Raw genomic sequence first — 143,800 nt, 5'->3', positions numbered from 1 at the left:
GAACTCATTGTCTTATTGCAAGCCAGCTTCTCTGCAAACTCTTCTCTTCCTCTCACTGGTGGCTTGGTGCTTCTAGTCCTCTATGTGTACCTAAATTATCCATCAGTGAGTTAGAAGTTAGGCATCTGAGAAGATGCATGTCAACTGCATTGTTAGGGATAGAGGAACTGAGCTGATGCCCTAAGAACTGATTATATTTGAAGCTCTTCTCTGCAGTGAAAAACCTGGGTTTATGTATCCTTGAACCATATTAGATTCCCAAAGCCCATGGAATGGAACCTCTGTCACATTCTCCATTCTCACAATAAAACAGAAGATAAGATTGTCTTATTCTTGAAGATTTGCAGCTAAAATGTTCTAGTCTTGAATTAAATCTTATTACTACCCCTAGAAAAGTTCAATGTTTTTTCATCATTAACACCTGGCCTTTTCCCTGTAACCCCACTTCTCCAAACCTACTTCGTCTCAGAGATTATGGAAAGCTGAGAGAAAGATGTGATTTTTGCATTGCTCAATTAAGTTACTTGCCATAAAAGGGCATATTTTTGCTCTTGGCACAGAGGTATGCCTCTGACTCCCCTGCAGTCGAAACCACTTGCCAATGTTAAAGGGCATTAGTTTGCAGACTAGCTTGTATTACCGGAGGGGCCCATATACCTGTTGGCACTATCCTTTTGCAGGGTCTGTTGAACCCAGGAAATAAAACTGTGGTCATAATTCTGTCTTCAAAAATTTAATTGTTTACCACTCCCTGTAACCAGGTAGCAAGTGTGGCAGGCAGCATGATAACCTCCCAAAGAGCTCCATGTCTAATTCCCAGAAACTGGGAATGTGTTAAATTACGTGGCAAGGGGACAAAGGAATGTTCCAAATGGAATGAAGGTTGGTAATCCCCTGGCCTTAATATAGGGAGCGTGTCCTGGATTTTCCAGGTGGGCCTAATGTAATCACAAGGGTTCTAAAATGTGGAAGGGGGAGATGAAGAGTGAGCATCAGAGTGATGCAGAGTGAGCAAAGGCTCAGCCAGTCCTTGTTGACTTTGAAGATTGAATGGGGCCATGAGCCAAGGAATGCTAGTGGCCTCTAGAAGTTGAAAAGGAGAGAAAAACAGTTCTCCCTTAGAACCTCAGGAAGGAATGCAGCCCTGCCAACACCTGGATTTCATCCCAGTTTTGGACTTCTGACCTGCAGAACTGTAAGATAATAAGTTTTAGTTGCTGCAAGCCACCAACTTAGTGGTAATTTGTATCAATAGAAACTGAATACCTTCTAGTAGCCATGGGACTGATGGGTGAGAGGCAGAAGCCAGATACAAAATACAGGTAGAGACAGATCCATGATCACATGGAAGGAATTTAAAATCAGGCTAAAGGAAGCCTATAATGCAGCTGGGCTTTAGAGAAGGAGGAAGGAAAATGATCTGGAAGCAGCAGGGAGGAATTCTGCACTATTTTCATCTTGAAAGTCAGAACCCCTGTACGTCAAAAAAAAAGGAGAATGATAAAGTGGAACTTGGCTTATGGCAGAACTCCAACAAACCTCAATGGCCTTGGGCACTCAAAATACAGGGATCTTTTGCCTCAGTTTTCAGTGATACCATGATAGGGATTTAGAAGGAATCAGTATGTAAATATGAATATCAAAGAGAAATTATAACCACTCAGAATGGATTGCAGGTATTGTATAGAAACTTCTCATATGAATAAGAAAAATGTAAATTTGTGTGTTAAGGACATATAATCAGAAAGGAAACAGGGCAACAGAAAACTGGACATGCTTGTCTGCTTTTAGACACTCCAGTGTGGGTCCTTACCAGGAGGGCTCATCAGTGCTCTGTGAGTGTGCATAGCCTTTAGCCAGCACCCGGCTCATCTTATGCAGAATAGAGACAAATGGATCCTTAGATTCCAGGCCAGGTAGCTTACATCTAATGTACTAACCTACTTGCTCTAGCCACATTTGAGACACTCTTTAGGAGTAGTGAAAAATCCCGAAGTAAATGTAAAGTTGAAATTGACATTATAAAGGAATGTCCACAATCATAGTAAAGAACTTTCTTTTACAGTCTAGAAAACGTGTGAGGGAAATTTCTGTCTGCCACTTAGAGTTAGGAGAGAATGAAGAGGGCCACATAGTTCAGAAAATGAAGCCTTTCTCGGTAGGTCCCACCATTCTCATGGGATGGCAAATGCAGGAAGGCAGGAAAATCTCCGGTGTAGGTAGCCAAGGTTTATCTTACTCCTATGTGTTTTGAGCAGAGACAATTTTTGAGGAATCCTCAAAACCCATTTTGTAATCCTTATGTTTGCAAACCAACATAAGGTTTCCTATGTTGATACCTTCTCATTTTCTGTCTTTGTCACAACTCAAAATCACTTTTTTCTCATGGGGAGGGAGGAACAGGAAAGACTTTGCCCAGGACTGCTGGCAGGTAGAAGGAGAAGAGGAAACACCAGGGTTTCTGCACAAGAAAGGGGCGATTCTGCAGCGCTGTGGCTAAACTGCTGGCACAGAAGTACACAGCTGAGTCCCTGGGTTCTGAGGGCTGGATCTTCAGAGTGGAGAATGATGCATTAGGCATCTTGGCTGAGAATTGATCCTTGGGCATCCCTGAATCATCCATCACAGCCTTGTTGTTAAAGTAAATCAGCAACTCCAGTCCCCACATCATGGTCTGTCTGTACCAGAAAAGGGAATTGTGGCCTGAAATTGGTTTACATCTCAGAGTCACTTCTTTTCCCATCTCTGTCACCTCGTGCTGGGGTGACTGGATAACTCCAGCATCTGTGCTCTATGAAAGAAGACAGAATTGGGCATCAGAATAAGGAAAATATATGAGATCATCCATGCAGAAGCCCAGCATGACGATGGTAAATATTCTGAAGACTCACTTGCTGTCAGGATACAAAGGGACACACAGCAGAAGGTCCAGGAGCCCATGGCAGAGTGAGAGCAGATGTGGAATATTCCAGACCAGGCCCTCTGTGAGCATGAGCAAATAAATGAATTTTGTGACATTTTATCCCCACAGAATGCATCTATCAGTGACATCACTGAATGGGCCACACCCCCAACTTCTTTATGAGGTGGCTGCATCTCTGTGAGGGGAATCAGGCAGGACTGAACTCAACTATAATTGATCGGAGTTACAAATGCACACTTGCAGAGGCTCCCTGGATATTTGTTTTGATATTAACAATTCACGGTAGCTTCTCCATAACATGACTTACCTAGGAGCCTGCCAGCTATATCCATCTGCACCTCAAATTGCAAGTATTTAAAGATGAACTCATTGTCTTATTGCAAGCCAGCTTCTCTGCAAACCCTCCTCATCCTCCCACTGGTGGCTTGGTGCTTCTAGTCCTCTATGTGTACTTAAATTATCCCTCAGTGAGTTAGGAGTTAGGCATCTGAGAAGATGCATGTCAACTGCATTGTTAGGGACAGAGGAACTGAGCTGATGCCCTAAGAACTGATTATATTTGAAGTTCTTCTCTGCAGTGAAACACCTGGGTTTATTTATCCTTGAACCATGTTGAATTCCCAAAGCCCATGGAATGGAACCTCTCTCACATTCTCTATTCCCACAATAAAACAGAGGATAAGATTGTCATATTCTTAAAGATTTGCAGCTAAAATGATCTATTCTTGAATTAAATCTTATTACTACCCCTGGAAAAGTTCAATGTTTTTTCATCATTAACACCTGGCCTTTTAATCATAACCCCACTTCTCCAAACCACTTCCTCTCAGAGATTATGGAAACTTGAGAGAAATATTTGTTTTTTGAGTTGGTCAATTAAGTTACTTGCCATAAAAGGGCATGTTTTTGCTCTTGGCACAGAGGCATGCTTCTGAGTTCCCTGCAGTTGAAAGCACTTGCCAATGTTAAAGGGCATTAGTTCGCAGACTAGCTTGTGTTACCGGAGGGGCCTATTTCCCTGTGGGCTCTATCCTTTTGCAGGGTCTGTTGGACCCGGGATATAAAACTGTGGTCATAATTCTGTCTTCAAAAATTTAATTTTTTACCACTCCCTGTAACCAGGTAGCAAGTGTGGCAGGCAGCGTGACAACCTCCCAAAGAGCTCCATGTCTAATTCCCAGAAACTGGGAATGTGTTAAATTATGTGGCAAGGGGAGAAAGGAATGTTCCAAATGGAATGAAGGTTGGTAGTCAGCTGGCCTTAATATAGGGAGCGTGTCATGGATTTTCCAGGTGGGCCTAATGTAATCACAAGGGTTCTAAAATGTGGAAGAGGGAGGACGAAGAGTGCGTGTCAGAGTGAGCAAAGGCTCACAGTCCTTCTTGGCTTTGAAGATTGAATGGGGCCATGAGCCAAGGAACACTGGTAGCCTCTAGAAGTTGAAAAGGAGAGAAAAACAGTTCTCCCTTAGAACCTGGGGAAGGAATGCAGTGCTGCCAATACCTGGATTTTATCCCGGTTTTGGACTTCTGACCTGCAGAACTGTAAGATAATAAGTTTTCATTGTTGTAACACACCAACTTAGTGGTAATTTGTGTCAATAGAAATTGAATACCTTCTAGTAGCCATGGGACTGATGGGTGAGAGGCAGAAGCCAGATACAAAATACAGGTAGAGACAGATCCATGATCACATGGAAGGAATTTAAAATCAGGCTAAAGGAAGCCTATAATGCAGCTGGGCTTTAGATAAGGGGGAAGGAAAATGATCTGGAAGCAGCAGGGAGGAATTCTGCACTAGGAGAATGACGAAGTGGAATTTGGCTTATGGCAGAACTCCAACAAACCTCAATTGCCTTGGGCACTCAAAATACAGGGATCTTTCACCCCAGTTGGCAATGATACCGTGATAGGGATTTAGAAGAAATCGATATGTAAATATGAACATCAAAGAGAAATTATAACGACTCAGAATGGATTGCAGGTATTGTATAGAAACTTATCATATAAATAAGAAAAATGTAAATTTGTGTGTTAAGGACATATAATCAGAAAGGAAACAGGGGAACAGAAGACTGGACAGGCTTGTCTGCTTTTAGATACCTCAGTGTGAGTCCTTACCAGGAGCCCTCATCAGTGCTCTGTGAGTGTTCACAGCCCTTAGCCAGCACCCAGCTCTTCTTATGCAGAATAGAGACAAATGGATCCTTAGATTCCAGGCCAGGTAGCTTACATCTAATGTACTAACCTGCTTGCTCTAGCCACATTTCAGACACTCTTTAGGAGTAATGAAAAATCCCTAAGTAAACATAAAGTTGAAATTGGCATTATAAAGGAATGTCCACAATCATAGTAAAGAACTTGCTTTTACAATCTAGAAAACGTGTGAGGGAAATTTGTTTGCAATTTAGAGTTAGGAAAGAATGCAGAGGGCCACATAGTTCAGAAAACGTAGCCTTTCTCGGGAGCTGCCACCATTCTCATGGGATGGCAAATGCAGGAAGGCAGGGAAATCTCCAGTGTCAGTAGCCAAGGTTTATCTTACTCCTGTGTGTTTTGAGCAGAGACAATTTTTAAGGAATCCTCAAAACCCATTTCATAATCCTCAAACCAACATAAGCTTTCCTATGTTGAAACCTTCTCATTTTCTTTGTCACAGTCCAAAACCACTTTTTTCTCATAGGGAAGGAGGAACACGAAATACTTTGCTCAGGACTGCTGGGAGGTAGAAGGAGAAGGGGAAATACCAGGGTTTCTGCATAGGAAAGGGGTGATTCTGCAGCGCTGTGGCTAAACTGCTGGCGCAGAAGTACACAGCCGAGTCCCTGGGTTCTGAGGGCTGGATCTTCAGAGTGGAGAATGATGCATTAGGCATCGTAGCTGAGAATTGATCCTTGGGCATCCCTGAATCATCTATCGGTGTGTCGTTGTTAAAGTAAATGAGCAACTCCAGTCCCCACATCATGATCTGTCTGTACCAGAAAAGGGAATTGTGGCCTGAAATTGGTTTACATCTCAGAGACACTTCTTTTTCCATCTCTGTCACCTCGTGCCGGGGTGACTGGATAAATCCAGCATCTGTGTGCTCTATGAAAAAAGACAGATTTGGGGGACAAAACAATGAAAACATCGGGCATCATCCATGCAGAAACCTCATGTGATGATAGTAAATACTCTGAGGACTCACTTGCTACCAAGATACGAAGGGACACACAGCAGGGGGTCCAGGAGCCCATGGCAGAGTGAGAACAGATGTGGAACATTCCAGATCAGGCCCTCTGTGAGCATGAGCAAAGAAATGAATTTTGTGACATTTTATCCCCATAGAATGCATCTGTCAGTGACATCACTGAATAGGCCACCACCCCCAACTTCTTTAAGAGGAGGCTGCATCTCTGGGAGAGGAATCAAGCAGGAATTAACTCAACTATAATTGATCTGAAATAGAGATGCACATTTGCAGAGGCTCCCTGGATATTTGTTTTGATATTATCAATTCACGGTATCTTTTCCATAACATGCCTTACATAGGAGCCTGCCAGCTATATCCATCTGCACCTCAAATTGCAAGTATTTAAAGATGAACTCATTGTCTTATTTCAAGCCAGCCTGTCTGCAAACTCTCCTATTCCTCTCACTGGTAGCTTGGTGCTTCTAGTTCATGTGTACTTAAATTATCCCTCAGTGAGTTAGGAGTTAGACATCTCAGAAGACGCATGTCAACTGCATTGTTAGGGATACAAGAGCTGAGCTGATGCCCTGAGAACTGATTATATTTGAAGCTCTTCTCTGCAGTGAAAAACCTGGGTTTGTTTATCCTTGAAGCGTATTAAATTCCCAAAGCCCGTGGAATGTAACCTCTCTCACATTCTCTATTCCCACAGTAAAACAGAAAGGGGATAATATTGTCTTATTCTTGAAGATTTGCAGATAAAATTTTCTAGTCTTGAATTAAATCTTATTAACCCTAGAAAAGTTCAATGTTTTTTCATCATTAACACCTGGCTTTTTCCCCCGTAACCCCACTTCTCCAAACCTACTTCCTCTCAGAGATTATGGAAAGCTGAGAGAAAGATCTGTTTTTTGGGTTGGTTAATTAAGTTACTTGCCAACAAAAGAGAAGGGCACATTTTTTGCTGTTGGCACAGAGGCATGCTTCTGAGTCCCCTGCAGTCGAAAGCACTTCCTAAAGTTAAAGGGCATTAGTTTGCAGACTAGCTTGTGTTACTGGAGGGGCTGTTTCCCTGTGGGCTCTATCTTTTTGCAAAGATATCTTTATGCGGGATATAAAACTGGCCATAATTCTGTCTTCAAAAAGTTAATTGCTTACTACTTCCTGTAACCAGGAACCAAGTGTGGCAGGCAGCGTGACGACCTCTCAAAGATGTCCATGTCTAATTCCCAGAAACTGGGAATGTGTTAAATTATGTGGCAAGGGGAGAAAGGAATGTTCCAAATGGAATGAAGGTTGGTAATCAGCTGGCCTTAGTATAGGGAGCGTGTCCTGGATTTTCCAGGTGGGCCTAATGTAATCACAAGGGCTCTAAAATGTGAAAGAGGGAGGACGAAGAGTGAGCCTCAGAATAATGCAGAGTGAGCAAAGGCTCAGCCAGTCCTTGTTGGCTTTGAAGATTGAATGGGGCCATGAGCCAAGGAACGCTGGTGGCTGAACAGGAGAGGAAAAATAGTTCTCCCCAAGAGCCTCGGGAAGGAATGTAGCCCTTCCAATACCTGGATTTTAGCCTGGTTTTGGACTTCTGACCTCCAGAACTGTAAGATAATAAGTTTTTATTGTTGTAAGCCACCAAGTTAGTGGTCATTTTTGTCAATAGAAATTGAATACCTTCTAGTAGCCATGGGACCGACAGGTGAGAGGCAGAAGCCGGATACAAAATACATGTAGCGATAGATGCATGATTACATGGAAAAAAATTAAAATCAGGCCAAGGGAAGCCTATTCAAAAACATCTTCTTATGTCTGCCCAGGCCTCATCTTCTTCCAGGAGACACTCTGGACTATGCCTCGTACATGGATATGCTGGTGGCATCACTGTGATTGTCATCTCCCTGGGGACAGGGTCCCTCTGCTGTGGTCCTGGGTTGCACCTCCATTTCTTGCTGTTCTGCTCTCTACAGAGCAGGTAGGGTTGGCCTTGACTGGTATGGGGCCAGCCTCTCCAAGGCTCCTTTGACACAAGAACTGCTTCTCTGGTTTTACCAGCTCAGAACATGGGCCCTGCCACACCCCAGCTCCTTGTGCCCCCACATCTTAAGCGAGCTCAGAGGTATAGCCACTGCAAAGCACACCTGTCACTCAGCCCCACTCAAAGCTTAATATAAAGCAAAACCCACCTGAAGAAGGGTCAGTTACTAATTCCTTTAGTCCCAGCCGTTATTCAAGACATCTGCAAACCAATTTCCTGAATCTAGGTCCAACCTCAGGGTTATCCTTAACCAGCTTGTTCCAGGGAGCAGTCTCAGCTCCTCCCTGTAGACTCCGGATGACAGCGAAGCCACAGTGCCTCCTAGTGGCCAGCAGGCGGGAACAGCACAAATATGGTCTCTTGCCAGGACACAGGGACTTGCGCTTTGTTTCACTGAGTACAGGGGATATAGGATATTATGATTAGTTGGTGTTAGAAGGCCAACAAATAATATTAGTGCTATGGGGTAGGACAGAAACACCCCAGACATTGACAATGCCGTCAGAAAGGTGGAAACATAATGTCAGTTTTAATACTGATAAGCAGCAAGTCTCAATGTGAAACTCGATGGGCTGGCTAACATGATGCTGAAACAGAATTTAACCCATTCCCTGTCCCCTCCAAACTGCAGGCCAGCCCTGCATGAAAGAGAAAGTTCCCCACTGATCTTAGCACATGTTGAAAATAATCTACCTTTTCTCTAGGGAACCAGGAGGAAAACTGGGAAAATAAGGACAGACTAAACTAAAATGAAGAGAGGAAATAGTATAACTGATTTCCCTTCCATAAAGGAGATTTGGCAAGGAATAGGATGATTAAAACAGGATTATTACTTTTGGGGTGCCCCACAAAATGGGGTATGTTGTCCCAGGAGATTGGCTTTAAACGGGGTAAAACAATAGCCACATATCAGTTACTCCTTCCAATTTTGACCACTGCCCCGGGAAATACTCATAAAACAGCACAAATGCACCCCCAGAATGCAGTAATTAACTTAATTTGAAGCCCAGTCTGTACTATTTGACCTAATCTCAGCATTCTCTTGATTGTCTTTCCCATCTTGCCATATGGTCCAATGGAACACAGAGGTTATGTGATAGAAATAAGTAACAAGCATACTTTGGTAACAACATGCCCAAAACAAAGATATGTCTTAATTGGATTATGAATGGCCTTTAAGTTTTTTTTAAGTATTTGATATCAGAATTTAACATCTCTATACCATTTAAGTTGAATATCAGACAAATCACAAAGAATCTAACATTAAAATTCAAGGAAAATTAGAATTCCAAGTAAAGTTATTTTCATCTTAATCCCAATAATTAAGGATAATGGCACTCACTCTTTCTGTTATTATCTACACAGTTGGAAAAAATATCAAAAACAACATTAAAAATTTCAGTTAATTAAAGTCCTAAAAAAATAATAAGGAATAACTTGGCTGGGATGTTGGTGAGGGCAAGAGCCCCGGGAGGTGAGCACAGCAGTCCATTTGCCCTGGTGGGCATTTGCAGATCCTGACTCAGCTCTCAGGAAGCTAACTCACAGGCCGGGGGGTAAAGGCAAAGACCAGAACATACTGAATGTGTCATTGCCAAATTCCACTAGTAACAATGAGCCAGAGACAAACCTGTTCTCCAGATGCTCCAGGACACCTCAAGCCTTAAACTGTGATTCAGGGTACCCGATTGTTTTTACCTACACGCACTTTCAGAAGCACAGAAAAATGATCTCTGCTGAAAAATATCCATCCTACCCCAAAAATTATTTCTACAACTATAGTGTTTGGCACAGTGTCAAACATCATCAGATTGGTAAGGAGAAATACAAACGCCACGAAAATTCAAGCACCATAACTGAGAAGCAGCACAAGAAGAAAATCACAGAAATATCCTATGAAGATCTTAGAGGTGAAAATGATCAGACAGACTCTGAAACAACTGTGTGTCCTATGTTCAAATAATAAAAAGTGATCTCAGAAAATGTTACGAGGGAGTTATTAACTACAAATAACATAGCAGATTGGAAAAAGAAAAAAATAGAAATTTTGACAAGGAGATGGTGAGTGGCCATTTTAATCCATCACATCAGTGAGGTTTTTTTAGAGGAATAAAGGACAGGGAGTTGTGCAATGAGCAAATGGACATAAAGCCTGACTTGCCATCAGGTATTAGATTGGATAAGGAGGGGAGGGAAGTCAGGAGGGGCTAATGGACAGTGACAATGCTTTCAGACAATTTCCAGTATGCTGCTTTTTAAGTAATTCTAACCAATACTTCAGAAAGATTTCTAGTATTAGAGAGTGTAGGCAAAATAGAGTCGTGAATATGGAGCTACACACACAGAGTGTATATTATCAGAGAGGGCAACCGATTGCTTCAGAAGTTCTTACAAGGAATATTTTAACCCACTAAGGAACTTTTAATATACAAGGCAGACAAGTAGAAATGTCCTCTGAACTGATTGGTCCAGGTCTAGATATACTCTTGGGCTGGGATGATTACGTAGAAGAGTTAGAGAGTTCAGGAGAAGTAGAATTCATTTGGAGCTAGGATTTGGAACTGGTTGCTGGGGTATCTGTGTGCATTTCTTTGAACTGGAAAAAGGGCTGAATAACATAGCTGAAATTATAATCACTGTCATTAACAACATCATTATTAACATACTTTACCAAAAATAAAACAGAAGGGAAAATATTTCCAAACACATACTGTGTGTGAGACTTTGCTAGACAGCCAGGGTGTCACCAAGGGTAACAAGTCATTCACATGCTGACAACTACAGAGGGGGAGCCTGCTGTTTGCTGCTTGGTATAATCACTATCTGTATTATTAAGTTTATTGTACATGTTTCATGATCACATACTTTTATGGGAGAGAAACCATCACTACCCCGAGGACTCAATCCCTGATAAGTCATTTTAGGTTTCTTGAGTTGTCCCCAAGAAGTGTTTCAAATCCCTGAGACACATTTTCAAACAACAATTATAGCACTCATGTTTTAAGAAATAGTTCATTTCCTCCCACTATATGAATCCTAGCTATATCTGAAAACTCACTTCTTCCCTGGGAGGATGAGGAATAAGGAAAGGCTGCTGTGAGCTGAGTAGAGAGGAGAGAGTCCTGCAGTTTTCTGCACAGGAGGGAAGTGTCTCTGCTACGCTGTGGCTAAGCTGCTGGCACAGAGATACATGGCTGAGTCCCCAAGCTCTGCAGGCTGGATCTTGAGAGTGGAGTCTACTCCTTTGAGCCTTTCTGCAGAAAATCGATCCTTAGGCAACTGTGAATCGTCTACTGCTTCCTCATTCTCATACCGAATCAGAAGCTCCGGGCCCTGTCCCAAGTTCTGCCGGTACCAGTAAAGGGTATTGTGGCCAGAAATAGGATTGCACCAAAAAGCCACAGGCTGTTTTTTCTCTATAATCTTATATCTAGGAGACTGGGCCACTCCAGCTTCTGTGAGTTCTGTGAGGGAAAAAGAATTTGAAAATAGAAGGAAATGACTAGAATAATCACTGGGAGATTATGTGAGGATTATGGTGTTCCTAGGACTCACCTTCCCCCAGGAGACAGAGGGCCACCCAGCAGAGGAGCCTGGTACCCATGGCAGGGTCAGAGCAGGATGGAAGCTTTGCCAGATCAGGGTCACCGTGAGCAGGAGCAGAGCAAGTGGGACGTCACTGTCCTTACGCAGAAGTTCCTACAGTGACATCATTGTCTCCACAAATGCTTAAGTTCTTAGAAAACAATTGTTGTAAACTAAAACAGAGCTAAAAGTTTGTTTGATGTATTCATAGACTGGAAGTTCATCCAAACATCCTCACTCACATATTCAGGGCTTGGGAGATTAGATCTCGCACTACATCTCTAGGCCTATCCTGTGCTAGATGTTTCTACTTGGAAGTCTCAAAGGCAACTCAAAATAGATATATCAGTTAGTGACCTCTTGATTTTATGTGTAATTTTCCTTCTCTTTGGGTATTTCTTTTCTACCAGGTCCTCCATGCTCCCAGTCCTCTAGGGTAATTGACACAGCTTTATCCTAGAACTGCATTGAACTAGCTGACATACTGTAACCTAAAGGGGTAAAATAATTCCCTAAGCACAAAGTTGGGAGGTTTCATTTTATCTGAAGGCCAATGCCTAGTTCCCTTTTTGCTGTTATCAATCTTCATTATGTATTATGTATGAAGCCTCCACTATGATTCTTCCTGTAGTTCTTGGTCACAAATGTATTGAAAGTAAGTTCTGATATCTTAACCCAAATGGGTGAAGAACACTCTAATTCCTGAAAATATCAGGGTGAATGTCTAACAATAAATGCAAAATTGAACAGGACTTCTGGGATCTAAAACACTTACACCTCTATCATATTTTACAATTGAACTGCAGTGTTAGTATCCAGCAATTTTTTAAAAAATTATGCAACATTAGTTATGACACATTTCTCATTGTCTGAGTGGGAAGGCTTGAGGGATTAGAGAAGCCCTGAGAATCAATGTGAATGAACTAACCAATGACATGTGTGTTCAGAGAAAGGGAATAGTACAACTCAGCCTAGAGAAATCCAAGTTCTTAAAACCTAGGGGACACATGTCAGGGTTATCAGGTGAAGACCTGTGAGTGTAGAATTATCAGAACCATCTCTTTTCCATATAAATTATCTATCATTGTGGTAGAAAAGCTGCTAGTCGGAGCCCACCTTATGTTGACACCAATTAATAATTTCATGATGGGAAGTGCCTTCACATCACAGTGTCACTGTCTTCCATCCTTGTGACCAGGGGCTTAAGGCCCTGGATGACAACAGCATTGAGAGAGTGGAGGCTGGGTGGCTGGAGACAGGTCGTATCAGGCTGCATGTGAAATACTTGAAATTAAGGCATCCTATTTCTAGGAAAGACATTCCCCAGGTATTCTCAGGCCTCCCCTGCTTCCTGAGTACCAAAACAAATGAACAAAAAAACACCCATGATTGTGTCAGGGCCCAAAGGGCCGTCTCATTGCTCAGGGAAGGAAATGCCAGAGTTCTGGAAAATCGGTTCTTGTTAAGAATATTTACGGTGTTAGCCGGGTGCGGTGACTCACGCCTATAATCCCAGCACTTTGGGAGGCCAAGACAGGCAGATCACAAGGTCAGGAGATCGAGACCATCCTGGCTAACACGGTGAAACCCCGTCTCTACTAAAAATATTTTAAAAATTAGCCAGGTATGGTGGTGGGTGCCTGTAGTCCCAGCTACTCAGGAGGCTGAGGCAGGAGAATGGCATGAACCCAGGAGGCAGAGCTTGCAGTGAGCCGAGATCGCGCCACTGCACTCCAGCCTGGGCGACAGAGCCAGACTCCGTCTCAAAAAAAAAAAAAAAAAAAAAAAATTTGTAGTGTTACTGGAAACATCTACAATTGTCCACTCCCATCTTCTACATTCCCCTTACATCATCCTGTCCATCGTTCAGGACACACTAGAATAGGTTAGGTGTAGGATAGGGTGCATTGCTAAGGTTTCTCTGATGTTCTCCCAAGGGGGCAGTTGTTCCTCTGCATGGGTCTGTGAGCATTCAGGTTGGCTCTTGGCTCTCCTCCATCTACCCCTCAAGTGGGCTCAGAAGATTCTCCACTCAATGGTTTGCTACAGTTCAGATTTCACTGCTGAACAGAACCCACTGGCATCAGTGGAGAAAGATGAGTTTCTATTGACCACTCAAAACACCTGCAAACTAGATACTGAATGCTAGGATGAAGCCACACTTTTCCTTTAAACTCAACTTCTCAGGCAACACTTAGCCCTGTTTCCAAAACATCTGGACCCCATCAAACCTCAGTGCCTCCAGATGGCCAATGATTCAGAGCCACTGGGCTTAGGCCCTCCATTCATGGCTCAGGGAGAGTGATGGGACATCTAAACAATGGAAATTAGATCAGGGCTACTATCGGACAGTGTTTGTGGGAGACTGAAGGGAATTCATTCCAGCTCCATGTGATCCTTCTGTCCTGCTAGAGACTCCTCCCCACTGACAGTGTTTCGGTCCTGCTAGAGCCCCCTCCCTCTTACACAAACACATATTGTCCAACCACAATTTAGGACAAGCACTACCACTCCTCTGCTTACATTCAGGCAATTCCCCAACATCTGTGAGTTCTTGACCAACCTGTAGAGAACTCAGAATCTCTTGTTTCAGTTAAAACAGTCGTGTGTATTTACTAAACAGCTTCTTGACATGCATTGGTAGCTAAGTTTTTTGCTCATCTCAGAGACATCAAGCTATTTTGTCCTCAGACTATAAATTCTCTTATCTTTTGGGGGGACTTTTAAAAATCATAGCCTGTCCCTATAGAAAAAGTACACTATAGGGCTAAAAGAAACCTTATCTTGTGTGTTTATTTTATGGTAATTATAGAATATTTCAAATATATTGAAAATGAATATAATAAATACCCACCACAAAACTGAAATCATGCCAACATTTCAAGATCTTAAGATTTTTTTCTTCTAATTTTATTTAAAAAACTGACATTTTTGGAAGAGCTGAATCATACAACAAACAATATTAAAATGTATTTCAATTATTAACATCTTTTGACATTTGCTTTATCTCTTTGTGTATTTTACCCTCAATTTCTTTTTTTTTAATTTTTTTATTTTTATTTTTTATTTTTTTTTCTTTTATTATTATTATTATTATTATTATACTTTAGGTTTTATGGTACATGTGCGCAATGTGCAGGTAAGTTACATATGTATACATGTGCCATGCTGGTGCGCTGCACCCACCAACTCGTCATCTAGCATTAGGTATATCTCCCAATGCTATCCCTCCCCCCTCCCCCCACCCCACAACAGTCCCCAGAGTGTGATGTTCCCCTTCCTGTGTCCATGTGTTCTCATTGTTCAATTCCCACCTATGAGTGAGAATATGCAGTGTTTGGTTTTTTGTTCTTGCGATAGTTTACTGAGAATGATGATTTCCAATTTCATCCATGTCCCTACAAAGGACGTGAACTCATCATTTTTCATGGCTGCATAGTATTCCATGGTGTATATGTGCCACATTTTCTTCATCCAGTCTATCATTGTTGGACATTTGGGTTGGTTCCAAGTCTTTGCTATTGTGAATAATGCCGCAATAAACATACGTGTGCATGTGTCTTTATAGCAGCATGATTTATAGTCCTTTGGGTATATACCCAGTAATGGGATGGCTGGGTCAAATGGAATTTCTAGTTCTAGATCCCTGAGGAATCGCCACACTGACTTCCACAAGGGTTGAACTAGTTTACAGTCCCACCAACAGTGTAAAAGTGTTCCTATTTCTCCACATCCTCTCCAGCACCTGTTGTTTCCTGACTTTTCAATGATTGCCATTCTAACTGGTGTGAGATGGTATCTCATTGTGGTTTTGATTTGCATTTCTCTGATGGCCAGTGATGGTGAGCATTTTTTCATGTGTTTTTTGGCTGCATAAATGTCTTCTTTTGAGAAGTGTCTGTTCATGTCCTTCGCCCACTTTTTGATGGGGTTGTTTGTTTTTTTCTTGTAAATTTGTTGGAGTTCATTGTAGATTCTGGATATTAGCCCTTTGTCAGATGAGTAGGTTGCGAAAATGTTCTCCCATTTTGTAGGTTGCCTGTTCACTCTGATGGTAGTTTCTTTTGCTGTGCAGAAGCTCTTGAGTTTAATTAGATCCCATTTGTCAATTTTGGCTTTTGTTGCCATTGCTTTTGGTGTTTTAGACATGAAGTCCTTGCCCATGCCTATGTCCTGAATGGTAATGCCTAGGTTTTCTTCTAGGGTTTTTATGGTTTTAGGTCTAACATTTAAGTCTTTAATCCATCTTGAATTAATTTTTGTATAAGGTGTAAGGAAGGGATCCAGTTTCAGCTTTCTCCATATGGCTAGCCAGTTTTCCCAGCACCATTTATTAAATAGGGAATCCTTTCCCCATTTCTTGTTTTTGTCAGGTTTGTCAAAGATCAGATACTTGTAGATATGTGGCATTATTTCTGACGGCTCTGTTCTGTTCCATTGATCTATATCTCTGTTTTGGTACCAGTACCATGCTGTTTTGGTTACTGTAACCTTGTAGTATAGTTTGAAGTCAGGTAGTGTGATGCCTCCAGCTTTGTTCTTTTGGCTTAGGATTGACTTGGCGATGCGGGCTCTTTTTTGGTTCCATATGAACTTTAAAGTAGTTTTTTCCAATTCTGTGAAGAAAGTCATTGGTAGCTTGATGGGGATGGCATTGAATCTGTAAATTACCTTGGGAAGGATGGCCATTTTCATGATATTGATTCTTCCTACCCATGAGCATGGAATATTCTTCCATTTGTTTGTATCCTCTTTTATTTCCTTGAGCAGTGGTTTGTAGTTCTCCTTGAAGAGGTCTTTCACATCCCTTGTAAGTTGGATTCCTAGGTATTTTATTCTCTTTGAAGCAATTGTGAATGGGAGTTCACTCATGATTTGGCTCTCTGTTTGTCTGTTATTGATGTATAAGAATGCTTGTGATTTTTGCACATTGATTTTGTATCCTGAGACTTTGCTGAAGTTGCTTATCAGCTTAAGGAGATTTTGGGCTGAGACAATGGGGTTTTCTAGATATACTATCATGTCATCTGCAAACAGGGACAATTTGACTTCCTCTTTTCCTAATTGAATACCCTTGATTTCCTTCTCCTGCCTAATTGCCCTGGCCAGAACTTCCAACACTATGTTGAATAGAAGTGGTGAGAGAGGGCATCCCTGTCTTGTGCCAGTTTTCAAAGGGAATGCTTCCAGTTTTTGCCCATTCAGTATGATATTGGCTGTGGGTTTGTCATAAATAGCTCTTATTATTTTGAGATACGTCCCATCAATTCCTAATTTATTGAGAGTTTTTAGCATGAAGGGTTGTTGAATTTTGTTAAAGGCCTTTTCTGCATCTATTGAGATAATCATGTGGTTTTTGTCTTTGGTTCTGTTTATATGCTGGATTACATTTATTGATTTGCGTATATTGAACCAGCCTTGCATCCCAGGGATGAAGCCCACTTGATCATGGTGGATAAGCTTTTTGATGTGCTGCTGGATTCAGTTTGCCAGTATTTTATTGAGGATTTTTGCATCAATGTTCATCAAGGATATTGGTCTAAAATTCTCTTTTTTTGTTGTGTCTCTGCCAGCCTTTGGTATCAGGATGATGCTGGCCTCATAAAATGAGTTAGGGAGGATTCCCTCTTTTTCTATTGACTGGAATAGTTTCAGAAGGAATGGTACCAGCTCCTCCTTGTACCTCTGGTAGAATTCGGCTGTGAATCCATCTGGACCTGGACTTTTTTTGGTTGGTAAGCTATTGATTATTGCCACAATTTCAGCCCCTGTTATTGGTCTATTCAGAGATTCAACTTCTTCCTGGTTTAGTCTTGGGAGGGTGTATGTGTTGAGGAATTTATCCATTTCTTCTAGATTTTCTAGTTTATTTGCATAGAGGTGTTTGTAATATTCTCTGATGGTAGTTTGTATTTCTGTGGGATCGGTGGTGATATCCCCTTTATCATTTTTTATTGCATCTATTTGATTCTTCTCTCTTTTTTTCTTTATTAATCTTGCTAGCAGTCTATCAATTTTGTTGATCCTTTCAAAAAACCAGCTCCTGGATTCATTTATTTTTTGAAGGGTTTTTTGTGTCTCTATTTCCTTCAGTTCTGCTCTGATTTTAGTTATTTCTTGCCTTCTGCTAGCTTTTGAATGTGTTTGCTCTTGCTTTTCTAGTTCTTTTAATTGTGATGTTAGGGTGTCAATTTTGGATCTTTCCTGCTTTCTCTTGTGGGCATTTAGTGCTATAAATTTCCCTCTACACACTGCTTTGAATGCATCCCAGAGATTCTGGTATGTTGTGTCTTGGTTCTCGTTGGTTTCAAAGAACATCTTTATTTCTGCCTTCATTTCGTTATGTACCCAGTAGTCATTCAGGAGCAGGTTGTTCAGTTTCCACGTATTTGAGCGGTTTTGAGTGAGATTCTTAATCCTGAGTTCTAGCTTGATTGCACTGTGATCTGAGAGACAGTTTGTTACAATTTCTGTTCTTTTACATTTATTGAGGAGAGCTTTACTTCCAAGTATATGGTCAATTTTGGAATAGGTGTGGTGTGGTGCTGAAAAAAATGTATATTGTGTTGATTTGGGGTGGAGAGTTCTGTAGATGTCTATTAGGTCCGCTTGGTGCAGAGCTGAGTTCAATTCCTGGGTATCCTTGTTGACTTTCTGTCTCGTTGATCTGTCTAATGTTGATAGTGGGGTGTTAAAGTCTCCCATTATTAATGTGTGGGAGTCTAAGTCTCTTTGTAGGTCACTCAGGACTTGCTTTATGAATCTGGGTGCTCCTGTATTGGGTGCATATATATTTAGGATAGTTAGCTCTTCTTGTTGAATTAATCCCTTTACCATTATGTAATGGCCTTCTTTGTCTCTTTTGATCTTTGTTGGTTTAAAGTCTGTTTTATCAGAGACTAGGATTGCAACCCCTGCCTTTTTTTGTTTTCCATTTGCTTGGTAGATCTTCCTCCATCCTTTTATTTTGAGCCTATGTGTGTCTCTGCACATGAGATGGGTTTCCTGAATACAGCACACTGATGGGTCTTGAGTCTTTATCCAGTTTGCCAGTCTGTGTCTTTTAATTGGAGCATTTAGTCCATTTACATTTAAAGTTAATATTGTTATGTGTGAATTTGATCCTGTCATTATGATGTTAGCTGGATATTTTGCTCGTTAGTTGATGCAGTCTCTTCCTAGTCTCGATGTTCTTTACATTTCGGTATGATTTTGCAGTGGCTGGTACCGGTTGTGCCTTTCCATGTTTAGTGCTTCCTTCAGGAGCTCTTTTAGGGCAGGCCTGGTGGTGACAAAATCTCTCAGCATTTGCTTGTCTGTAAAGTATTTTATTTCTCCTTCACTTATGAAGCTTAGTTTGGCAGGATATGAAATTCTGGGTTGAAAATTCTTTTCTTTAAGAATGTTGAATATTGGCCCCCACTCTCTTCTGGCTTGTAGGGTTTCTGCCGAGAGATCCGCTGTTAGTCTGATGGGCTTCCCTTTGATGGTAACCCGACCTTTCTCTCTGGCTGCCCTTAACATTTTTTCCTTCATTTCAACTTTGGTGAATCTGACAATTATGTGTCTTGGAGTTGCTCTTCTCAAGGAGTATCTTTGTGGCGTTCTCTGTATTTCCTGAATCTGAATGTTGGCCTGCCTTGCTAGATTGGGGAAGTTCTCCTGGATAATATCCTGCAGCGTGTTTTCCAACTTGTTTCCATTCTCCCCGTCACTTTCAGGTACACCAATCAGACGTAGATTTGGTCTTTTCACATAGTCCCACATTTCTTGGAGGCTTTGCTCGTTTCTTTTTATTCTTTTTTCTCTAAACTTCCCTTCTCGCTTCATTTCATTCATTTCATCTTCCAGGGCTGATACCCTTTCTTCCATTTGATCGCATCGGCTCCTGAGGCTTCTGCATTCTTCACGTAGTTCTCGAGCCTTGGTTTTCAGCTCCATCAGCTCCTTTAAGCACTTCTCTGTATTGGTTATTCTAGTTATACATTCTTCTAAATTTTTTTCAAAGTTTTCAACTTCTTTGCCTTTGGTTTGAATATCCTCCCGTAGCTCGGAGTAATTTGATCGTCTGAAGCCTTCTTCTCTCAGCTCGTCAAAGTCATTCTCCGTCCAGCTTTGTTCCGTTGCTGGTGAGGAACTGCGTTCCTTTGGAGGAGGAGAGGTACTCTGGTTTTTAGAGTTTCCAGTTTTTCTGCTCTGTTTTTTCCCCATCTTTGTGGTTTTATCTACTTTTGGTCTTTGATGATGGTGATGTACAGATGGGTTTTTGGTGTGGATGTCCTTTCTGTTAGTTTTCCTTCTAACAGACAGAACCCTCAGCTGCAGGTCTGTTGGAGTACCTGGCCGGCCATGTGAGGTGTCAGTCTGCCCCTGCTGGGGGGTGCCTCCCAGTTAGGCTGCTCAGGGGTCAGGGGTCAGGGACCCACTTGAGGAGGCAGTCAGCCCGTTCTCAGATCTCTAGCTGCGTGCTGGGAGAACCACTGCTCTCCTCACAGCTGTCAGACAGGGACATTTAAGTCTGCAGAGGTTACTGCTGTCTTTTTGTTTGTCTGTGTCCTGCCCCCAGAGGTGGAGCCTACAGAGGCAGGCAGGCCTCCTTGAGCTGTGGTGGGCTCCACCCAGTTCAAGCTTCCAGGCTGCTTTGTTTACCTAAGCGAGCCTGGGCAATGGCAGGCGCCCCTCCCCCAGCCTCGCTGCCGACTTGCTGTTTGATCTCAGACTGCTGTGCTAGCAATCAGCGAGACTCCGTGGGCGTAGGACCCTCTGAGCCAGGTGCGGGCTATACTCTCCTGGGGCACCGTTTCCTAAGCCCGTCGGAAAAGCACAGTATTCGGGTGGGAGTGGCCCGATTTTCCAGGTGCCGTCTGTCACCCCTGGAAGGGGAACTCCCTGACCCCTTGCGCTTCCCGAGTGAGGCAATGCCTCTCCCCTGCTTCGGCTGGCGCACGGTGCGCTCACCCACTGACCTGCGCCCACTGTCTGGCACTCCCTAGTGAGATGAACACGGTACCTCAGATGGAAATGCAGAAATCACCCGTCTTCTGCGTCGCTCGCGCTGGGAGCTGTAGACCGGAGCTGTTCCTATTCGGCCATCTTGGCTCCTCCCTTTGCCCTCAATTTCTGAAATAAATCACTTTATTCTTAGTGATTCAGTATGTCTCTCCTAAAAAGAGGCCATTATCTTAGAAAACCAGAAATGCCTTTATTACACTCAAAAACTTAATATTCATATAACATTATTTTCTCATATATACTTCACATTCCCCTTTCTCCATTTGTACCAATGTGTCCTTTGGTTTTAATTTTTTTTCTACAGGACATTATCAAAGATTATGCATTTCTTTTGGTTGTCAGGGCTTTTTAGCTACTTTTAAACTAGACGTCTCTTTGGCCCACTTATATTTTCCGATTTTCATGGTCTTGATTTTTGTAAGAGTCCATGTCAGCTGACTGGTAAAATGACCCCTAAGAATTTCCACATTATCAGAGGTTAAATATTTTGGCAAATACCATGCCATAGTTGATATGTGTTTCCCATTGCATCTGATCAATTACAAGAACATATAATGCTATCTTTACACATTTTTGGCGATACTAAATTTAACATCATAGACATCAGATCTCTCCATTGCGAAGATATCATTTATATTTTATAGTTAATAAGCAATTAGTGGAGTGATACTTTGACACAATATAGATATCTTGGTCTCCAGTAACCTTTCAGATGTTGGTTTTGACATCAACTGATGGTGTCTGTCTATAACTACATTAATGGTTACATTGATTTTCTAATTAAAATTACTGACTAGCATTGTTCTGTAATGAAGACATTCTTACCTACATCTTTTTATTGTCATTATAGCCTTACAGATTTTTAAAATTTGTTATAATTTAGTGTCTTCATTATTATTCTCTAATGTTTAGATACTTGTGTTTGGCTAGTAGGAGCCCCATGAAACTGGTTCTGTGGATTTTTTCTATGTTTTCTGGGTCATGAAACTTCCTTGATTTCTGCCAAAAGATGTTTTTGACTTTCCCTGCTCTGGATGTAGAAGAAGCCATTTCTGCTTTGTTTCTTTTAGAAACATTTAGAAATTAAATAACATGCAATAATTCTGCCCATTACTACTGGGAACACAACTACAAAGAAATAAAGCAATTGTCCATCGACTTCATATTGCTTCTTACATATTGTATGGTTAGAGTTAGGAAATACATAATTTTTAAATAATAAGTTCATATTGATACCTCCAGTTCAAATAAACACCACAGATTTCTTCCTTGTCTTTCCCTATTTCTTATTGTATCCCTCTTCCCTTTGTAAGAACTCTGTTTCCCAGCAATGTCAATCAATTTACTTATTCTCTGTTATACAGTATATTAAAAATGTTTCAGAATATGCACTAAAAACACTAACAGCAACAAATCTCCCAAATGAAGTTCAACCCCAACCTCATTTAGCCTTATAACCGTAAAACTACTAAAATCTAAAGACAAAGCAAAACTAAAAAACAACTGGAAAAGAAAAGCCATTACCTCCTAAGAAGATATACAAATGATCAATAATATATGAAAAGATGCTTAATATCTAATGTTTAGGTCTTCTATCTAAGTTCAGTTTATTACATGCAACATGTTGGAAAAGCTCTTTGACATTGGCCTTGGCAATGATTTCTTCGATATACAAAAAGTTCAGGCTACAAAAGCAAAAATAAATGGGACTAAATCAAACTGAAAAGCTTCTGCACAGCAAATAAAACAATCGACAACATGAAAAGGCAACCTATGGATTTGGAAAAATATTTGCAAACCATATGTCAGATAAGAGATTAATATACCAAACATATAAAGACCCCATACAACTCTTTGGCAAGATAACATATAACCCTATTTAAACTGAGCAAAGGACCTAAACAGACACTTCTACCAAGAAGACATAAAAATGGCCAAGATGTTCAATATCACTAAATGTTAGAAAAGTGCAAATCAAAACTGCTATGAGATAGCACCTCACACCCATTAAGATAGCTATCATTAAAAAGATAAGTTGCAAGAGTGTGGAGAAAAAGGAACTTTTATACACTGTTGGTGGAAAAGTAGATTGATGCAATCATTAAGAAAATTAGTGTAGATGTTCCTAAAGAAATTAAAAATAGAATTTTATGACCCAGCAATCTCTTTTCTTGGTATATACACAAAGAAAATGAAATCCCACCTCTTGGAGATATCTGCACTCCCATGTTCATTGCAGCATTATTTACAATAGCCAAGATATGGAAACAACCTAAGTGTCTACTGATGGACAAATGGATGAATAAACTGTGGCATACATATACAATGGAGTATTATTTGATCCTAAAAAAAAATAATGAGATCTTGCCATTTACCACAACAAGCATAGATGAACCTGGAGGACATTAGGCTAAGTGAAATAAGCCAGACACAGAGAAATAGTGTATATTATTTATATGTAAAATTTATAAAAACTCAAATATACAGAGAGAGTGAAATAGTGGTAACTGGGAGGATGGCAGGGGGAGGGAATAGGAAATGGGAACATTTAGGCCAAATGATACAAGATAGCAGATAGGCGGATGAAGAAGTCTAAAGATCTAATGTGCCACATGAAAACTATAGTTAATATATTCAGAAATTTTCTAAATGAGTAAATTATATCTGTTATTGCCACAGGGAGTAAATGGGTAACTATGTGAGATGATGGCTATATTAATTTGTTTCACTATAGTAACCATTTTCCTGTAGGTATGTATCTCATAATATCATGTTATGTACCTAAAGTATATATAATAAAATTTTCAGATTTAAAGTAAAAGTTCAAAAAAAGATGCTTAACATCATTAGTCATTAGGAACATGTAAATCAAAACTGCAATGAGGTATCACTTCGCATTTACCAGGATGGCTATAATAATTTTTAAAAAGAAGAACAGAACAGAAATTAAGTGCTGGCAAGGCTGTGAAGAAACTGGAAGGCTTTTACATTGTTGTGGGAATAAAATGCTGAGGCTGCTATAAAACACTGTTGGGCAGTTGCTCAAAATGTCAAATGTAGAATTCCCATGTGACTCAGCAATTCCACCCCTAGGTATACACCCAAAATAATTGAAAGCAGGAAATCAGACAGATACTTGTAGGCCAGTGTTTATTACAAGATTATTTATAATATTCAAAAGGTGGAAACAACCCACATGTCCATCAGCTGATGATGAGATAAACAAAATGTGGTCTATACACACAATGAAGTATTATTCAGCTATATAAAGGAGTAAAATTCTGACACATGCTACAATATGGATGAATCTTGAAAGCATTAAGCTAAGTGAAAGAAGACAGACACAAAGGGAAATATATCTTATGATTTCCCATCAATTAACTATCTAGAGTTGGTAAATTCATATAAACAAACGGTAGATTAGAGGCTACCAGAAGCTGAGAAGCATGGGAAAGATGGAGTTATTGCTTAATGGGTATAGTTTGAGATCATGAAAAACATTTGGAAACAGCAGTGATGGTTCTACAACATTGTGAATGTACGTAATTCCACTTAATTGTACATTTTAAAATTGCTAAGGTGAAAAATTGTATGGTTTATGTATATATAAAACATTTAAAAGTTAACATTTAAAAACTGTGGTAATATGTATTTTATATATGTATAAAACTGTGGTAACGTATATACTATATATTATATATATGTAAAACCATGGTTATACATATATGTGTAACCACAGTTTTTAAATGTTAATTTTTAAATGTCAATTAAAACCTTCAAAATGGCTAAAATAAATATTGACAACTCAATTCTCCATGATGGACCCTAAAGACAATGAAAGGAACTCAAGTAATTTAAACACACAGTCATCTCTTAGTATCCCGAGGGTATTGGTTCCAGGAAACCCTGCTGATACCCTAATCCAAGGGTGCCCACCTTCCTCACAGTCAGCCTTTCGTATCCTTGGGTTCCAAATCAGCTGATATAGAGGGTCAACTATATTGCTAATTTATTTCAAAATGTTGCTTGTCAGAATATATCTCAGAAAGGGTTTTCTGATATAGTTATTGTATTAGTCTGTTTTCACACTGCTATGAAGAAATACCCGGGACTGGGTAATTTAATTTATAAAGAGGTTTATTTGACTCACAGTTCCATATGGCTGAGAAGGCCTCAGGAAACTTACAATCATGGCAGAAGGAGAAGGGAAACAAGGCATGTCTCACATGGCAACAGGACAGAGAAAGAGAAGGGAAAACTGCCACTGTTAAACCATCAGGCCCTGTGAGAAATCACTCACTATTAGGAGAACAGCACGGGGGAAACCACCCCCATGATGCAGTCACCTCCACCTGGTCCCTCCCTTGACACATTGGGATTACAATTTGAGATGAGGGTGGCAACACAGAACAAAACCACATCAGTTATAATTTTCTTCTGTAGTATAATACAGTTCTATTAGTCCATATCTTTTCTCATATTTGGGACTATCATTTCTTTGAAGCCTTTCCAGTCTTCAAAGTCTGGTAAGTTTGCATTCATAATTTACTGTTTCAGATTGGAATACTCTGATTCTAAGTGAAGTTAAAAACCTATTCTTTTTTTTTTTTTTTTTTTTTTTTTTTTTTAAGACGGGATCTTGCTCTGTCACCTAGTCTGGAGTGCAGGGGGTGATCTTGGCTCACTGCAACCTCCGCCTCCCAGGTTCAAGTGATTCTTGTGCCTCAGTCTCCCGAGTAGCTGCTAGGACCACAGGCACATCCCACCATGACCAGCTAATTTTTTGTATTTTTTATAGAGATGGGATCTCGCCATGTTGGCCAGGCTTGTCTCGAACTGCTGACCTCAAGTGATCTGCCCACCTCAGCCTCCCAAAGTGCTGGGATTATGGGAATGAACCACTGCACCTGGCCCAAGAACCTATTTTTATGTTAGTAGTAATTTATGTTTACTTTTCTGTGAAATGCCTATTTAGACTAAGTATTGCCATTTTATTGGGTTGTCTTTTTCTTAGTAAGTTATGAGAATGCTTTACCCATTGTAGATACCAACTCTATTAGATAAGAACAGCTATGCTACAGAAAATAAAATAAAAATAAATCTTAAAATCTCATTGGCTTAATTCTATGAAGTCTTGCTTTCCATGTCCACAAAGCCCAGCAGGCCATAAGTAGCTTTCTTTCATGGTTGTTCACCAAATTATGACCCAGTGAGCCAGGCTGCTTCCATATTATCATTAGTCAATCTGTATTGCATAGCTCCCAAGTTTATTAGGGCATGGCAAAAGAGTTGAAGGGTATCTGTACAGACAACAGTCAACAGCAGGCTTGAGACTGTGGTGCTTAGAAAGTCCTGCTTGCGAGATTGGCGTTTGGCTGACATCTGGGAAGCTGGCTGGTGAGCAGTGCCCTGCACTGACATAGTTTCTCCTAACCGAGAGGAGTAGCTCATTGTGCCTAGACTGATACTGCAAACAGTATTGTGCTGAACACCAGATTTCCTTCTGGGCTGTGGATTTTGGGTTCATACTAGGCAGTGAGTGCCTCTATGACCGGCCTCCACTAAAGCCTCTGGGGTGTTGAGTCGCTGATGAGCTCCACAGGCAGAAACATTGCACACGTGTTAATGCATTTTTGTTGCTGGGAGGTGAGCTCTTTGTGACCCCTCCCAGGAGGAAGACAGCATAAGGAAGCCAATGTGTGAACTCCTCTAGATTCCTCCTGTGTGTTTTCTTCATATGATCTGCTGATGAATATTTACTATGACACTGTAATAAATCTTAACCATAAGTGCCACTGTATGCTATATCCCATGAGTTTTTGCAGCTAATTTCTGTGTCTACTTGAGGACTCTCTTCACAGTGCCACAAGTTATTTCTTTTTTCTTTTCTTTTTTTTTTTTTTTATTTTTTTTGAGACGGAATCTTACACTTTCGCCAGGCTGGAGTGCAGTAGCGTGATCGTGGCTCACTGCAGTCTCCGCCTCCCGGGTTCAAGTGATTCTCCTGCCTCAGCCTCCTGAGTAGCTGGGACTACAGGCGCGCACCACCACATCCAGCTAATTTTTGTATTTTTAGTAGAGACGTGATTTCACCATGTTGGCCAGGATGGTCTCGATCTCCTGACCTCGTGATCTGCCCATCTCAGCCTCCCAAAGTGCTGGGATTACAGGCATGAGCCACTGCGCGTGGCCACCGCAAGTTATTTCTAAGGGCCAGCCTTGGGATTGCCCACATCAGTTCTGCACACATCCAGTTATACAGAACCTCTTCATATGTTCCCAGCCCTTTAACTGCATGTGAAGCCTAGAACTGTAGGGGAGCCAAGGGACTTTTGTGAGCATAAATGGTGTTTGTCATGCTGATTCCTCTTCATTTGCATGCATTCCTCATGCCTTTTCCAGGCTGTGGCTTGACTTTTCATTTTTTATCATGCGTTTTGATACATGATTAATACAACTAATGTCAGTTTTTTGTTGTTGTTGTTGTTTTATTTTTTGAGACAGAGTTTTGCTCTGTCACCCAGGCTGAAGTGCAGTGGTGCCATCTCGGCTCACTGCAACCTCCGCCTCCCGAGTTCAAGTGATTCTCGTGCCTCAGCTTCCAGAGTAGCTGAGATTACAGGCACACGCCACTACCCCTGGCTAATTTGTGTGTTTTTAGTAGAGACGAGGTTTTGCCATGTTGCCCAGGCTGGTCTCGAACTCCTGGGCTCAAGTGATCCACCCGCCTAGGCCTCCCAAAGTGCTGGAATTAAAGGTGTGAGCCACCATGCCCATCCAGTATTATTTTTTATGGCATGTGTTCTTTTGTGTTTCCACTAAAAAATCTTCCCTCACAGGATAAAAATATTTTCCTTAATTTCTTTTAGTGAAATTTAAGTTTTTCTGTTTATAGTTAAGAGTAAATGTACCTGAAATATACTTTCACATAAGGAATGAAGTAGAGACTTAGGAATAAGAGGGAGGAACATATGTTCAGTGTAGAAGAAATAATCTGTAAAAACACATCCCCATGGTGGGAAACAACATAACACATATGAGGAAATAACTGAACATAGAGGAGCGTGGCTGGAGCAGAGACAGCCAGGGGAGACTTGTGCAAAATGATGATGGAGATGTAGGTGAAGGACAAATGATAGAGGGCCCCATGAGGCTATTGCCCCATAGAAGAAAGGCAGCCAGGAACAGAGGTCAGGAGTGAAGGTTCATGACTATGAGTGGAAAGATAGTGGAGCGTGGGGAAAGGGGCAGATGAAGAAGGAACTGAAGCCCACAGGGGAGAGAAGGAGTCCAGGCTTTGGGGTTAAAAGAATCATCACTAATCTCAACGAATGATGCCTTTTCCTTTCTGCAAGCAGCAAAAGAGAGCTGCAGAAGAGAGACTCAGCAAGCTAAGGGTGTTGGGGTGACCTCCAGTTGGTCTGAGACTGGGGTAGGAATGGACGTCAGCACCGAGGGTCATAAGGCCCCTGCTCTATGGCTTCCAGGCTGGCCAGGGCCCTCTGACTTCTGTGGAGGCCTGGACTTCCCAGGGTGGGGATAGACACAGAGCGACCTCAGTCTTTCTAACTGCCGTTTACGTGCAGAGAGGAGGCAGCCACGGAGCACTGTGGACTCACTGATGGCGCAGAAGTACACAGATGTCTGGGAGCGGGTAGCGGACTCCAGAGTGAGGAGGAAATCCTCTGTCTTTGATCTAGAGACACTGTAGCCATCTGAGACTTCTCCTTTGTCAGTGTCTTTAACACCATATGAGTAATGGATCAGCCTCAGCCCATGCCCTAGGTCTTGTCGATACCAGTACATATAGCGGCGGTTCTCAGTCTCGTGACATTTCAGAGTCACTGGTGTTCCTGTCTCTGTGATCTTGTGTCTTGGGCTCTGGGTGATTCCAGCATCCATATGTCCTGTAATAGAAAACAACAGACCCTGATGCTGTAAGCCTAAGAAAAAGGCTTGTATTGAGGCCTTGGGAATTCCAGGGAGGGAAGCCCACCTGTGACCAGCCCTCACCTGTCCACAGGAGACAAAGGGCCACATAGAAGAAGAACCTTGTGGCCATTTCAGGTCCAGGCCAGGATCTCATGTCTCCCAGCCCTGCTTGGGGAAATAGAACTTAGGTATTCAGTGACTCGATGACATCAGTGCCCCTGACAAATAGTTGTGCTGGAAAGTTAACCTGCCACATCCCTTCCATTCTCCACAAAAATAAATCATATATATATATACACACATATATTCATTGTATATATATGTAATTTATGGTATATACAACAATATTTTATAGGACATATATACAATTTAACAGCTCAGAATGGGAATAATTTGTAGACTATTTTTAAAGACATAAGTGCATATGCTCTTTGCAGGTTATTAGAAAGAAAATGCATTCCTCTCTGCATATTTTATTCCCGTTACGATACAATTCCTCATTTATATGCTGTTTTAATTGTTTCCAAATTGATGTAGTCTAAGGGACATTCTCATGGCAGTCTGGTGTCCTTTATAACTCATCTCCTCAAATTTGCCTCTAAGTACCTTTTACTAGATTTTATCTTTTCTCAAACTCTGGATAACTGGATGTCAGCCTACAGTGATGGCCTCTGTTAAAAGAGCCACCTGACATCTGGGAAGGTTTCAAAAAGTCTTAAGGTCAGGATCAATACAATTTGTATATTGTTTTATGCTCTGTCACATTAGTTCACCTCACAGGAGCCTCATCATCAGAGCTCAGACCTCTGTGTATTCCCGCTGGTAGTGTGATGGTTAATTTTAGGTGTTATTCTGACCACATTAAGGCATACCTGGATAGCTGGTACAGCAACATTTCTTGGTATGTCTGTGAGGGTATTTCTGGAGGAGATTGGCTTGTAAATTGATGAACTGTGTGGGGAAGATCTACTCTCAATGTGCATGGGCAATATCCAGTCAGCTGGGGGCCTGGATAAAACAAAAAGGCACAGAAAGGGTGAATTTGCATTCTCTCTCAGAGATGAGACATGTGTCTTCTACTGCCCTTGGATATCAGAACTCTAGCTTCTCCTACCTTTGGATTCCGGGACTTGCATTAGCAATCCCCTGGGTTGTCAGGCTTTTGGTCTCAGGCTGAGAGACACAACATTGGCTTCTCTGGTCTGAGGCCTTCAAACTTGGACTGAATCATGCTACTGGCTTTGCTTCATCTCTAGCTTGCAGATGGCTGGCATACTGGGGAACTTTTCAGCCTTCGTAATCACGTGAGCCAATTTCCCTAATAGATCTCTTCTCTTCTCCTCTCTTCTCTTCTCTTCTTTCTGTCTCTCTCTCTTTCTATATATATATATATAGAATATATAAAGAGAGTATATATATACACATATATGTACATATATACACACATATATAGTGTGTGTGTGTGTATATATATACATATATACTGTTTCTCCAGAGAAACAGAACCAATAGAATGTATATATGCATATGTATACATATATACATTTTTTTGCTATGAGAATGCTCTGCTAGGCAACACCACATACTATGAAAATGCTTTAAAATGCAACAGGAAGAAATGTTAAGGCACAAAGAACAAGTACATAGTGACACATGTCTATCAGAACACACTAAGTAATGATCCACACTGCTTCCACCCTTTACCCAGAAAGGGAAGGATCTAGGCCACCTCGTCCTCAGAGAGAAACAGAACCAATAGAATACATACATGTATGTACATATACACATATGTATAACTAATACAGATATGACTTCTCCCTTTGTTTTAGGAGAGGCCACCTGAGTCTCCATCACCTAATAGGGGTCTCATCATCAGAACTTAGACCTCTGTGTTCTCATGAGTTTTGTGATGGTTAATTTTCGGTGCCAACCTGACCAGGCTAGGGCATACCTAGGTAGCTGGTAGAACAGCATTTCTTGGTCTATCTGTGAGGGTATTTCTGCAGGAGATTGGCTTGTGAGTTGATGGACTATGTGGGGAAAACCCACCCTCCTTTTTTTCTTTTGTGTAAAAATAAGAGGAAGCTCATTAGGGTTGTATGTGAGGTATTTGCCCAGAAGTACACTAGTCTGGTGCTTTTAGGGTCACAGGGAAATGTCCTGTGTCCATTCAGAAGGTCTTATAACCACAAACGGGAGGATATTGATTGAACCGTAAATGTGCTGTGGTGCAAAATTTACATCTAGTCAATAGTGGTACTATTGTTATTTCAGATACAGGTCACATCTCGGTGTGAGGATCCCTTTTTGTGACTGCACATCTTGATGTAACCTGGGTGGGTAATTCCTACACTCATGCTCCAGTGAGAATGGCTACAGAATCTGAAGTGGAGACAGGGAGGAGACCCATGAACACCCCCATGGAGAGGCTGTGGCTGGGGCCTGGCAAGCCCAGGAAGAGCTTTCCCATCTATGCCCAGAACTCCCCTGGTCCTAGGAGACCAAAAGGCACACAGAAAAAGAGATCATTGCCCATGGTTGAGTCAGGACAGGAAAGGAGAGCTTTCCATCTCAGGGCTCAGATTCTTTGGGGTAGGGCACATGGAATCCAAGAGCTCTGAGAATTGTTATCAAAATAGGGTGTGATCCATCAATAAATAAGGTGTGATCCACCAATAGAATTCTCAACAATACTCTGACTTCTCTGGAGAGATAAACATCTACCAGGAATATTTTCCTTGTATTTACATTTGTATTACTTGATCATTATTGATTTACAAATTTTCTTTTGTTGAAAACATACACCTTGTTTTGCAGCTTTGCCTGTTTTCTGTGCTGATGTTTTTCACACATTTACATGGTGCCTACACACGGTAACTAGCTAGAAGTGGATTTGCCATGAAGTCAATGAAGAATAACTTCAGGCCTTCTCACTTGTGCAGAATTTATTTATTTTTTTTTTAATTTGAGACAGGGTCTCACTCTGTCACCCAGGTTGGAGTACAATGGCTTGATCTCTGCTCACTGCAACCTCCACTTCCTGGGCTCAAGTGGGTCTCCTGCCTCAGTCTCCCAAGTAGCTGGGATTACAGGCGTCCACCACCGTGCCTGGCTAATTTTTGTATTTTTAGTAGAGACAGGGTTTCACCATGTTGGCTAGGCTGATTTCAAACTCCTGACTTCAAATGATCTACCCGCCTCAGCTTCCCAAAGTGCTGGGATTACAGGCATGAGCCACTGTGCCTGGCCTTACACAGAATTTTTTCAAGACATTGTCATTTTTTATTCTCTTTTTCAAAGCGATCCCTAAAATTTTATAAGCCTCATGTTCCACAAAACTTGGATCTACTCTGCACATATGCTTGTTAAATTTTTGTTGAATGACTGAAGAAAGAAATGAATGGTTCTTTGAGTCCAGGCAGACCCTGAAGCTGTGAAACATAAACTTAGTCTATTCAGTTACAAATAAGCTCAGAGCCTTAACTGAGCAGAGACCCATGTGAATCTGTTGGAAACTCAGAATGAGTCAAAATGAACTTGGAAGAGATAGTTCACATATCATTATAAGACTTCTGAATGAATGCATGGCGTATAACTAAAAGAAAACCATGGCATTTTTCAAAGAGAAGTGTCTTAGAGGGTCATCCCATTCTATCACTGTCAAAGTTTTAAGCTGCCCCTGAAGGCAAAGTTTGAGACGTGGGCTTTGGTGAAAGTAGTTTATTTTGGAAAGGATCTCAGGAATTAGGAATAAGAAAGATGGGAGAATAAAATAGGGAGAGAGGGAACCAAGATAAAGGTACAATATTGAGTTTGTGCTGGAGCAACAGGAGATGGAATCCATCAGGATTGCTCTGAATTCACAACTTTATGGGAGCATCACACCTTGCATATCAGACTCAGTATCAAGCAGGAAATGCTGTAAGGTACAACATTTTCACTTTCTCTTAAGACACAACTGTTTGTGTTAGTTTTGCCAATGAATTATCAGACTACTATATTTGCATTTTAGATGACTTTGTGTCTGAATCATAGGTGAATCAGACAAAAGTAATTTGTGTATGCCTTTGTTACCAGATTGCACAAAGTAAAAAACTGCTTGACTAGAGATTTGTCAGAAAATTCATAGGGACCTAAGACTTATTGAGCCTATACTATGTATTAGACTCTGTTTTATTTACATGTATAAAATCTCTGTAAGACATATATGATTGGCCTCAGTTTAGCCAAATGTTTTCAACATCACTGACCCAAGGGATCAGAAGATAAACCACTGAGGTCTCCTCATCTCTGAGGATCTTCCTCTTTAGCAAGTAGCCTCCCACGTGAAAGATGTTATTCAAATGGTTTGTGTCAGATGCATTGTTTCTAAAAGAGATATTTAGATTTCCAATGTTGAAGGTATCTTCCTCTACCAAAATGTATAGGGTGGAGTAACTTCAAGCACAGGTTGAAAGTCAGTATGGCCTAGGTGTGAGTCCAAGTTCTATATTTGTTAGCTGTACCTCCTTTAGAAAATCTAAATTCTCTAACAGTTTTTTACCTGTAATATGGGAGTAAATTGTTCTCCCTTTTGAAATTCTTAAGAAAGTAATTGAAATAATGTACCTGGTATACGGCCCAGAGAAAATGGGATTAACAATATTGCTTGTTATTAGCAATCAGCAAGGGAATTTTCTCTAAGTTCACATAAACGAGGTAGAATTAAGTTGGTCTCTGTCCACCGTGTACTTGCACATGCATCTGCAAATGGCACATCATACACTTGGTAGCTGCTGTGCTGGCTGTTCTACATGCGCACCCAATGCTCCCCACAACCGACTCTCGCCTCCCTGCCCCATACTGCCCTGGACTGTGCCCCTGAAGACCGATTTCAGCAAACAGTGCTATCCAGGCTTTCAGCTGGGCTTTCCAGTGGAAGACATCAGCTGGACATTGAAGGGTAGTGAAGAGAAAGTTCAGCATATCTGGGCTTCCCCTTCCTAGCTCTGGTCCTGAATTCACCCCTTTGGGAAACTTTTCTCATTACTTGCATGCACCTCCAGTAACACAGAATTTCCCTCCCACCCCTTTCTCCATAGGCCCAGCAGTTAGTTGTACTGGCTTCCCAATGTGCTGGAAACCCCTGGTCCCTCAAACACTTCTTGGTGTCCCTAAGTCTGTTTACCCCTCTAAACATAGTCCTTTGATTAAATTGTTTTCACTTCAGCCTTTTTGATTGTGTCGTCTGTTCCTTGCCAGAAAACTGACTGATTGAAAGGACTTTCATACATTGTAAATGCGTGTATGAATAATTAGGGATATATTATCTTGCCAGACTTTAGATTTCTTAAAGACAGAATGTGTAACTTGAAAAATTACATCTCATTTTCTGTATTCCAAGGAAATTTTTAACATAATAGGTATTCCAGGAATATCTACTGAATAAATTAACAAGTGAACAACAACTAAATGACAACAGCAAAGCTATATATATAAAATAAATTTTCATAAACAAGTTGACAGAAAATATAAAATTTATTCTCCTGCTTTCCATTTCTCTGCTGCATAGCTGGGTGTGCTGATGATTGTCTTTTGGCACTGAGTACCCCTAAATGTCCTCCAACAATCTCTCTCTCTCTCTCTTATTGCAAGAGCTAGAAGACTTGAAAGTACATTTCCCAGGCCGGGCACAGTGGCCCACGCCTGTAATCCCAGCACTTTGGGAGGCTGAGATGGGTGGATCGCGAGGTCAGGAGATTGAGACCATCCTGGCTAACATGGTGAAACCCCGTCTCTACTACAAATACAGAACAATTAGCCGGGCGTAGTGGCGGGTGCCTGTAGTCCCAGCTACTAGGGAGGCTGAGGCAGGAGAATGGCGTGAACCCAGGAGGTGGAGCTTGCAGTGAGCCGAGATCGCGCCACTGCACTCCAGCCTGGGTGACTGAGCGAGACTCCATCTCAAAAAAAAAAAAAAAAGACATTTCCTAGATTCTCCTGAGAGCAAGTTTCTGAAAACAGTTTTGCTTCCCCCAGTAAGCTATACTTGTGGAAAAGTTAGAAGCAGAATAAAGACTTTTATCTGACAGCAACAGACAGGTGGATTTGCAACGACCGCTGGATACTTTCCTGTGAATCACCCTCTTGGTCACTGCAAGACCACTATGACTCTCAGCTATTTCCAGTAGTCCCTGACCTGGGCAAAAGTAGCAACTTCAGCCTTTGTGATCACTAGTGGAGGGCCTGAGTGCAAGCTTCAACCTTCTGAGAACCTCCCACTTCTCAGCCTTCCAGTGGTTTATAACCACTAATTCCCTGTATTAACTCCTATTCTCCCTGGAATTCCTAGAGGATTCTGTTTCCTTGACTGAACCCTCTGATGTATTAGAAATGCCCCTGTCACTATATGTCTATATTAGGACATATTGTGGCCCCATTCTTTATGGAACTAAAACAGGACAAATATTCTCCGGCCGGAAGTTACATGTCCTGGAGGTTGGCAGGCCATAAGCCATAGTAACCACATTCCGTAATAAGTGACCTTCTTCTACTGCTTGGCTAGTCTTGAGATGGAAGAATAGTGCTCTGCTGTAGCTCATTGACCAAGGCCCAGGAAACACTATAGAATTTTAGAAATTTTATTTTGGAGGCATGGAGTCATAGGTTTGGATCCTGCCTTTGATCCTCGGAAATATGAAATACTGGAGAAGTTCATGAGCTACAGCTTCCTATCTATAAAATGGTACACTGAAGTCTTCTACATTTATAAAGTGGATATGCTAATGTCTATCTTTGCATTAAAATACATGAACTCAGGAGGATCATTTGAGGAGTTTGAGACTAATCTGGACAACATGACAAGGCCTCATCTCTACAAAAATAAAAATTAAAAAAAATTAGCCAGGCAGGGGGACACATCACCTTGTAGGAACTGAGGAACTGGGGACACACCTTGTAGTGATGTGTCCCTGTAGTCATAGCTACTCAGGCAGCTGAGGCGGGAGGATTGCTTGAACCCAGGCGCTCAAGGTTGCAATGAGCCATGATCACAACACCACTGCACTCCAGCCTGGGTGACAGAGTGAGACCCTGTCTCAAAAAAGAAAAAAAAAAAAACCCGCAATGTGTACGGCTATGATTTGACTGTGTTCCTAAATAATTTATATATTGAAAACTTGGTTCCCAATGCAGCAGTGTTGAGAGGTAGGACCTTTGGAAGGTGACTGCGTCTTAAGGACTCTGCCCTCGTAAAAGTTAATCCATTCATGGATTTATGGGTTATAGAAGGAATTAGTTAGTTATGAGATTGGGTCTGTTATAAAAGCCAGTTTGACCATCTTTCATGAGCCCCCTCATATGTAATGCCCTGTGCCACCTGGGGACTCTGCAGAGTCCTCACCAGCAAGAAGGTCCTCACTAGATGTGGGTCCTTGACCTTGGGCTTCCCAACCTCCAGAGCTGTAAGAAACAAATTTCATTTCTTTATAAAATACCCAGTCTCAGGTATTCTGTATGGCAACAGGAAACACACTAAAACATATACCCATATGTTGGCACAGAGTAGGAGCTCCCGCCACTTGCTAGGAATTAAAAAGTACTGGCTAAGATGTGAGAACTTCCAGTGGGTCTGGAGCCCACAAGTGCAGGAGCTCTCACTGAGCTCAGCAGGGCAGGGGAAAATGTTAGAAAAGAATAGAAGTATCTCTGGGGCTTAGCTAAATCTGTGTGGCAGCCCCCACCTCCTTCTCCCTATTACATCCCCAAGTGAGATAGGAGGGTTTGGGTACAGAAAGCCAGTAATTCTCCAGGGCTGTGCCTAAGCTGCTGGCACAGAAGTACAGGGCTGAGTCCCCCAGCTCCAAGGAGCTCATGTTCAGTTCAGAATGATAGTCACTGAACTGTTGAGCTGAGAATCGATCAGGGATGCTTCCTTTATCGCTCTGCATCTTTTCATAAAACGAAATGAGGAACTGGGGGTCCTGACCTGGACCCTGCTGGTACCAGTAGACAGTGTCGTGTCTAGGGATAGGATAGCATTTCAGAGTGGCTGTTTCCCTCTTTTCTTTGATCAGGTGTCTTGGGGACTGGATGACTCCAGCAGCCACTGAACCTGTGGAGGAAGGAGACAGAAGCTGAAGACTCAGCTCAGGAGAGTTTGACACTTCAGCAACAATTGAACGCTGTGGATGCAGGGATGTCCCACCTGTACTCAGGACTCACCTGCTCCCAGGAGACAAAGCATGACATGGCAGAGGAGCCTGGTGTTCCAGGCAGAGTCAGGCAGGTCAGGACTAAGCATCTCCCTGCTCAGGGTGCTGGTCTCCTGGGGTGAGAAAGCAGGGCTTTTGCTCCTCCTTACCGTTTTTGGAGGTTTTTACTGTGATGTCACTGTTCTGATGTCATCGTCCTATAGGCTCCCATAGGCACCCTGTACTCCAGGACTAGCTCAGCTAACTCAGGCTTTCCACCATCTTGTCCAGCTTCCTGCAGGGCAGGGGAAGCTAGCTGTGCTGAGCGAGAGGGGGCAGGCTTCCGGGCAGACAGCCATCCCCACAGCTTCTGAGATTTTCGTCTGAGGCAGATGCTCCTTTGTCTCCGCCTGGCTTGGGTTATCCAGGCTGCCCTGCTGAAACCCTCATCACACTCCCCATCAAACCTAGGTTGCTAGAGAGGCCACACAAGGCTGCAGTTCAAGGCTTCCTGTCATGACAAATACACGTTGCATATCGGTTGATCTGGTAAGACTATGATTAACTCTTCCTGTGCCAGCAGTACCTCTGGTTCATCTAGTAACATCTCTGATACAGAGACGAAATCAAGACTGTCTCCCTTAACCCTCTCTCTCTCAGACAGCGCTATCAGTGGCCCACTCAATGGATCCACAGTGCCCTCAAGTGGCCAGTGTGTAGTCACTATGATGAAGCTCTAAGGACCCTGACTAGGGAGACTGGGTGCTTCCTAAATTAAACATCAGGATCTCCCAGGACACAGCATAGCTCTTGCTGATTTCAGGTTTACCTGCCTCAAACTCAAATTTTGCACAGGGTAGTGAGGGAGACATAAAGCAAATGTTTTTCTAAACAAGAAACAAAAATTTTACATTTTAATTTAAATTTTAAATTTCATCAAATAATGGTGTAGGAAGGGAGATATCAGCCAGTCATTAAATGCCAGCTGCCATAGGAATGGGGTGAGACCTGGGCAAAGCATTCCCTTTAACCAAAGGTAATTCCTGGAGGCAGCTGACAGTGACATGCTATCAGCGAAACAATCATCTAAGCTGGAGAAATAAACACATTAGTCCCATGAAAAGAAACTGCCTACTTATATATCTTTTATTTTTTTAATACTCTAGTCAATTTTTGTTTTTAGTGAATTGCCTTCTTTATGATTGATGTGTAGGAATTCTTTATAATATGAATCCAGCCCTTTCTCAGATATACATTTGCTTTTTCTTAATATATTTTGAAGAACTTTTTGGGATATGCATAAAGAACAATTTGCTTTTTTTATGGTTAGAACATTCTTTTGTCCTTAAGAAATCTTTGCCTATCCCATGATCATGAAAAGAGCTCGCTATGTTTTCTTCTAGAAGCTTTCAGGTTTTAGTTTTTTGATTATCTGGGATTTTTTTGTGTCTCTTACTAATTTTTGTTTATGGGAAGGGTCAGCAGTTTTCCTGTAAAGGGTGAGATAATAAATTTTTTAGTTTTGTGCCTCATGTAGTATTTGTCTCAACTACTCAATTCTGTCATTGTAGTGCAAAAGCAACCACTGACAATATATACATGAATGACTGTGGCCATGATCCAATAGAACTTCATTTATGTTTACTGAAATTTGAGTATCTTAGATTTTTATATGTAACAAAATACTTTTTATTTTTTTTCACTCATTTAAAAATGTAAAATTTTTGTTAGTTTCTGGGCTGTATGAAAACAGACAAAGGCCAAATTTGGTCCAGAGGCCATAGTTTGCCCACATCTGGTTATGGAGTGAGATAAGGCTGGAGATTCATTATATTTCCGTATTATCCCATTTTTCTAGAACAATGTGCTGAAAAGACTATTTTATCCTCTTTTTGCTGTCTTTAGTATTTGATCTGGGAATTACATATGCATCTTTGACTTATCACAGTTTGCTTGCAAAAATTTTCTATTTAACCATAGGATGTCATAAATGTCCTTTTTTAGGTGAAGAAAATTTCTTATTACTCTGAGTTTGATAACAGTTTTCATCAAGAAAGGATATGGAATTTTATCAAATGTTTAAGTTATCTATAGATATGGTCGTATAGTTTTCATATTTTTCGTGCAGATAAGGTAAATGACATAGTCTGTTTTTTGAATGTCAGATCAACAATGCATTACTGAGATAAACCCTGCTTGACCATGTTGTACTATCCCTCTTACATATTGTTAGACTCTCTAGGCTGCAATTGTAAAAGGATCATTGAATCTGTGTTCCTGAGAGATATTAGTCAGCAGCTTTCTTGGAATCTCTTAGTCTCGTTTTGGTATCAGAGTAGTTCTGACCTCAGAATGAATAGAAAATTATCCCCTGTTCTTCAGTTTCCCCTCAGTCCTACTTTGGCGGCATCCTACCAACTTTGATATATTTTTATATTTGTTCAGTTGAAAATAATTTCTTTTCTGTTGAACATTCTCAAACATTTTATGCATATATAGCAATTTCCTTGAAATAAATTCATTAAATAAAGAACACTTTGGGTCAAGGAGTGTTAGCAATATTAACTCTTTTGATGTATGCTGCTAAATTACTCATCAAAAAGGGTTTTACAATTTACTCTCCCCCCAAAAAAGAAAGAGTTGGGCCAGGCGCGGTGGCTCATGCCTGTAACCCCAGCACTTTGGGAGGCCAAGGCAGGTGGATCATCTGAGGTCAGGAGTTCGAGACCAGCCTGCCCAACATGATGAAACCCCGTCACTGCTAAAAATATAAAAACTAGCTGGGCATGGTGGTGGGCACCTGTAATCCTAGCTACTTGGGAGGCTGAGGCAGGAGAATTGCTTGAACCCAGGAGACAGAGGTTGCAGTGAGCAGACACCGTGCCACTGCACTCCAGCCTCAGTGACAGAGTGAGACTCCATCTTAAAAAAAAATAATAAAAAAGAAAGGTCTTATTTATCTTCATTCTCACCAGTATTTGGTCAAAAAGAAAAAAAAATGACCAAAATATACTATTAAAATAATTGTAAATTATCTTTTATCTTTTTATATATTCTTTGCTTTATGAGTTATTTAGACAACTATTATCTAATTTTGAAATATTCGGGACTTTTCCAGAAATCTTTCTCTTATTGATTTCTAATGAAGTTTCACTGTGACCAGTGAGTGCACTTGGTTTGACTTGAATACTTTTAATGCATGGATGCTCATTTTATGGCCCAGTGTACATAGTCCATGCTGGCACACAATCAGTGCGCACTCCAAGAGAACATGTATTCTGCTGCTGTTGGATGACATGTTCTGTAAACGTCAATTAAGTCAAATTGGTTGTTGGTGTAGTTCATATCTTCTGTATCCTTACTTGTCTTTTGTTTTTGTCAACTTGTTAAACCAATTACTAAAAGAGGGGTATTGAAATCTCTGATTATAATTGTGGATTTGTCTGTTTCTCCTTGCAGTTCTGTTTTTGCCTTGGGATTTTGAAGATCCATTTTCAGGTATGTAAATATTTGATTGTTACAACCTCTTGGTAGACCAGTACTTTTGTCATTAGGATATGACTTTCATTATCTCAGATGATATTCTCTGCTTGAAATTTATTTTGTTTGATATTAACATTACTAGTCTGGCTTTCCTTTAATTGGTGTTGGCATAGTACATCTTTTTCCATACTTTTATATTTTTTTACATTCTGAGTCTTCATAGTATTCTGATAAGCAGCATATAGTTGTTTTTTTGATATGATTCGATAATATTCAATAGTACAATCTGTGCTTTTGGACTATTTAGATTTGATGTGATTGTTGATGTGGTTACTTTTGTGTCTATCATCTTCTATTTGTTTTCTATCAATCCCATCTCTTCTATATTCCTTTTTTCTTTTTATGTTGTTTTTATGGATTATTTGAGCATTTTTGTAACTCTGTATTGTGTTGGCTTATTAACTATAATGCTGTGTTTTGTCATCTTAGTGGTTGCTCTATGATTTTCAGTATGCACCTCTACTTTAACACAGTCTACCTTCAAGTGACTTCACTGAGATTATGGAAACCTTCCAATGATATGTGTGTTGATTTATTCCTCACCTGTCTTTATGCTAGTCTTGTTATAGATTTACTTTTGCACATATTAGAATCCCTGCACTGTGTTGGAATTATTTCAGTGTAAATAACCAATTATCCTTTAAAGAAATTTAAGTTTAAAAATTTGCTTTTGGGACTCTAATTACATATTAAGCTACTTAAAGTTGTCCCCCAGTTTACTGATGACCCCCACTTATTCTCTGTATTTCATTAAGAATTGTTTATGTTATTTCTTCAAGTTTATTAATATTTTATTGTGTAATGTCTAATCTGATGCTAACTTCATCCAGTGTATTTTTCATCACAGACATTGTAATTTTTATCTCTAGAAGCTTTGTTTGGATCTCATTATGCCTTTCCCCATCTCTACAAAACTTTGAACTTACAGACCAGAGTTACAGTAACTGTTTGACCGTCTTTGTCTGCCAATTTGTCATTTCTGAGTTGGTTCCTATTAATTAATCCTTCTCTTCATTATAGATCCTATTTTCATGCTTCTTTGCAGGTCTGTAATTTTTGATTGATGCCAGATATTTTGTATTTTATATTTTTGGGTGGTAGATATTTTTATATTTCTATTAATATTTTTAGCTTTGTTCTGAGATGCACTTAAGTCAGTTGGAAACAAACAAAAACAAAAACAAAAAAATCCCAGCAGTTGTTATCTTTTTCCTGAATAATTTGGCAAGCTGGTTCTAAAATGTATGTGGAAAAAAAAGTGTCAGTAGTGCTCAAGAACACTTGATAAAAAGGAGCAAAGCTTGAGAAATTATTCTACCGCATATTAAGAATAAGGATGAAGCTGTAGTAAGACAGCGTATTATCAGTGTGAGAACTGACACAACAGACCAATGTAACAGAATAGAGATCCGAGAAAAAAGGCCACACATGTATAATGACGGATTTATGACAAAAGTGGTATTACCGAGTGATGGCGAAACTATTACCACTTAAATAGTATTGGGTAAATTGAATAATCATTTGGAAAAATAAAACTTGACCTCTTCCTCATATCACCTACAAAGAATTAATTCCAGTTCGATTGTGAGTCTAAGTGTGAAAAGTGGAAAATATAAAGATTTTAGAAGGAAATGTAAGAAAACATGATCATTTTGAAGTAAGCAAGGATTTCCTAAAGTGGACACCGAAATACAAAACCTAGCTGAAATGGGAGAAACATGGAATGATTGTCACTTAAGAACTTCTGTTTATCAAGAGAAACTATTAGTAGAGGGAAAAACTAATCTACAGAGAGAGAGAGAAAAAAAAAAATTCCATCCAAAACTCATATACCTCTCATGGGAATGTAAATTGGTACATCTTCTTTGGAAACCTCAAAGAATCCTATGTGGTCAATGTAATTTTATTCAGGTTTTCTTTGAATTGTGTCCTTTTAACACCTTCCCAGGTGGGGTTTATCTTATGAAACAATCTCAATTTGTATTTCTATTTTTTTTAAGTTAGACTGGAGAAGAAGGAAATTAAACATAGAATGACTACAAGATTTTCAGAAGGAAAAAAAGCAATGTATGAACATGAGTTAATGTGTGTTATTGTGGGTAATAGTTATTTCTGAAAAATTGATTTTGATGGAAATTCTTACTAAAGATTCCAATTTTCTTCCAAGGGTGGTAGCTGTAAATGGCCTTAACAGTGTTTGCTTTTCGCTTCCCCACTCCTTGGTAGATTATAGGTCTGAGTTGGTGACATGCGGTAACAGTAGTTTAATATAAATGTGCTGAAATTTCATAGTTCTATAAGAGAATATTTACTTAGTCACTCACTATCCCTGAGACTAAGCTCTGTTATATCCTAATTATGGAAATTTCAACGATATATAAGGAATCCCAGAAATCCATAGGCCAAAATTATTACTACCCAGTGTTCCCTGTTCCTCTATTTCAGAGGTTATTTTCTGACCTCCTAGTATCAGAAGAACACCTGCAGTTCCAAATGCATTCGTTCTCCTTGCTGAGGAAAGAGCAGGGCAGCTCCTTTGTTCAGAGCTTCTGAGAGCTGGAAGAAGTAAGTGCCTGAGGGTTTGTGAGCAGGAAGGAGGTGACTGTGCCATGCTGTGGCTAAGCTGCTGGCACACAGATACATGGCCGAGTCCCCCTGCTCTGTGCGCTGGATCTTCAGGGTGGAGAAAGATCCCTTAGGCCTCTCTGCAGAGAACCGATCACTGAACAGCCCTGATTTCTCTTGCTGAGCTTCATTCTGGAAGTAAGTCAGAAACTCTGGGCCTTGCCCCAGGGTCTGTCGGTACCAATAAAGGCGGTTGTGTTCAGAAATTGGATCACACCTGAAAGTTACATTCTGTCCCCTCTTTGTAATCTTGTGTCTGGGGTCCTGGGAGACTCCAGTATCTGCGTGATCTGTGGAGATACAAGTTGGGAACAGGAGAAAAACAACTGTAGTCGTCACACACACATACACACACACGCACACACACACACACAGACATACACAGACACAATGAGATTGCTTGGTGTTCTGAGGACTCACCTGCCCCCAGGAGACACGGGGCCACCCAGCAGAGGAGCCTGGTGCCCATGGCAGGGTCAGGGCAGGATGGGAGCTTTACCAGATCAGGGTCACTGTGAGTAGGAGCAGAGGATGAGGGACATCCTTGTCCCCACAGAGCAGTTCCCACAGTGACATCAATGAGCCTCAGGATCACCTGATACTGATGAGTTAAGTCTAAGATGGCAGCAACTCTGATGTGCACCACTTTATTATGTACCAGCAAGAAAGAAAGTAATTACTGTCACTCATCAGAAACAATAAACGGTGTAACACCATGAAGCATAGAATTCATGAAAAGTGATAAGTCAGAAGTGGATTTCCGCACACACAGCTTCTGTTAGATCCATTTTGTTTTCCCCACTCAGCCTTCCAGGAGGCTGCTGCCCGCTTTCCACCCTCCGCCTTTGGGAAGCCTTCTCACTTCTCTTATTCCTTTCACATTGTCGGCTGGACGTGCCACCTGGCTACTTCAACAGCACTTTACACAGAAGATCCCAGTGCTGACTGTCAACTTTCCTTGGAGATCTCCTGTTTCTGGCTCTGTTCCTGCATTTTCCTGCCCATCCATGGTCTGGGTAGGATTGGGAGGTGTTTGGGAATTGAAGGAGAGAATTGCCGCGTCTTTTTCCGGAAAGAGTTTGAATTCACAGCTCAGAGGGGCAAGGGAAGAAACGTTGCCTCCAGCAGGCACCAAGCTAAGTTGGGATCTTCAACTCATTCTAAAGGTTAAAAAAAGAACAATTAAACAATTCCCCATATGAATTTATTAATCTCAATACTTTTTCTTTTTTGTCTCCACTACTTATCACGACACCTCCTGTGTTTCTGAGTCACCTCTGAAATAAATAAATGTTCCACAGCCTTTAGAAAGAGTCAGAACTGTTTTACCCTTGACATTCTGATGGGAGTAGTACAATTAAAAAATAGGGAGTTGAATTAATCCTTGGAGTTCCTAACAGTCTGCATTATGAGCAATTAATTTCTCATTTTCATTCCTAACTTAACTCTTAAAACTTCATGGGCACCCTCTTTCATATGAGGGACAATAGTCACAATTCCTCTCACTGGAGGCAAGTTAGACCCAGATTCAAGAAGATCCTGCAAAGTGGAGGAAAAGTTTGAAGCAAAGCAGAGGAGATGGTTCAGCAAGGTCTTTGCTGCTGGCAAAAGGAGACCCACAGAATACTACCCCACTAGGGGACGTGTGTCCAGCTGATGGAGTGAGATGTTTGGTTAACCAGCTTGGAATATGCCATTGTACCTTCAATCTCAGAAGCGCTACATCACAATAGTATAAAATTCATGCTGGTGCATTTCCAGCTGACATTGCTTCCCATAGATGATGCCATAAAGTAGCATGTATTCACACCTATTGCTGCTCCATCCCCATCGCCTGCTTTCAAGAGGTCTGTGTGAGCACAGTTTCATGAATGGAGATAGAACCTGGAGCTAGGACCTAGGAGGCTGCATGGGGAATGTTTGGAACTGAGGCACAGCAGTTGCAGGGACAGGGATTTCCCTCAAAGGTTTCTAGAGCCATCTGCTCCCAGGAGACAAAGCACAACTGAGCAGAGGAACATGGAATCCCCTCATGCTCTGAGAGGGAAATTGTTGTTTTTAACACAGACCCCATGGGTTTTCAAAATACATGGTTCCTCTGGCAAGGCTTGGCATACTCAGAGCTGAGATTCCCCTAGGTGCATCCAGGACACACCTTGTTTTGAGAAACCAAAGCATGTCCAGTGCCCAGGAGAAGAGCCTGGATCCCATGGGAGACTGAGCAGGTAGAGGGCGTTCAGAGCTCTGGTGCTACAAGAGGCCAGGATCTGTCCTCTCCCTGTACCTGGCGAGTGTGTGTCTGTGGTGGTGCTGTTGCTGCTCATTTCCCAGTTCACAGGTCTCCCCTGGCATGGTTCAGGGTCCCTTCTCACCCAGTCAGCTTTCTCCTGCACTGACTCCTACACAGCAACGGGTGCAGAGCTGAGAGAAGCTGGATTCAGAGTAGAGTCCTATTCTCACAGCTTTTCTGGTGGTTCTCTGAATTGTGCTGCCTGACACTCCTCTAGGTGTGGATCTGGGAAGGGGATGGGAAGACCCCCAGACCCCCTAGGTGTCCATCATAGCCCATCTTCTTCTGTAGCTAACAAAGAATCAGAGACCTCTGCCTACTGGATTTTCATCCTGTTTGAGGGTCTTCACAGGTCCCAAACCACCTGCACATCCTGTAATAGTGAGGATTTTCAGGGTTTGTAAGGTGGACTTCTTATTTTAGATATATAAGTGTATATATGAATATATATTGACATCTCACATTCAATATCGATTCACATTGTGGGTCATTACCTGTCATTTGCCTAGAAAGCTTTCTCAGTCCTTGATCAAGCTGCATGGTGTAATCATGCCTCTCTTAGTTGTCAAATCTTGACCTTCCTTCCATAGGGGCTGGGGGCTACCTGGGGTTTGATCCCTCTATGTACTCATATATCTAAAATACTCTTCACTCAACCCTACTGCTTCACTTAACAGCTCTCCCTCTCCCTACCCCTTCTACTCCTGATAATCCTGCTCATTCTATGACCAATAATACTTCATGGGTACTCAAGTAATCGAGCAACTCTAACCTTAACCCCCATAAGAATGGACCCTCACATCAGGCCAATGTTGGAAGTAAAACTTCACTTTAAAAAGTCACTGAAGAAAATGACCAAATGGCCCAGATTTTGCAAACTGCCAACACACTAAGTCCATCTTAGCTCTGTAGCACCAGCCAATTGTACCTGAAGGTGAGTCACTGCCACCATCTTCTGGGAGAAATTTGACTTGTGATTCCTCCAGGGTTTCATAAGCTTTCCCCTGGGGTTTCTCTTTGTCTATTTTCTGAGCTCATCATCTTCTCCTAGACCCAGCCAACACCCTTCCACCAGGTCCCTCTGTCTGCTGAACCAAGAAGCAGGGTTTGATTCCTTCTGGCTCCCCTCATTTCCATGGCTGCTTAATTATGGGTTTGGGGCAGCAGGGGTGGGTTTGGGACAGCAGAGGGCAAAACAACGTAAAGGGCATTATTCTTCTTAGGGCTCTGATTCACACTCAGAAATATATTCTTCGTCGTAGAGCCTCACGGTACTCATCGCGTGTGGATCAACACCCGCCCCGCCCACCCCCCGCCCCACCTCTCACCTTGCCACCAAGTTAAAGACTCTTAGAGTAGAAAAGGCCTTAGAAATAATCTTGTTTCCATTTCCAGTTGTGCTTTGTAAGGTGGACTTGTTATTAAGATTTAACACAGCTATTTGTTCTTCATTTCCAAAGAAATTACTCCCTCAGGTGTGCATCTGTGCTGAGACCTAAAAAAACCATTAGGAGAAGGAGGGTTGCATCTCAGCTTCACAGCTCAGAATTTGGTATTACATGTCCTTTTTCTTCGACATTCTGTGGCCACTCTGCCGTGTTCCCAACTGTCCCTCCCCACTGCCTGTGCTTCCTTCTCTGCTGATTCAAAGAAAATAAGATTCCCCTAATTTTAGAATGCAGGAACATTTACCAATTTCTGGCCCATGAGAGTCTCTCTTTGAACTCTGAGTTATTTATTAAACTGTGACTGCATTGGCCGTGCCATTCTTCCCTTCACCACCAGCCTTCACAAGGTAAAGAAGATGTATAGATGCTTACTTAAACTTGAAAATAAATTATCCCACCTTCCAACTACTTAAACGAAAAACTGACTAAAATCAGATGGGACTCTAGTTAACATTGTTTTCCTCTGCATTTAATGTATAGGAAGTGACCACTTAGTTGCTTCTCCCTCCCTCATTTTAACAAACAGCTCTTCACAGAGCTCCCTGGCCTAGTTTATCCACATTGATGTCTCTTCTACATCTTGTGATGGGAATAATTTTTTTCAAAGCTGTGATCTTCTGGTTCCAGGCCAGTAGCCACTTACCTCTCTAGTACCTCCCCACTGCCAACACCATGATGCTTGTATCTACAGTGCTGTAGGGTACACAGACCGTCCTACCCCTGGTGTCCGATCTGAAAACAACCCCAGATGGTTCTAGACTTCCCCTACCTCAAACTCCAGTGACTCCTCTATCAATTCCACATGGAAGCAAGCTGACTCTCATTCATCTGCCTCCAACATTTATTAGCTCTGAGACCATGGGCAAGCCCATTCATTATCCTTCCTGGACTCTAGCCGCATCTAGACTCATCTATAAAACAAGACTAACATTCCCCTCAGTGCTTTATGAGGATGAACTGAGATACTGTGTAGTCTCTGGTAGGTTTGATAAAGGTCTATCCTTTATCCCTCCCTGTCTCCTCATGCAAGAGAAACCAAATGGAGCTCTCAGACCTGCCAGGACTATGAGTGATGGAAAAGCTGGAATAATCAACAGGGTGCTGCGGTGAGGAGAACCTGGAAGCCTAAAGAGGCCATTCAGTCACTTTAGAAAAGATGTGGCAGACTTTAGGAATCAGACAATAGAGCACGAATGTACCTGTCTACCCTCATTATGCAATATGAAGCAGCTAATAGGAGTAAGTTAGATCTATATTGACCAATCTGGAACAATAAAGACCAGGGTATATTAACAGAAACGAGTATGCATGTGACAGGTAAAGTGTACAGGTGAACCCATTTTCCGTAGGTGAACTTGGGTAGAAAGGTGTGCATGAACACAGAAAAGAGGTGAAAAGAAGCACACCAGAGCATTAATATTGGTTAGCAATGGAAGGTGGGATTGGATTTGAGAGCATTATTGACATTTTCTTTATGTATTATTTGTTAAAAAATCTTCACCACATACAAGCTTTAAGTTACACCTTTCATCTGGTGTCTGACTTTGTAGTGTCTAAATGGGCAAAGTACAGAAAGCTTCTGTTTATGGAACCTCCTATAGATGCCCATTTTTTGGAATAAACCGAGGATAAAGTATGCTATGTAAAAGCGTATAAGCTCCTGGTGAACACAGACAGTCTCTGACTGCTGAGGAGGGTGAGCATCGAGGTCAATACATTTGATGGTGAGGTCAGTTTGGCTGATTATGAACTAATAAGGCTTCTACCTCTGAAAGCCTGATCACCACGGGGAAGTGGAGGATCTCACCCCTTGTTCTAGAACAGGCTTTTAATAGCCCCCTGATTGGAAAAGGAAGAGAAATGAGCACCCTCTAGTGCCTGCATTTCCAAACTCAGTGAGAGCTTGTTTCCAGTTTTACATTGTTCAAGCTTTAGAAATGCTCTGTTTCTCATCCAAGTAGCAGTATTATTACAATGTTCACTGTAATGATATTCCAGTGTTTATCAACAGCACACAGCTTTCTCAAATATAGCTTTAGTGAGTGGGTGGAAGAAAATGCTGTCCCTAGGGGAGATGTTCTGACTTTGGTCTGTTTAAGGTTCAATTATTTAAAATAGATAGTCTATTTTTGGTCTTTATTGCCTAAAGGGGTAAAACTTCATTCGTCTTTAAAGCATAGATGCAAATCATTCCAGCAAAATCGGGGCTTCCGTCTATCCGTGGGCCATTCTTGGTGATTGTATATTTGATTATTTCCACCCAGAATTCTTCAGGGACTCTTACAATTTTTCAGGGATTGACACATAGCCCTGCTCTGTAAATGGAGCCTCTGCCTCACAATCAGCCTTTCCTAACTGGCAAAGGAGGGGAACAAGCAAAGGTCTCTGTTCAGTGCCCTGCACCAAAATCAGGTGTGGGCTGGAGGAAGCTGGTGACCATGAGGTCTGTATCTCTGGCATTGCCCACCAATTCATGGAAATGAACACCCATAATATAGCTCAGTGTATCAGGCACCATGGCCTCAAAGCCAACCAAAGAGATATTTGTGCCTTGGGAAAACTCTGCCTAAGAGAATGGGGAAGGCATTTGTTTTCTTCTCCATGACCTTTTAATGCCAGTGTTTGATATTATGTTTCTGATCACTCTCTCAGAGTGATTAGGTTCCCTGTGTCTGTGAGATTCCCAAATCCAGGACACCTGTGAGGGAAAGAGATTGAAGGAGGAGACAAGCCAGGAGGGCAATGGGCAGTGAGGAAGTTCAGTCGTGCAGAAAGGCTTGGGATCCAGTTACTCATCCATGACAGGGATTTCTCATCTGTTTCCAGGACTCATTTGATCCTAGGAGATGAAGGAATAGAGGTTCCCATTTAATGTGTCCAGACCTCTGGAACAGTCTATGTGGGAACTCAGAGGGCCTTTCAATATCTGTTCTTTATTCTTTCAAGATTGGTCAGTGGCACCTGGAACCACTGTTGCTACTGACAATAAAATGGGGAACAAAACATCCAAATTTCTAGAATGACGCATTTTACAGTCTAGAATGCAAGAGAAGTGTGAAATAGTCACACAAAGTCAGGGAAATGACTATGGTGCTAAATCTATGAATATTAATGCATATTATAAGCTGTGAGCATTTACAATAAGGAGGTGCAGCCTAGGAAAACTGTTGAAAGAGTGTCTCCCTAGAGGTGGTGGTAGTTAAACTGAGATTTGGAGAAAGAACAAAAAAGAAGAGACTTCTGATGAGCCAGAGGACACAGCATGGAGTGGAAAGGCCTTTGGCGGGAGGAGCATGATGCATGAGGAATGGCCTGAACTGAGGCATCTGTGGTTGATGTGGAGGTGAGGGTGCAGAGGAAGGGAGAGGACAGCTGGGAGCAGACATCACGTGGAGGAGGCTGAGGACTGACGTGAGTGCGGTGTGGGGAAGATGGAGTTGTGAAGGCCGACAGGGAAAAGAACATAGACCTGTGTTGTCAATGCTGTCTGCAAATATACAATTTCAAATGAACTTTCCTTTCTGAGAGCAGCTGAGGAAGAGGACTTCTGAGGCCAGAGCTACAGGAGGGGCTGGGAAGAGAGGCTGCATCCACGCACAGCATGGTAATGTGCGTTCCGTTGTCCAGCTGAGACTGGCCTGGAAGAGAAGCTCAGTACAGGGTAGAGTTTCCCATGCACAGGGCTGCTTAGAAATCTGAGGGCCCCAGCCTGGGCAGTGTTGGGGAGACTCCTATGGGACAACATCTTCCACTGCCTGGATTACGGTCTCGTGAAGACAAGGACACGTATATTTTCCACTGAGCATTGTATGCAGAGGAAGGTGGCTGTGGGGTGACTGCTGGTGCAAGAGGGCACAGAGGTCTGGGAGAGGCTGTCTGACACCAGGGCCACATATTTGGCTTTGAGAGAAAGTCACAGACCCTCAGGGATTTCTCTATAGTGTGGGCTGGGACAGATCAGCTGTATACCAGCCTTGGCTCCTATTAACACCTATACATGTAGTCATGGATGACAGTCTCTGGCATCTCCATGTCACTTCACATCCTGCCTTTGTTCTCTGGTATCTTGGGATCTGGTTGTCCTAGCTTCTGTGAAGTCTATGATAGAAGGAAGTTGAGTGCCCAAGGAGGGACCCCAGTAATGGAGACCTGATGTAAAGGCTTAGGCTGGGATGTGGTGAGCCAAGGAAAAGGCTTTAAGGACTCACCTGCCCCCAGGAGGCAAAAGGCCACACCACTCAGGAGTCTGGTGGCCATGGCAGGGTCAGGGAAAAATAGGCAAATTGTGGGAGGTTTTTCAGCTTGTGCGCTAGGGACATAATTCCTGCATGTCAGTAGAGTCAACTGATGATGCCACTGCCCCTGCCAGCCAGTGACTCTGCCCTCTGCCTGCTATTCCTCCCTCTACCTGCTGCAACCTTCAACCTACAGACCAGCCATAAATCTTTGCCCATGTGGTCTCTACTCCTGGCTGTCTTTCTTCTACAAGATAACAAACTGACAAGGTTCATGATCATTTGCCCTCCACCTACCTCTCCACCATCAGCTCCGGGTGCCACTTTCAGGCTCTTTTTGACAGGCTATTTCATCTTCACTGAACATATGTGCTTCCCTCCCATTCCTAGGTTTCTACCTTATTTTTTACATGAGATGTATTTCAGGTACATTTATTCTTAGTGGTGAAAATCCAAACTTAAACTTTACTAGAATAAATTGAGAAAAATATATTTAGACACTTATACGGGAAAGCGGTTTTTGTCTACACACAAACAAAATTGTTTTTAGTTTTTGTTGCATTAAATTAACTCTTGTGCATCAAAAAACACCATAAAATGAAAATATAAGCTGCAGACTGGGGAAAGACACAGGGAATGCATATAAATGATTTTTAGAAAGTGTGAAATTTAACATTCCTCAAAGTTGCTAATGAAGAGGCCATAGTAATGACCCCTGAAGACATCTGAGCCTCTGCTGCGGCCCTGCTGGTCACTAGAGGGCAGTGTGAGGGCTCTGACTTACTGACAGGATGCAGAAGGTGATGATGGAGCAGGGGAGTAGGTGGAAAATGGATGGACTACTTTGTTTCCTACTTCTGATCCTTACAAGTCAGGAGACAATGGGGAAAATTACTCAATGTCCCTGAGCCTCCCATCTGTCAAGGAAGGATAAGAATGCTTGATGTGCAAGATTGTTGAAAGGCTTTAAGCTACATAACAAATCCAAAGAATCTAGCACACATCTGGGGCTCCGCAGTCACTCTTCTACTGAAGTTACCCAGGAAGTGACAAGCTGCAAGAAGATGCAGCACCGAAGTGGGCACACTCAGGGCACAGGAAACCTGGGCTCTGTTGGTTGGGAGAGCTCTGCCCTCAGTAGGACACAAGACATGCCTTCCAAACAACCAAAAGCTTCCCTTGAAGGAGTGAAACCTGGGTGGGGCCTGCAGCTCTCAAGTCAACGCTAAGGCAGAAAGTTTATATACAGAATGTCAGTGATTCTGCTGGGCTGTGCCAAGCTGCTGGCACAGAGATCCAGGGCCGAGTTCCCCAGCTCCAAGGCATTCACATTCAGCTCAGAGCTATAATTAGGGAACTGGCGACCTGAAAATCTACGAGGGAAGTTTCCTCTGTTTCTCTCTTCTCCCTTGTCATACCAAAGGAGGAACTGGAGGCCCAGACCCAGGGCCTGTTGATACCAGTACACACTGGTGTGCCCAGAGATAGGAGAGCATCTCAGAGTCACTTGCTGTCCTCTCTTTTTGATCAGGTGTGTGGGACTTTGTGTGACTCCAGCCTCCACTGGGCCTGTGGGAAAAGCAGATGGAGGATGAGCACAAGGACAGCCTGGAGGCCCTCCCCAAGGTAAAATGGAGGACACTGGGCTGGGAAAGCTGAGAATGGGGCTGCTGTCCTGTGCCCAGGACTCACCTGTTCCGAGGAGACAAAGCAGTGCCCAGCAGAGGAGCCCGGGTCCCATGGCACAGTGGGGCAGGCAGCACTGCACCTGATTTAGGGCTTGGTCTTCCTGGGGAAGAGCTGAGTGAGTTCTGGGCCTTGATTTTCCTGATGGGAGGGGTATCCTGTGATGTCACTGTCCTGTGTCCTCCCCATGAAGCCTTCCTTAGGTCTAGTGCTCCACAGACCCTGGACTCTACCTGTCCTGCAGAGCTGAAGGGATGGGTGAAGGCAGAAGCTTCTGTGATGATACAGTTGCTCCTCTGCCTACACTGCCCCAGCTCTCAGGCTGCCACATCGCCCTCTTCCCCTCCTCTGACCTAGTGCTGTGGTGCTCCATGCTGGAGTTCACACACATGGCCATCAGCAGAGGGTGAGGAGCCTGTGATTAAACTTCAGGTTCCAGCTCTTCCTTGCTGTCCTCACATCTTCTTTCTGATGCTAGATTCACACCAATGTTTCTTACTATATTTTCCTGTCCTAGGCAACATTCTCATTCCCTTTCCTCGATGGACAGTGATGGAGAGTCCCCAAGATTTAGTCCGTCTCATCAGATCCAAAGCAGAGCTGGGTTGTCTGTAAATTATTAAGAGTACAGATTCTCCAGAAATAATTCTAGGACTTTAACAGCTAACAGCGCAGAGTTTGTCTTATTGGAGACAGGACAGCAGAGGAAGGTAGGGTCACCATCTTTGCTGGTTTGCAAAATCTATTCCCTTGGCTCCCTTCTTGCTGAGTTAAATTTCCTGGTGCCTGAAAGTAGTCACACACTAGCCTGAATGCTTAGCCGCTTAGATATTTCTTTCAGCAGATATCCTAGCGAATGACTTATAATTTTTATATTCCATAAATTCCTAGAACAGGACACAGTTTTGCCAAGGATTTTGCTACTTACAACAAGGATGACATTTACTTCAATTTCCTATGCCTTGTTCCTCATTTCCCCCTGAGATTTTACCAGAATTGCCCTTAATGCTCTGTTTTCAGGAATCTAGGCTTTTGCTAGTCTGCTCCTCCCAATTCTTTCAACCTCTATCCATTAGTCACTTCCCATTAACCAAAGCTGCTTCTACATTTTCAGGTATTATAGCAACAGCCTCACTCTTGGTACCATTTTTTCTTTCAATGTCTTTCCTGCTGACATAGAGAAATACCACGGACTGGGCAATTGATAAAGACAAGAGGTTTATTTGGCTTATAGATCTGGAGACTGGGAAGTCCAAGATCAAGGGTCCATAACTGATGAGGGCCCCCTGCTGTTATCCAAGGCAGAAGGAAGGGGAAGCAAGCACCCAAGACAGAAAAAACAGCTGAATTCATCCTTTTTGTCAGAAGACCATTCCCAAGACATAATTCACTCCTCCAATAAGGGCATTGATCTCCTTCTGAGGGCAGCTCCCTCATGACCTAGTCATAGCTATCCCACCTCCCAGTACCATTACATTGAGATATTTCAACATGAGCTTTTGTGGGGACACGCAAGCATAGCACACACGTCTACATTACAAGTCAGTATTTCCATTCTTAAGTCTATATCTAAAAAAAAAAAAGAAGAATGCATATATTCACAAGAAATAATTCCACAAGAATATTCACAACAACTTTATTCATAATAGTTGAAGACAGGAATAACATGGATATCCATCAACAAGAGCTTGGATAAACAAGTTGTGGTATATTTATGCAATGGAATATTAGTCATAAGAAAGAATGTCCTACCGATACAACAATATGAATACACTTCAAAAATACTAATTTTGAAGAAAAATAATAAAAATATGTTTCCATTTATATGATACTGAGGAATAAAAGCTAGTCAATGGTGATAAAAATAGAAAAGTTTTTATCTCTGGGATAGAAATTGATTGGAAAGGAGCGTAAGGACACTTTCTTGAGTGATGGAAATTTTTTTAATAATCATTTCAGTTACTATTTTACTGGCACATGCAATTGTCAAAATGTACCAGGATGTCCTTGTATTAGTATTTGTGTTTTACTCAGTATTAATTACACCTTAAATAAAAAGTATTATTAAAATTAAACTGCTAAATTGCATAAAAGATGGGAGTCATTTACAAATGTATGCTTGTATTCTGTACAGCCCAATTTAAAAATGAATCACACAAAAATGAGCAAGAGAGGAACACACATATCTGTGTAAGATTTGGAGAATGTGAGAAGTGCTCAGTGACTGAAATAGGCAACATTGAAATTTGGCCACAAAATAAGCTCAAGTGATGTGTGGGCTGAAAAACAACTGAGGATCAATATCAAGGAAAGCTGTAGACAAACAAAAACTTTCTAAAAATATCTTCATATGCTGTTGAAATCACTCTGAGAACCATGAGCTGCTATACATTTCATAACTTGGGAAATTGGGCATTCATCAGTCTCACAATCGAGCCTTTCCTTTCTTTTTGGCTTTCAACATATTGGCCAATTGGTGAACTGATTTTTTTGCCCAGCAAGCAGCCTGCTCCCCGCTTTGTGAGTGGGGTCCTGGGAGACCCAGCCTTCCCAATCTGGCAGCCTCACAGAGGGGAATTGGGCACAGCATGGACACACGGGGTTCCCTGCACGTGGGGTTTGCCCTCTCTGTGAAGCCCAGCTCTGGACCTCCCATTCCTACAGTTAATGGATCTCAACTAAAGAAACCTTGCCTCTAGGTGTCCACTTTACTTGTAAGTGCCAAAGAGGGATACAGGCTGGAAAAAAAAATAAAATGTTTGCTCAATATTATTGTGTAATATTTTACAAGAAAATCAATTGAGGGGTTCATGGATTTTAATCCAAGCCAAAGTTATGATAATAGCTGAACTCCTTCCTTAATCTACCCTGAGAGGACTCAGACACTGCTGTACGCCCACAAATACTTAGTAGAGACTTATTTGTAGTCTCTTTTCGATAATTCTACTAGTTGATTATCTTCAGGTCTAACGGTACAGTTTGGTGCACCTACTAACATTTCCCTTCAGTAGTTGGTTTACTTGAGTGTTTTAGAACTGTTATCAATATTTTTTGTCCTCCAGAGTACACGTACTTGGTGCCCAATGGAATCTCAGCCAACGTGATGTTATCAGTACGACTTATAAACTTGTAGAATCCCAGATCACTCAAGCAGGTTAAAGCTTTTGCCTGGCAAGACCTGCAGGGAAGATGAGGTACAGCAGAGATGCACTGGGCTCAAGGCACAGCCCACCCCTAGTTTTCTCTGAGGCAGTTGCTCCTCTGCACCTGCCCCTGACACCAAGGCTGCCCAGCCAAAATTATTCAACTGTAGATGTCATTAAAGTTTAGAGGGACTTCCCACCTCTTGCATAGCTGTAGGTAGTCTGGCAAAACTGAAAACTGCTGCAACATCTGCATAATATGGGATCCAAGCCCTAATTTTTCTTAACCCTTTCCCTCCTAGGCTGCTTTCCCAGACTCCCGAGAGCCCTTTACATCCCAGTGGACCACAGTGCCATCTTATGGCCAGTAAGTGATGTTTCATCATTGTTTCTTCTGCAATGGCCCAAGGAATGCTGGGAAGTGTCTGCAGAGTAGCTGAGAGAATATTCCAGAAGTGCCATTCCGCAGGTTTTGTGAGCAGCTTCCCTAAATCCTCATCCCAACAGTTGTTCTAACGCTGACTGTTGCTTTGAGTTACCAATGTTAGTATCCCAGCCTCATTATGAATAACTCTTATCACGTAGCTCCAGTTATAGTCTAAATTTTTCTCCCTTAAAACTATCAGCTAAAGAAAGAGGAACAGAATGAGAGGAATGAAAGAAAATAATATTTGGTTTTAAATAGAAATAAAACACAGACGTTGAAGTATAAAGAGATTATTTAATCTGAATCACTAAAGATAAACAAAAATGTCCTCCAAAAATAACAATGTTACCCCAAAAGTATAGATAAGCAAAAGATGAAGTCAAATGTGTAATAATAAAAAGTAAAACTGAAATATACAAAATGAGACTTATTACAAGGCAATAAGCAGTGGTGGAGGGAGCAATACCTGATGCACAAAATAAGGATGGATATAATTAAGACCTGCAATGGGCTTGGTACAGGAAATGATCAACTTGTACAATGCACATCCACTCATCTGAGCACCAAAGAGGGAAAACATGATTCTGGAAGAGGCAGAGGGGCAGTGGGAGTTGAGGAAACACGGATGCAAAATAGGATCATAAGGAAGCAAATCAGCCAGGGGACTGTGGATTACATGACTTTGCATTCTCCTATCTCCTGTGACAGCTGAACTGGACCATTTTCCTCTCCAGGGATTTGCTCCTGCACCCTGAGTTAGATGCCCCTGGGATTTGCTCCTCCTCAGATTCCCATGGATGAACTCTCACTCCCTCCTTGTTGAGAACAGTCTGAAGGAGAGGTCATCTCTCCCTCCCGTTCAATCCCACGGTACTGGGGATTGGGACAGACTTCTCAATTGGCATCAACCTCTCTCAGGGCATGCTCACATGCCCCCTAACTGTGTCTTTTCATTTCCACTAGACTGAAAGTTAGATGTGGGCAATGAAACTTAACACCTTTATCATAGGATGCATAAGTAACTGTTTTCAAAATTATTGCTGTTTCTTTCACTGCCTTGGGTTATATCTGAACAGGAAAAAAGGGCACAATTTCTTAATGTGACTTAACCACAAAAACTTTCCCAAGAGCCGAAAACAATATAACTACCAAAAAAGATTGCTCTCCTCATTGATGAGATGGCAAAATAAAACAAAAAACAAAGAAAATTTTGTCAAATATTTTAAAAGAGACCCAGAATCCCAGTCCCTCTTGTACAAACATCATTATATGGCCTCCCTCTACCTAAGAGACAGGCAGAGCCATTCCTGTGCCCTGCACCCGGCAGCAAAGCCCTGCTGGAGCCTGTGGGGAGCTGGCAAGGGTAAGCCTTGGTGATTCTGCCCCAGAGCAGGGATTCTCAGGGAGCTCTGGGCATCTTCCAGGGACTGAGATGGAGAGTGGCCACACTCCGTCTTGGAGAGGAGAATACTGAGGGCGTGACCCTTCTGACCTCTCAGTCTAAAGTAAAAGCAGAATCATTCCTGACTGGTGCGGAGCTGCTTAGTCTCCAAAGCAAAATAGTCCTTGTTTCAGGGTCTGTCGGAGCCACAGAAGAATAGCGGAGCTATACGTGGTTCAAAACTTGCATGTTGCTGCATGCTCGTCTCTGTTCCCAATGACTCCAGCATCTGAATATTCCATGCTAGGAAAGATAATTCATAAAAAATTAACTGGTTCAGTGATACCTTTAGTGACAATCAAAATAATTGTCATGTTCCAAAGTGGCATGCTTGCAGGAGACACAGAACCACAAGGCAAGAGAATTTGGAGGTTGAATAGAAATAGGAACAATAGAGGCCCCCTTAGATGATGGCTTCTAGGAGCAAGACTAGAGGGGAGGTGAATTCTGAGCCCTTTTGGCCCCACAAGACATGGCATAACAGGGACATCAGAAAATACTCCAGTGATGTGCTGTTAAATTGTGTGTCTGTGAAGGTGGGGATATGGCTGGTAGCATTTGCTAATTTCGGTTGTACCAGCATACCCACCATGGCAGATTTCATGCTGCCAACATGGCTTCACTAAATAGGGAGCTGGGAAGAGTATGCCTATTTGGCTCTTTTGAGTCATACAAGCTGGCTCCAGCACATCCCTAGACTCAAGAGCAAAGCTTTCACAGTTCTTCAATGCTTCCTACTGAACACCCTAAAAATGAGGCAACAGCAACTATAGCATACCTCATTGTTTTCATGATAGGATCAGTGTGTGATCCTGGGTTTTGGAATGGACGTACGTGCAGAGAAATGATTTGTGAGTCCTCTGAAGCTGCCGAGATCACAGAGCAAAGAGTTATGCTGGTTGGTTGGGAGCTGCTAGCCTTTGACTTGAAGTAATTGCAATGAAAAGTTTCTCCTGCTTAACTTAAGACAACAGAATGATTTCATTAGAGCAGAAACCCTATTCCTTCCTATTTGTTCAATAGTAACGTCTGTCCTTTGCTCCTCTTGCATGTTCATTTTCAGTTTAAATTGGAAGCCCTGCTCGCTTTGTTACATGTCCTTGCAGCACCATTTACAACAGTGGACTGTGTTCTGTTCAGCCTCAGTGTCAGAGCTTATCCACTGTTAGGAGCAGGTGTCTCAGGAGTCAAGAGGACGAAGGTGGCAGCCATTAGAGAGAAGGTCTAGGAAGATAGGGAATTCCTATCTGTGTGCTGGCCTTACTCAGTCACAGGAGACACAGGGCACCTGAGCAAGGAGGGATTTCATGATGGATGGCACAATAAAAAATGAGTCCAGAGCAACTCCCTGCCAGAGACCATCATTCTCTGGGGAAAGAAATTTGGTATCTGTACCACCACAATTTCTGATCAGTGAATTTGGAAGGGCTATGATGCCCCTCCTAGCTATGAAAGACTCAGGGCACCTCTATCATGGCTGTGTCTGGACACTGAGTCCCAGACTTGGAGAAGTGGTCTGCTGCCAAGGACTCAGAAACCCATGATCCATAATCACATCAGCTCTGACCAGTGCATTCGCTTTCATGGATACAAACTGCAGCATCACCCACAGACACGTGGAAGATTCTATTGCAGTATAATCGTTGTACTTCTATCTATAACAAGTACTATATAACAATATATAATATGAAAAATAAAATAAACAGCAATAGAATCAATATTATAAATAAAACACTTCTTAAAGGCCTCAGAAAAATTATTTCAAATCAAATGAGTTGGACAGCAATGAAAACCCTCAGAGTCTAGAAATCAGATTTCCTGAGAGAATCAAGGTGAACTGGCAGCGGTGGTGAACGCATACTTCTGTCTATCAGGACAGCAGCAATAGCAAATGGAAATAAAATAAAGCATACACCTGGCTTAAAGTAGGCAGAAGAAATGAAGTCTTATTGTTATCATGACTGTATTTATCAAGTAAGGATTTCAAAAGTTGCAAAGACCTTTACTTCAAACAGGAAGAGAGGTTCGATATTTTGTTGCAGAAAACCTCTAAGGTGACAGGGATAGAAGAGGCTTCAGAAGAAAGACGTTCCTGGAGATGTAGCCTCAGACCTTCCAGATGCCCCAACATATGCAGGAGAAGAGCATGTTTCCTGCCCATGACAACCTCATGGATGTGGGCAACACAGCAGCCTCCAAGACCTACAGAAGATGCACGTCTGCCCTGAAGGCCAAGGCTAAGACACCCTCTCCTTGCTTGGAGCAGTGAGCTGGCTCCGAGGACTCCCATGATTGTTTTCACCACCTACATTTGCAGTTACTGTGTTTCAGGAATGAATCTGTGGTCTCTTTCTACCAAAAGAACAGCTGAAGTCCAAATGTAATTCTTTCCCATGAAAAGTGAGGAGCAAAGAGAGCCATCTGTTAAGGGTCTCTAGGAGCTGCAAGGAGAGAGAAGGATGAGGTTTGTGAACAAGAAGGAGGCAACTGTGCCACGTTGTGGCTAAGCTGCTGGCACAGAGATACATGGCCGAGTCCTCCTGCTGTGTGCGCTGGATCTTCAGAGTGCAGACGGATCCCTCAGGTCTTTCTGCAAAGAAGCGATCACTGGGCAGCCCTGATTTGTGTAGTTGAACTTCATTCTGGAAATAAGTCAGAAGCTCTGGCCCCTGCCCCAGGGCCTGTTGGTACCAAAAAAGGGATACATGACCCGAAATTGGATCACACCTGAGAGCTACATCCTGTCCCCTCTTTGTGACTTTGTACCTTGGGGACTGGGAGACTCCAGCACCTGTGTGATCTGTGGAAATAGAATTTGGCAACAGAATAAGGGAAACATTTGTAGTCATCACACACACACACACAACCACTCACACACACACACACGCCTCCACACAGAGAAAAAATGAAACTACTTTGTGTTCTGAGGACTCACCTGTCCCTAGGAAACCCAGTACCACGCAGCAGAGGAGCCTAGTGCCCATGGCAGGGTCAGGCCAGGATGGGGGCTTTACCATATCAGTGTCACTGTGAGCAGGAGCAGAGGATGAGGAATGTCCTTGTCTCCACAGGGCAGTTCCCACAGTAACATCACTTTCTCTCAATTCCCAGGATGTCAGGGTCACAGCATTTCTATTAGAACACACTTGGGTGCTGCTTTAAATATGTATAGGTGCTTTTTACCAATATCAATGCATGGCTCATTTTTTGGGCTCCCATGCTGTCTGGACCCGTGGGCCTCACACTGCATCTCTGAGTTCATTTTCTCATCCTACAGCTGCTTCTCTGTCTGCTGGGCATGCCCTGTAGGATGCACCAACAGCACCCCCAACACAAGGCACCAAGGCATGAGCTCATTGTCTGTCCTGCAATTCAGGGTCCCCTCTGCCATCCTCATTGATGCCCCAGCCTCCTCCATTCCCACAGTCACACGTGTCCAATGGGACTGTCCCATCACATGTGTTCCCTCACGAACTGCCCTCATGCCTTTCTTCTGGGATCATTTCCCACCTTTCTTAGCTTGTAATTCAGAAAAGAGACCTTGGTAGCAAACTCACAGCAGTCATTTTTCATATTCCCCTTCTAAAAGTGTTTTTTAATCAATCTCACCTTAAATGAAGGAGAATGATAATTGAGCTAATGGTTATTTTTAACCACTATCTTGAGTTACTGTTGTTCTCCATGTATTCTTATGGGAGGTATTTCTCTTTCCTTTCTGACTGCTTTCAAAATCTTCTCTTTTTCCCTCATGTTCTACAATTTCCCTATGACTTGACTGTCTTATTTGAGATTCATTTTGATTCTGGAAACTCTGAACTTAGGTCCTGAAACACCTCTAAACATTCTCAGCTAACATCTCATAAATATCACCTCATAACATTCTTCCTATTTATCTGTTTGAAACATCAATCATATGCAAGAAAAGAATGGGAAATTATGAAAAATATGCATATTCTAATATATGGGAAACGTCCATTTTTTTCTTCCTTGTTCTTTAACTTCTTTCATATTTCACTTTTTATTTTCTGTGCTGCATTCTAGATCACTCCTGCAGATCCATCTTTGACATCACTAAAAATCTCTTTAGGAGCAGTTATTCAACTGTTTGACTTTCCATTTTGTTTTCAGTGATGGTATGAGTCATTCCTAGATATACTATTTGACAATTTTTATGCAAGTTGATGGTTTCAGGCATTCTCTTTTTCCTTGTTTCAGTTCCTCCGCATGTTCATTTAAATGTAGCTCTCCAGACTTTCATATCTTACAGTGCCAAAATTTCGAGTCTTCAGGTTTGCACTTCAAACGTTTGTTGCTTGTGCTCATGTTTCCTTGTTGCTATGTCCTAATATTCTTCACATTGGGAATCTATTTGTTCGATGGTAGTCTGTGACATTCCAGTGAGGCCCAGACTGAGAGTGAACAACACCAATAGTCTGTCATTTTTTACAGCCATCTCTAGTCTAACTCGCAAATATATGGGGCCAAGAATTCTCTGCTGCACTCTAGGCTGCCAAATACACACATGACAAAGGTTGGTCATGTCAAAAATGCTCTCAGGACAGTCCCAAGGAAAGATTTAGAATAGAATTCAAATTTTCTAATTCTTTTTAGTAAAATTCTTTTCATAAATAAATCCCAGTAACATGTAGTCATCATGACATTTTCTTCCAAGGGGAAATTACAGAGATAGATAGATAGATAGATAGATAGATAGATAGATAGATAGACAGACAGACAGACATAGAGACTCTCTGGGTGGAGGGAGACTTCAGGCACACAATTAAAAGAAAAGTTAGTCACCAGCGTCTGGAACATCTACACACAAATTATGTCCACATTCACCTGGGCAGCACAGGTGTCCCCCGGATAGGAGTCCAGGGATCGTGGCGGGTTGGGGCAGTTGTGTAATCCGATGCCTTAATCTGGGAGAATCCATCCTGTGCTGGATTGTGTTAAGTCAACTCTGCAAAGGCAAGAGCCTGTATTTCCCAGAATGCCATTTCTCTTATCATTCTGGGTTACAGATGGTCAAGGATACATCTGGTAAAATTTAGAAGACAGATATAAAACAGTCACTATCACAATTGGCAGGTTACTGTGATTGCACAGTGAGAGTCAGTGACCAGCAGATATAGACGCATCCAACAGACCTAGGAAGTCCTGTTCCTTCTGCACCCTGTGTCCAGTTCATCTTCCCAAATGCTGGCCAACAGCAGCCAGGCTGCCTCCAGTGTTTGGTAGTGCATCTGCAGGGGTGGCCCCCATAGAGAGGGAACAGCTTTCCCAGAAGCAGGTTTCCTTGGCCTTTTCCTGTGTTCCCGGCTCAAGGTCCCACTGCATGTCCTGGCATGCTCTGATCCTCTCATGTTCCTGCCACTCCAGCCTGTCCTGCCCAGAGCTCCAGGAGCCCTGGCTACTGACTGGCTCCCTCGCCTTCTGACTTCTCTCCTCCAGACCTTGTCTTTCCCAGCAACTCTCACATCTGCTTAAAGTCTAATTCTGATCATAAATCTGTTACACACTCAAACTTGTAGTGGTCCTGTTTTATTGATGCAAACCTAATGGAGATTTTCTTACCAGAAGTGGTTTCAAGGAACAACCTTTAAGGATGGAATTCTTGAAGTGGATCTCTGATCTGTCTAGATTTGTTGTGGGGAAAGATCCTGAAGGACAGCACAGAGACCTGGAGGAGGTCAGGTGCTGCAGCCACAAGAGGAAGCCTTGACGCAGGTGTGGATGCCATGATAGTGATTCCCCATCAATTTCCAAGACCTACCTGAGCCCAACAATCAAAGGGGTGGCATTCTTGTACTTAATGCTAGATCTCTGCCAGGTTACAGTAGATGTAGCATGTTCCTGCTATTGGTTCTTCCACCCACTCATCACTCGCTCAGCCTCTCATTCACTCATCCATTCTCTGTGAAATGGGTCTCCCCACATGCCAGGCACCAATATTGGTAAATGCAGCAGGCACAGTCTTAGCTCACATGGGCTTAAAAATTGGGTGGAGAGGCCAGGTACGGTGGGTCAAGCCTGTAATCTCAGCACTTTGGGAGCCCGAGGCAGGCAGATCATGAGGTCAGGAGATTGAGACCAGCCTGGCCAACATGGTGAAACCCCGTCTCTACTAAAAATACAAAAAAGAATTAACTGGGCGTGGTGGCGCGTGCCTGTAATCCCAGCTGCTCGGGAGTCTGAGGTAGGAGAATTGCTTGAACCAAAGAGTCAAAGGTTGCAGTGAACCAAGATGGCACCACTGCACTCCAGCTTGGCGACAGAGCGAGACTCTGTCTAAAAAAAAAAAAAAAAAATTGCGTGGCGCACAAAAATAATCAGACAAGTATCTGAGAGAGCCCAAATGTGCTAAAGGTTACTAACAGACATATGATTCTCTGAGAGCTTATGAGAGGAAAGTTGATCTCAGCAGGGAGGTGAGGGTGTGCTTCCCACAGGAGGGGCTGATCATGCTGAGATCTGAAGCATAGGTAGGAGCTGGCCATTAGAGGAAGGAAGGCTCCAGCCCAGGGCAGAGGAAATGGACTTTGAAGTCTCTGTGATGGGAAGGAAGGAGGCACAGAACAGGGGCTCCCCTCATGGCTGCAGTAGAGAGGGGCAGGGAGGTGAGGGGAGGAGAGACCCAGCAAGGCCTTGGAGGGAGACTGCCCAGATGGGAAAGGTGGGCCACGGGAGAGACAACGTGAGGGTGGGGCTGGGGAAACCCTAGAGAGAGGAAGCAACAGGGTCACCAGGGAGAGATGGCAGCATAGATGAATCTGAAATACAAATCCTGTTTCATCCTGGGGGCCTCGGATTCAGGATAATGAGTAGAAAAGTAGGAGCAGGGGAAGCCCTGGCCCAACCCCAAAAGGACAGCTTTGAGGATAGATCAGAGAGAGCAACAAAGGAGACATCTGAGGACGTGGGACCAGTCCAGGCCTGGCTGAGACTGCCTGAAGTGGCACCTGGCACAGAGCAACGATCATACTGTCCTGGCCACTTGGGGTCACTCTGGGTTCCAAGGTTCCTGGTTCAGAGAACTCTGCCCAGGGCATCCTTGAGTCTTGGCTGGGGCAGGAGGGCAGAGCCTCCGTGCTTTTATGTGTGGAGAGGAGACAGCCTTGCAGCACTGTGGAGTAACTGCTGGCACAGAAGTACACAGATGTCTGGGAGGGAGCAGCTGACTCCAGCCTGAGTGGGAAATCCTCTGTGTTTGATCTGGAGACATTGTAGCCACTGGGGGTTTCTCCTTTTTCAGTGATACCAGCAGCAACTGAATAATGAATCAGCCTCAGCCCTATGCCTGGGTCTTGTCGATACCAGGACATGTAGTCATGGTTCATATCCTGGGCACACTGCAGTGTCATGCTCTGTCCTGTCTTCAGGACCTGGAATTTTGGGGTCTGAGTTACACCAGCATTCATTGGACCTGCAGAGAAGAACAAAGCTGATGCTGCAGCCCTAATGGGAAGACACTGGGCCTTGAAATCCACGCAAGGGGCCCTGCCCAGGACCCACCTGCCCACAGGAGAGAAAAGGATGCACAGCACAGGAGCCCGATGCTCATGGCAGGTGCTGCAGGACAGAGGGGTCTTCTGTGTCTGTGCATTGATGAAAGGGGAACTGGATTCTCAAGGGAGGCATTCTGAGACCTCATTCTCCCTGCCTGCCCCCAGAGCCGTCCTTTCAGGAGAGGCCACGCCTCTTCCCCAGATGATCAAATCCAAAATAAATGTACCAGTGAACAGCTGAGAATGAGAAGAACACATTTGTCTGATTTGAAACAAGTCTACAAGATTTTCATGACCTTTTGTGAACAGTTTATAATTCAATGTAAATTTTATTTCTTCAATGATATAATTAATAGTCTAGTGTTAGTTATCTACATAGTGCTGTAGTCTAGAGTCTTAGGGACACTCCTCATGTCTTCCTAGTGTTTTTGACTCCTGTGTCCCAAATACTCCTTCAAGTATCTTTTTCTAATTTGCTTAATTGACCACAATACTGTTTAAAATCCTTTGTCCATATTGGTTTTCTCTGTTATCAAGTTTCCAAATCCCAGGGGCAGGCTCATCAACATTGGAGGAGTCGTTTTGCTCTGTTTCTTGTCAACTCACTGACAGATGAGACTCCTGAGAAACCCACCTGAGCACCTTCAGCTCCTCCCAGGGCTCTTGCTCTCCATGACTGGGTTGAGACCACAGCAGGCAGAACCAGCTCACTTTGCTGACTGTCCTCTAGGTGTGGATGATGGTGACCATACAGTGCTGTCCATGACCTATGGGCACAAAGGTGGCCTGATGCATGAGGGACTTGGGGAGAGAGGGCAGTCTTTAGGGTAAGGACGAATGCTCTGTTTTTATCTGAGATTTCATGTTTCGTAGGGAATATCCCTTTGTGCAGGATTCCTGCCATTAATTTAGTAATAAATAAAATTTACTAATAAATAAAAAAGAGCTCAAATAACATATCTTGTGATTCCTCCAGGGTTTCACAAGTTTCTCCCTGGGGTTTCTCCTTGTGTATTTTCTGAGCTCATCATCTTCTCTTAGAACCAGCTAACACCCTTCCTCCAGGTCCCTCTGTCTACTGAACCAAGCAGCAGGGTTTGATTCCTTCTGGCTCCCCTCATTTCCATGGCTGCTTAATTATGGGTGGGGTGCGTTTGGGATGGCAGAGGGCAAAACAACGTAAAGGGCATTATTCTTCTTAGGGCTCTGATTCACACTCAACACTATATGCCTCATGGTAGAGCTTCATGGTACTCATCCCGTGTGGATCAACACCCCCCCATCCTCACCTCTCACCTTGCCAACAAGTTAGAGACTCTTAGAGTAGAAAAGGCCTTAGGAATAATCTTGTTTCCATTTCCAGGTGTGCTTTGTAAGGTGGACTTGTTATTAACACAGCTATTTGTCCTTTATTTCCAAAGAAATTACTCCCTCAGGTGTGCATCTGTGCTGAGGCCTAAAAAATCCATTAGGAGAAGGAGGAGGGTTGCATCACAGCTTCACAGCTCAGAATTTGATATTACGTGTCCTTTGTCTTCGACATTCTGCGGCCACTCTGCCATGTTCCCAACTGTCCCACCCCACTGCCTATGCTTCCTTCTCTGCTGATTCAAAGAAAATAAGATCCTCCTAATTTTAGAATGCAGGAACATTGACCAATTTATGGCCCATAAGAGTCTCCCTTTGAACTCTGAGTTATTTATTAAACTGTGACTCCATTGGCTGTACCATTTTTCGCTTCGCCACCAGACTTCACAAGGTAAAGGAGATGTATAGATGCTTACTTAACCTTGAAAATAAATTATCCCACCTTCCAACTACTTACAAAGGAAAACTGACTAAAATCAGATAGGATTCTAGTTAATATTGTTTTCCTCTATATTTCACATACAGGAAGTGGCCAATTAGTTGGTTCTCCTCTCTCCCTCATTTTAACAACAGCTCCTCACAGAACTCCCTGGCCTAGTATATACACATCAGTATCTCTGCTACATCTTGTGATGGGAATTATTTTCTCAAAGCTCACGTCTTCTGGTTCCAGGCCTGTAACCACTTACCCCCTGTACCTCCCCACTGCCAACACCATGATGCTTGTACCTACAGTGCTGTAGGGTACACAGACTCTCCTGCACCCTGGCATCTGATCTGAAGACAACCCCAGATGGTTCTGGACTTCACCTCCCTCAAAATCCAGTGACCCCTCTATCAATTCCACACAGAAGCAGGCCGACTGCCCTTCATCTGCCTCCACCATTTATTAGCTCTGAGACTATGGGCAAGGCCATTCATTAACTTTTCTGGACTCTAACCTCATCTAGACTCATCTACAAAACAAGACTAACATTCTCCTCAATGCTTTATGAGGATGAACTGAGATACTGTGTAGTTTCTGGTAGGTTTGATAAAGGTCTATCCTTTTATCCTTCCCTGCCTCCTCATGCAGGAGAAACTGATGGAGCTCTCAAAACTGCTAGGACCATGAGTGATGGAAGAGCTGGAATCATCAACTGGGTGCTGGGGTGAGGAGAACTTGGAAGCATAAATAGACCATTCAGTCACTATAGAAAAGATCTGGCAGAATTTGGGAATCAGATAACAGAGCACGAATGTACCTGTCTACCCTTATTATGCAATATGAAGCAGCAAATAGAGCAAGTTAGATCTGTATCAATCAATCTGGAATAATAAAGACCAGGGTATATTAACAGAAAAGAGTATGCATGTGGCTGGTAAAGTGTACAGGTAAACCCATTTTCTGTAGGTGTACTTGGGTAGAAAGGTGTGCATGAACACAGAAAAGAGAGGTAAAAAGCACACCAGAGCGTTAGTATTGGTTACCGATGGAAGATGGGATTGGATTTGAGAGCATTATTGACATTTTCTTTATATATTATTTGTTAAAAAATCTTCACCACATACAAGCTTTAAGCAACACCTTTCATCTGTTGTCAGACTTTGTAGTGTCTAAATGGGCAAAATATAGAAAGGTTCTGTTTATGGAACCCCCTGTAAAGGCCCATGTTTTGGAATAAACTGAGGATAAAGTGTGCTCCGTAAAAGCGCACAAGCTCCTGGTGAACACGGTCTCTGACTGCTGAGGAGAGTGAGCATCGAGGTCGATACATTTGAGGGTGAGGTCAGTTTGGCTGATTATGAACTAATAAGGCTTCTGCCTCTGAAAGCCTGATCACCACGGGGAAGTGGAGGATCTCACCCCTTGTTCTAGAACAGGCTTTGAATAGCCCCCTGGTTTGAAAAGGAAGAGAAATGAGCACCCTCTAGTGCCTGCATTTCCAAACTCAGTGAGAGCTCATTTCCAGTTTCACACTGTTCAAGCTTTAGAAATGCTCTTTGGTTCTGATCCAAGTAGCAGTATTATTATGATGTCATTGTAATGATATTCCAGCATTTATCAACAGCACACAGGTTTCTCAAATACAGCTTTAGCGAGTGGGTGGAAGAAAATGCTGTCCCTAGGGAAGATGTTCTGACTTTGGTCTGTTTAAGGTTCAATTATTTAAAATAGTCTATTTTTGGTCTTTGTTGCCTAAAGAGATAAAACTGCATTTGTCTTTAAAGCATAGATGCAAATGATTCTGGCAAAATCGGGGCTTCGGTCTATCTGTGGGCCATCCTTAGTGGTTGTATATTTGATTATTTCCACCCAGAATGGCTCTCATGATTTTTCAGGGACTAACACATAGCCCTGCTCTGTAAATGGAGCCTCTGCCTCACAATCAGCCTTTCCTAACTGGCAAAGGAGGGGAACAAGCAAAGGTCTCTGTTCAGCGCCCTGAACCAAAATCAGGTGTGGGCTGGAGGAAGCTGGTGACCATGAGGTCTGTGTCTCTGGCATTGCCCACCAATTCATGGAAATGAACACCCATAATATAGCTCAGTGTATCAGGCTCCATGGCCTCAAAGCCAACCAAAGAGATATTTGTGCCTTGGGAAAACTCTGCCTAAGAGAATGGGGAAGGCATTTGTTTTCTTCTCCATGACCTTTTAATGCCAGTGTTTGACATTATGTTTCTGATCACTCTCTCAGAGTGATTAGGTTCCCTGTGTCTGTGAGACTCCCAAATCCAGGACACCTGTGAGGGAAGGTGATTGAAGGAGGAGACAAGCCAGGAGAGTGATGGGCAGATAGGAATTTCAGTCGTGCAGAAAGGCTTGGGATCCAGTTACTCATCCATGACAGGGATTTCTCATCTGTTTCCAGGACTCATTTGATCCTAGGAGATGAAGGAATAGAGGTTCCCATTTAATGTGTCCAGACCTCTGGAACAGTCTATGTGGGAACTCAGAGGGCCTTTCCATATCTGTTCTTTATTCTTTCAAGATTGGTCAGTGGCACCTGGAACCACTGTTGCTACTGACAATAAAATGGGGAAAAAACATCCACAATTTCTAAAATGATGCATTTTACAGTCTAGAATGCAAGAGAAGTGTGAAATAGTCACACAAAGTCAGGGAAAATTACTATGGTGCTAAATCTGTGAATATTAATGCATATTATAAGCTGTGAGCGTTTGCAGTAAGGAGGTGCAGCCTAGGAAAACTGTTGAAGAAGTTTCTCCCTAGAGATGGTGGTAGTTAAGCTGAGATTTGGAGAAAGAACAAAAAAGAAGAGACTTGTGTTGACACAGAGAATACAGCATGGAGTGGAAAGGTCTTTGGTGGGAGGAGCATGATGCATGAGGAATGGCCTGAACTGAGGCATCTGTGGTTGACGTGGAGGTGAGGGTGCAGAGGAAGGGAGAGGACAGCTGGGAGCAGACATCACGTGGAGGAGGCTGAGGACTGACGTGAGTGTGGTGTGGGGAAGATGGAGTTGTGAAGGCCGAGAGAGAAAAGAACATAGACCTGTGTTGTCAATGCTGTCTGCAAATATACAATTTTCAAATGAACTTTCCTTTCTGAGAGCAACTGAGGAAGAGGACTTCTGAGGCCAGAACTGCAGGAGGGGCCTGGAAGAGAGGCTGCATCCACTCACATCACGGTGATGTGCGTTCCCTTGTCCAGCTGAGACTGGCCTGGGAGGGAAGCTCAGCACAGGGCAGAGTTTCCCATGCACAGGGCTGCTTAGAAATCTGAGGTCCCCAGCCTGGGCAGTGTTGGGGAAACTCCTATGGGATGATGTCTTCCACTGCCGGGATCAAAGTCTCATGAAGACAATGCCACCTATATCTAACACTGAGCTTTGTGTGCAGAGGAAGGTGGCTGTGGGGTGACTGCTGGTGCAAGAGGGCACAGTGGTCTGGGAGAGGCTGACACCAAAGCCACATATTTGGCTTTGAGAGAAAGTCACAGACCCTCAGGGATTTCTCTATAGTGTGTGATGGGACAGATCAGCTGTACACCAGCTTCGGCTCCTATTAACACCTACACATGTAGTCATGGATGACAGTCTCAGGCATCTCCATGTCACTTCACATCCTGCCTTTGTTCTCTGGTATCTTGGGATCTGGTTATCCCAGCTTCTGTGAAGTCTATGATAGAAGGAAGTTGAGTGCCCAAAGAGGGACCCCAATAATGTAGACCTGAGGTAAAGGCTTAGGCTAGGATGTGGTGTGCCAAGGAAAAGGCTTTAGGGGACTCACCTGCCCTCAGGGGGCAGAAAGCCAAACCATTGAGGAGTCTGGTGGTCATGGCAGGGTCAGGGAATAATAGGCAAATTATGGGGAGTTTTTCAACTTGTGCATTGGGGACATAATTCCTGGATGTCAGTAGAGTCAACTGATGATGCCACTGCCCCTGCCAGCCAGTGACTCTGCCCTCTGCCTGCTATTCCTCCCTCTACCTGCTGCAAACTTCAACCTACAGTCAAGTCATAAACCTTCACCCATGTGGTCTCCACTCCTGGCTGTCTTTCTTCTACAAGGTAACAGACGGACAAGGTTCATAATCATTTGCCCTCCACCTACCTCTCCACCATCGGCTCCAGGGGTCTACTTTAGGGCTCTGTTTGACAGGCTATTGCTTCTTCACTGAACATATGTCCTTCCCTCCCATTCCTAGGTCTCTATCTTATTTCTTACATGAGATATATTTCAGGTACATTTATTCTTAGTGGTGAATATCCAAGCTTAAATTTTACTAGAATAAATTGATAAAACTATGCTTAGACATTTATATAAGAAAGTGGTTTTTGTCTACACACAAACAAAATTGTTTTTAGTTTTTGTTGCATTAAATTAAACTCTTGTGCACCAAAAAAACACCATAAAAGTGAAAACATAAGCTGCAGACTGGGGAAAGACAAAGGGAATGTAAATAAATGATTTTTAAAAAGTGTGAAATTTAACATTCCTCAAAGTTGCTAATGAGGAGGCCATAGTAATGACCCCTGAAGACATCTGAGCCTCTGCTGCGGCCCTGCTGGTCACTAGAGGGCAGTGTGAGGGCTCTGACTTACTGACCAGGATGCAGAAGGTGATGATGGAGCAGGGGGGTAGGTGGAAAATGGATGGACTAGTTTGTTTCCTACTTCTGATCCTTACAAGCCAAGAGACACTGAGGAAAATGACTCAATGTACCTGAGCCTTCCATCTATAAAGGAAGAATAAGAAATGTTTGATGTGCAAGATTGTGGAAAGCCTTTAAGCTATGTAACAAATATAAAGAATCTAGCACATATCTGGGCCCAGCTCAACAGTTACTCTTCTACTGAAGTTATCCAGGAAGTGACAAACTGCAAGAAGATGCAGCACAGAAGCAGGCACACTCAGGGGATAGGAAACCTGGCTCTATTGGTTGGGAAAGGTCTGCTCTCAGTAGGACACAAGACATGCCTTCCAAACAACTAAAAGCTTCCCTTGAAGGAGTGAAACCTGGGTGGGGCCTGCAGTTCTCAAGTCAAAGCTAAGGCAGGAAGTTTATATACAGAATGTCAATGATTCTGCTGGGCTGTGCCAAGCTGCTGGCACAGAGATACAGGGCCGAGTCCCCCAGCAACAAGGCGTTCACATTCAGCTCAGAGCTATAGTTAGGGAACTGGCGAGCTGAGAATCGATCAGGGAAGTTTCCTCTTCCTCTCTCTTCTTTCTCATAATACTCAAAGATAAACTGGGGCCCCTGACCCAGGGCCTGTTGGTACCAGGACACACTCTTGTGCCCAGAGATAGGAGAGCATCTCAGAGTCACTTGCTGTCCTCTCGTTTTGATCAGGTGTGTGGGACTTTGGGTGACTCCAGCGTCCACTGGGCCTGTGGGAAGAGCAGATGGAGGATGAGCTCAGGAGACAGCCTGGAGGTCTTCCCCAAGGTAAAGTGGAGGACACAGGGGTAGAAAAGCTGAGAATGGGGCTACTGTCCTGTGCCCAGGACTCACCTGCTCCCAGGAGACAAAGCAGCACCCAGCAGAGGAGCCTGGGGCCCATGGCACAGTGGGGCAGGCAGCACTGCATCTGATTCAGGGCTTGGTCCTCCTCGGGAAGAGCCCAGTGAGTTCTGAGCCTTGATTTTCCTGATGGGAGGGGTATCCTGTGATGTCACTGTCCTGTGTCCTCCCCATGCAGCCTTCCTTAGGTCTAGCACACTACGGACCCTGGACTCAACCTGTCCTGCAGAGCTGGAGGGATGGGTGAAGGCAGAAGCTTCTGTGATGATACAGTTGCTCCTCTGCCTACATTGTCCCAGCTCACAGGCAGCCGCATCACCCTATCACCCTTCTCCCACCTAGTGCTGTGGTACTCCATCCTGGAGCTCACACACCTGCCCATCAGGGGAGGGTGAGGAGCCTGTGATTAAACCTCAAGTTGCAGCTCTTCCTTGCTGTCCTCACATCATCTTTCTGATGTTAGATTCACACCAAGGTTTCTTACTATATTTTCCTGTCCCAGGCAACATTCCCAACCCATTTCCTGAGTGGCTAGCAGTGCAGAGGCCCCAAGATTTAGTCCATATGATCAGATCCAAAGCAGACCTGTGTTGTCCGTAAATTATTAAGAGTGCAGATTCCTCAGAAGTAATTCTAGGGCCTTATCAGCTCACACCACAGACCTAGCCAGCTTCAAACTCAGCACCCTCAAGGCCATCCTATATGTAGTGCTCTAGACAGTTTATGTTAATCCCTCCAGATCCACCCTGCCTTCACAGGCTGACCCCAGTGTATCATGTTAACTGTCTCATCTTTTCTCTAACTTCAGAGTGAGTTTGGCTTATGGGAGACAGAACAGCAGAGGGAGGTAGTGTCACCATCTGTGCTGGTTTGCAAAATCTATTCCCTTGGCTCCCTTCTTGCTGGGTTAAATTGCCTGGTGCCTAAAAGTAGTCACACAGTAGCCTGAATGCTTTGTGGCTTAGATATTTCTTTCAGCAGATATCCTAGCTAATGGCTCATAATTTTATATTCCATAAAGTCCTAGAACAGGACACAATGTTGCCAAGGTTTTTGCTACTTACAAGAAGCATGGCATTTACTTCAATTTCTGATACCTTGTTCCTCATTTCCCCCTGGGCTTTCACCAGAAATGCCCTTAATGCTCCGTTTTCAGCAATCTAGGCTTTTGCTAGTTTGCTTCTCCAAATTCTTCCAACTTCTATCCATTAGCCATTTCCCATTAACTAAAGCTGCTTCTACATTTTCAGGTACTTGTTACAGCAACGGCGTCACTCTCAGCACCATGTTTTCTTTCAATTTATTTCCTACTGCTATAGAGAAATACTACAGACTGGGTAATTTATAAAGACAAGGGATTTGTTTGGCTTATAGATCTGGAGACTGGGAAGTCCAAGATCAAAGGGCCATAGCTGCTGAGGGCCCCCTGCTGTTATCTAAGGCAGAAGGAAGGGGAAGCAAGCACCCAAGACAGAGAAAATGGCTGAATTCATACTTTTTATCAGAAGACCATTCCCAAGACAACTCATTCACTCCCACAGTAAGGGCATTGATATCCTTCTGAGGGCAGATCCCTCATGACCTAGTCATAGCTGTCCCACCTCCCAATACCATTACATTGACAAATTTCAACATGAGCTTTTGTGGGGACACGCAAGCATAGCACACACATCTACACTGTGAGTCAATATTTCCACTCTTAAGTCTATACCTCAAAGAAAATGAAATAAAAAGAATGTATATGTCCACAAGAAAGAATTCCACAAGAATGTTCACAACAACTTCATTCATAATAGTTGAAGGCAGGAGTAACATGGATATCCATCAACGGGAGCTTGGATAAACAAGTTGTGGTATATTTATGCAATGGAATATTAGTCATGAGAAAAAATGACCTACTGATACAACAATATGAATAAACTTCAGAAATACTAATTTTGGAGGAAAATAATAAAATGTTATATGATTCCATTTATATGGAGTTCAAGAATAGACCAAGCTAGTCAGTGGTGATAAAAATAAGAAAAGTTTTGGCCAGGCCCGGTGGCTCATGCCTGTAATCCCAAAAATTTGGGAGGCTGAGGTGGGCAGATTTTGAGGTCAGGAGATCGAGACCATCCTGACTAACATGGTGAAACCCCGTCTCTACTAAAAATACAAAAAATTAGCTGGGTGTGGTGGTGGGCATCTATAGTCCCAGCTACTCCGAAGGCTGAGGCAGGAGAGTGGCGTGAACCCGGGAGGCAGAGCTTGCAGTGAGCTGAGATCACACCACTGCACTCCAGCCTGGGCGACAGAGTGAGACTCTGTCTCAAAATAAATGAATAAATACAATTTTTATCTCTGGGATAGAAATTGATTGGAAAGGAGCATGACGACACTTTCCTGCATGACGGAAATTTTTTTATAATCATTTCGGTTACTGTTGCACTGGCGTATGCATTTGTCAAAATTTACCAGAATATCCTTGTATTAATATTTTTGTTTTACTCTCTATTATACTTTAATAAAAAGTATTACTAAAAAGTAAACAGCTAAATCATAAAATATGGGATTCACTTACAAATTTATGCTTGTATTCTGTACAGCCCAATTTAAAAATGAATCACACAAAAATAAGAAAAGACAGGAAAACACATATCTGTGTAAGTTATGGAGAATGTGAGAAGTACTTGGTGACTGAAGTGGCAACATTGAAATCTGGCATCAAAATAAGCTCAACTGATGAGTGGGCCAAAAAACAACTAGGATCAAAATCAAGGAAAGCTGTAGACAAACAAAAGCTTTTTACAATATCTTCACATGCTGTTGAAATCATTCTGAGAACCATAAGCTGCTACAAATTTCATAACTTGGGAAATTGGGCGTTCATCAGTCTCACAATTCAGATTTTCCTTTCATTTTGGCTTTGAATAGATTGGCCAATTTTTGAATTGATTTTTTTGCCCAGCAAGCAGCCTGCTCCCCGCTTTGTGAGTGGGGTCCTGGGAGACCTGGCCCTCCCCCTTTGTCAACCTCACAGATGGGAGTTGGGCACAGCACAGACACACGGAGTTCCCTGCACGTGGGGTTTGCACTCCCTGTGAAGCCCAGCTATGGACCTCCCAGTCCTACAGTTAATGGATTCCAACTAAAGAAACCTTGCCTCTAGGTGTCCGCTTTACCTGTTAGTGCTAAAGAGGGATACAGGCTGGAGAAAAATAAAATGTTTGTTCAATATTATTCTGTAATACTGTACAAGAAAATCAATTGAGGACTTCATGGATTTTCATCCAAGCCAAAGTCATGATAATAGCTGAATTCCTTCCTTAATCTACCCTGAGAGGACTCAGACACTGCTTGATGCCCACAAATACTTAGGAGAGACTTATTTATAGTCTCCTTTGTATAATTCTACTAGTCTATTATCTTCATCTCTAACGGCACCGTTTGGTGCATCTACTAATATTTTCCTTCAGTAGTTTGTTACTGAGGTGTTTCAGAAATTGTTATCAATATTTTTTGTCCTCCAGAGAACACGTGCTTGATTTCCAATGGAATCTCAGCCAAGGTGATGTTATCAGTAAGACTTATGAACTTGGAGAATCCCAGATCACTCAAGCAGGTTAAAGCTGTTGCCTGGCCAGACCTGCAGGGAAGATGAGGTGCAGCAGAAGCCCACTGGGCTCAGGGCACAACCCACCTCTCACTTTTCCCTTTTCCTCTGAGGCAGTTGTTCCTCTGTCTGCACCTGCCCTGACACCAAGGCTGCCTGGCCAAAATTCTTCAACTGTAGATCTCATTAAAGATTAGAGGGACTTCCCGCCTCTTGCATAGCTATAGGTATCCTAGCAATAACTGAAAACTGCTGCAACATCTGCATAATATTGAATCCAAACCCTAATTTTTCTTAACCCTTTCCCTCCTAGGCTGCTCTCCCAGACTCCTGAGAGCCCTTTACATCCCAGGGGACCACACTGCCATCTTGTGGCCAGTAAGTGAAGCTTCATCATTGTTTATTCTGTAATGGCCCAAGGAATGCTGGGAAGTATCTGCAGAGTGAGCTGCCAGAATATTCCAGAGGTGCCATCCGGCAGGTTTTATGAGCAGCTTCCGTAAACCCTAAGTCCTACATTAGTTCTAACCCTAACTATTGCTTTGAGTTACCAATCTTGATATCCCACCCTCATTCTGAATAACTCTTATCACATAGCTTCAGTTATAGCCTAACTTTTTCTCCCTTAGAACTACCATCTAAAGAAAGAGGAACACAATGAGAGGAATGAAAGGAAATAATATTTGGTTTTAAATAGTAAGAAAACACAGATGTTGAAGTATAAAGAGATTATTTAATCTGAATCACTAAAGATAAACAAAAACATCCTCCAAAAATGACAATGTTACCCCAAAAGTATAGATCAGCAAAAGATGAACTCAAATGTCTACTAATAAAAAGTAAAATTGAAATATATAAAACAAGACCTGTTACAAGACAATAAGCAATGGTGGAGGGAGCTGTAACTAATGCAGAAAATAAGGATGGATATAACTAAGAGTAGCAAAGGGGCTGCTACAAGAAATTATCAGCTTGTACAATGCACATCCACTGATCTGAGCAGCAAACAGGGAAGAGATGATTTTGGAAGAGGCAGAGGAGCAGCGGGAGATGAGGACACGCTGATGCAAAATAGTATCATAAGGAAGCAAATCAGCCAGGGGACTGTGGTTTAGATGACTTAGCTTTCTCCTGTCTCCTGTGACAGCTGAACTGGACCATTTTTCCTCTCCAAGGATTTGCTCCTGCACCCGGAGTTAGATGCCCCTGGGATTTGCTGCTTGTCAGGTTCCCGTGGATGAACTCCCACTCCTTCCTTGTTGACTGTGGTCTGAAAGAGAGGTCATCTCTCCCTACCCTTCAATCCCACAGTACTGGGGATTGGCACAGACTTCTCAATGGGCATCGACCTCTCTCATGGCATGCTCACATGCCTCCTAACTGTGCCTTTTCATTTCCACTAGACTGAAAGTTAGATGTAGGCAATGAAACTTAACACCTTTATCATAGGATGCTCAAGTGACTGCTTTCAAAATTATTGCTGTTTCTTTCATTGCCTTGGGTTATATCTGAACAGGAAAAAAAGGCACAATTTTTTAATGTGACTTAACCACAAAAACCTTCCCAAGTGCCAAGAACAATATAACTATCAAGGGATTGCTCTCCTCATTGGTGAGATGGCAAAATAAAACAAAAAACAAAGAAAATATTGTCAAATACTTTAATGGAGACACAGAATCCCAGTTCCTCTTATACAAACATCATTGTATGGCCTCCCTCTAACTAAGAGACAGACAGAGCCATTCATGTGCCCTGCACCTGCCAGGAAAGCCCTGCTGGAGCCTGTGGGGAGCTGGCGAGGGTGAGCCTTGGTGATTCTGTCCCCAGAGCAGGGATTCTCAGGGAGCTCTGGACAACTTCCAGGGACTGAGATGGAGAGTGGCCATACACCGTCTTGGAGAGGAGAATACTGAGGGTGTGATCCTTCTGACCTCTCAGCCTAAAGTAAAAGCAGAGTCATTCCTGACTGTTGTGGAGCTGCTTAGTTTCTAAAGCAAAATAGACCTTGTTTCAGGGTCTGTCGTTGCCACAGAAGAATAGCAGGGCTGTACGTCGTTCACAACCTAGAGTTGCTGTTTGGCCATCTCTGTTCCCAATGACTCCAGCATCTGAATATTCCATGCGAGGAAAGATAATTTGTAAATAATGAACTGGTTCAGTGATACCTTTAGGTACATTCAAAATAGTTGTCATGTTCCAGACTGGCATGCTTGTAGGAGACACAGAGCTACAGAGCAAGAGAATTTGGGAGTTGAATAGAAATAGGAACAATTGATGGCCCCTTAGGTGATGGGTTCTAAGAACAAGAGTAGTGGGGAAATAAATTCTGAGCTATATTGGCTTCACAAGAAATGGCATAACAGGGACATCAGAAAATACCCCAGTAATGTGCTGCTAAACTGTGTGTCTGTGAAGGTGGGGGCATGGCTGGTAGCATTTCCTAATTTCTGTTGTACCAACATACCCACCATGGCAGATTTCAGGCTCCCAGCATGGCTTCACTGAACAGGGAGCTGGGAAAAGTATGCCTATTTACTTCTTTTGAGTCATACAAGCTGTAGACTAAAGAGAAAAGCTTCAAACTTCTTCAATGCTTCCTACTCAACATACTAAAATGAGGCCACAGCAACTATAGCACACCTCATTATTTTCATGATAAGATCAGAGTGTGTGATCCTCGGTCTTGGAATGGACAAAGGGAGGTTTGTGCAGAGAAAGGATTTCTGAGGCCTCTGAAGCTGCCGAGATCACAGAGCAAAGAGTTATGCTGGTTGGTTGGGGAGCCGCTAGCCTTTGACTTGAAGTAATTGCAATGAAATATTTCTCCTGCTTAACTTAAGACAACAGAATGATTTCGTTAGAGGAGAAACCCTATTCCTTCCTATTTGTTCATTAGAAACATCTGCCGCTTGCTCCTCTTGCGTGTTCATTCTTAGTATAAATTGGAAGCCCTGCTCGCTTTTGTTACGTGTTCTTGCAGCACCGTTTACAACAGTGGACTGTGTTCTGTTCAGCCTCAGTGTCAGAGCTTGTCCACTGTTAGGACCAGGTGTCTCAGGAATCACATGGAGGAAAGTTGCAGCAGTTAGAGAGAAGGTCTCAGAAGACAGGGAATTCCCATCTGTGTGCTGGCCTTACTCAGTTCCAAGAGATACAGGGCGCCTGAGCAAGGAGCGATTTGATGACGACACAAGAAAAAAATGGGTCCAGAGCAACTCTCTGTCAGTGACCATCATTCTCTGGGGAAAGAAATTTGGTGTCTGTACCACCACAATTTCTGATCAGTAAATTTGGAAGGACTTTGATGCCCCTACTAGCTATGAAAGATTCAGGGCACCTCTATCATGGTTGCATCTGGGACACTGAGTCCCAGACTTGGAGAAGTGGCCTGTCACTGAGGACTCCCCAAAACCCATAATGCATAATCACATCAGCTCTGACTGGTGCATTCCATTTCATAGATGCAAACTGCAGCATCACCCACAGACAGCTGGAAGATTCTATTGCAATATAATCATTGTACTTCTATTTATAACAAGTACTGTATAACACTATATATTATGAAAAATAAAAAGGAATAGAAATTCAGTATTATAAATAAAACACTTTTTGAGTTAAAGGCCTCAGGAGAATTATTTCAAATCAAATGAGTTGGACAACAATGAAAACACTCAGAGTCTAAAAATCAGATTTCCTGAGTGAATCAAGGTGAAGTGGCAGCGGTGGTGAATGCCTGCTTCTGTCTATCAGGACAGCAGCAATGGCAAATGGAAATAAAATAAAGGATACATGTGGCTTAAAGTAGGCAGAAGAAATGAAGTGTTATTGTTACCATGATTCTATTTATCAAGTAAGGACCACAAATTTGCAAAGACCTTTACTTCAAACAGGAAGAGAGGTTTGATATTTTGTGGCAGAAATTTCCAAGGTGACAGGGATAGAAGAGGCTTCAGAAGAAAGATGTTCCTGGGGATGTAGCCTCAGACCTTCCAGATGCCCCAACATATGCAGAAGAGGCATGTTTCCTGCCCATGACAACCTCATGGATGTGGGCAGCACAGCAGCCTCCAAGACCTACAGAAGATGCACGTCTGCCATGAAGGCCAAGGCTAAGACACCCTCTCCTTGTTTGGAGCAGTGAGCTGGCTCCGAGGACTCCTAGTGTGCAGTGGGCCATGATTGTTTTCACCACCTACATTTGCAGTCACTGTGTTTCAGGAATGAATCTGTGGTCTCTTTCCACCCAAAGGACAACCGAGGTCCAAATCAACCTCTTTCCCAGGAAAAGTGAGGAGCAAAGAGAGGCCTCTGTTAAGGATCTCTGGGAGCTGCAAAGAGAGAGAAGGATGAGGTTTGTGAACAGGAAGGAGGCGACTGTACCACACTGTGGCTAAGCTGCTGGCACAGAGATACACGGCCGAGTCCTGCTGCTCTGTGCGCTGGATCGTCAGAGTGGAGATGGATCCCTCAGGCCTCTTTGCAGAGAACCGATCATTGGGCAGCCCTGATTTGTCTTGTTGAGCTTCATAATTGAAGTAAGTCAGAAACTCTGGGCCCTGCCCCAGGGCCTGTTGGTACCAATAAAGGGTTGCATGACCTGAAATTGGATCACACCTGAGAGCTACCTCCTGTCCCCTCTTTGTGACTTTGTACCTGGGAGACTGGGAGGCTCCAGCACCTGTGTGATCTGTGGGAATAGAATTTGGCAACAGAATAAGGAAAACATTTGTAGTCAACACACACACACACACGCCTACATACAGAAAAAAAATGAAACTGCTTTGTGTTCTGAGGACTCACCTGTCCCTAGGAAACCCAGGACCACCCAGCAGAGGAGCCTGGTGCCCATAGCAGGGTCAGGCCAGGATGGGGGCTTTACCAGATCAATGTCACTGTGAGCAGGAGCAGAGGATGAGGGACGTCCTTGTCTCCACAGGACAGTTCCCACAGTGACATCACTTCCTCTCTCAATCCCCAGGACCTCAGGATCACAGCATTTATATTAGAACACACTTGGGTGACACTTTAAATATTTGTAACTTCCATTTTAACGACATTAATGCATGGCTCATCGTTTTGTGCTCCAGAGCTGTCTGGATCTGGAGACTTCACACCACATCTCTGAGTTCATCTTCTCATCCTGCAGCTGCTCCCCTGCCTGCTGGGCATGTCCTGTAGGATGCACCAACAGCACCCCTAACATAGGGCACAAAGGGGTGAGCTCATTGTGTTTCCTGAAAGTCAGGGTCCCCTCTGCCATCCCATTCATGCCACAGCCTCCTCCATTCCACCACTCACACATGCCCAATGAGACTGTCCCATCACAGGGGTTCCCTCCCAAACTGCCCTCATGCCTTTCTTCTGGGATTATTTCCCACCTTTGTTAACTGTAATTCAGGAAAGATACCCATAGAAAACCATCTCAGGCGTAGAGTGACTTATTAACGCTCATCTATTCCATGCCCGAGACTGGGTAACTGGGAACTTCCATATGAAAAACACCAGGACCTGAAGTTCTAGCATCGAAGATTTGTTTTACCATTGTCCAATTTAAGACACTGATGGAAGAAAAGTACTCAGTTTACTGTTTAAGTCCAACTTATACAAATAAAATGAATATTCTTTCCACTGAAATCATATGTTCTCCTTTGAGTAAATTAAAAGGTCACATAAATCATGAATGAAACCTACCAGGCTAGACTGGGCCAAGAGAAGACAGAGCTTTTTTCTGGAGAGGCTAAGTTTCCAGGGTTAGTCAATGTGGTACAGGAAGGAGGCTGGTGGGCGAAGTATTTTTCCTTGTTAGAAGATGCTGGGATGTGTGATATCCTGGGTACTCAGCTGATCTGGGGGGAAGGGTGGTCAAGCCTGTAATACAAGGGATGAAATGTTGTCAGCAGGATTGTCCTGGGAAATTGCCTTTCAACCATCTGAGACATGTTTTGGACTCTTTTGACCTCTCTGCTCTGCCCTGTTTGGGGTCCAGGTCTCTACATGGGGAGAAGGCAACTCTAGCACACAGTATTCTTGCCATCTTCACAGAAATGCAAGGCAATTTCTGCAGATCTGAGCATTTCACTTTAGGTTTGGCATCAAATCATTGAGCTGATCAGCTACAAATTCATGAAGCACATTTCTCATACTGCAGAGTCCAAAGAGAGACCAGCGCACTTCCTTTGGTTATAACAGAACTGGGTGGAGGAAGGCAGCAAGACATGAGCTTCCCTCCCACTGCCTCTGCAGGTCGCTGTACTCTGACCAGAGTTCTGCTGTCCATGCAACTCCAGCAGGATGGAAGCTCAGGAAGGAGACAGAAGCAGGAGGCAGAGCCCTGCCTCTAGGTGGAGTGAGATTTCAGGCACAGGATTAAAAGAAAAGTTAGTAGCCAGTGTCTGGAACATCTATATACAAATTGTGTCCACATTCACCTGGGCAGCATAGATGTCCCCCGGATAGGAGTCCATGGACTATGGCAGGTTGAGACAGTTCTGTGGTCTGATGCCTTAATCTGGGAGAATCCATTCTGTGCTGGATTGTGTTAAGTCAACTTTGCAAAGGTAAGTGTCTAACTTTCCAGAATGCCATTTATCTTATCATTCTGGATTAGAGATGGTCAAGGATACATTTGGTAAAATTTAGAAGACAGATATAAAACAGTCACTATCACAATTGGCAGGTCATTGTGGTCAGACAGTGAGAGTCAGTGACCAGCAGATACAGAGGCATCCAACAGACCTCGGACGTCCTGTTCCTTCTGCACCCTGTGTCCAGTTCATCTTCCCAAATGCTGGCAAACAGCAGCCAGGCTGCCCACAGTGTTTGGCACTACACCCGCAGGCATGGTTCCAACACAGAGGGGACAGCTTCCCCAGAAGTAGGTTTCCTTGGCCTTTTCCTGTGCTCCCGGCTCAAGGTCCCATTGCATGGCCTGGTATGCTCCGATCCTCTCATGTTCCTGCCACTCTAGCCTGTCCTGCCCAGAGCTCCAGGAGCCCTGTCTACGGACTGGCTCCTTCACCTTCTGACTTCTCTCCTCCAGACCTTGTCTTCCTCAGCTCCTCCCACATATGCATAAAGTCTAATTCTGATCATAAATCTGTTAAACTCACAAACCTGTAGTGGCCCTGTTTTATTGATGCAAACCTAATGGAGATTTTCTTACCAGAAGTGGTTTCTAGGAACAATCTTTAAGGATGGAATTCTAGAAGTAGATCTCTGATCTGTCTAGATTTGTTGTGGGGAAAGACCCTGAAGGAGAGCACAGAGACCTGGAGGAGGTCAGGTGCTGCAGCCACAAGAGGAAGCCTTGAGCCAGGTGTGGATGTCATGATAGTGATTCCCCATCAATTTCCAAGACCGACCTGAGCCCAGCAATCAAAGGGGTGGGCTTTCTTGTACTTAATGCTAGATCTCTGCCAGGTTACAGTAGATGTAGCATGTTCCTGCTATTGGTTCGTCCACCCACTCATCACTCATTCAGCCTCTCATTCACTCATCCATTCTCTGTGAAATGGGTCTCCCCACATGCCAGGCAACGATGTTGTTAATGCAGCAGGCACAGCCTTAGCTCTCATGGGCTTAAAAATTGAGTAGAGAGGCCGGGCGTGGTGGCTCATGCCTCTAATCCCAGGACTTTGAGAGACCAAGGCAGGTGGATCATGAAGTCAGGAGATTGAGACCATCCTGGCCAACATGGTGAAACACCATCTCTTCTAAAAATACAAACAAGAATTAGCTGGGCATGGTGGTGCATGCCTGTAATCCCAGCTACTTGGGAGGCTGAGGCAGGAGAATCACTTGAATCAGAGTATCAGAGGTTGCAGTGAGCAGAGATCATGCCACTGCACTCCAGCCTGGTGACAGAGTGAGACTGTGTTAAAAAAAATTTGGGGGAGCACAAAAATGATCAGAAAGTATCTGAGAAAGCCCAACTGTGCTAAAGGTTACTAACAGACATATGATTCTATGAGAGCTTATGAGAGGAAAGTTGATCTCACTTGGGAGGGGAGGGAGTGCTTCCCTCAGGAGGGCTGATCATGCTGAGATCTGAAGCACAGGTAGGAGTTGGCCACTAGAGAAAGGAAGGCTCCAGCCAAGGGCAAAGAAAATGGCCTTTGAAGTCTCTGTGATGGGAAGGAAGGAGTCACAGAGAGGCGCTCCCCTCATGGCTGCAGTAGAGAGGGGCGGGGAGGTGGAGGGTGGAGGATGACTGCCAAGGTGGGAAAGGTGAGCCACAGGAGGGTGGGGGCTGGGGGAAACCATAGAGAGAGGAAGCAACACGGTCATCAGGGAGAGACAAGAGTCTAGATGGATCTGAAATACAAAGCCTGTTTCATCCTGGGGGCCTCGGACTCAGGATGATGAGTAGAAAAGTAGGAGCTTGGGAAGCCCTGGCCCAACCCCAAAAGTAGAGCTTGTAGGAGAGAGCAACAAAGGAGACATCTGAGGACCTGGGACCAGTCCAGGCCTGGCTGAGATGCCTGCAGAGGCATGTGGCACAGAGCGAGGCTCATACTGTCTGGGCCACTTGGGGCCATGTGGGGTTCCAAGGTTACTGTTGCAGAATACTCTGCCCAGGTCATCCCTGAGCCTTGGGTGGGGGAGGAGGGCAGAGACCCCCTGCCTTTATGTGCAGAGAGGAGACAGCCTTGTAGCACTGTGGAGTAACTGCTGGCACAGAAGTACACAGATGTCTGGGAGGGAGCAGCCGACTACTGCCTGAGCGGGAAATCCTCTGTGTTTAATCTGGAGACATTGTAGCCATTGAGGACTTCTCCTTTGTCAGTAGTACCAGCAGCAACTGAGTAATAAATCAGTCTCAGCCCCATGCCTGGGTCTTGTCGATACCAGGACATGTAGCCGTGGTCCATATCCTGGGCACACTGCAGTGTTATGCTCTGTCCTGTCTTCAGGACCTGGAATTTTGGGGTCTGAGTCACACCAGCCTTCACTGGACCTGCAGAGAAGAACAAAGCTGATGCTGCAGCCCCAATGGAAAGGGGCTGGGCCTTGAAATCCACTCAAGGGTCCCTGCCCAGGACCCACCTACCCACAGGAGAGAAAACACCACATAGCACAGGAGCCAGATGCTCATGGCAGGTGCTACAGGATGGAGGGGTCTTCTGTGTCTGTGCATTGATGAAAGGGGAACAGGACTCTCAAGGGAGTCATTCTGAGCCTTCATTCTCCCTGCCTGGGCCCCAGAGCCTTCTTGTCATGAGAGGCCATGCCCTTTCCCCGATGGTCAAATTCAAGATAAATGCACCAGTGAATAGCTGAGAATGAGAAGGACACATTTGTCTGAATTAAAACAAGTCTACAAGATTTTCATGACTTTTGTAAACAGTTTGTAATTCACTGTAAATTTTATTTCTTCAATAATATAATTAATAGTCTGATGTTAGTTATCTACATAGTGCTGTAGTCTAGAGTCTTAGAGAAACTCCTCATGTCTTCCTGGTGTTTTTGATTCCTGTATCCCAAATACTCCTTCAAGTATCCTTTTCTAATTTGCTTAATTGACCATAATCCTATTTAAAATCCTTTGTCTGTATTGGTTTTCTCTGTTATCAAGTTTCCAAATCCCAGGGGCAGGCTTCTCAACATTAGAGGAATCGTTTTGCTCTGTTTCTTGTCAATTCACTAACAGATGGGACTCCTGACAAAACCAGCTGAGCACCTTCAGCTCAACCCAGGTCTCTTGCTTTCCATGCCTAGGGTGAGAACACAGCAGGCAGAACCACCTCATGCTGCTGACTGCTCTCTCTGTGTGGATGATGATGGCCACCCAGCGCTGCCCATGATCTGTGGGCACAAAGATGGCCTGATTTGTGAGGGACTTGGGGAGACAGGGCAGACTTTAGGGTAGGGAGAATACCCTGTTTTTATTTGAGATGCCATGTTTCATAGGGAATATCCCTTTGTGCAGGTTTCCTGCCATTAATTTAGTAATAAATAAAATTTAGTAATAAAAAAGAGCTCTAATAACATATCTTGTGATTCCTCCAGAGTTTCACAAGTTTTCCCCTAGGGTTTCTCTTTGTCTGTTTTCTGAGCTCATCATCTTCTCCTTGACCCAGAAAACACCCTCCTCCCAGGTCCCTGTGTCTACTGAACCAAGCAGCAGGGTTTGATTCCTTCTGGCTCCCCTCAGTTCCACGGCTGCTTAATTATGGATGGGGTGGGTTTGGGATGGAACATGGCAAAACAACGTAAAGGGCATTATTCTTCTTAGAGCTCTGATTCACACTCAGAACTACATGCTTCGTGGTAGAACCTCACGGTACTCATCACGTGCGGATCAACACCCCCCATCCTCACCTCTCACCTTGCCACCAAGTTAGAGACTCTTAGCTTAGAAAAGGCCTTAGAAATAATCTTGTTTCCATTTCCAGGTGTGCTTTGTAAGGTGGACTTGTTATTAATATTTGACACAACTATTTGTCATTCATTTCCAAAGAAATTACTCCCTCAGGTGTGCATCTGTGCTGAGACCTAAAAAATCCATTATGAGAAGGAGGGTTGCATCACAGCTTCACAGCTTAGAATTTGATATTACATGTCCTTTGTCTTTAACATCCTGCGGCCTCTCTGCCGTGTTCCCAACTGTTCCTCCCCACTGCCTGTGCTTCCTTCTCTGCTGATTCAAAGAAAATGAGATCCTCCTAATTTTAGAATGCAGGAACATTTACCAATTTCTGGCCCACGAGAGTCTCTCTTTGAACTATGAGTTATTTATTAAACAAACTCTGACTCCATTGGCCATGCCATTTTTCGCTTCGCCACCAGTCTTCATAAGGTAAAGGAGATGTACAGATGTCTACGTAACCTTGAAAATAAATTATCCCACCTTCCAACTACTTACAAAGGAAAACTGACTAAAATCAGATGGGATTCTAGTTAATATTGTTTTCCTCTACATTTCACTTATAGGAAGTGACCACTTAGTTGTTTCTCCTCTCTCCCTCATTTTAACAACAGCTCCTCACAGAGCTCCCTGGCCTAGTTTATCCACATCAGTGTCTCTGCTACATCTTGTGATGGGAATAATTTTCTCAAAGCTCAGATCTTCTGGTTCGAGGCCACTAATCACTTACCCACTCTAGTATCTCCCCACTGCCAACACCATGATGCTTGTACCTGCAGTGTGGTAGGGTACACAGACTCTCTTAACCCTGGTGTCCGATCTGAAGACAACGCCAGATAATTCTAGACTTCCCCTCCCTCAAACTCCAGTGACACATCTATCAATTCCACATGGAAGCAAGCCAACTGCCCTTCATCAGGCTCCACCATTTATTAGCTCTGAGACCATAGGCAAGCCTATTTATTAATTTCCTGGACTCTAGCCTCATCTAGACTCATCTATAAAACAAGACTAACATTCCTGTCAATGCTTTATCAGGATGAACTGAGATACTGTGTAGTCTCTGGTAGGTTTGTTAAAGGTCTATCCTTTTATCCCTCCCTGTCTCCTCATGCAGGAGAAACCAATGGAGCTCTCAGAACTGCCAGGACTATGAGTGATGGAAAAGCTGGAATCATCAACTGGGTGCTGGGGTGAGGAGAACCTGGAAGCCTAAAGATGCCATTCGGTCACTTTAGAAAAGATCTGGCAGAATTTAGGAAACAGACAATACAACATGAATGTACCTGTCTACCCTCATTATGCAATATGAAGCAGATAATAGGAGCAAGTTAGATCTATATCAACCAATCTGGAACAATAAAGACCAAGATATATAAACAGAAAAGAGTACACATTTGGCAGTTAAAGTGTACAGGTGAACCCATTTTCTGTAGGTGTACTTGGGTAGAAAGTTGTGCATGAACACAGAAAAGAGGGGTGACAAGAAGCAAACCAGAGCATTAATATTGGTTACCAATGGAACATGGGATTGGATTTGAGAGCATTATTGACATTTTCATTATGTATATTATTTAAATTGGTTATTAAAAAATCTTAACGACATGCAAGCTTTAAGTTTATACTTTTCATCAGGCATCAGAATTTGTAGTGTCTACATGGGCAAAGTACAGAAAGCTTCTGTTTATGGAACCCCGTATAAAGGCTCATTTTTTTTTTTAATAAACCGAGGAGAAAGTGTGCTCCGTAAAAGCACACAAGCTCCTGGTGAACACAGCCAGTCTCTGACTGCTGAGGATGGTGAGCATCGAGGTCGATACATTTGATGGTGAGGTCAGTTTGGCTGATTATGAACTAATAAGTCTTCTACCTCTGAAAGCCTGATCACCACGGGGAAGTGGAAGATCTCACCCCTTGTTCTAGAACAGCCTTTGAATAGCCCCCTGATTGGAAAGGAAGAGAAATGAACACCCTCTAGTGCCTGCATTTAGAAACTCAGTGAGAGCTCATTTCCAGTTTTACATTGTTCAAGCTTTAGAAATGCTCTTTGTTTCTTCTCCAAGTAGCAGTATCATTACGATGTCGATTGTAATGATATTCCAGCATTTATCAACAGCACACAGGTTTCTCAAATACAGCTTTAGCGAGTGGGTGGAAGAAAATACTGTCCCTAGGGAAGATGTTTTGACTTTGGTCTGTTTAAGGTTCAATTATTTAAAATAGCTAGTCTATTTTTGGTCTTTATTGCCTAAAGAGAGAAAACTGCATTCATCTTTAAAGCATAGACGCAAATCATTCTGGCAAAATTGGGACTTCGGTCTATCTGTGGGCCATCCTTGGTGATTGTATATTTGATTATTTCCACCCAGAATGGCTCTCCCAATTCTTCAGGGACTAACACATAGCGCTGCTCTGTAAATGGAGCCTCTGCCTCACAATCAGCCTTTCCTAACTGGCAAAGGAGGGGAACAAGCAAAGGTCAAACAAAGCAGAAGCTCAGCGCCCTGAACCAAAATCAGGTGTGGGCTGGAGGAAGCTGGTGACCATGAATTCTGTGTCTCTGACATAGCCCACCAATTCATGGAAATGGACATCCATAATATAGCTCAGTGTATCAGGCACCATGGCCTCAAAGCCACCCAAAGAGATATTTGTGCCTTGGGAAAACTCTCCATAAGAGCATGGGGAAGCCATTTGTTTTCTTCTCCATCACCTTTTAATGCCAGTGTTTGACATTATGTTTCTGATCACTCTCTCAGAGTGATTAGGTGCCCTGTGTCTGTGAGACTCCAAAATCCAGGAAACCTGTGAGGGAAGGAGATTGAAGGAGGAGACTAGGCAGGAAGGCGATAGGCAGATAGGAAATTCAGTCGTGCAGAAAGGCTTGGGATCCAGTTACTTATCTATGACAGGGATTTCTCATCTGTTTCCAGGACTCATTTGATCCTAGGAGATGATGGGATAGAGGTTCCCATTTAATGCATCCAGACATCTAAGTGGGTACTCAGATGGCCTTTCAATATCTGTTCTTCATTTCTCAAGATTGGTCAATTTCAAGATTGGAACTGCTGTTGGTACTGACAACAAAATGGGGAACAAAACATCCACAATTTCTAAAATGATGCATGTTACAGTCTAGAATGCAAGAGTAGTGTCAATTAAATAGTCACACAAAGTCAGGGAAATGAGTATGGTGCTAAATCTATGAATTTTAATGCATATTATAAGCTGTTAGCATTTACAATAAGGAGGTGCAGCCTTGGAAAACTGTTGAAGGAGTGTCTCCCTAGAGATAGTTGTAGATAAACTGACAGTTGGAGCAAGAACAAGAGAAGAGACTTGTGTTGACATAGAGAATACAGCGTGGAGTGGAAAGGGCTTTGGTGGGAGGAGCATGACACATGAGGAATGGCCTGAACTGAGGCATCTGTGGTTGACGTGGAGGTGAGGGTGCAGAGGGAGAGGACAGCTGGGAGCAGACATCACGTGGAGGAAGCTGAGGACTGACATGAGCATGGTGTGGGGAAGATGGAGTTGTGAACGCCGACAGGGAAAAGAACATACCTGTGTTGTCAATGCTGTCTGCAAATATACAATTTCAAATGAACTTTCCTTTCTGAGAGCAACTGAGGAAGCGGACTTCTGAGGCCAGAGCTGCAGGACGGGCCTGGAAGAGAGGCTGCATCTGCTCACATCACGGTGATGTGCATTCCCTCCTCCAGCTGAGACTGGCCTGGGAGAGAAGCTCAGCACAGGGCAGAGTTTTCCATGCACAGGGCTGCTCAGAAATCTGAGGGCCACAGCCTGGGCAGTGTTGGGAAGACTCCTATTGGACAACGTCCTCCACTGCCTGGATCATGGTCTCATGAAGACAAGGTCACCTATATCTTCCACTGAGCATTGTATGCAGAGGAAGGTGGCTGTGGGGTGACTGCTGGTGCAAGAGGGCACAGAGGTCTGGGAGACGCTGTCTGACACCAAGACCACATATTTGGCTTTGAGAGAAAGTCACAGACCCTCAGGGATTTCTCTATAGTGTGTGCTGGGACAGATCAGCTGTACACCAGGTTTGGCTCCTATTAATACCTACACATGTAGTCATGGATGACAGTCTCAGGCATCTCCGTGCCACTTCATGTACTGCCTTTGTTGTCTGGTATCATAGCATCTGGTTGTCCCAGCTTCTGTAAAGTTTATGATAGAAGGAAGTTAAGTGTTCAAGGAGGACCCCAATAATGTAGACCTGAGGTAAAGGGTTAGGCTGGGATGTGGTGAGCCAAGGAAAAGGCTTTAAAGATCTCACCTGCCCCCAGGAGGCAAAAGGCCACACCACTGAGGAGTCTGGTGGTCATGGTAGGGTCAGGGAAAAATGGGGAGATTGTGGGGAGGTTTTTCAGCTTGTGTGTTGGGGACATAAATCCTAGATGTCAGTAGAGTCAACTGATGATGCCACTGCCCCTGCCAGCCAGTGACTCTGCCCTCTGCCTGCTATTCCGCCCTCTACCTGCTGCAACCTTCAACCTACAGTCAAGTCATAAACCTTCGCCCATATGGTGTCTGCTCCTGGCTGTCTTTCTTCTACAAGACAATAGACTCACAAGGTTCATGCTCATTTGCCCTCCACCTACCTCTCCACTGTCAGCTCCAGGTGTCCACTTTAGGGCTCTTTTTGACAAGCAGTGTTTCTTCACTGAATATATGACCTTCCCTCCCATTCCTAGGTCTCTATCTTATTTCTTACATGAGATACATTTCAGGTACATTTATTCTTAGTGGTGAAAATCCAAACTTAAATTTTAGTAGAATAAATTGAGAAAAATGTGCTTAGACATTTATATGAGAAAGTGGTTTTTGTCTACACACAAACAAAATTGTTTTTAGTTTTTGATGCATTAAATTAAACTCTTGTGCATCAAAAACACCATAAAAATGAAAATATAAGCTGCGGGCTCAGGAAAGACAAAGGGAATGCATATAAATGATTGTTAAAATGTGTGAAATTTAACATTCCTCAAAGTTGCGAATGAAGAGGCCATAGTAATGACCCCTGAAGACATCTGAGCCTCTGCTGCGGCCCTGCTGGTCACTAGAGGGCAGTGTGAGGGCTCTGACTTACTGACCAGGATGCAGAAGGTGATGATGGAGCAGGGGGGTGGGTGGAAAATATATGGACTAGTTTGTTTCCTATTTCTGATCCTCACAAGCCAAGAGACATTGGGGAAAATGACTCAATGTCCCTGAGCCTCCCATATGTAAAGGAAGAGTAAGAATGTTTGATGTGCAAGATTGTTGAAAGGCATTAAGCTATGTAACAAATACAAAGAATCAAGCACACTTCTGGGGCTCAACAGTCACTCTTCTACTGAAGTTACCCAGGAAGTGACAAGCTGCAAGAAGATGCAGCACAGAAGCGGGCACACTGAGGGCATAGGAAACCTGGGCTCTGTTGTTTGGGAGAGCTCTGCCCTCAGTAGGACACAAGACATGCCTTCCAAACAACTAAAAGCTTCCCTTGAAGGAGTGAAACCTGGGTGGGGCCTGCAGCTCTCAAGGCAAAGCTAAGGGAGGAAGTTTATATACAGAACCTCAGTGACTCTGCTGGGCTGTGCCAAGCTGCTGGCACAGAGATACAGGGCCGAGTCCCCCAGCAACAAGGCATTCACATTCAGCTCAGAGCTATAGTTAGGGAACTGGTGACCTGAGAATCGATCAGGGAAGTTGCCTCTCTGTCTCTCTTCCTCCTCATAATACTGAAAGATAAACTGGAGCCCCTGACCTAGGGCCTGTTGGTACCAGGACACAGTGTTGTGCCCAGACTTAGGAGAGCATCTCAGAGTCACTTGCTGTCCTCTCGTTTTGATCAGGTGTGTGGGACTTTGGGTGACTCCAGCGTCCCCTGAGCCTGTGGGAAAAGCAGATGGAGGATGAGCACAAGGACAGCCTGGAGGACCTCCCCAAGGTGAAGTGGAGGACACAGGGGTGGGAAAGCTGAGAATGGGGCTGCTATCCTGTGCCCAGGACTCACCTGCTCCCAGGAGACAAAGCAGCACCCAGCAGAGGAGCCCGGGGCCCATGGCACAATGGGGCAGGCAGCACTGCATCTGATTCAGGGCTTGGTTCTCCTGGGGAAGAGCTGAGTTGAGTTCTGGGCCTTGGTTTTCCTGATGGGAGGGGTATCCTGTGATGTCACTGTCCTGTGTCCTCCCCATGCAGCCTTCCTTAGGTCTAGTGCTCCAGGACGCTGGACTCTCTACCTGTCCTGCAGAGCTGGAGGGAAGGGTGAAGGCAGAAGCTTCTGTGGTAACACAGTTGCTTCTCTGCCTACATTGACCCACTCACAGGCTGCCCCATCACCCTATCACCCTTCTCCCACCTAGTGCTGTGGTGCTTCATGCTGGAGCTCACTGCCCATCAGCGGAGGGTGAGGAGCCTATGAGTAAACCTCAGTTTCCAGCTCTTCCTTGCTGTCCTCACATCATCTTTCTGATGCTAGATTCACACCAATGTTTCATATTATATTTTTCTATCCAAGACAACATTCCAAGCCCCTTTTCTCAGTGGCCAGTGGTGCAGAGTCCCCAAGATTTAGTCCGTCTGATCAGATCCAAAGCAGACCTGTGTTGTCTGTAAATTATTAAGAGTACAGATTCCCCAGAAATAATTCTTGGACTTTAACAGCTCACAGCACAGAGTTTGGCTTATGGGAGACAGGACAGCAGAGGCTTATGTGCTGGTTTGCAAAATCTATTCCCATGGCTCCCTTCTTGCTGGGTGAAATTTCCTGGTGGCTAAAAGTAGTCACACAATAGCCTGAATGCTTTGCCGCTTAGATGTTTCTTTCAGCAGATATACTAGCGAACGGCTCATAATTTTATATTCCATAAAGTTCTAGAACAGGACACAATTTTGCCAAGGTTTTTGCTACTTATAACAAGGATGGCATTTACTTCGATTTTCAATACCTTGTTCCTCATTTCCCCCTGAGCCTTCACCAGAATTGCCCTTTATGCTCTGTTTTCAGGAATCTAGGCTTTTGCTAGTCTGCTCCTCCCAGTTCTTTCAACCTCTATCCGTTAGCCACTTCCCATTAACCAAAGCTGCTTCTACATTTTCAGGAATTATAACGACAGCCTCACTCTCGTGTACCATATTTTCTTTCAATTTCTTTCCTACTGCTGTAGAGAAATACCACAGAATGGGCAATTTATAAAGACAATAGGTTTATTTGGCTTATAGCTCTGGAGACTGGGAAGTCCAAGATCAAAGGGCCATAACTGATGAGGGCCTCCTGCTCTTATCCAAGGCAGAAGGAAGGAGAAGCATGCACCCAAGACAGAGAAAACAGCTGAATTCATCCTTTTTGTCAGAAGACCATTCCCAAGATAACTAATTCACTCCCACAATAAGGGCGTTGATCTCTTTCTGAGGGCAGATCCCTCATGACCTAGTCATAACTGTCTCACCTCCTTATACCATTACATTGACAAATTTCAACATGAGCTTTTGTGGGGACATGCAAGCGTAGCACACACATCTACACTATGAGTCAGTATTTCCGCTCTTAAGTCTATATCTTAAAAAAAATGCATATGTCCACGAGAAAGAATTCCACAAAAATGTTCACAACAAGTTTATTCATAATAGTTGAAGACAGGAGTAACGTGGATATCCATCAACAGGAGCATGGATAAACAAGTTGTTGTATATTTATGCAATGGAATATTAGTCATAAGAATGACCTACTGATACAACAATATGAACACACTTCAGAAATACTAATTTTGGAGAAAAAAAACTCAATAAATATATGATTCCATTATATGAAGCTCAAGAATAGACAAAGCTACTCAATAGTGATACGTATAAAAAAGTTTTTATCTCTGGGATAGAAATTGATTAGAAAGGAGCATGACAACACTTTCTTGAGTGATGGAAAATTTTTTTATAATCATTTCAGTTACTATTGCACTGGCATATGCATTTGTCAAAATGTACCAGGATGTCCTTCTATTAATATTTGTGTTTTACTCTCTATTAATTATACCTTATGAAAAGTGTTACTAAAAATTAAACAGCTAAATTGCATAAAAGATGGGAGTCATTTACAAATGTATGCTTGTATTCTGCACTGCCCAATTTAAAAATGAATCACACAAAAAGAAGAAAAGACAGGAACACACATATCTGTGTAAGATTTGGAGAATGTGAGAAGTGCTCAGTGACTGAAATAGGCAACACTGAAATTTGGCCACAAAATAAGCTCAAGTGATGAGTGGGCTGAAAAACAAGTGAGGATCAATATCAAGGAAAGCTGTAGACAAACAAAAACTTTCTAAAAATATCTTCATATGCTGTTGAAATCATTCTGAGAACGATGAGCTGCTATACATTTCATAAGTTGGGAAATTAGGCATTCATCGGTCTCACAATTGAGACTTTCATTTCTTTCTGGCTTTCAACAGACTGGCCAATTGGTGAACTGATTTTTTTGCCCAGCAAGCAGCTTGCTCCCCTCTTTGTGAGTGGGGTCCTGGGAGACCCGGCATTCCCCCTTTGACAGCCTCACAGAGGGGAGTTGGGCACAGCACAGACACATGGGGTTCCCTGCAGGTGGGGTTTGCAATCCCTGTAAAGCCCAGCTGTGGACCTCCCAGTCCTGCAGTTAATGGATCCCAACTAAAGAAACCTTGCCTCTAGGTGTCCGCTTTACCTGTAAGTGCTAAAGAGGGATAGAGGCTGGAGAAAAATAAAATGTTTGCTCAATATTATTCTGTAACATTTTACAAGAAAATCAGTTGAGGAGATCGTGGATTTTCATCCAAGCCAAAGTCATGAGGATAATAGCTGAATTTCTTCCTCAATCTACCCTGAGAAGACTCAGACACTGCTCTATGCCCACAAATACTTTTGTAGTGACTTATTTGTAGTCTATTTTTGATAATTCTTCTAGTCAATTATCTTCAGCTCTAACGGCACAGTTTGATGTGTCTACTAACATTTTCCTTCAGTAGTCTGTATACTTAGGTGTTTTAGAACTTCTCAATATTTTTTCCCCTCCAGAGAACACATACTTGGTGTCCAATGGAATCTCAGCCAAGGTGATGTTATCAGTACGACTTGTGAACTTGTAGAATCCTAGATCACTCAAGCAGGTTAAAGCTGTTGCCTGGTCAGACAATTTCCAATGTTCCTCTGAGGCATTTGCTCCTCTGCACCTGCCCCTGATATGAAGGCAAAAATTATTCAGCTGTAGATGTCACTAAAGATTAGAGGGACTTCCCGCCTCTTGCATAGCTGTAGGTAGCCTAGCAATAACTGAAAACTGCTGCAACATCTGCATAATATGGGATCCAAGCCCTAATTTTTCTTAACCCTTTCCCTCCTAGACTGCTCTCCCAGACTCCCCAGAGCCCAGTGGACCACAGTGCCTTCTTGTGGCCAATAAGTGAAGTTTCATCATTGTTTCTTCTGCTGGGAAGCATCTGCTGAGTGAGCTGGCAGAATATTCCACGAGTGCCATCCCGCAGGTGTTACGAGCAGCTTCCCTAAATCATCATACCAATACTACTTCTAACCCTGACTATTGCTTTCAGTTACCAAAATCTTAATATCCCACCCTCATTCTGAAAAACTCTTAACAAATAGCTCCAGTTATAGTTTAACTTTTTCTCCCTTAAACTACCATCTAAAGAAAGAGGAACAGAAGGAGAGGAATGAAAGGAAATAATATTTGGTTTTAAATAGTAAGAAAACACAGACGTTGAGGTATAAAGAGATTATTTAATCTGAATCACTAAAGATAAACAAACACATACTCCAAAAATGACAATGTTACCCCAAAAGTATAGATCAGCAAAAGATGAAGTCAAATGACTATTAATAAAAAGTAAAATTGAAATATATAAAATAAGACCTCTTACAAGGCAACAAGCAATGGTGGAGGGAGCAGTAACTAATGTAGAAAATAAGGATGGATATAGCTAAGACTAGCAAAGTGGCTGCTACAGGAAATGATCACCTTGTACAATGCACATCCACTGATCTGAGCACCAAACATGGAAGAGATGATTCTGAAACAGGCAGAGGAGCAGTGGGAGATGAGGACACGCTGGTACAAAATAGCATCATAAGGAAGCAAATCAGCCAGGGGACTGTGGATTAGATGACTTTGATTTCTCCTGTCTCCTGTGACAGCTGAACTGGACCATTTTCCTCTCCAAGGATTTGCTCCTGCACCCTGAGTTAGAGGCCGCTGGGATTTGCTCCTCCTCAGCTTCCCATGGATGAAATCCCTCTCCCTCCTTGTTGACCATGGTCTGAAAGAGAGGTCATCTCTCCCTCCCCTTCAATCCCACAGTACTGGGGATTGGCACAGACTTCTCAATGGGCATCGACCTCTCTCATGGAATGCTCACATGCCCCCTAACTGTGCCTTTTCATTTCCACTAGACTGAAAGTTAGATGAGGGCAATGAAACTTAACACCTTTATCATAGGATGCACAAGTGACTGCTTTCAAAATTATTGCTGTTTCTTTCATTGCCTTGGGTTATATCTGAACAGGAAAAAAAGGCACAATTTTTTAATGTGACTTAACCACAAAAACCTTCCCAAGTGCCAAGAACAATATAACTATCAAGGGATTGCTCTCCTCATTGGTGAGATGGCAAAATAAACCAAAAAACAAAGAAAATATTGTCAAATACTTTAATGGAGACACAGAATCCCAGTTCCTCTTATACAAACATCATTGTATGGCCTCCCTCTAACTAAGAGACAGACAGAGCCATTCATGTGCCCTGCACCTGCCAGGAAAGCCCTGCTGGAGCCTGTGGGGAGCTGGTGAGGATGAGCCTTGGTGATTCTGCCCCAGAGTAGGGATTCTCAGGGAGCCCTGGACAACTTCCAGGGACTGAGATGGAGAGTGGCCATACTCCATCTTGCAGAGGAGAATACTGAGGGTGTGACCCTTCTGACCTCTCAGCCTAAAGTAAAAGCAGAGTCATTCCTGACTGGTGTGGAGCTGCTTATTTTCTAAAGCAAAATAGAACTTGTTTCAGGGCCTGTTGGTGACATAGAAGAATAGCGGGGCTGTACGTGGTTCACAACCCAGAGTTGCTGCTTGGCCATCTCTGTTCCCAATGACTCCAGCATCTGAATATTCTATGCATGGAAAGATAATTTGTAGATAATGAACTGGTTCAGTGATACCTTTAGGTACATTCAAAATACTTGTCATGTTCCAGACTGGAATGCTTGTAGGAGACACAGAGCTACAGAGCAAGAGAATTTGGAGGTTGAATAGAAATAGGTACAACTGAGGCCCCCTTAGATGATGCTTCTCGGAGCAAGAGTAGAAGGGAGGAGAATTCTGAGCCCTTTTGGCCCCACATAACAGGGACATCAGAAAATACTCCAGTGATGTGCTGCTAAACTGGGTGTCGGTGAAGGTGGGGGCATGTCTGGTAGCATTTCCTAATTTCTGTTGTACTGGTGTACCCACCATGGCAGACTTCAAGCAGCCAACATGGCTTCACTGAAATGGGAGCTAGGAAGAGTATGCCTATTTGGTTCTTCTAAATCATACAAGGTGTCTCCAGCACATCCCTAGACTCAAGAGCAAAGCTTTCAAATTTCTTCAATGCTTCCTACTCAACACACTAAAAATAAGGCCACAGCAGCTATAGCACACCTCATTATTTTCATGATAGGATCAGAGTGTGTGATCCTGGGTCTCGGAATGGACAAAGGGATGTTTGTGCAGAGAAAGGATTTCTGAGGCCTCTGAAGCTGCCGAGATCACAGAGCAAAGAGTTATGCTGGTTGGTTGGGAGCTGCTAGCCTTTGACTTGGAGTAATTGCAATGAAATGTTTCTCCTGCTTAACTTAAGACAACAGAATGATTTCATTAGAGCAGAAACCCTATTCCTTCCTATTTGTTCAATAGTACCATCTACCCTTTGCTCCTTTTGCATGTTCATTCTCAGTATAAATTGGAAACCCTGCTCGCTTTTGTTACATGGTCTTGCAGCACCATTTACAACAGTGGACTGTGTTCTGTTCAGCCTCAGTGTCAGAGCTTGTCCACTGTTAGGACCAGGTGTCTCAGGAGTCACAGAGAAGAAAGTGGCAGCAGTTACAGAGAGGGTCTAGGAAGACAGGGAATTCCCATCTGTGTGCTGGCCTTACTCAGTCCCAGGAGACACAGGGCACCTGAGCAAGGAAGGATTTGATGATGACACAAGAAAAAAAAGGATCCAGAGCAACTCTCTGTCAGTGACCGTCATTCTCTGGGGAAAGAAATTTGGTGTCTGTACTACCACAATTTCTGATTGGTGAATTTGGAAGGACTATGACGCCCCTCCTAGCTATGAAAGACTCAGGGCACCTCTATAATGGTTGCGTCTGGGACACTGAGTCCCCAGACTTGGAGAAGTGGCCTGTCACTGAGGACTCGCAGAAACCCATGATCCATGATCACATGATGTCTGATCTCTGACCAGTGCATTCACTTTCATAGATATAAACTGCAGCATCACCCACAGACTGCTGGAAGATTCTACTGCAATATAATCATTGTACTTCTATTTATAACAAGTACTATATAACAATATATAACGTGAAAATTAAAATAAAAAGGAATAGATTCAATATTGTAAATAAAACACTTCTTGAGTTAAAGGCCTCAGGAAACTTATTTCAAATCAAATGAGTTGGACAGCAATGAAAATACTCAGAGTCTAATAATCAGATTTCCTGAGGGAATCCAGGTGAATGGGCAGCAGTGGTGAACGCATGCTTATGTGTATCAGAACAGCAGCAATGGCAAGTGGAAATAAAATAAAGGATACTCCTGGCTTAAAGTAGGCAGAAGAAATGAAGTCTTATTGTTATCATGATTGCTTTTATCAAGTAAGGACCACAAAATTGCACATACGTTTACTTCAAACAGGAAGAGAGGTTTGATATTTTGTTGCAGAAACTTCCAAGGTGACAGGGATAGAAGAGGCTTCAGAAGAAAGATGTTCCTGGGGATGTAGCCTCAGACCTTCCAGATGCCCCAACATATGCAGAAGAGGCATGTTTCCTGCCCATGACAACCTCATGGATGTGGGCAGCACAGCAGCCTCCAAGACCTACAGAAGATGCACGTCTGCCATGAAGGCCAAGGCTAAGACACCCTCTCCTTGTTTGGAGCAGTGAGCTGGCTCCGAGGACTCCTAGAGTGCAGTGGGCCATGATTGTTTTCACCACCTACATTTGCAGTCACTGTGTTTCAGGAATGAATCTGTGGTCTCTTTCCACCCAAAGGACAGCCAATGTCCAAATCTACTTCTTCCCCATGAAAAGTGAGGAGCAAAGAGAGGCCTCTGTTAAGGGTCTCTGGGAGCTTCAAAGAGAGAGAAGGATGAGGTTTGTGAACAGGAAGGAGGCGACTGTGCCACACTGTGGCTAAGCTTCTGGCACAGAGATACACGGCCGAGTCCTGCTGCTCTGTGCGCTGGATCGTCAGAGTGGAGATGGATCCCTCAGGCCTCTTTGCAGAGAACCGATCATTGGGCAGCCCTGATTTGTCTGGTTGAGCATCATAATTGAAGTAAGTCAGAAACTCTGGGCCCTGCCCCAGGGCCTGTTGGTACCAATAAAGGGCTACATGACCCGAAATTGGATCACACCTGAGAGCTACCTCCTGTCCCCTCTTTGTGACTTTGTACCTTGGGGACTGGGAGACTCCAGCACCTGTGTGATCTGTGGAAATAAAATTTGGCAACAGAATAAGGAAAACATTTGTAGTCAAAACACACACACGCGCACACATACACACACACACACATGCCTACACACAGAAAAAAAGTGAAACTACATTGTGTTCTGAGGACTCACCTGTCCCTAGGAAACCCAGGACCACCCAGCAGAGGAGCCTGGTGCCCATGGCAGGGTCAGGCCAGGACAGGGGCTTTACTAGATCAGTGTCACTGTGAGCAGGAGCAGAGGAAGAGGGACTTCCTTGTCTCCACAGGGCAGTTCCCACAGTGACATCACTTCCTCTCTCAATCCGCAGGACCTCAGGGTCACAGCATTTATATTAGAACACACTTGGGTAATGCTTTAAATATTTATAAGCTCCTTTTTAACAACATCAATGCAGGCTCATCACCTTGGGCTCCAGAGCTGTCTGGACCCGGAGGTCTCACACTGCATCTCTGAGTTCATCTTGTCATCCCACAGTGGCTCCTTTGCCTGCTGGGCATGTCCTGTAGGATGCACCAACACCGCCCCTAACGTAGGGAACAAAGGGTTGAGCTCATTGTGTTTCCGGAAAGTCAGGGTCCCCTCTGCCATCCCATTCATGCCCCAGCCTCCTCCATTCCCCCAGTCACATGTGCCCAATTAGACTGTCCCATCACATGGGTTCCTTCACAATCTGCCCTCATGCCTTTCTTCTGGGATCATTTCCCACCTTTGTTAACTGTAACTCAGAAAAGATACCCATAGAAAATCATCTCAGGCATCGAGTGACTTATTAGCGCTCATCTATTCCATGCCCTGGACTGGATAACTGGGAACTTCTATGTGAAAAACACCAGGACCTAAAGTTCTAGCATCAAAGATTTGTTTTACCGTTGTCTAATTTAAGACACTGATGGAAGAAAAGTACTCAGTTTACTGTTTAGGTCCAACTTATACAAAATAAAATGAATATTCTTTACTCTGAAATCGTATGTTCTCCTTTGAGTAAATTAAAAGGTCACATAAATTATGAATTAAGCCTACTGGGCTAGACTGGGCCAAGAGAAGACAGAGCTTTTTTCTGGAAAGGCTAAGTTTCCAGGGTTAGTCAATGTGGTGCAGGAAGGAGGCTGGCTTGCAAAGATTTTTCCTTGTTAGAAGATGCTGGGATGTGTGATATCCTGGGTACTCAGCTGATATGGGGGGAAGGGTGGTCAGGCGTGTAATACAAGGGATGAAATGTTGTCAGCAGGATTGTCCTAGGAAATTGCCTTTCAACCATCTGATACATGTTTTGTGCTCTTTGGCCCTTTCTGCTCTGTCCTGTTTGGGTGCCAGGTCTCTACATGGAGAGAAGGCATCTCTAGCACACAGTATTCTTGCCATCTTCACAGAAATGCAGGGCAATTTCTGCAGATCTGAGTATTTCACTTTGGGCATCAAATCATTGAGCTGATCAGCTACAAATTCATGAAGCACATTTCTCATACTGCAGAGTCCAAAGGGAGACCAGAGCACTTCCTTTGGTTATAACCAAACTAGGTCCAGGAAGGCAGCAAGAGGTGAGTTTCCCTCCCACTGTCTCCACAGGTCTCTGCACTCTGACCAGGGTTCTGATGTCCATGCAACTCCAGCAGGATGGAAGCTCAGGAAGGAGACAGAAGCAGGAGGCAGAGCCCTGCCTCTGGGTGGAGTGAGAATTCAGGCACATGATTAAAGAAAACTTAGTCGCCAGTGTCTGGAACATCTACATATAAATTGTGTCCACATTCACCTGGGCAGCACAGGTGTCCCCTGGAGAGGAGTCCACAGACCATGGCAGGTCAAGACAGTTGTGTGATCCAATGTCTTAATCTGGGAGAATCCATCCTGTGCTGGATTGTGTCAAGTCAACTTTGCAAAGGTACGAGTCTGGCTTCCCAGAATGACATTTCTGTTATCATTCTGGGTTAGAGATGGTCAAGAATACATTCGTGTAAAATTTGGAAGATAGATGTAAAACAGTCACTGTTACACATAGCAGGTAATTGTGGTCAGACAGTGAGAGTCAGTGGCCAGCAGATACAGAGGCATCCAATAGACCTAGGAAGTCCTGTTCCTTCTGCACCCTGTGTACAGTTCATCTTCCCAAAAGCAGCCAGGCTGCCCCCAGTGTTTGGCAGTGCACCTGCATGGGTGGCCCCCACACAGAGGGAACAGCTTCCCCAGACACAGATTTCCTTGGCCTTTTCCTGTGCTCCCAGGTCAAGATCCCACTGCATGTCCTGGCATGCTCCGATCCTCCCATGTTCCTGCCACTCCAGCCTGTCCTGCCCAGAGCTCCAGGAGCCCTGGCTACTGACTGGCTCCCTCACCTTCTGACTTATCTCCTCCAGACCTTCTCTTTCTCAGCTCCTCCCACATATGCATAAGGTCTAATTCTGATCTTAAATCTGTTACACTGTCAAATTTGTAGTGGCTCTGTTTTATTGATGCAAACCTAATGGAGATTTTCTTACCAGAGGTGGTTTCAAGGAACAACCTTTACGGATGGAATTCTTGAAGTGGATCTCTGATCTATCTGGATTTGTTGCGGGGAAAGACCCTGAAGGAGAGCACAGCAACCTGGAGGAGTTCAGGTGCTGCAGCCACAAGAGGAAGCCTTGAGCCAGGTGTGGCTGCCATGATAGTGATTCCCCATCAATTTCCAAGACCAACCTGAGCCCAGCAATCAAACGGGTGGGCTTTCTTGTACTTAATGCTAGATCTCTGCCAGGTTACAGTAGATGTAGTGTGTTCCTACTATTGGTTTGTCCATCCACTCATCACTCATTCAGCCTCTCATTCACTCATCCATTCTCTGTGAAATGGGTCTCCCCACATGCCAGGCACCGATGTTGGTAAATGCAGCAGGCACAGCCTCAGCTCTCATGGGCTTAAAAATTTGGTAGAGAGGCTGGCCGTGGTGACTCGTGCCTGTAATCCCAGCACTTTGGGAGGCCTAGGCAGGTGGATCATGAGGTCAGGAGATCAGGACCGTCCTGGCCAACCTGGTGAATCCCCGTCTGTACTAAAAATACCAAAAAGAATTAGCTGCGTGTGGTAGTATGTGCCTGTACTCCCAGCTACTCGGGAGGCTGAGGCAGGAGAATCGCTTGAACCAGAGAGTCGGAGAGTCGGAGGTTGCAGTGAGCCGAGATAGCGCCACTGTACTCCAGCCTGGTGACAGAGTGAGACTCTGTCTCAAAAAAAAAAAAAAAAAAGGAAAAAAAGAAAAAAAAATGGGGTGGAGTATAAAAATTATCAGACAAGTACCTGAGAAAGCCCAGCTGTGCTAAAGGTCACTAACAGACATATGATTCTATGAGAGCTTTTGAGTGGAAAGTTGATCTCATCTGGGAGGCGGGGGAGTGCTTCCTGCAGGAGGGGCAGATTATGCTGAGATCTGAAGCACAGGTAGGAGCCGGCCACTAGAAAAGGAAGCCTCTAGCCTAGGGCAGAGGGAATGGCCTTTGAAGTCTCTGTGGTGGGAAGGAAGGAGGCACAGAAGAGAGGCTCCCCTTACAGCTGCAGTAGAGAGGGGCAGGGAGGTGAGGGGAGGAGAGAACCAGCAAGGCCTTGGAGGGAGACTGCCCAGATGGGAAAGGGGGGCCACAGGAGAGACAACGTGAGGGTGGGGGCTGGGGAAACCCTAGAGAGAGGAAGCAACATGGTCCCCAGGGAGAGACAGGAATCTAGATGGATCTGAAATACAAATCCTGTCCCACCCTGGGGGCCTCGGACTCAGGATGATGAGTAGAGAAGTAGCAGCTGGGGAAGCCCTGGCCCCACCCCGAAAGGAGACCTAGGAGGACAGACCAGAGAGAGCAACAAGGGAGACATCTGAGGACCTGGGACCAGTCCAGGCCTGGCTGAGATTCCTGCAGAGGCACATGGCACAGAGCGAGGCTCATACTGCCTGGGCAACTTGGGGCCACTCGGGGTTCCTGTTGCAGAAAACTCTGCCCAGGGCATCCCTGAGTCTTGGGTGGGGGAGGAGGGCAGATCCTCCCTGCCTTTATGTGCAGAGAGGAGACAGCCTTGTAGCGCTGTGGAGTAACTGCTGGCACAGAAGTAAACAGATGTCTGGGAGGGAGCAGCCGACTCCAGCTTGAGCGGGAAATCCTCTGTATTTGATCTGGAGACATTGTAGCCATTGGGAACTTCTCCTTTATCAGTGATACCAGCAGCAACTGAGTAGTAAATCAGCCTCAGCCCCTTGTCTGGGTCTTGTCGATACCAGTACATGTATTCATGGTTCATATCCTGGGCACATTGCAGTGTCATGCTCTGTCCTGTCTTCAGGACCTGGAATTTTGGGGTCTGAGTGACACCAGCATTCACTGGACCTGCAGAGAAGAACAAAACTGATGCTATAGCCCCAATGGAAAGGGGCTGGGGCTTGAAATCTACACAAGGGACCCTGCCCAGGACCCACATGCCCGCAGGAGAGAAAAGGCCACACAGCACAGGAGGCCGACACTCATGGCAGGTGCTGCAGGACGGAGGCGTCTTCTGGGTCTGTGCATTGAGGAAAGGGGAACAGGACTCTCAAGGGAGTCATTCTGAGACCTCATTCTCCCTGCCTGGGACCGAGAACTGTCCAGTCACGAGAGGCCACGCCCATTCCCCAGATGGTCAAATTCAAGATAAATGCACCACTGAACAGCTGAGAATGAGAAGGACACATTTGTCTGAATTGAAACAAGTCTACAAGATTTTCATTACCTTTTGTAAACAGTTTGTAATTCACTGTAAATTTTATTACTTCAATAATATAATTAATATTCTGGTGTAAATTATCTACATGGTGCTGTAGTCTAGAGTCTTAGGGACACTCCTCATGTCTTCCTGCTGTTTTTGATTCCTTTGTCCCCAATACTCCTTCAAGTATCTTTTTCTAATTTGCTTAATTGACCATAATCCTGTTTAAAATCCTTTGTCTATATTGGTTTTCTCTGTTACCAAGTTTTCAAATCCCAGGGGCAGGCTCATCAACATTGGAGGAGCCATTTTGCTCTGTTTCTTGTCAACTCACTGACAGACGAGACTCCTGACAAACCCAGCTGGGCACGTTCAGCTCCACCCAGGGCTCTTGCTTTCCATGTCGGGGGTGAGACTGCAGCAGGCAGAACCACCTCACTCTGCTGACTGACCTTTCTGTGTGGATGATTGTGACCACCCAGCGCTGCCCTTGACCTATGGGCACAAAGGTGACTTGATGCATGAGGGACTTAGGGAGACAGGGCAGGCTTTAGGGTAAGGAAGAATGCTCTGTTTGTACTTTAGATGTCATGTTTCATAAGGAATATACCTTTGTGCAGGATTCATGCCATTAATTTAGTAATAAATAAAAAGGAGCTCAAATAACATATCTTGTGATTCCTCCAGGATGTCACGAGCTTTCCCCTGGGGTTTCTCCTTGTCTATTTTCTGAGCTGATCATCTTCTCCTAGACCCAGCCAACACCCCTCCCCCAGGTCCCTCTGTCTACTGAACCAAGCAGCAGGGTTTGATTCCTTTTGGCTTCCCTCATTTCCATGCTTAATTATGGGTGGGATGGGTTTAGGATGGCACAGGACAAAGCAATGTAAAGAGCATTATTCTTAGGGCTCTGATTCACACTCAGGACTATATGCTTCATGGTAGAACCTCATGGTACTCATCGCATGTGGATCAACACCCCCGCATCCTCACATTTCACCTTGCCACCAAGTTAGAGACTCTTAGCTTAGAAAAGGCCTTAGAAAGAATCTTGTTTCCATTTCCAGGTGTGCTTTGTAAGGTGGACTTATTATAACACAGCTGTTTGTCCTTCATTTCCAAACCAATTACTCCCTCAGGTGTGCATCTGTGCTGAGACCTAAAAAATCCATTAGAAGAAGGAGAAGGGTTGCATCACAGCTTCACAGCTTAGAATTTGGTATTACATGTCCCTTGTCTTCAACATCCTGTAGCCACTCTGCCGAGTTCCCAACTGTCCCTCCCCACTGCCTGTGCTTCCTTCTCTGTTGATTCAAAGAAAAGAAGAGCCTCCTAATTTTAGAATGCAGGAACATTTGCCAATTTCTGGTCCACGAGAGTCTCCATTTGAACTCTGAGTTATTTGTTAAACAAACTGTGACTCCATTGGCCATGCCATTTTTGCCTTCGCCACCAGACTTCATAAGGTAAAGAAGCCTTATAGATGTTTACTTCACCTCAAAAATAAATTATCCCACCTTCCAACTACTTACAAAGCAAAACTGACTAAAATCAGATGAGATTCTAGTTAACATTGTTTTCCTCTCCATTTCATGTAGAGGAAATGACTCTTAGTTGCTTCTCCTCCCTCCCTCATTTTAACAACAGCTCCTCACACAGCTCCCTGGCCTAGTGTATCCACATCAGTGTCTCTGCTACGTCTTGTGTTGGGAAAATTTTTTTCAAAGTTCAGATCTTCTGGCTCCAGGCCACTAATCACATACCCACTCTAGTACCTCCCCACTGCCAACACCATGATGCTTGTACCTTCAGTGCTATAGGGTACACAGACTCTACTGCCCCCTGGCGTCTGATCTGAAGACAATGCCAGATGGTTCTAGACTTCCCCTCCCTCAAACTCCAGTGACCCCTCTATCAGTTCTACACAGAAGCAAGCCGACTGTCCTCCATCTGCCTCCACCATTTATTAGCTCTGAGACCATGAACAATGCCATTCATTAACCTTCCTGGACTCTAGCCACATCTAGACTCGTCTATAAAACAAGACGTACATTCCTCTCCATGCTTTATGAGGATTAACTGAGATACTGTGTAGGCTCTGCTAGGTTTGATAAACGTCTATCCTTTTATCTCTCCCTGTCTCCTCATGCAGGAGAAACTGATAAAGCTCTCACACCTGCTAGGACTATGAGTGAAGGAAAAGCTGGATTCATCAACTGGGTGCTGGGGTGAGGAGAACTTGGAAGCATAAAGAGGCCATTCAGTCACTTTAGAAAAGATTTGGCAGAATTAAGGACTCAGACAATACAGCGTGAACGTACCTGTCTACCCTCATTTTGCAATATAAAGCAGCTAATAAGAGCAAGTTAGATCTATATCGACCAATCTGGAACAATAAAGACCAAGGTATATTAACAGAAAAGAGTATGCATGTGGCCGGTAAAGTGTACAGGCGAACCCATTTTCTGTAGGTGAACTTGAGTAGAAAGGTGTGCATGAACACAGAAAAGAGGAGTGAAAAGAAGCACACCACAGTGTTAGTATTTGTTACCAATGGAAGGTGGGATTGGACATAGACCTGTGTTGTCAATGCTGTCTGCAAATATACAACCTCAAATGAACTTTTCTTCCTGGGAGCAATTGAGGAAGAGGACTTCTGAGGCCAGAGCTGCTGGAGGGGCCTGGAAGAGAGGCTGCATCTACTCACATCATGGTGATGTGCGTTCCCTTGTCCAGCGGAGACTGGCCTGGCAGAGAAGCTCAACACAAGGCAGAGTTTCATATGCACAGAGCTGCTCAGAGCTCTGAATGCCCCAGCCTGGGCAGTGTTGGGGAGATCCCTGTGGGACAATGTCTTCCACTGCCCAGATTGCGATCGCATAAAGACAAGCCCACCTATATCTTCCACTGAGCTTTGTGTGCAGAGGAAGGTGGCTGTGGGGTGAAGGCTGGTGCAAGAGGGCACAGAGTTCTGGGAGAGACTGTCTGACACCGAGGCAACTTATTTGGCTTTGAGAGGAAGTCAAAGACATTCAGGGATTTCTCTGTAGTGTGTGCTGGGACAGATCAGCTGTGCACCAGCTTTGGCTCTTATTAACATCTGCACATGTGTTCATAGATGGCAGTCTCAGCATCTCCTTGTCACTTCGCATCCTGCCTTTGTTCTCTGGTATCTTGGGATCAGGTTGTTCCAGCATCTGTGAAGTCTATGATAGAAGGAAGTTGAGTGCCCAAGGAGGGACCCCAATAATGCAGACCTGACGTAAAGGCTTATGCTAGGATGTGGTGAGCCAAGGAAAAGGCTTTAAAGATCTCACTTGACCCCAGGAGGCAAAAGGCCACACCACTGAGCAGTCTGGTGGCCATAGCAGGGCCAGAGAAAAATGGGCAGATTGTGGGGAGTTTTTTCACTTTGTGTGTTGGGAACATAATTCCTGGATGTCAGTAGAGTCACTGGTGATGCCACTGCCCCTGCCAGCCAGTGACTCTGCCCTCTGCCTGCTATTCCGCCCTCTACCTGCTGCCAACCTTCAACCTACAGTCAAGTCATAAACCTTCACCCATGTGGTCTCTGCTCCTGGGTGTCCCTCTTCTAACAACAACAGCTTGATAAAGTTCGTGATCATTTACCCTCCACCTACCTCTCCACCGTCAGCGCAGGGTGTCCATTTTGGGATCTGTTTGATAGGCTGTTGCTTCTTCACTGAACATATGTGCCTCCCTCCCATTCCTAGGTCTCTATCTTATTTCTGACAAGAGATATATTTCAGGTACATTTCTTCTTAATGGAGGAAAGCCAAACTTAAATTTTACTAGAATAAATTAAGAAAAATATGTTTAGACATTTATATGAGAAAGCAGTTTTTGTCTACACACAAACAAAATTGTTTTTCATTTTTGTGACATTAAATTAAACTCTTGTACATCAAAAAACACCATAAAAATGAAAATATAAGCTACAGACATGGGAAAGACAAAGGGAATGCATATAAATGATTTTTTTAAAAGCGTGGAATTTAACATTCCTCAAAATTGCTAATGAGGAGGCCATAGTAATGACCCCTGAAGACATCTGAGCCTCCGCTGAGGCCCTGCTGGTCACTAGAGGGCAGTGTGAGGGCTCTGACTTACTGACCAGGATGTAGAAGGTGATGATGAAACGGGGGGGTAGGTGGAAAATATATGGACTAGTTTGTTTACCACTTCTGATCCTTACAAGCCAGGAGACACTGGGGAAAATGACTCGATGTCCCTGAGCCTTCCATCTGTAAAGGAAGGATAAGAATGTTTGATTTGCAAGGTTGTGGAAAAGCTTTAAGATATATAACATACACAAAAATCTAGCACACACCAAGCGCTCAGCATTCACTCTTCTACTGAAGTTACCCAGGAAGTGACAAGCTGCAAGAAGATGCAGCACAGAAGCGGGCACACTCAGGACACAAGAAACCTGGCCTCTATTGGTTGGGAGAGCTGTGCACTCAGTAGGTCACAAGACACGCCTTCCAAACAACTAAAATCTTCCCTTGAAGGAGTGAAACCTGGGTGGGGCCTGCAGCTCTCAAGTCAAAGCTAAGGCAGGAAGTTTATATACAGAATGTCAGTGACTCTGCTGGGCTGTGCCAAGCTGCTGGCACAGAGATACAGGGCTGAGTCCCCCAGCAACAAGGCATTCACATTCAGCTCAGAGCTATAGTTAGGGAACTGGAGAGCTGAGAATCGATCAGGGAAGTTTCCTCTTCCTCCCTCTTCTTTCTCATAAAACTCAAAGATAAACTTGGGCCCCTGACCCAGGGCCTGTTGGTACCAGGACACACTCTTGTGCCCAGAGATAGGAGAGCATCTCAGAGTCATTTGCTGTCCTCTCATTTTGATCAGGTGTGTGGGACTTTGGGTGACTCCAGCGTCCACTGGGCCTGTGGGAAAAGCAGATGGAGGATGAGCTCAGGAGACAGCCTGGAGGTCTTCCCCAAGGTAAAGTGGAGGACACAGGGGTGGAAAAGCTGAGAATGGGGCTGCTGTCCTGTGCCCAGGACTCACCTGCTCCCAGGAGACAAAGCAGCACCCAGCAGAGGAGCCCGGGGCCCATGGCACAGTGGGGCAGGCAGCACTGCATCTGATTCAGGGCTCGGTCCTCCTCAGGAAGAGCCCAGTGAGTTCTGAGCCTTGATTTTCCTGATGGGAGGGGTAACCTGTGATGTCACTGTCCTGTGTCCTCCCCATGCAGCCTTCCTTAAGTCTTGCGCACTGCGGACCCTGGACTCAACCTGTCCTGCAGAGCTGGAGGGATGGGTGAAGGCAGAAGCTTCTGTGATGATACAGTTGCTCCTCTGCCTACATTGTCCCAGCTCACAGGCAGCCCCATCACCCTGTCACCCTTCTCCCACCTAGTGCTGTGGTACTCCATCCTGGAGCTCACACACCTGCCCATCAGGGGAGGGTGAGGAACCTGTGATTAAACCTCAAGTTGCAGCTCTTCCTTGCTGTCCTCACATCATCCTTCTGATGCTAGATTCACACCAATGTTTCTTATCATATTTTCCTGTCCCAGGCAACATTCCCAAGCCATTTCCTGAGTGGCCAGCGGTGCAGATTGCCCAAGATTTAGTCCATCTGATCAGAACCAAAGCAGACCTGTGTTGTCTGTAAATTATCAAGAGTGCAGATTCCCCAGAAATAATTCTACGGCCTTATCAGCTCACAGCACAGACCTAGCCAGCTTGGGACTCAGCACCCTCAGGGTCATCTAATACGTAGTGCTCTGGACAGTTTATGTTATTCCCTCCAGATCCACCCTGCCTTCACAGGCTGACCACAGTGTATTATGTTAACTGGCTCCTCTTTTCTCTAATTCCAGAACGAGTTTGTCTTATTGGAGACAGGACAGCAGAGGAAGGTAGTGTCACCATCTGTGCTGGTTTGCAAAATCTATTCCCTTGGCTCCCTTCTTGCTGAGTTAAATTTCCTGGTGCCTGAAAGTAGTCACACAGTAGCCTGAATGCTTAGCTGCTTAGATATTTCCTTCATTAGATATCCTAGCTAATACCTCATAATATTTTTATTCCATAAAGTCCTAGAACAGGACACAATTTTTCCAAGGTTTTTGCTACTTACAACAAGGATAGCATTTACTTTGATTTCCAGTACCTAGTTCTTCATTTCCCCCTGAGCCTTCACCAGAATTACCCTTAATGATCTGTTTCAGCAATCAAGGCTTTTGCTAGTCTGCTTCTCCGAATTCTTCCAACCTCTATCCATTAGCCATTTCCCATTAACTAAAGCTGCTTCTACATTTTCAGATCCTTGTTGTAGCAACAGCGCCACTCTCAGCACCATGTTTTCTTTCAATTTCTTTCCTACTGCTATAGAGAAATACCACAGACTGGGTAATTTATACAGAGAAGAGATTTATTTGGCTTATAGATCTGGAGACTGGGAAGTCCAAGATCAAAGGGCCATAACTGCTGAGGGCCTCCTGCTGTTATCCAAGACAGAAGGAAGGGGAAGCAAGCACCCAAGACAGAGAAAATGACTGAATTCATCCTTTTTATCAGAAGACCATTCCCAAGACAACTCATTCACTCCCACAATAGGGCGCTGATCTGTTTCTAAGGGCAGATCCCTCATGACCTAGTCATAACTGCTCCACCTCCCAATACCATTACATTGACAAATTTCAACATGAGCTTTTGTGGGGACACGCAAGCATAGCACACACATCTACACTGTGAGTCAGTATTTCCACTCTTAAGTCTATACCTAAAAGAAAATAAAAAAAAAAGAATCCATATATCCACAAGAAAGAATTCCACAAGAATGTTCACAACAACTTTATTCATAATAGTTGAAGGCAGGAGTAACATGGCTATCCATCAACGGGAGCATGGATAAACAAGTTGTGGTATTTTTATGCAATGGAATATTAGTCATAATAAAGAATGACCTACTGACACAACAATATGAATATGCTTCAGAAATACTAATTTTGGAGGAAAATAACTCAATAAAAATGTTATATGTTTCCATTTATATGGAATTCAGGAATAGACCAAGCTAGTCAATGGTGATAAAAATAAGAAAAGTTTTGGCCAGGCCCCATGGCTCATGCCTGTAATCCCAGAACTTTGGGAGTCTGATGTGGGTGGATCATGAGGTCAGGAGATCAAGACCATCCAGTCTAACAAGGTGAAACCCTGTCTCTACTAAAAATACAAAAATTAGCCGGGAAGTGGTGACGGGCACCTGTAGTTCCAGCTACTCTGGAGGCTGAGGCAGGAGAGTGGCATGATCCTGGGAGGCAGAGCTTGCAGTGAGCTGAGATCACACCACTGCACTCCAGCCTGAGCAACAGAGTGAGACTGTCTCAAAATAAATAAATAAATAAGGTAAGTTTTTATCTCTGGGATAGAAATTGATTGGAAAGGAGCATGATGACACTTTTCTGCATTACGGAAATTTTTTTATAATCATTTCAGTTACTGTTGCACTGGCATATGCATTTATCAAAATGTACCAGGTTGTCCTTGTATTAATATTTCTGTTTTTATCTCTATTAATTAAACCTTAAATAAAATTATTACTAAAAAGTAAAGTTAATTGCATAAAATATGGGAGTCATTTACAAATGTACGCTTGTATTCTGTACGGCCCAATTTAAAAATGAATCAAACAAAAATAAGAAAAGACAGGAGCACACATATCTGTGTAAGTTATGGAGAATGTGCAAAGTGCTTGGTGACTGAAGTGGCAACTTTGAAATTTGGTATCAAAATAAGCTCAACTGATGCGTGGGCTGAAAAACAACTGAGGATCAATATCAAGGAGAGCTGTAGACAAACAAAAGCCGTTTACAATATCTTTATATGCTGTTGAAATCATTCTGAGAACCATGAGCTGCTATACATTTCATAACTTGGGAAACTGGGCATTCATCAGTCTCACAATTCAGACTTTCCTTTCATTTTGGCTTTCAACAGATTGGCCAACTGGTGAATTGATGTTTTGCACAGCAAGCAGCCTGCTCCCCGCTTTGTGAGTGGGGTCCTGGGAGACCCGGCATTCCCCCTTTGACAGCCTCACAGAGGGGAGTTGGGCACAGCACAGACACACGGGTTCCCTGCATGTGGGGTTTGCACTCCCTGTGAAGCCCAGCTCTGGACCTCCAGTCCTGCAGTTAACAGATCCCAACTAAAGAAACCTTGCCTCTAGGTGTCCGCTTTACCTGTTAGTGCTAAAGAGGGATAGAGGCTGGAGAAAAATAAAATGTTTGCTCAGTATTATTCTGTAATATTTTACAAGAAAATCAATTGAGGACTTCATGGATTTTCATCCAATCCAAAGTCATGATAATAGCTGAATTCCTTCTTTAATCTACCCTGAGAGGACTCAGACACTGCTCTCAATAACACAAATACTTAGTGGAGACTTATTTATAGTCTCTTTTCGATAATTCTACTAGTCAATTATCATCAGGTCTAACGGCACAGTTTGGTGCATCTACTAACATTTTTCTTTGGTAGTCTGTTTACTTAGGTGTTTTAGAGCTTGTTCTCAATATTTTTGTCCTCCAGAGAACACGAGCCTGGTGTCCAGTGGAATCTCAGCCAAGGTGATGTTATCAGTACGACTTATGAACTTCTAGAATTCCAGATCATTCAAGCAAGTTAAAGCTGTTGCCTGGCCAGACCTGCAGGGAAGATGAGGTGCAGCAGAGATGCACTGGGCTCAGGGCACACCTCTCGCTTTTCCCTTTTCCTCTGAGGCAGTTGCTCCTCTACACCTGCCCCTGACCAAAATTTACCCCGGCCAAAATTCCTCAACTGTAGACGTCATAGAAGATTAGATGGACTTCTCGTCTCTTGCATAGCTGTAGGTAGCCTAGCAATAACTGAAAACTGCTGCAACATCTGCATAATACAGGATCCAAGCCCTAATTTTTCTTAACCGTTTCCCTCCTAGGCTGCTCTCCCAGACTCCCAAGAGCCCTTTCGAGCTCAGTGGACCACACTGCCATCTTGTGGCCAATAAGTGAAGTTTCATAATTGTTTCTTCTGTAATGGCCCAAGGAATGCTGGGAAGTGTCTGCAGAGGGGGCTGCCAGAATATTCCAGAAGTGCCATCACGCTGGTTTTATGAGCAGCTTCCCTAAACCCTAAGTCCAACATTAGTTCTAACCCTGATTATTGCTTTGAGTTACCAATCTTAATATCCCACCCTCATTCTGAATAACTCTTATCACATAGCTCCACTTATAGTTTAACTTTTTCTCCCTTAAAACTACCATCTAAAGAAAGAGGAACAGAAGGAGAGGAATGAAAGGAAATAATATTTGACTTAAAATAGGAAGAAAACACAGACATTGAAGTATAAAGAGATTATTTAATCTGAATCACTAAAGATAAATAAATCGTCCTCCAAAAATGACAATGTTACCTCAAAAGTATAGATCAGCAAAAGATGAAGTCAAATATCTATTAATAAAAAGTAAAATTGAAATATATAAAACGAGACCTCTTACAAGGCAATAAGCAATGAATGGTGGAGGGAGCAGTACCTAATGCAGAAAATAAGGAGGGTTATAGCTAAGACTAGCAAAGGGGCTGCTACAGGAAATGATCACCTTGTACAATGCACATCCACTGATCTGAGCACCAAACAGGTAAGAGATGATTCTGGACGAGGCAGAGGAGCAGCAGGAGATGAGGACATGCTGGTGCAAAATAGTATCATAAGGAAGCAAATCATCCAGGAGACTGTAGATTAGATGACTTTGCTTTCTCCTGTCTCCTGTGACAGCTGAACTGGACCATTTTGCTCTCTAAGGATTTGTTCCTGCACCCTGAGATAGATGCCCCTGGAATTTGGTCCTTGTCAGATTCCCATGGATGAACTCCCACTCCTTCCTTGTTGATCACCGTCTGAGGGAGAGGTCATCTCTCCCTCCCCTTCAATCCCACAGTATTGGGGAATGGCACAGACTTCTCAGTTGGCATCAACTTCTCTCATGTCATGCTCCCATGCCTCCTAACTGTGCCTTTTCATTTCCACTAGACTGAAAGTTAGATGTGGGCAATGAAATTTAACACCTTTATCATAGATACACAAGTAACTGCTTTCAAAATTATTGCTATTTCTTTCACTGCCTTGGGTTACAGCTGAACAGGAAAAAAAGGCACAATTTCTTAATGTGACTTAACCACAAAAACCTTTCCAAGTGCCAAAAACAATATAACTACGAAGAGATTGCTCTCCTCATTGGCGAGATGGCAAAATAAAACAAAAACAAAGAAAATTTTGTCAAATACTTTAAAGGAGACCCAGAATCCCAGTCCCTCTTATACAAACATCACTGTTTGGCCTCCCTCTACCTAAGAGACAGGCAGAGCCATTCCTGTGCCCTGCACCTGGCAGGAAAGCCCTGCTGGAGCCTGTGGGGAGCTGGCGAGGGTGAGCCTTGGTGATTCTGTCCCCAGAGCAGGGATTCTCAGGGAGCTCTGGACGACTTCCACGGACTGAGATGGAGAGTGGCCACACTCTGTCTTGGAGAGAATACTGAGGGTGTGATCTTTCTGACCTCTCAGCCTAAAGTAAAAGCAGAGTCATTCCTGACTGGTGTGGAGCTGCTTAGTTTCCAAAGCAAAATTGTCCTTTTTACAGGGTCTGTCATTGCCACAGAAGAATAGCGGGGCTGTACGTGGTTCACAGCCTAGAGTTGCTGCTTGGCCATCTCTGTTCCCAATGACTCCAGCATATGAATACTCCATGCGAGGAAAGATAATTTGTAAATAATGAACTGGTTCAGTGATGCCTTTAGTTACATTCAAAATAGTTGTCATGTTCTAGACTGGCATGCTTGCAGGAGACACAGAGCTACAGAGCAAGAGAATTTGGGAGCTGAATAGAAATGGGAGCAATGGAGGCCCCCTTAGATGATGGCTTCTAAGAACAAGAGTAGAGGAGACATAAATTCTGAGCCCTTTTGTCCCCCAAAGACATGGCATAACGGCATAACAGGGACATCAGAAAATACTCCAGTGATGTGTGCTGCTAAACTGTGTGTCTGTGAAGGTGGGGGCATGGCTGGTAGCATTTCCTAGTTTCTGTTGTACCAACATACCCAATATGGCAGATTTCAACCTCCTAGCACGGCTTCACTGAACAGGGAGCTGGGAAATGTATGCCTATTTGATTCTTCTGAGTCATACAAGCCGGCTGCAGCATATCACTAGACTCAAGAGCAAAGCTTTCAAAGTTCTTCAATGCTTCCTACTCAACACACTAAAAATGAAGCCACAGCAACTATAGCACACCTCATTGTTTTCATGGTAAGATCAGAGTGTGTGATCCTGGGTCTTGGAATGGACAAAGGGATGTTTGTGCAGAGAAAGGATTTCTGAGTCCTCTGAAGCTGCCGAGATCACAGAGCAAAGAGTTATGCTGGTTGGTTGGGGAGCCGCTAGCCTTTGACTTGATGTAATTGCAGTGAAAGTTTTCTCCTGCTTAAGACAACAGAATGATTTCATTAGAACAGAAACCGCATTCCTTCCTATTTGTTCATTAGTACCATCTACCCTTTGCTCCTTTTGCATGTTCATTCTCAGTATAAATTGGAAGCCCTGCTCATTTTTGCTACATGTTCTTGCAGCGCCGTTGACAACTGTGGACTGTGTTCTCTTCAGCCTCAGTGTCACAGCTTGTCCACTGTTAGGACCAGGTATCTGAGGAGTCACATGGAGGAAAGTGGCAGCAGTTAGACAAAAGGTCTAGGAAGACAGGGAATTCCCATCTGTGCCCTGGACTTACTCAGTCCCAGGAGACACAGGGCTCCTGAGCAAGGAGCGATTTGATGACGACACAAGAAAAAATGGGTCCAGAGCAACTCCCCACCAGTGACCATCATTCTCTGGAGAAAGAAATTTGGTGTCTGTACCACCACAATTTCTGCTCAGTGAATTTGGAAGGACTATGATGCCCCTCCTACCTATGAAAGATTCAGGGCACCTCTATCATGGTTGCATCTGGGACACTGAGTCCCAGACTTGGAGAAGTGGTCTGTCGCCAAGGACTCCCAGAAAGCCATGATCCATAATCACATCAACTCTGACCAGTGCATTGGCTTTCACAGATACATACTGCAGCAGCACCCACAGAAAGGTGGAAGATTCTATTGCAATATAATCATTGTACTTCTATTTACAACAAGTACTATACAATACTATATATTATGAAAAATAAAATAAAAAGGAATAGATTCAATATTATAAATAAAACACTGCTTGAGTTAAAGGCCTCAGGAAAATTATTTCAAATCAAATGAGTTGGACAACAATGAAAACACTCAAGAGTCTAAAAATCAAATTTCCTGAGGGAATCGATGTGAACAGGCATCCGTGGTGAATGCATGCTTCTGTCTATCAGGACAGTAGCAATGGCAAATGGAAATAAGATAAAGGATACAAGTGGCTTAAAGTAGGCAGAAGAAATGAAGTCTTATTGTTACCATGATTGTATTTATCAAGTAAGGACCACAAAAGTTGCAAAGACCTTTACTTCAAACAGGAAGAGAGGTTTGATATTTTGTTGCAGAAATTTCCAAGGTGACAGGAATAGAAGAGGCTTCAGAAGAAAGATGTTCCTGGGGATGTAGCCTCAGACCTTCCAGATACACCAACATATGCAGGAGAAGAGGGACGTGTCCTTCCCAAGACAACCTCACATATGTGGGCAACACAGCAGCCTCCAAGACCTATAGAAGATGCACGTCCGCCATGAAGGCCAAGGCTAAGACACCCTCTCCTTGCTTGGAGCAGTGAGCTGGCTCTGAGGACTCCTAGAGTGCAGTGGGCCCTGATTGTTTTCACCACCTACATTTGCAGTCACTGTGTTTCAGGAATGAATCTGTGGTCTCTTTCCACCCAAAGGACAGCCAATGTCCTAATCTACTTCTTTCCCATGAAAAGTGAGGAGCAAAGAGAGGCCTCTATTAAGGGTCTCTGGGAGCTGCAAGGAGAGAGAAGGATGAGGTTTGTGAACAGGAAGGAGGCGACCGTACCACACTGTGGCTAAGCTTCTGGCACAGAGATACACAGCCGAGTCCCTCTGCTCTGTGCGCTGGATCTTCAGAGTGGAGAAAGATCCTCAGACCTCTCTGCGGAGAATCGATCACTGGGCAGCCCTGATTTATCTTGTTAAGCTTCATACTGGAAGTAAGTCAGAAACTCTTGGCCCTGCCCCAGGGTCTGTCAGTACCAATAAAGGGTTACATGACCCGAAACTGGATCACACCTGAGAGCTACATCCTGTCCCCTCTTTGTGACTTCGTACCTTGGGGACTGGGAGACTCCAGCACCTGTGTGATCTGTGGAAATAGAATTTAGCAACAGAATAAGGAAAACATTTGTAGTCATTGCGCATACACACACACACAAACACACACACACCTACACACAGAGAAAAAATAAAACTACTTTGCGTTCTGAGGACTCACCTGTCCCTAGGAAACCCAGGACCACCCAGCATAGGAGCCTGGTGCCCATGGCAGGGTCAGGCCAGGATGGGGGCTTTACCAGATCAGTGTCACTGTGAGCAGGAGCACAGGATGAGGGACGTCCTTGTCTCCACAGGGCAGTTCCCACAGTGACATCACTTCCTCTCTCAATCCCCAGGATGTCAGGGTCACAGTATTTATATTAAAACACACTTTAAATATTTCTAAGCTCCTTTTTAACAACATCAATGCCTGGCTCATTGCTTTGGGCTCCCATGCTGTCTGGAGCCAGAGGCCTCACACTGCATCTCTGAGTTCATCTTCTTATCCTACAGCCACACCTCTGTCTGCTGGGCATGTCCTGTAGGATGTGCCAACAGCATCCCCAAAACAAGGCACCAAGGCATTAGCTCATTGTCTTTCCTGCAACTCAGGGTCCCCTCTGCAATCCCCATTCATGCCCCAGCCTCCTCCATTCCCTCAGTCACACGTGCCCAACTGGGCAGCCCCATCACATGGGTTCCCTCGTGAACTGCCCTCATGCCTTTCTTTGAGATCATTTCCCACCTTTCTTAACTGTAATTCAGAAAAGAGACCTTGGTAGCAAACTCAGAGCAGTGATTTTTCATATTCCCCTTCTAAAAGTTTTTTGTTTTTTTAAATCAATCTCACCTTAAATGAAGGAGAACGATAATTGAGCTAATGGTTATTTTTAACCACTATCTTGACTTACTGTTGTTCTCCATCTGTTCCTATGGGAGGTATTTCTCTTTTCCTTCTGACGGCTTTCAAAATCTTCTCTTTGTCCGTCATGTTCTACAATTTGCTTATGACTTGACTGTCTTATTTGAGATTCATTTTGATTCTGGAAACTCTGAATTTAGGTCCTTGAACACCTCTAAAAACTTCTCAGCTAACATCTTATAAATATCACCTCATAACATTCTACCTATTTTATCTGTCTGAAAATTCAATCATATGCAACAAAAAATGGGAAATTATGAAAAATATGCATATTCTAATATATGGGAAACATCCATTTTTTCTTCCCTGTTCTTTAACTTCTTTCATATTTCACTTTTAATTTTCTGTGCTGCATTCTAGATCACTCCTGCAGATCCATCTTTGACATCACTAAAAACCTCTGTAGGAGGAGCTAATCAACTGTTTGACTTTCCATTTTGTTTTCAGTGATTGTATGAGGGATTCCTAGATATATTTTTTGACAATTGTTATGCAAGTTGATGGTTTCAGACATTCTCTTTTTCCTTGTTTCAGTTCCCCCTCATGTTCATTTAAATGTAGCTCTCCAAACTTTCATATCTCATAATGCCAAAATTTCGAGTCTTCAGGTTTGCACTTCAAACATTTGTTGCTTGTGCTCATGTTTCCTCATAGCTATCTCCTAATATTCTTCATACTGGGAATCCATTTTTTCGATGGTAGTCTGTGACATTCCAGTGAGGCCCAGACTGAGAGTGAATAACACTGAGAGTCAGTCATTTTTACAGCCGTCTCCAGTCTAACTCCCAAATGTATGGGGCCAATAACTGTCTGCTGCACTCTAGGCTGCCAAATACACACATGACAAAGGTTGATAGGGTCAAAAATGCTCTCAGGACACTCCCAAGGAAAAATTCAGAATAGAATTGAAATTTTCTAATTATTTTTAATAAAACTCTTTCATAAATAAATGCCATTAAGCCATGTAGTCATCATGACATTTTCTTCCAAGGGGAAATTACGCATATATATTTATAGACAGATATATACTCATACATATATAGACCCTCTGGGTGGAGGGAGACTTCAGAGACAGTATTAAAAGAAAAGTTAGTCACCAGCGTCTGAAACATCCATACACAAATTGTGTCCACATTCACCTGGGCAGCACAGGTGTCCCCCAGAGAGGAGTCGACGGACCGTGGCAGGTTGAGGCAGTTGTGTGATCTGATGCCTTAATCTGGGAGAATCCATCCTGTGCTGGATTGTGTTAAGTCAGCTTTGCAAAGGTACAAGTCTGCCTTCCCAGAATGCCATTTCTCTTATTATTCTGGGTTAGAGATGGTCAAGAATACATTTGGTAAAATTTATAAGACAGATATAAAACAGTCACTATAACAATTTGCAGGTCATTGTGGTCAGACGGTGAGAGTCAGTGACCAGCAGATACAGAGGCATCCAACAGACCTAGGAAGTCCTGTTCCTTCTGCACCCTGTGTCCAGTTCATCTTCCCAAATGCTGGCAAACAGCAGCCAGGCTGCCCACACTGTTTGGCGGTGCACCTGCAGGGGTGTCTCCCATAGACAGGGAACAGCTTCCCCAGAAGCAGGTTTCGTTAGCCTTTGCCTGTACTCCCACTGCATGGCCTGGCATGCTCTGATCCTCTCATGTTCCTGCCCCTCTAGCCTGTCCTGCCAGAGCTTCAGGAGCCCTGACTACTGACTGGCTCCCTCACCTTCTGACTTCTCTCCTCCAGACCTTGTCTTCCTCAGCTCCTCCCACATATGCATGAAGTCTAATTCTGATCATAAATCTGTTACACTCGCAAACTTGTAGTGGCCCTGTTTTATTGATGCAAACCTAATGGAGATTTTCTTACCAGAAGTGGTTTCAAGGAACAACTTTTAAGGATGGAATTCTAGAAGTGGATCTGTGATCTGTCTCGAGTTATTTTGGGGAAAGACCCTGAAGGAGAGCACAGAGACCTGGAGGAGATCAGGTGCTGCAGCCACAAGAGGAAGCCTTGAGCCAGGTGTGGATGCCATGATAGTGATTCCCCATCAATTTCCAAGACCGACCTGAGCCCAGCAATCAAGGGGGTGGGCTTCTTGTACTTAATGCTAGATCTCTGCCAGGTTACAGTAGATGTAGTGTGTTCCTACTATTGGTTCATCCACCCACTAATCGCTCATTCAGCCTCTCATTCACTCATCCATTCTCTGTGAAATGCGTCTCCTCACACGTCAGGCACCAATATTGTTAATGCAGCAGGCACAGCCTTAGCTCTCATGGGCTTAAAAATTGAGTGGAGAGGCCAGGTGCGGTGACTCACGCCTGTAATCCCAGCACTTTGGGAGACCGAGGCAGGCGGTTCATGAGATCAGGAGATTGAGACCATTGTGGCCAACATGGTGAAACCCCATCTGTACTAAAAATACAAAAAAGAATTAGCTGAGCATGGTGGCACGTGCCTGTAATCCCAGCTACTCAGGAGGCTGAGGCAGGAAAATCGCTTGAATCAGTCAGAGGTTGCAGTAAGCAGAGATCATGCCACTGCACTCCAGCCTGGTGACAGAGTGAGACTCTGTCTCAAAAAAAAAAAAAAAAAAAAAATTGGGTGGAACACAAAAATAACCAGACAAGTATCTGAGAAAGTCTAACTGTCCTTAGGGTTACTAACAGACATATGATTCTATGAGAGTTTATGAGAGGAAAATTGATCTCAGCTGGGCGGTGAGGGATTGCTTCCTGCAGGAGGGCTGATCATGCTGAGATCTGAAGCACAGGTAGGAGCTGGCCACTGGAGAAAGGAAGCCTCCATCCCAGGGCAGAGGAAATGGCCTTTGAAGTCTCTGTGATGGGAAGGAAGGCGTCTCAGAAGAGGTGCTACCCCCATGGCTGCAGTAGAGAGGGGCGGGGAGGTGGGGGATGGAAGGTGACTGCCCAGATGGGAAAGATAGGCCACAGAACAGACCACGTGAGGGTGAGGGGTGGGGGAAACTCTAGATAGAGGAAGCAACATGCTCACCAGGGAGAGACAAGAGCCTAGATGGATCTGAATCACAAATCCTGTTTCATCCTGGGGGCCTCGGAGTCAGGATGATGAGTAGAAAAGTAGGAGCTGGGGAATCCCTGGCCCCACCCCAAAAGGAGAGCTTAGAGGATAGACCAGAGAGGGCAACAAAGGAGACATCTGAGGACCTGGGACCAGTCCAGGCCTGGCTGAGATGCCTGCAGGAGCACCTGGAACAGACCGAGGCTCATACTGTCCAGGCCACTTAGGGCCACTCGGGGTTCCAAGGTCTCCATTGCAGAAAACTCTGCCCAGGTCAACCCTGAGTCTTGGGTGGGGGAGGAGGGCAGAGCCTCCCTGCCTTTATGTGCAGAGAGGAGACAGCCTTGCAGCGCTGTGGAGTAACTGCTGGCACAGAAGTACACAGAAGTCTGGGAGGGAGCAGCCGACTCCAGCCTGAGCGGGAAATCCTCTGTGGTTGATCTGGAGACACTGTAGCCATCGGAGACTTCTCCTTTATCAGTAGTACCAGCAACAACTAAGTAATAAATCAGCTTCAGCCCCATGCCTGGGTCTTGTTGATACCAGTACATGTAGTTATGGTTCATATCCTGGGCACACTGCAGTGTCATGCTCTGTCCTGTCTTCAGGATGCGGAATTTTGGGGTCTGAGTGACACCAGCATTCACTGGACCTGCAGAGAAGGAAACAGCTGATGCTGCAGCCCCAATGGAAAGGGGCTGGGCCTTGAAATCTATGCAAGGGGCCCTGCCCATGACCCACCTGCCCACAGGAGAGAGAAGGCTGCACAACACAGGAGGCTGATGCTCATGGCAGGTGCTCCAGGACGGAGGGGTCTTCTGGGTCTGTGCATTGATGAAAGGGGAACAGGACTCTCAAGGGCGTCATTCTGAGACCTCATTCTCCCTGCCTGGGCCCCAGAGCCTTCCTGTCAGGAGAGGCCACGCCTCTTCCCCAGATGGTTCAATCCAAAATAAATGTGCCAGAGAACAGCTGAGAATGAGAAGAGCACATTTGTCTGAATTGAAACAAGTCTACAAGATTTTCATAAACTTTTGTAAACTGTAAAACTGTAAATTTTATTTTTTCAATGATATAATTGTCTGGTGTTAGTTATCTACATAGTGCTGTAGTCTAGAGTCTTAGGGAAATGCCTCATGTCTTCCTGGTGTTTTTGACTACTGTGTCCCAAATACTCCTTCAAGTATCCTTTTCTAATTTGCTTAATTGACCATAATCCTGTTTAAAATCCTTTGTCTATATTGGTTTTCTCTGTTATTACCTTTCCAAATCCCAGGGGTAGGCTCATCAACATTGGAGGAATCATTTTGCTCTGTTTCTTGCCAATTCACTGATAGATGGGACTCCTGACAAGCCCAGCTGAGCACCTTCATCTTCTCCCAGGGCTCTTGCTTTCTGTGCCTGAGGTGAGACCACAGCAGGCAGAACAACCTCATGCTGCTGACTGCCCTCTCTGTGTGGATGATGGTGGCTGCCCAGCACTGCCCATGATCTATGGACACAAATGCGGCCTGATGCATGATTAGGCCACAGCTCCTCACAGAGCTCCCTGGCCTAGTATATCCATATCAGTGTCTCTGCTACATCTTGTGATGGGAATAATTTTCTCAAAACTCAGGTCTTCTGGTTGTAGGCCACTAACCACTTACACACTCTAGTATCTCCCCACTGCCAACACAATGATGCTTGTACCTGCAGTGCGGTAGGGTACACAGACTCTCTTAACCCTGGTGTCCAATCTGAAGACAGCCCCAGATGGTTCTAGACTTCCCCTCTGTCAAACTCCAGTGACCCCTCTATCAATTCCACATGGAAGCAGGCTGACTGTCCTTCATCTGGCTCCACCATTTATTAGCTCTGAGACCATGGGCAAGGCCATTCATTAACTTTCCTGGATTCTAACCTCATCTAGACTCATCTATAAAACAAGACTAACATTCCTTTCAATGCTTTATCAGGATGAACTGAGATACTGTGTAGTCTCTGTTAGGTTTGATAAATGTCTATCCTTTTATCACCACCCCCCTCCCCCCCGTCTCCTCATGCAGGAGAAACCAATGGAGCTCTCACACCTGCCAGGACTATGAGTGATGGAAAAGCTGGAATCATCAACTGAGTGCTGGGGTGAGAGGAACTCGGAAGCACAAAGATCCCATTCAGTCACTTTAGAAAAGATCTGGCAGAATTTAGGAATCAGAAAATAGAGCATGAATATACCTGTCTACCCTCATTATTCAATATGAAGCAGCTAATAAGAGCAAGTTAGATCTATATCAACCAATCTGGAACAATAAAGACCAGGGTATATTAACAGAAAAGAGTAGGCATGTGGCAGGTAAAGTGTACAGGTGAACCCGTTTTCTGTAGGTGAACTTGGGTAGAAAGGTATACATGAACACAGAAAAGAGGGGTGAAAAGAAGCACACTAGAGTGTTAATATTGGTTATGAGTGGAAGATGGGATTGGATTCCAGAGCATTATTCACATTTTCTTTATATATTATTTAATTTGTTTATTAAAAGTTCTTAATCACATGCAAGCTTTAAGTTTACACTTTTCATCAGGCATCAGAACTTGTAGTGTCTACATGGGCAAAGTACAGAAAGCTTCTGTTTATGGAACCCCCTATAATGGCCCATTTTTTTTTAATAAACTGAGGAGAAAGTGTGCTCCGTAAAATCACACGAGCTCTTGGTGAACACAGACAGTCTCTGACTGCTGAGGAGGGTGAGCATTGAAATCGATACATTTGATGGTGAGGTCAGTTTGTGCTGATTATGAACTAATAAGGCTTCTGCCTCTGAAAGCCTGGTCACCATGGGGAAGCAGAGTATCTCACCCCTTGTTCTAGAATAGGCTTTGAATAACCCCCTGATTGGAAAAGGAAGAGAAATGAGCACCCTCTAGTGCCTGCATTTAGAAACTCAGTGAGAGCTCGTTTCCAGTTTTACATTGTTCAAGCTTTAGAAATGCTCTTGTTTCTGATCCAAGTAGCAGTATTATTACGATGTCGATTGTAATGATATTCCAGCACTTATCAACATCACACAGCTTTCTCAAATACAGCTTTAGCGAGTGGGTGGAAGAAAATGCTGTCCCTAGGGAAGATGTTCTAACTTTGGTCTGCTTAAGGTTCAATTATTTAAAATAGCTAGTCTATTTTTGGTCTTTATTGCCTAAAGAGATAAAACTGCATTTGTCTTTAAAGCATAGATGCAAATCATTTCGGCAAAATCGGGGCTTCAGTCTATCTGTGGGCCATCCTTGGTGATTGTATATTTGATTATTTCCACCCAGAATGGCTCTCATAATTCTTCAGGGACTAACACATAACGCTGCTCTATATGTGGAGCCTCTGCCTCACAATCAGCCTTTCCTACCTGGCAAAGGAGGGGAATAAGCAAAGGTCTCTGCTTAGTGCCCTGAACCAAAATCAGGTGTGGGCTGGAGGAAGCTGGTGACCATGAACTCTGTGTCTCTGGCATTGCCCACCAATTCATGGAAATGGACACTAATGATATAGTTCAGTGTAGCAGGCACCATGGCCTCAAAGCCACCCAAAGAATGGAGAAGCCATTTGTTTTTTTCTCCATGACCTTTGTTTTTTTTTTCTAGAAAGAGTCTTGCTCTCTCACCCAGGCTGGAGTACACTGGTGGGATCTCAGCTCACTGCGAGCTCCACCTCCCCGGTTCACGCCATTCTCCGGCCTCAGTCTACTGAGTAGCTGGGACTATAGGCGCCTGCCACCACGCCTGGTTAATTTTGATTTTGTAATTTTAGTAGAGATGGGGTTTCACGTGTTAGCCAAGCTGGTCTTGATCTCCTGACCTCATCATCTGCCCGCCTTGACCTCCCACAGTGCTGGTATTACAAGCATAAGCCACTGCACCCAGCCTCCATCACCTTTTAATGTCAGTGTTTAATGCTATATTTCAAACCACTCTGCCAATGATTAGGTGCCATGTGTCTGTGAGACTTCCAAATCCAGGACACCCGTGAGGGAAGGAGATTGAAGGAGGAGACAAGCCAGGAAGGCGATGGGCAGGTAGGAAGTTCAGTCCTGCAGAAAGGCTTGGATCCAGTTACTCATCCATGACAGGGATTTCTCATCTGTTTCCAGGACTCATTAGATCCTAGGATATGAAAGGATAGAGGTTCCCATTCAATGCGTCCAGACTTCTGAAACACTCTAAGTGGGAACCCAGAGGGTCTTTCACTATCCATCCTTTATTCTTTCAAGATTGGCCACTGACACCTGGAACTGCTGTTGGTACTGACAATAAAATCAGGAACAAAACATCCACAATTTCTAAGATGATGCGTTTCACAGTCCAGAGCGCAAGAGAAGAGTCCATTAGTCACCCAAAGTCATGGAAAATGACAATGGTGTTAAATCTATGAATAGTAATGCACATTATAAGCTGTGAGGATTTATATTAAGGAGGTACAGCCTAGAAAAACTATTGAAGGAGTGTCTCCCTAAAGATGGTGGTAGTTAAACTGAGATTGGAGAAAGAACAAAAAAGAAAAGACTTGTGTTGACCCAGAGGATACAGCGTGGAGTGGAAAGGCTTTTGGTGGGAGGAGCATGACGCGTGAGGAATGGCCTGAACTGAGGCATCTGTGGTTGACGTGGAGGTGAGGGTGCAGAGGAAGGGAGAGGGCAGCTGGGAGCAGACATCACGTGGAGGAGGCTGAGGACTCACATGAGCATGGTGTGGGGAAGATGGAGTTGTGAATGCTGACAGGGAAAAGAACATAGACCTGTGTTGTCAATGCTGTCTGCAAATATACAACTTCAAATGAACTTTCCTTTCTGAGAGCAACTGAATAAAAGGACTTCTGAGGCCAGAGCTGCAGGAGGGGCCTGGAAGAGAGGCTGCATCCACTCACATCATGGTAATGTGGGTTCCGTCATCCAGCTGAGACTGGCCTGGGAGAGAAACTCAGCACGGGGCAGAGTTTCCTATGCACAGGGCTGCTCAGAAATCTGAGGGCCCCAGCCTGGGCAGTGTTGGGGAGACTCCTATGGGACAACGTCTTCCACTGCCTGGATCACGGTCCCGTGAAGACAAGGCCATCTATATCTTCCACTGAGCATTGTGTGCAGAGGAAGGTGGCTGTGGGGTGACTGCTGGTGCAAGAGGGCACAGAGGTCTGGGAGAGGCTGTCTGACACCAAGGCCACATATTTAGCTTTGAAAGAAAGTTACAGACCCTCAGCAATTTCTCTATAGTGTGGGCTGGGACAGATCAGCTGTACACCAGCTTCGGCTCCTATTAACACCTACACATGTAGTCATGGATGGCAATCTCAGGCATCTCCATGTCACTTCACGTCCTGCCTTTGTTCTCTGGTATCTTGGGATCTGGTTATCCCAGCTTCTATGAAGTCTGTGATAGGAGAAAGTTGAGTGCCCAAAGAGGGACCTCAATAATGTAGGCCTGTGGTAAAGGCTTAGGCTAGGATGTGCTGAGCCAAGGAAAAGGCTTTACGGGACTCACCTGCCCCCAGGAGGTAAAAGGCCGCACCACTGAGGAGTCTGGTGGCCAAGGCAGGGTCAGGGAAAAGTCAGCGAATTGTGGGAGGCTCTTCAGCTTGTGCGTTGGGGACATAATTCCTGGATGTCAGTACAGTCACTGGTGATGCCACTGCCCCTGCCAGCTAGTGATTCTGCCCTCTGCCTGCTATTCCTCCCTCTGCCTGCTGCAACCTTCAACCTGAAGTCCAGTCATAAACATTTGCCCATGTTGTCTCTGCTCCTGTCTGTCTTTATTCTACAAGACAACAGACAGACAAGGTTCATGATCATTTGCCTTCCACCTACCTCTCCAACATCAGCACGAGGTGTCCACTTTAGGGCTCTTTTTGACAGATGATCGCTTCTTCGCTGAACATATGTGCTTCCCTCCCATTCCTAGGTCTCTATCTTATTTCTCACATGAGATATATTTCAGATACATTTATTCTTATTGCTGAAAATCCAAACTTAAATTTTAGTAGAATAAATTGAGAAAAATATCTTTAGACATTTATATGAGAAAGCAGTTTTTGTCTACACACAAACAAAATTGTTTTTAGTTTTTGTAGCATTAAATTAAACTCTTGTGCATCAAAAAACACCATAAAAATGAAAATGTAGGCTGCAGACTCGGGAAAGACAAAGGGAATGCATATAAATGATTTTTTAAAAGTGTGAAATTTAACATTCCTCGAAGTTGCTAATGAAGAGGCCTTAGTAATGACCCATGAAGACATCTGAGCTTCTACTGCGGCCCTGCTGGTCACTAGAGGGCAGTGTGAGGGCTCTGACTTACTGACCAGGATGCAGAAGGTGATGATGGAGCAGGGGCATAGGTGGAAAATGGATGGGCTAGTTTGTTTCCTACTTCTGGCCCTTACAAGCCAGGAGACACCAGGGGAAATGACTGAATGTCCCTGAGCCTTCCATCCGTAAAGGAAGAATAAGAATGATTGATGTGCAAGGTTGTTGAAAGACTTTAAGCTATATAACAAATACAAAGAATCTAGCACACATCTGGGGCTCCGCAGTCACTCTTCTACTGAAGTTACCCAGGAAGTGACAAGCTGCAAGAAGATGCTGCACAGAAGCGGGCACACTCAGGGCATAGGAAACCTGGGCTCTGTTGTTTGGCAGACTCTGCACTCAGTAGGACACAACACATGCCTTCCATACAACTAAAAGCTTCCCTTGCAGGAGTGAAACCTGGGTGGGGCCTGCAGCTCTCAAGTCAAAGCTGAGGCAAGAAGTTTATGTATAGAATGTCAGAGACTCTGCTGGGCTGTGCCAAGCTACTGGCACAGAGATACAGGGCCGAATCCTCCAGCTCCAAGGCGTTCACATTCAGCTCAGAGCTATAGTTAAGAAACTGGTGACCTGAGAATCTACGAGGGAAGTTTCCTCTGCCATTCTCTTCCTCCCTATAATACTGAAAGATAAACTGGGGCCCCTGACCCAGGGCCTGTTGGTACCAGGACACACTGGCATGCCCAGAGACAGGAGAGCATCTCAGAGTCACTTGCTGTCCTCTCGTTTTGATGAGGTATGTGGGACTTTGGGTGACTCCAGTCTCCACTGAGCCTGTGGGAAAAGCAGATGGAGGATGAGCACAGCAGATGGCCTGGAGGTCCTCCCCAAGGTGAAGTGGAGGACACAGGGGTTGGAAAGCTGAGAATGGGGCTGCTGTCCTGTTCCCAGGACTCACCTGCTCCCAGGAGACAAAGCAGCGCCCAGCAGAGGAGCCCGGGACCCATGGCACAGTGGGGCAGGCAGCACTGCACCTGATTCAGGGCTTGGTCCTCCTGGGGAAGAGTTGAGTGAGTTCTGGGCCTTGATTTTCCTGATGGGAGGGGTATCCTGTGATGTCACTGTCCTGAGTCCTCCCCATGCAGCTTTCCTTATGTCCAGTGCTCAGTGGATGATCCTGGAGTCTGTACCTGTCCTACAGAGCTGGGGGGATGGGTGAAGGCAGAAGTTTCTGTGATGATACAGTTGCTCCTCTGCCTACACTGCCCCAGCTCACAGGCTGCCCCATCGCCCTCTCACCCTTCCCCCACCTAGTGCTGTGGTGCTCCATGCTGGAGCTAACACACCTACCCATCAGCGGAGGGTGAGGAGCCTGTGATTAAACCCTCACATTCCAGCTCTTCCTTGCTGTCCTCACATCATCTTTCTGATGCTAGGTTCACACCAATGTTTCGTATTATATTTTCCTGTCCCAGGCAACATTCACAGCCCCTTTCCTCAGTGGCCAGTGGTGCAGAGTCCCCAAGATTTAGTCCGTCTGATCAGATCCAAAGAAGACCTGGGTTCTCTGTAAATTATTAAGAGTATAGATTCCCCAGAAATAATTCTAGGATTTTAAGAGCTCACAGCACAGGGTTTGGCTTATGGGAGACAGGACAGCAGAGGGAGGTAGGGTCACCATCTGTGCTGGTTTGCAAAATCTATTCCCATAGCTCCCTTCTTGCCGGGTGAAATTTCCTGGTGCCTGAAAGTAGTCACACAGTAGCCTGAATGCTTTGCCGCTTAGATATTTCTTTCAGTAGATATCCTAGTGAATGGCTCATAATTTTATATTCCATAAAGTCCTAGAACAGGACACAATTTTGCAAAGGTTTTTGCTATTTATAACAAGGATGGTATCTGCTTCAATTTCTGATACCTTGTCCCTCATTTCCCCCTGAACCTTCACCAGAATTGCCCTTAATGCTCTGTTTTCAGGAGTCCAGGCTTTTGCTAGTCTGCTCCTCCCAATTCTTTCAGCCTCTATCCATTAGCCACTTCCCACTAATCAAAGCTTCTTCTACATTTTCAGGTATTATAGCAACAGCCTCGTGGTGCCGTATTTTCTTTCAATTTCTTTCCTATTGTTATAGAGAAATACCATGGACTAGGCAATTTATAAAGACAAGAGGTTTATTTGGCTTATAGATGTGGAGACTGGGAAGTCCAAGATCAGTGGGCCATAGCTGATGAGGTCCTCCTGCTGTTATCTAAGGCAGAAGGAAAGAGAAACAAGCACCTAAGACAGAGAAAACAGCTGAATTCATCCTTTTTATTGGAAGACCATTCCCAAGAAAACTAAGTCACTCCCTGAATAAGGGCATTAATATCTTTCTGAGGGCAGATCCCTCATGACCTAATCATAGCTGTCCCACCTCCCAATACCATTACATTGACAAATGTCAACATGATCGTTTGTGGGGACACGCAAGCATAGCACACACATCTACACTATGAGTCAGTATTTCCACTCTTAAGTGTAGGTTTTAAAAAAAGAAAAAAGAATGCATATGTCCAAAAGAAAGAATTCCACAAGAATGTCCACAACAACTTTATTCATAATAGTTGAAGACAGAAATAAGGAATAACATGGATATCAATCGACAAGAGAATGCACAAATAATTTGTGGTATATTTATGCAATGGAATATTAGTCATAAGAAAGAATGACCTACTGATACAACAATATGAATATACTTCAGAAATACTAATTTGGAGAAAAATAACTAATAAAAATATGATTCCCTTTATATGAAGCTGAAGAATAGACAAAGCTAGTCAATGGTGATGAAAATAGGAAAGTTTTTATCTCTGGGATAGAAATTGATTAGAAAGTAGCATGAGGACACTTTCTTGAGTGATGGAAATTTTTTTTATAATCATTTCAGTTACTGTTGCACTGGCATATGCAATTGTCAAAATGTACCATGATGTTTTTGTACTAATATTTGTGTTTTACTCTGTATTAATTATACCTTAAAAGTATTACTAAAAATTGAATAGCTAAACTGCATAAAATATGGGAGTCATTTACAAATGTATGCTTGTATTCTGTAAAGCCCAATTTAAAAATGAATCACACAAAAATAAGAAAAGACAGGAACACATATGTCTGTGTAAGATATGGAGAATGCGAGAAGTGCTCAGTGACTGAAATATGCAACATTGAAATTTGGCAACAAAATAAGCTCAAGTGATGAAAAACAACTGAGGATCAATATCAAGGAAAGCTTTAGAAAAACAAAAACTTTCTAAAAATATCTTCATATGCTATTGAAATCATTCTGAGAACCATGAGCTGCTATACATTTTATAACTTGGGAAACTGGGCATTCATCAGTCTCACAATTGAGCGTTTCTTTTCTTTCTGGCTTTCAACAGATCGGCCAATTGGTGAACTGATTTTTTTGCCCAGCAAGCAGCTTGCTCCCCTCTTTGTGAGTGGGGTCCTGGGAGACCCGGCATTCCCCCTTTGACAGCCTCACAGAGGGGAGTTGGGCACAGCACAGACACACGGGGTTCCCTGCATGTGGGGTTTGCACTCCCTGTGAAGCCCAGCTATGGACCTCACAGTCCTGCAGTTAGTGGATCCCAACTAAAGAAACTTGCCTCTAGGTATCCGCTTTACCTGTAAGTGCTAAAGAGGGATAGAGGCTGGAGAAAAATAAGATGTTTGCTCAATATTATTCTGTAACATTTTACAAGAAAATCAGTTGAGGAGATCGTGGATTTTCATCCAAGCCAAAGTCAAGATAATAGCTGAATTCCTTCCTAAATCCACCCTGAGAGGACTCAGACACTGCTCTATGCCCACAAATACTTAGTGGAGACTTATTTATTGTCTCTTTTCGATAATTCTACTAGTCGATTATCTTCAGGTCTAACGGCTCAGTTTGGTGCATCTCCTAATATTTTTCTTCTGTAGTCTGTTTACTGAGGTGTTTTAGAAATTGTTATCAACATTTTTTGCCCTCCAGAGAACACGTGCTTGCTATCCAATGGAATCTCAGCCAAGGTGATGTTATCAGTACGACTTATAAACTTGTAGAGTCCCTGATCACTCAAGCAGGTTAAAGCTGTTGCCTGGCGAGACATGCAGGGAAGATGAGGTACAGCAGAGACGCACTGGACTCAGGGCACAGCCCGCCCCTCGCTTTCCCCTGTTCCTCTGAGGGGAACAGAGGAGCAGTTGCTTCTCTGTCTGCACCTGCCCCTGACACCAAGGCAGCCCAGCCAACATTCTTCAACTGTAGATGTCGTTAAAGATTAGAGGGACTTCCTGCTCTTGCATAGCTGTAGGTAGCCTAGCAATAACTGAAAACTGCTGCAACATCTGCATAACATTGGATCCAAGCCCTAATTTTTCTTAACCCTTTCCCTCCGAGGCTGCTTTCCCAGACTCCCCAGAGCCCTTTAGATCTCAGTGGACCACACTGCCATCTTGTGGCCAATAAGTGAAGTTTCATCATTGTTTATTCTGCAATGGCCCAAGGAATGCTGGGAAGTGTCTGCAGAGTGAGCTGCCAGAATATCCCAGAAGTGCCATCCCACAGATTTTATGAGCTGCTTCCCTAAAGTCTCATCCCAACGTTAGTTCTCACTCTGACTATTGCTTTCAGTTACCAATCTTAATATCCCACCCTCATTCTGAATAACTCTTATCACATAGCTCCACTTATAGTTTAACTTTTTCTCCCTTAAAACTACCATCTAAAGAAAGAGGAACAGAATGAGAGGAATGAAAGGAAATAATACTTGGTTTTAAATAGGAAGAAAACACAGATGTTGAAATATAAAGAGATTATTTAATCCAAATTAATAAGATAAACAAAAATGTCCTCAAAAATGACAATGTTATCCCAAAACTATAGATCAGCAAAAGATGAAGTCAAATGTCTATTAATAAAAAGTAAAATTGAATTATATAAAATGAGACCTCTTACAAGGCAATAAGCAATGGTGGAGGGAGCAGTACCTAATGCACAAAATAAGGATGGATATAACTAAGACTAGCCAAGGAGCTGTTACAGAAAATGATCAACTTGTACAATGGACATCCACTGATCTGAGCACCAAAGTGGGAAGACATGATTCTGGAAGAGGCAGAGAGGCAACGGGACATGAGGACACACTGGTGCAAAATACTATCATAAGGAAGCAAATCAGCCAGGGGACTCTGCAGTACATGACTTTGCTCTCTTCAGTCTCCTGTGACAGCTGAACTGGACCATTTTCCTCTCCAAGGATTTGCTCCTGCACCCTGAGTTAGATTACCCTGGGATTTGCTCCTCCTCAGCTTCCCATGGATGAACTACCACTCCCTCCTTGTTGACCATGGTCTGAAGGAGAGGTCATCTCTCCATACCCTTCAATCCCACAGTACTGGGGATTGGCACAGACTTCTCAATTGGCATCGACCTCTCTCAGGGCATGCTCACATGCCGCCGAACTGTGCCTTTTCATTTCCACTAGACTGAAAGTTAGAAGTTGGCAATGAAACTTAACACTTTTATCATAGGATGCATAAGTGACTGCTTTCAAAAATATTGCTGTTTATTTTACTGCCTTGGGTTATATCTGAACAGGAAAAAAGGCACAATTTCTTAATGTGACTTAACCACAAAAACCTTCCCAAGTGCCAAGAACAATATAACTATCAAGGGATTGCTCTCCTCATTGGTGAGATGGCAAAATAAAACAAAAAAACAAAGAAAATATTGTCAAATACTTTAGTGGAGACACAGAATCCCAGTCCATCTTAAACAAACATCATTGTATGGCCTCCCTCTACCTAAGAGACAGGCAGAGCCATTCCTGTGCCCTGCACCTGGCAGGAAAGCCCTGCTGGAGCCTGTGGGGAGCTGGTGAGGATAAGCCTTGGTGATTCTGCCCCCAGAGCTGGGATTCTCAGGAAACTCTGGACAACTTCCAGGGACTGAGATGGAGAGTGGCCATACTCAGTCTTGGAGAGAATACTTAGGGTGTGACCCTTCTGACTTCTCAGCCTAAAGTAAAACCAGAGTCATTCCTGATTGGTGCGGAACTGCTTAGTTGCCAAAGCAAAATAGTCCTTGTTTCAGGGTCTGTCGGTGCCACAGAAGAATAGCAGGGCTGTAAATGGTTCACAACCTAGACTAGCTACTTGGCCATCTCTGTTCCCAATGACTCCAGCATCTGAATGTTCCATATGAGGAAAGACAATTTGTAAATAATGAACAGGTTCAGTGATACCTTTAGTTACATTCAAAATAGTTGTCATGTTCCAGACTGGCATGCTTGTAGGAAACAGAAACCTACAGAGCAAGAGAATTTGGGAGTTGAATAGAAATAGGGATAATCAAGTCCCCATTAGATGATGGCTTCTAAGAACAAGAGTAGAGGGGAAATTAATTCTGAGCTCTTTTGGGCCCACAAGAAATGACATAACAGGGACATCAGAAAATACTCCAGTGATGTGCTGCTAAACTGGGTGTCTGTGAAGGTGGGGACATGTCTGGTAGCATTTGCTAATTTCTGTTGTACCAGCGTAGCCACCATGACAGATTTCAAGCTCACGGCATGGCTTCACTGAACAGGGAGCTGGGAAGAGTATGCCTACTTGGTTCTTCTGAGTCATACAAGCTGGCTCTAACACATCCCTAGACTCAAGAGCAAAGCTTTCAAAGTTCTTCAATGCTTCCTACTCAACACACTAAAAATGAGGCCCAAGCAACTATAGCACACCTCCTTAGTTTCATGATAGGATAAGAATGTGTGATCCTGGGTCTTGGAATGGACAAAGGGATGTTTGTGCAGAGAAAGTATTTCTGAGGTCTCTGAAGCTGCCGAGATCACAGAGCAAAGAGTTATGCTGGTTGGTTGGGGAGCTGCTAGCCTTTTACTTGAAGTAATTGCAATGAAATGTTTCTCCTGCTTACCTTAAGACAACAGAATGATTCCATTAGAGCAGAAACCCTATTCCTTCCTATTTGTTCATTAGTAATGTCTGCCCTTTGCTCCTCTTGCATGTTCATTCTCAGTATAAATTGGAAGCCCTGATCGCTTTTGTTACATGTCCTTGCAGCACCATTTACAACAGTGGACTGTGTTCTGTTCAGCCTCAGTGTCAGAGCTTGTCCACTGTTAGGACCAGGTGTCTCAGGAGTCACGTGGAGGAAGGTGGCAGCAGTTAGACAGAAGGTCTAGGAAGACAGGGAATTTCCATCTGTGTCTCCTGGCCTTACTCAGTCCCAGGAGACACAGGGCACCTGAGCAAGGAGGGATTTCATGATGGCACTGTATAACGTGGATCCAGAGCAGCTCCCTCCCATAGATCATCATTTTCTGGGGAAAGAAATTTGGTGTCTGTACCACCACAATTTCTGATCAGTGAATTTGGAAGGGCTGTGATGCCCCTCCTAGCTATGAAAGACTCAGGGCACCTCTATCATGGCTGCATCTGGGACACTGAGTCTCAGACTTGGAGAAGTGGTCTGACACCGAGGACTCTCAGAAACCCATGATCCATAATCACATCAGGTCTGACCAGTGCATTTGCTTTCATAGATACAAACTGCAGCAGCACCCACAGACAGGTGGAAGACTCTATTACAATATAATCACTGTACTTCTGTTTATAACAAGTACTATATAACAGTATATAATATGAGAAATAATATAAAAAGGGACTGATTCAATATTATAAATAAAACACTTCTTGAGTTAAAGGCCTCAGGAAAATGATTTCAAATCAAATGAGATGGACAGCAATGAAACCCTCAGAGTCTAGAAATTAGATTTCCTGAGGGAATCAAGGTGAAAGGGCAGTGGTGGTGAATGCATGCTTCTTTCTATCAGGACAACAGCAATGGCAAATGGAAACAAAATAAAGGGTACATATGGTTTAAAGTAGGTAGAAGAAATGAAGTCTTATTGTTATCATGATTGTATTTATCAAGTAAGGACCACAAAATTTGCAAAGACCTTTACTTCAAACAGAAAGAGAGGTTTGATATTTTGTTGTAGAAAACTTCCAAGGTGACAGGGATAGACGAGGCTTCAGAAGAAAGATGTTCCTGGGGATGTAGCCTCAGACCTTCCAGATGCCCCAACATATGCAGGAAAAGGGGCATGTGTCATTCCCAAGAGAACCTCATGTATGTGGGCAACACAGCAGCCTCCAAGACCTATAGAAGATGCATGTCTGCCCTGAAGACCAAGGCTAAGACACCCTCTCCTTGCTTGGAGCAGTGAGTTGGCTCCGAGGACTCCTAGAGTGCAGTGGGCCGTGATTGTTTTCACCACCTACATTTGCAGTCACTGTTTCAGGAATGAATCTGTGGTCTCTTTCTACCCAAAGGACAGCCAATGTCCAAATTTACTTCTTTCCCATGAAAAATGAGGAACAAAGAGAGGCCTCTGTTAAGGGTCTCTAGGAGCTGCAAGGAGAGAGAAGGATGAGGTTTGTGAACAGGAAGGCGGCAACTGTGCCACGCTGTGGCTAAGCTGCTGGCACAGAGATACACAGCCGAGTCCCCCTGCTCTGTGCGCTGGATCTTCAGAGTGGAGATGGATCCCTCAAGCCCCTCTGCAGAGAAGCGATCACTGGGCATTCCTGATTTGTCTAGTTGAACATCATTCTGGAAGTAAGTCAGAAACTCTGGGCCCTGACCCAGGGCCTGTTGGTACCAGTAAAGGTAATCATGACCTGAAATTGGATCACACCTGAGAGCTACATCCTGTCCCCTCTTTGTGACTTTGTACCTTGGGGACTGGGAGACTCCAGCACCTGTGTGATCTGTGGAAGTAGAATTTGGCAACAGAATAAGGAAAACATTTGTAGTCATCACACACACACACACACACACACAACCTACACACAGAAAAAAAAAATGAAACTACATTGTGTTCTGAGGACTCACCTGTCCCTAGGAAACCCAGGACCACCCAGCAGAGGATCCTGGTGCCCATGGCAGGGTCAGGCCAGGATGGGGGCTTTACCAGATCAGTGTCACTGTGAGCAGGAGCAGAGGATTAGGGACATCCTGGTCTCCACAGGGCAGTTCCCACAGTGACATCACTTCCTCTCTCAATCCCCAGGACCTCAGGGTTACAGCATTTATATTAGAACACACTTGAGTGATGCTTTAAATATTTATAAGCTCCTTTTTAACATCAATGCATGGCTCATCGCTTTGGCCTCCAGAGCTGTCTGGACCGAGAGACCTCATGCTGCATCTCTGAGTTCATCTTCTCATCCTACAGCTGCTCTTCTGTCTGCTGGGCATGTCCTGTAGGATGCACCAACAGAGCCCCTAACACAGGCTCATTGTTCTTCCTGCCAGTCAGGGTCCCCTCTGCCATCCCATTCATGCCCCAGCCTCCTCCATTCCCCCTGTCACAGGTGCCCAATGGGACTGTCCCATCATATGGGTTCCCTCACGAACTGCCCTCATGCCTTTCTTCCGGGATCACTTCCCACCTTTGTTAACTGTAATTCAGAAAAGATACTTTGGTAGAAACTCACAGCGGTCTTTTTTCATATTCCACTTATAAAAGTTTTTTTTTTAATCAATGTCATCTTAAATGAAGGAGAATGACAATTGAGCTAATGGTTATTTTTAGCCACTATCTTGACTTACTCTTGTTCTCCATCTATTCCTATGGGAGGTATTTCTCTTTTCTTTCTGATTGCTTTCAAAATCTTCTCTTTGCATCTCATGTTCTACAATTTCCCTATGACTTGACTATTTGTCTTACATAAGATTCATTTTGATTCTGGAAACTCTGAATTTAGGTCCTTAAACACCTCTAAATAATTGTCAGCTAACATCTCATGAATATCACCTTATAACATTCTACCTATTTTATCTGTTTGAAACTGCCATCATATGCAAGAAAAATGGGAAATTATGAAAAATATGCATATTCTAATATATGGGAAATATCCATTTTTTTCCTTCCCTGTTCTTTAACTTCTTTCAAATTTCACTTTTAATTTTCTGTGCTGCATTCTAGATCACTCCTGCAGATCCATCTTTGACATCACTAAAAATCTCTGTAGGAGGAGCTAATCAACTGTTTGACTTTCCATTTTGTTTTCAGTGATTGTATGAGGGATTCCTAGATATATTTTTTGACAATTGTTATGAAAGTTGATGGTTTCAGACATTCTCTTTTTCCTTCTTTCAGTGCCCCCTCGTGTTCATTTAAATGTAGCTCTCCAAACTTTCATATCTTACAATGCCAAAATTTCGAGTCTTCAGGTTTGCACTTCAAATGTTTGTTGTCTGTGCTGACTTTTCTTCATGGCGATGTCCTAATATTCTTCTTACTGGGAATCTATTCGTTCCATGGTAGTCTGTGACATTCCAGAGAGGCCCAGACTGAGCGTGCACAACACCAAGAGTCTGTCATGTTTACAGGCATCTCCAGTCTAACTCACAAACATATGGGGCCAAGAACTGTCTGCTGCACTCCGGGCTGCCAAATACATCCACAACATAGGTTGGTAGAGTCAAAAATGCTCTCTGGGCAGTCCCAAGGAAAGATTCAGAATAGAATTCAAATTTTCTAATTCTTTTTAGAAAAAATCTTTTCATTAATAAATCCCATTAAGTCATGTAATCATGACATTTTCTTCCAAGGGGAAATTACATATATTTATATATACATATATATGTGTGTGTGTTTATATATACACACATATATATGCATCTCTGTGTGTGTTTACATTTGTGTGTATGCATGTGTGCATATATATACACACACACATATGTATATACATATATATATTTAATATAAAAATGGCCAAACCTATGGATATCCCTTCTTCTTTCCTTTTTTGCCTGAAACCCAAAACTTCAAAAAATAACTTAGATATCAGAATTATATTATATTTGTAGACTTCACACTTTTTTTTTTAGATGGAGTCTTGCTATGTCACCCAGGTTGGAGTGCAGTGTCGTGATCTTGGCTCACTGCAACCTCCACCTCCCAGGTTCAAGCGATTCTCCTGGCTCAGCCTCCCAAGTAGCTGGGACTACAGGTGCCCACCACTGTGCTCTGCTAATTTTTTTGTATTTTTAGTAGAGACAGGGTTTCACCACATTGGCCAGGCTGGTCTCAAACTCCTGACCTTGTGATCAGCCTGCCTTGGCCTCCCGAAGTGCTGGGATTACAGGCATGAGCCACCGCACCCGGCCTGACTTCACACTCTTTCAAATTAAAAAGCATAATTTATTTCAAATTGGAAATTCCCATACAAACTGACAAATGAGCTTGAAGAAGCAAATGCTCTTATGCTTGCTCAACAGGAGAATACTAGTCTATAAATGCATAGAAACCCATCTCAGGCATAGTGTGACTTACTAACACTCATCTATTCTGTGCCCAGGACACTGAGAACTTCCATATGAAAAACACCAGGACCTGAAGTTCTAGCATCAAAGATTTGTTTTACCGTTGTCTAATTTAAGACACTGATGGAAGAAAAGTACTCAGTTTACTGTTTAGGTCCAACTTATACAAAGTAAAATGAATATTCTTTACTCTGAAATCATATGTTCTCCTTTGAGTAAATTAAAAGGTCACATAATCATGAATTAAGCCTAGTGGGCTAGACTTGGCCAGGAGAAGACAGAGCTTTTTTCTGGAAAGGCTAAGTTTCCAGGGTTAGTCAATGTGGTGCAGGAAGGAGGCTGGTGTGCAAAGATTTTTCCTTGTTAGAAGATGCTGGGATGTGTGATACCCTGGGTACTCAGCTGATCTGGGGGGAAGGGTGGTCAGATGTGTAATATGAGGGACCAAATATCAGCAGGATTGTCCTGGGAAATTGCCTTTCAACCATCTGAGACATGTATTGTGCTCTTTGGGCCTCTCAGCTCTGTCCTGTTTGGGGGCCAGGTCTCTACGTAGAAAGAAGGCATCTCTAGCACACAGTTTTCTTGCCGTCTTCACAGCAATGCTGGGCAATTTCTGCAGATCTGAGGATTTCACTTTGGGATTGCCATCAAATCATTGAGCTGATCAGTTACAAATTAATGAAGCCCATTTCTCATACTGCAGAGTCCGAAGGGAGACCAGAGCACTTGCTTTGGTTTGGGTGGAGGAAGGCATCAAGACGTGAGCTTCCCTCCCACTGTCTCCACAGGTCGCTGCACTCTGACCAGGGTTCTGATGTCCATGCAACTCCATCAGGATGGAAGCTGAGGAAGGAGATAGAAGAAGGAGGCAAAGCCCTGCCTCTAGGTGGAGGGAGCCTTTAGGCACAGGATTAAAGAAAAGTTAGTAGCCAGTGTCTGGAACGTCTACATACAAATTGTGTCCACATTCACCTGGGCAGCACAGGTGTCCCCAGGAGAGGAGTCCAGGGACTGTGGAAGGTTGAGACAGTTGTGTGATCAGATGCCTTAATCTGGGAGAATCCAGCCTGTGCTGGATTGTGTTAAATCAACTTTGCAAAGGCAAGATCAAGATAAGAATGCCATTTCTCTTATCATTCTGGGTTAGAGATGGTCAAAGATACATTTGGTAAAATTTGTTAGACAGATTTAAAACAGTCACTATTACACTTGGCAGGTCGTTGTGGTCAGACAGTGAGAGTCAGTGACCAGCAAATACAGAGGCATCCAACAGACCTAGGAAGTCCTGTTCCTTCTGCACCCTGTGTCCAGTTCATCTTCCCAAATGCTGACCAGGAGCAGCAGCCTGCCCCCAGTGTTTGGCAGTAAACCTGCAGGGGTGGGCCCCACACAGAGGGAACAGCTTCCCCAGAAGCAGGTTTCCTTGGCCTTTTCCTGTGCTCCTGGCTCGAAGTCCCACTGCATGTCCTGGCATGCTCCGATCCTCCCACATCCCTGCCACTCCAGCCTGTCCTGCCAGAGCTCCAGGAGCCCTGCTACTGTCTGGCTCCCTCACCTTCTGACTTTTGTCCTCCAGACCTTCTCTTCCTCAGCTCCTCCCACATATGCATACGGTGTAATTCTGATCATAAATCTGTTACACTGTCAAACTTGTAGTGGCCCTGTTTTATTGATGAAAACCTAATGGAGGTTTTCTTACCAGAAGTGGTTTCAAGGAACAACCTTTAAGGAAGGAATTCTAGAAGTGGATCTCTGATCTGTCTAGATTTGTTGTGGGGAAAGACCCTGAAGGAGAGCACAGAGACCTGGAGGAGATCAGGTGCTGCAACCACAAAAGGAAGCCTTGACCCAGGTGTGCATCCCATGATAGTGATTCCCCATCAATTTCCAAGACCGACCTGGGCCAGGAATCAAAGGGGTGGGCATTCTTGTACTTAATTCTAGATCTCTGCGAGGTTACAGTGGATGTAGCGTGTTCCTGCTATTGGTTCGTCCACCCACTCATCACTCGCTCAGCCTCTCATTCACTCATCCATTCTCTGTGAAATAGGTCTCCCCACATGCCAGGCACCAATGTTGGTAAATGCAGCAGGCACAGCCCTAGCTCTCATGGGCTTAAAAATTGGGTGGAGAGGCCAGGCGTGGTGACTAATGCCTGTACCTCCGCACTTTGGGAGGCCGAGATGGGCAGATCATGAGGCCAGGAGATTGAGACCATCCTGGCCAACATGGTGAAACCACATCTCTACTAAAAATACAAACAAGAATTAGCTGATTGTGGTGGTGCGTGCTTGTAATCCCAGCTACTCGGGGGACTGAGGCAGCAGAATCGCTCGAACCAGAGAGTCGGAGGTTACAGTGAGCCGACCACGCCACTGCTGCACTCCAGCCTGGCAACAGAGTGAGACTGTCTTAAAAAAAAAAAAAAAAAAATCAAAAGAAAGGAAAAAAAATTGGGTGGAGCACAAAAATAATCAGACAAGTATCTGAGAAAGAACAACTGTGCTAAAGGTTACTAACAGACTTATGATTCTAGGAGAGCTTATGAGAGGAAAGTTGATCTCAGCTGGGAGGCGAGGGTGTGCTTCCCGCAGGAGGGGCTGATCATGCTGAGATCTGAAGCACAGATAGGAGCTGGCTACTAGAGGAAGGAAGGCTCCAGCCCAGGCCAGAGGAAATGGCCTTTGAAGTCTCTGTGGTGGGAAGGAAGGAGGCACAGAAGAGGGGCTGCCCTCATGGCTGCAGTAGAGAGGGGCGGGGAGGTGAGGGGAGGAGAGACCCAGCAAGGCCTTGGAGGGTGACTGCCCAGATGGGAAAGGGGGGCCACAGGAGAGACAACGTGAGGGTGGGGCTGGGGGAAACCCTAGAGAGAGGAAGCAACATGGTCCCCAGGGAGAGACGGGAGTCCAGATGGATCTGAAATACAAATCCTGTTTCATCCTGGGTGCCTCGTACTTAGGATGATGAGTAGAAAAGTAGGAGCAGGGGAAGCCCTGGCCCCACTCCAAAAGGATAGCTCCAAGGAAAGACCAGAGAGCAACAAAGGAGACATCTGAGCACGTGGGACCAGTCCAGGCCTGGCTGAGATGGCTGCAGAGGCACCTAGCACAGAGGGAGGCTCATACAGTCCGGGCAACTTGGGGCCACTCGGGGTTCCAAGGTTCCTGGTGCAGAAAACTCTGCCCAGGGCATTCCTGAGCCGTGGGTGGGGGACGAGGGCAGAGCCTCCCTGCTTTTATGTGCAGAGAGGAGATGGCCTTGTAGCGCTGTGGAGTAACTGCTGGCACAGAAGTACACAGATGTCTGGGAGGGAGCAGCCAACTCTAGCCTGAGCGGGAAATCCTCTGTGGTTGATCTGGAGACATTGTAGCCATTGGGGACTTCTCCTTTATCAGTGATACCAGTAGCAACTGAGTGATGAAACAGCTTCAGCCCCATGCCTGGGTTTTGTCGATACTAGTACATGTAGTCATAGTTCATATCCTGGGCACACTGCAGTGTCATGCTCTGTCCTGTCTTCAGAACCTGGAATTTTGGGGTCTGAGTGACACCAGCATTCACTGGGACCTGCAGAGAAGGAAAACAAAGCTGATGTTGCAGCCCCAGTGGGAAGGTGCTGGGCCTTGAAATCCACACAAGGGGCCCTGCCCAGGACCCACCTGCCCACAGGAGAGAAAAGACCGCACAGCACAGGAGGCCGATGCTCATGGCAGGTGCTGCAGAATGGAGGGTTCTTCTGGGTCTGTGCATTGGAGAAATGGGAACAGGACTCTCAAGGGAGTCATTCTGAGACCTCATTCTCCCTGCCTGGGTCCCAGAGCCTTCCAGTCAGGAGAGGCCATGCCGGTTCCCCAGATAGTGAAATCCAAAATAAATGCACCAGTAAACAGCCGAGAATGAGAAGAACACATTTGTCTGAATTGAAACAAGTCTACAAGATTTTCATGACCTTTTGTAA

General features: G+C 43.8%; 2 protein-coding genes, 1 pseudogene and 10 gene segments (V, D, J or C); all 13 read right to left on the bottom strand.

Annotated features, from left to right (window-relative positions):
• Positions 1–11,181: 11,181 nt before the first annotated feature.
• On the bottom strand, positions 11,182–11,734 carry LOC129041628 (T cell receptor beta variable 11-3-like). The segment is given in 2 exon segments: positions 11,182–11,591; positions 11,683–11,734. Coding segments are annotated over 2 exon segments (459 nt in total).
• Positions 11,735–34,156: 22,422 nt separating this feature from the next.
• LOC129041627 (T cell receptor beta variable 13-like) lies at positions 34,157–37,354 on the bottom strand. The segment is given in 2 exon segments: positions 34,157–36,748; positions 36,859–37,354. Coding segments are annotated over 2 exon segments (474 nt in total).
• A 22,638-nt stretch (positions 37,355–59,992) lies between these two features.
• LOC129041626 (uncharacterized) lies at positions 59,993–60,927 on the bottom strand. Its single transcript, XM_054497083.1, has 3 exons — positions 60,849–60,927; positions 60,601–60,762; positions 59,993–60,465 (listed from the first exon to the last, which is right to left on the bottom strand). The coding sequence occupies exons 1-3, from the start codon at positions 60,925–60,927 to the stop codon at positions 59,993–59,995; spliced, it is 714 nt and encodes a 237-aa protein (XP_054353058.1).
• A 3,550-nt stretch (positions 60,928–64,477) lies between these two features.
• LOC129041625 (uncharacterized) lies at positions 64,478–70,825 on the bottom strand (annotated as a pseudogene).
• A 1,212-nt stretch (positions 70,826–72,037) lies between these two features.
• On the bottom strand, positions 72,038–72,632 carry LOC129041624 (T cell receptor beta variable 5-5-like). The segment is given in 2 exon segments: positions 72,038–72,381; positions 72,506–72,632. Coding segments are annotated over 2 exon segments (420 nt in total).
• A 6,699-nt stretch (positions 72,633–79,331) lies between these two features.
• On the bottom strand, positions 79,332–82,573 carry LOC129041623 (T cell receptor beta variable 7-6-like). The segment is given in 4 exon segments: positions 79,332–79,390; positions 80,503–80,796; positions 80,910–81,090; positions 82,538–82,573. Coding segments are annotated over 4 exon segments (570 nt in total).
• A 2,247-nt stretch (positions 82,574–84,820) lies between these two features.
• On the bottom strand, positions 84,821–85,203 carry LOC129040080 (T cell receptor beta variable 6-8-like). The segment is given in 2 exon segments: positions 84,821–85,065; positions 85,155–85,203. Coding segments are annotated over 2 exon segments (294 nt in total).
• Positions 85,204–91,476: 6,273 nt separating this feature from the next.
• LOC129041622 (T cell receptor beta variable 5-6-like) lies at positions 91,477–92,609 on the bottom strand. The segment is given in 3 exon segments: positions 91,477–91,561; positions 92,056–92,377; positions 92,501–92,609. Coding segments are annotated over 3 exon segments (483 nt in total).
• A 7,141-nt stretch (positions 92,610–99,750) lies between these two features.
• Positions 99,751–104,788, bottom strand: LOC129041621 (uncharacterized). The gene is made up of 5 exons (XM_054497081.1): positions 104,662–104,788; positions 104,261–104,572; positions 102,704–102,789; positions 100,359–100,539; positions 99,751–100,223 (listed from the first exon to the last, which is right to left on the bottom strand). Exons 1-5 carry the CDS (start codon positions 104,750–104,752, stop codon positions 99,751–99,753), a joined length of 1,143 nt encoding a protein of 380 aa, XP_054353056.1. The 5' UTR covers positions 104,753–104,788.
• Positions 104,789–109,499: 4,711 nt separating this feature from the next.
• On the bottom strand, positions 109,500–110,058 carry LOC129041620 (T cell receptor beta variable 5-5-like). The segment is given in 2 exon segments: positions 109,500–109,843; positions 109,968–110,058. Coding segments are annotated over 2 exon segments (420 nt in total).
• Positions 110,059–119,818: 9,760 nt separating this feature from the next.
• On the bottom strand, positions 119,819–123,024 carry LOC129041618 (T-cell receptor beta chain V region 86T1-like). The segment is given in 4 exon segments: positions 119,819–119,885; positions 120,873–120,978; positions 122,404–122,844; positions 122,934–123,024. Coding segments are annotated over 4 exon segments (705 nt in total).
• Positions 123,025–128,945: 5,921 nt separating this feature from the next.
• Positions 128,946–129,468, bottom strand: LOC129041617 (T cell receptor beta variable 5-4-like). The segment is given in 2 exon segments: positions 128,946–129,295; positions 129,420–129,468. Coding segments are annotated over 2 exon segments (399 nt in total).
• A 7,335-nt stretch (positions 129,469–136,803) lies between these two features.
• LOC129041616 (T cell receptor beta variable 7-8-like) lies at positions 136,804–137,488 on the bottom strand. The segment is given in 2 exon segments: positions 136,804–137,276; positions 137,401–137,488. Coding segments are annotated over 2 exon segments (522 nt in total).
• Between the last annotated feature and the right edge of the window lie 6,312 nt (positions 137,489–143,800).

Source organism: Pongo pygmaeus, chromosome 6 (assembly GCF_028885625.2).
Source record: "Pongo pygmaeus isolate AG05252 chromosome 6, NHGRI_mPonPyg2-v2.0_pri, whole genome shotgun sequence".
Lineage (NCBI taxonomy): Eukaryota > Metazoa > Chordata > Mammalia > Primates > Hominidae > Pongo > Pongo pygmaeus.
Note: the sequence above shows the minus strand (reverse complement) of the source record. Positions and strands in the feature narration are given on the sequence as shown.

What these genes read in the sequence shown, in the direction of transcription:
- LOC129041621 (XM_054497081.1), bottom strand. Translation starts at nt 104,752, where the DNA reads ATGCACAGACCCAGAAGACGCCTCCGTCCTGCAGCACCTGCCATGAGT. An exon ending in CTTTTCTCTCCTGCGGGCAT is followed by an intron (nt 104,573 to 104,661) that starts GTGGGTCCTGGG and finishes TCTTCTCTGCAG; the next exon opens with GTCCAGTGAATGCTGGTGTC. An exon ending in CTCCACAGCGCTACAAGGCT is followed by an intron (nt 102,790 to 104,260) that starts GTCTCCTCTCTG and finishes GCTCTCCTTCAG; the next exon opens with GGTCTTTCCCCGCAACAAAT.
- LOC129041626 (XM_054497083.1), bottom strand. Translation starts at nt 60,927, where the DNA reads ATGAACTCAGAGATGCAGTGTGAGGCCCACGGGTCCAGACAGCATGGG. An exon ending in TGAGCCATGCATTGATATTG is followed by an intron (nt 60,763 to 60,848) that starts GTAAAAAGCACC and finishes GGGAATTGAGAG; the next exon opens with AAAGTGATGTTACTGTGGGA. An exon ending in ACTGGGTTTCCTAGGGACAG is followed by an intron (nt 60,466 to 60,600) that starts GTGAGTCCTCAG and finishes CTATTTCCACAG; the next exon opens with ATCACACAGGTGCTGGAGTC.